This window comes from Carassius auratus, chromosome 24 (genome assembly GCF_003368295.1).
Source record: "Carassius auratus strain Wakin chromosome 24, ASM336829v1, whole genome shotgun sequence".
In the NCBI taxonomy this organism is placed as follows: domain Eukaryota; kingdom Metazoa; phylum Chordata; class Actinopteri; order Cypriniformes; family Cyprinidae; genus Carassius; species Carassius auratus.
In genome coordinates, this window is record NC_039266.1 from 3,141,029 (window position 1) to 3,285,207 (window position 144,179).

At 35.2% G+C, this 144,179-nt stretch overlaps 8 protein-coding genes, 4 long non-coding RNA genes and 1 pseudogene across 19 annotated transcripts in view; 8 read left to right on the forward strand and 5 right to left on the reverse strand.

The window, feature by feature from the left end:
* Positions 1-802: 802 nt before the first annotated feature.
* Positions 803-25,140, reverse strand: LOC113042105 (uncharacterized). 2 transcript variants are annotated; one of them, XM_026200691.1, is made up of 10 exons: positions 25,029-25,140; positions 11,471-11,551; positions 11,050-11,373; positions 10,585-10,914; positions 10,103-10,297; positions 9,501-9,626; positions 9,302-9,349; positions 6,992-7,198; positions 6,818-6,865; positions 803-1,725 (listed from the first exon to the last, which is right to left on the reverse strand). In XM_026200691.1, the coding sequence occupies exons 2-10, from the start codon at positions 11,505-11,507 to the stop codon at positions 1,442-1,444; spliced, it is 1,599 nt and encodes a 532-aa protein (XP_026056476.1). In that variant the 5' UTR covers positions 11,508-11,551; positions 25,029-25,140; the 3' UTR covers positions 803-1,441. The 2 variants fall into 2 exon arrangements, with proteins under 2 accessions (XP_026056476.1, XP_026056477.1); XM_026200692.1 differs by lacking the exon at positions 25,029-25,140 and having other exon boundaries at positions 10,133-10,297; positions 11,471-12,926.
* LOC113042106 (uncharacterized) lies at positions 20,128-23,782 on the forward strand. 2 transcript variants are annotated; one of them, XR_003275537.1, is made up of 7 exons: positions 20,128-20,772; positions 20,872-20,933; positions 21,078-21,112; positions 21,263-21,334; positions 22,113-22,140; positions 22,350-22,453; positions 23,478-23,782. It is a non-coding gene; the product is annotated as an uncharacterized LOC113042106 (long non-coding RNA). The 2 variants fall into 2 exon arrangements; XR_003275536.1 differs by lacking the exon at positions 22,113-22,140.
* Positions 25,141-25,216: 76 nt separating the features above from the next.
* LOC113042107 (uncharacterized) lies at positions 25,217-32,009 on the forward strand. Its single transcript, XR_003275538.1, has 4 exons — positions 25,217-25,277; positions 25,420-25,694; positions 25,828-26,749; positions 31,724-32,009. It is a non-coding gene; the product is annotated as an uncharacterized LOC113042107 (long non-coding RNA).
* On the forward strand, positions 27,510-29,359 carry LOC113042108 (uncharacterized). Of its 2 annotated transcripts, XR_003275540.1 has the most exons (3): positions 27,510-27,542; positions 28,778-28,934; positions 29,023-29,359. It is a non-coding gene; the product is annotated as an uncharacterized LOC113042108 (long non-coding RNA). The 2 variants fall into 2 exon arrangements; XR_003275539.1 differs by lacking the exon at positions 27,510-27,542 and having other exon boundaries at positions 27,682-28,934.
* Positions 32,010-34,503: 2,494 nt separating the features above from the next.
* LOC113042110 (uncharacterized) lies at positions 34,504-35,730 on the forward strand. The gene is made up of 3 exons (XR_003275541.1): positions 34,504-34,814; positions 34,956-35,015; positions 35,311-35,730. It is a non-coding gene; the product is annotated as an uncharacterized LOC113042110 (long non-coding RNA).
* Positions 34,938-39,302, reverse strand: LOC113042109 (uncharacterized). The gene is made up of 9 exons (XM_026200693.1): positions 38,968-39,302; positions 37,688-37,757; positions 37,453-37,500; positions 37,034-37,363; positions 36,588-36,923; positions 36,171-36,281; positions 35,755-35,808; positions 35,547-35,606; positions 34,938-35,408 (listed from the first exon to the last, which is right to left on the reverse strand). Exons 3-9 carry the CDS (start codon positions 37,478-37,480, stop codon positions 35,116-35,118), a joined length of 1,212 nt encoding a protein of 403 aa, XP_026056478.1. The 5' UTR covers positions 37,481-37,500; positions 37,688-37,757; positions 38,968-39,302; the 3' UTR covers positions 34,938-35,115.
* A 1,895-nt stretch (positions 39,303-41,197) lies between these two features.
* On the reverse strand, positions 41,198-56,738 carry LOC113042113 (carnitine O-palmitoyltransferase 1, liver isoform-like). 2 transcript variants are annotated; one of them, XM_026200695.1, is made up of 20 exons: positions 56,631-56,738; positions 56,475-56,527; positions 54,579-54,721; positions 53,463-53,602; positions 51,918-52,089; positions 51,576-51,677; positions 51,355-51,492; positions 50,566-50,643; positions 50,376-50,483; positions 49,647-49,734; positions 46,758-46,953; positions 46,208-46,396; positions 45,978-46,083; positions 44,989-45,105; positions 44,723-44,887; positions 44,230-44,358; positions 43,750-43,905; positions 43,372-43,485; positions 43,201-43,293; positions 41,198-42,497 (listed from the first exon to the last, which is right to left on the reverse strand). In XM_026200695.1, the coding sequence occupies exons 3-20, from the start codon at positions 54,717-54,719 to the stop codon at positions 42,369-42,371; spliced, it is 2,361 nt and encodes a 786-aa protein (XP_026056480.1). In that variant the 5' UTR covers positions 54,720-54,721; positions 56,475-56,527; positions 56,631-56,738; the 3' UTR covers positions 41,198-42,368. The 2 variants fall into 2 exon arrangements, with proteins under 2 accessions (XP_026056480.1, XP_026056479.1); XM_026200694.1 differs by having other exon boundaries at positions 56,475-56,690.
* Positions 56,739-59,091: 2,353 nt separating this feature from the next.
* Positions 59,092-65,781, forward strand: LOC113042111 (protein FAM171A2-like; annotated as a pseudogene).
* A 3,436-nt stretch (positions 65,782-69,217) lies between these two features.
* Positions 69,218-72,020, forward strand: LOC113042114 (dephospho-CoA kinase domain-containing protein-like). The gene is made up of 5 exons (XM_026200696.1): positions 69,218-69,413; positions 69,777-69,889; positions 70,438-70,641; positions 70,732-70,819; positions 71,154-72,020. The coding sequence occupies exons 2-5, from the start codon at positions 69,778-69,780 to the stop codon at positions 71,437-71,439; spliced, it is 690 nt and encodes a 229-aa protein (XP_026056481.1). The 5' UTR covers positions 69,218-69,413; position 69,777; the 3' UTR covers positions 71,440-72,020.
* Positions 72,021-84,696: 12,676 nt separating this feature from the next.
* On the reverse strand, positions 84,697-89,697 carry LOC113042115 (C1q-related factor-like). The gene is made up of 2 exons (XM_026200698.1): positions 88,729-89,697; positions 84,697-85,821 (listed from the first exon to the last, which is right to left on the reverse strand). The coding sequence occupies exons 1-2, from the start codon at positions 89,377-89,379 to the stop codon at positions 85,642-85,644; spliced, it is 831 nt and encodes a 276-aa protein (XP_026056483.1). The 5' UTR covers positions 89,380-89,697; the 3' UTR covers positions 84,697-85,641.
* Positions 89,698-98,445: 8,748 nt separating this feature from the next.
* LOC113042116 (receptor activity-modifying protein 2-like) lies at positions 98,446-107,021 on the reverse strand. Of its 4 annotated transcripts, XM_026200701.1 has the most exons (6): positions 102,043-102,164; positions 101,759-101,794; positions 101,022-101,053; positions 100,307-100,336; positions 100,061-100,211; positions 98,446-99,056 (listed from the first exon to the last, which is right to left on the reverse strand). In XM_026200701.1, exons 3-6 carry the CDS (start codon positions 101,041-101,043, stop codon positions 98,813-98,815), a joined length of 447 nt encoding a protein of 148 aa, XP_026056486.1. In that variant the 5' UTR covers positions 101,044-101,053; positions 101,759-101,794; positions 102,043-102,164; the 3' UTR covers positions 98,446-98,812. The 4 variants fall into 4 exon arrangements, with proteins under 4 accessions (XP_026056486.1, XP_026056485.1, XP_026056484.1 ...); XM_026200700.1 differs by lacking the exons at positions 101,022-101,053; positions 102,043-102,164 and adding an exon at positions 107,006-107,021; XM_026200699.1 differs by lacking the exon at positions 101,022-101,053.
* A 4,185-nt stretch (positions 107,022-111,206) lies between these two features.
* Positions 111,207-116,192, forward strand: LOC113042117 (C-C chemokine receptor type 7). The gene is made up of 2 exons (XM_026200703.1): positions 111,207-111,352; positions 114,504-116,192. Exon 2 carries the CDS (start codon positions 114,506-114,508, stop codon positions 115,757-115,759), a length of 1,254 nt encoding a protein of 417 aa, XP_026056488.1. The 5' UTR covers positions 111,207-111,352; positions 114,504-114,505; the 3' UTR covers positions 115,760-116,192.
* Positions 116,193-130,295: 14,103 nt separating this feature from the next.
* Positions 130,296-144,179, forward strand: part of LOC113042118 (formin-like protein 1) — a 21,894-nt gene continuing 8,010 nt past the window's right edge. Inside the window, exons 1-14 of the mRNA XM_026200704.1 lie at positions 130,296-130,561; positions 136,434-136,517; positions 136,880-136,960; positions 137,097-137,170; positions 138,062-138,145; positions 138,698-138,820; positions 139,655-139,742; positions 139,827-139,903; positions 139,988-140,081; positions 141,364-141,438; positions 142,308-142,418; positions 142,857-143,006; positions 143,370-143,471; positions 143,548-143,782. Of these exons, the coding sequence (XP_026056489.1) occupies positions 130,415-130,561; positions 136,434-136,517; positions 136,880-136,960; positions 137,097-137,170; positions 138,062-138,145; positions 138,698-138,820; positions 139,655-139,742; positions 139,827-139,903; positions 139,988-140,081; positions 141,364-141,438; positions 142,308-142,418; positions 142,857-143,006; positions 143,370-143,471; positions 143,548-143,782 (1,525 nt within the window). The 5' untranslated portion in view covers positions 130,296-130,414. The remainder of the gene's footprint in view (positions 130,562-136,433; positions 136,518-136,879; positions 136,961-137,096; positions 137,171-138,061; positions 138,146-138,697; positions 138,821-139,654; positions 139,743-139,826; positions 139,904-139,987; positions 140,082-141,363; positions 141,439-142,307; positions 142,419-142,856; positions 143,007-143,369; positions 143,472-143,547; positions 143,783-144,179) is intronic.

Here is a 144,179-nt window from a genome sequence, read left to right on the forward strand (position 1 = left end):
GGCTGTTGAAAAAAGCAAAAGCTGATGGAAAGGATCCATACCTCGCCATGCTTGATCACAGAAACACACCATCGCAAGGGATCAAAGCAAGCCCAGCACAGCGATTGTTCAGTAGGAGAACCAGAACTCTAATGCCTATGCATGACAACCTGCTACAACCAAAGATAATACACACCCGACAAGGACTGATTGAAAACAGGAACCGTCAGGCTGCATGTTATAACAGACATGCAAAAGATCTTGATCCGCTTAAACAAGGAGACAGAGTCCGTGTGCAACCTGAGGAGCATAACAAAACATGGAGAAAAGCGACAGTAATGAAATCTGTGGACTGCAGGTCTTATGACGTCCAGCTCGACTCAGGAAACATTTTGAGGAGAAATCGCCGACACCTCAGAAAGGACAAAGCCACAGAAGTAGAAAAAACAAAGACTTGTCAACCCGCAGAGGTGAACAGGGACTGTGTGACAGGCTCAAAACTTAGCACAGACAGTCCAGGGGTGACTATTACAAAGTCTGGAAGAACAGTGATTAGACCTTACTACCTTAAAGATTATGTACAGTAATCTACTAACGCTTATCTCTATATCCAGGGGATTTAGTATGTGTTTGCTTACAGTTACAGCTTGTATTAATATGTGAGAGAGAAGAGAAAAAAAAAAAAAAAAAAAAAAAAAAAAACTGAGAAAAAGAGGATGAAGAAAGCACTTTATTTTGGTATAAGACTTTTATTAATGTAAGGGAATATGCAGAAAAAAAAAAAAAAACATTGCAATTTCAGTAGGATAATGCAAAGACAATGTTAAGACATTAGAAATTTTATGTTGTGTAATTTTCATAATACAAAGTTTATAAGAATGTATATATGTTCTAAATTGCATTCCTTGAAGTTGTTCAAAACAGATTGTCTTTCAAGTTGTAAGATAACTAGAAAAAAAAAAAAGAGAAAGGATGTTGGGATGTTTATTGTAGCAGCACGGACTGTAGAGTGAGTGACACCAGTCATGTTATGTTGTCTTGCAGCTGATAGTGCTGACCGGTTTGTTGTGTTTAATAAAGTTAAGTGTACGCAACTATATTGGCGTTAACCGTCCATTCTATTTATATAATAGAATAGAATGAAACAGAAAAGAAAAGTGAGAGCATAGACAAATAAATCTACACGTTATGTACAGACAGACATAATTTTAGAAGTTCTATAACTGATTTTGAGTAATTTCATGCATAAAATGAATAAATGACTGAGGCATTTATATGGCGCTTTTATTGTGTATTGCCATACACCCAAAGCGCTTTACAATGAGGGGATCTCTACTCAATCATCCAGCAGTGTTCAGAATCCACTTGTGTGATGCGACGGCAGGCACATTACAATGTCTCTTTAACAACCCATGTTTAACCCTGATAACCTGTTGTAATTAATATAATATCTTATGTTTAATCACAAAATTTGGCATTTTTTCTCTTGTTTTTGTTGTGCTCTGTTTTCTGGTCTCTCTCGTGTGTTTCTTTGTGTTCTACTGCCTTCTGATGGTCTTTCTCTTTCTTGTATCTGTGGTTGTACAGCTGGGAAGGATCTCTCTGGCTCTGTGGCAACATTATCTTGTGTCCTTTGCATTGTTGCTCTTGGGTTCTCTTGTGCTTGTGTCCTGTCTCTTGTAGATGTAATTTCTGTTGATAATTCTCCTAGATCCTGTGTTTGTCGATCACTGCTCTCTCTTTCCACTGTAATATTAACATAAAAGTGAAAAAAAAACAAGACATAAATGACAAAAAAAAAAAAAAATCAGCTGCATTTTAGTATTGTAACTTTTTTTTGAATTGGGTATTTTGTCTGCACACTCCTTCATTTTGTGCATCTCCAGTATGCTATCATCACTAACTGAAAACACAAAATACTTTTTATATTTAGATAATGCCTTAAAGGGTTAGTTTACCCAAAAAAGAAAATTAGCCCGTATATTTCTCACCCTCAAGTCATCCTAGGTGTTAATGACTTTCTTTTTTCAGATGAATCCAATCGGACTTAAATAAAAAATAGTTTTTGATCTTTCAAACTGTTTAATGGCACAGTGGGTGGTGCAGTGCATCATACCAAAAGAGGTAAAAAAAAAAAAAATATGCCCATCCTTAATAAAACGTGTCTCACACTGAACAAAGTTGTCCTGTAGTGAATTTTAAAGAAAAATGATATTTAATCATAATATAATATTATACCAGCGCATGCGCAGTGCAGACCTCATACTCATTCGCCCAGAGCTGCTTCCATGTACAACTGTTGGCGCAAGCTACATTAAAGTAATTACTACATTTTGAATATGGATATTCTTCTTTTTCTGTGATAAACTTTTTTATTTGCATTTTATTTGTAACAAAACAACATCCATTAAAACAAGCCAAATAGGGAAGGAAGAGCAACAGACACATCAACAATTGTACAATCTGAGAAAAGAAAAACACCTTGCATTGATGGTACTAGGCCTAACCCTGTTCATTCGCGGTGCTGTACCTTCACTATTCTAAGGAGGCTGTGGATCCAAAATGTTTTTGCACATGTGTGGAGTAAACTAATTTTGTATTGTCTTCTTTGCAGCTGTAAAACCAGCAACCAACATTCTCTTCTTTTATAAAATTGTACAGGAGTTAGAATCGTCATTGAGAAGACATAAACGTGGATTAGACATGAAGTCACATGTCCATAGGTTGACAACAATTGGAAATTCCCAAAATTTGAAGAAAAGTACCTGCTAATACATAATTATGTATCCTCTATGGATGACTTTGAAATGGATAAGACAATAAACCAAGTTTTTAGAAGTTAAGACTTTCTCCCAGTCTACCAATAAATCAAAATCTGTTAATTCACAATTCCATATTAAAAGAAAGAGGTTTTGCAGTGTTATCATTAAAGGTCCCCTTCTTCGTGATTCCATGTTTTAAACTTTAGTTAGTGTGTAATGTTGTTGTTAGAGTATAAATAATATCTGTAAAATTCTAAAGCTCAAAGTTCAAGGCCAAGCAAGATATTTTATTTAACAGAATTCGCCCACAAAAAACGACCCATTTGGACTACAGCCCTCTAGTTCCTGCAGTAATGACATCACTAAAACAGTTTTTTGACTAACCTCCGCCCACATGAATACACAAACAGGGGGCGTGGTCTTGTTGCACTCCGACGGAGAAGAAGGAAGAGCTGCATTTGTGTTCGACATGTCGTTGAAACGCTGTTATTTTCATCTCTGAGTCCAATCACCTTTGTTTGGGCTTCCCAGGGACGCTGTACTTGGAGATTAATGGTTACAATTTATGTTTAACTCGGTTCCCGAAAATTATAATCCACATGTGAAACTATGTGCAGCACATTTTGCTGAGACAGTTTGCTGAGGACAAGTTCCTCAATCTCAATTAGTTTAATACCGGATTCGCAAAAAGATTATTCTTGAAAGATGGAGCATTTCCCTCTTTGTCTGGGGAAGGTGTTGTTTATGGACCACAACCGGTAAGTGTATTTTATTATTTAAGTTGGTGCGTTTAACAGTTTCTGTAACTTACTACACAAAGGGCAATGCTGTTTAGCTTTGTTAACTAGATGCTAGGGCTGTGCAAAAAAAACGAATGCGATGTTCATGCGCATCTTCGTCAGTAAAAAAGCTCATGTGATTATAAGTACATCTCCAGGACGTGCGTTCTAGCCCAATCTATCCCAATCGTTACCAGGAGGTCAGCCTGCTCTAAGCTGGTGTCGAATCACAACACAGGTACCGCTGGCCCAATCACAACTCGTTACGTATTTCTGAAGGAGGGACTTTATAGAACAAGGAAGTCATCAGCCCGTTTTTGTGACAGTGAAAACAGCGGTATACAGATAGGTGAATTGTGTGAAAAAAATACTGTGTTTTTTTACACGCGAAACATGAACCCGTGTTATATTGCACACTGTAAACACAATCAAAGCTTCAAAAAAGCGCGAAAAACGGGACCTTCAAGTTTACTACTTAAAGAAACAGATGGCCGACCAGAGGGTGGTGCAATCCAATCCCACATAGGATGAGAGGAAATGGGGGATGTCTAGGGAGCCCATAGTCCTTAAGAGAAGAACGTAACTTAAAAAAGACAAAATATGAGGATGAGCAAAATATTCTGGTTAACCAAATTTTGTTCTTAGTTCTTGAAATGAGCTCTTGTCCTTGGTTATCATATATGTCACCGCAAGTGTTAATGCCCAATGTAGACCAAGAGGGCTGGACAAATGGCCAATATATCCACATAAAAATGTAAAGTTGTGACATAAGGGTTTGTTGTTACAAAATTTGAAAGGTCATCCCATCAGACGTTCCACCCTTTTCCAGATCCTAATAGAATTGGCCACAACCGGGCCAAATGTATATTTATCATTTTTATTTCCTGTGCCAGCAAATAAAATATCTTGGAGGAATATGGATATTCTTCTTACAAAAACGCATTGATTCGTTACTGGAGGACTTTTTTCACCCCCTGGAGCTGTGTGAGACACTTTTTTATTGATGGCTGCTTTTTATTTAACTTCTTTTGGACTGATGCACTGCAACACCCACTGAGTGTCATGAAACAACTTGAAATATCAAATAAAATTTTTAAAATAATTCCAACTGGATTCATTTGACAGAAGAAAGTCATATACACCCAGAATGACTGGGTGAGTAATTTATGGGCTAATTTTCATTTTTGGGTGAATTAACCCTTTAAGCCTCACACAAACCTTAATGGACATTTAAGATTTTCATCAAGCTGTTATGTAGTAATTTTTTATGTAATTGGAATTATGTTGTGTAGTAATTTTGTATGTAGGATGTTGTTATGTGAAGTCTCAAAACTCATCCTTTCTAATCACCCTACAACTTGCCCGCTTGATCCTATTCCATCTCACCTCCTTCAAGCCATTTCTCCTGCAGTTGTACCTGCACTCACTCACAACATCAACACTTCCCTCCACACTGGTGTTTTTCCCTCATCATTTAGATAGGCACGTATAACTCCATTACTTAAGAAACCCACCCTCAACCCATCTCTTTTAGAGGACTACAGACCAGTTTCCCTTCTTCCGTTCATTGCAAAAACACTTGAACGAGCTGTGTTCAACCAAGTCTCTACATTTCTCACACACAACAACCTCCTTGACAGCAACCAATCTGGCTTCAGATGTGGACATTCAACTGAGACGGCCTTGCTCTCAGTTGTTGAAGCTCTAAGACTGGCAAGAGCAGAATCCAAATCTTCAGTACTTATCCTGCTTGAACTGTCCACTGCTTTTGACACGGTTAACCACCAGATCCTCCTATCAACCCTACTGGCAAAAGGCATCTCAGGAACCACACTTCAATGGTTTGAGTCTTACCTATCAGATAGGTCCTTCAAACTATCTTGCAGAGGTGAGGTGTCCAAGTCACAACATCTATCAACTGGGGTGCCTCAGGGCTCAGTTCTTGGACCACTTCTCTTCTCTGTCTACATTGCATCATTAGGTTCTGTCATTCAGAAACATGGCTTTTCATACCACTGCTATGCTGATGATACTCAACTCTACCTCTCATTCCATCCTGATGATTCGATGGTAGCTATTCGCATCTCAGCTTGTCTAACAGACATTTCTTCCTGGATGATGGACCATCACCTTCAACTAAACCTTGCCAAGACAGAACTGCTTGAGATTCCAGCAAATCCATTTCATCACAATTTCACCATCAAGTTAGGCAAATCAACCATAACTCCTTCAAAAACAGCCAGAAACCTTGGAGTTATGATTGACGATCAGCTGATTTTCTCAGACCACATTGCTAAAACATTCTGATCCTGCAGATTTGCTTTATTCAACATCAAGAATATCAAGCCCTTTCTTTCGGAACATGCTGCACAACTCCTTGTTCAAGCTCTTGTTCTGTCCAGGCTGGACTATTGCAATGCTCTCTTGGCAGGTCTTCCAGCCAATACTATCAAACTTTTATAATTAATTCAGAACGCAGCAGCAAGATTAATTTTTAATGAGCCAAAAATAATACACGTCACACCTCTGTTTATCAATTTGCACTGGCTACCAATAGCTGCTCGTATAAAATTCAAGGCATTGATTTTTGCCTACAAAACTACCACTGGCTCTGCACCCACCTAAATTTGTTACTTCAGACTTATGTGCCCTCTAGAAGCTTGCGTTCTGCAGGTGAACGTCCGCTTTATTGTGCCATCCCAAAGAAGCACAAAGTCCCTTTTACAGAGTTTTAAATTAAATGTTCCCTCCTGATTGAATGACCTCCCCAACTCAATCCGAGCAGCTGAGTCCTTAGCCATCTTCAAGAATCGGCTTAAAACACATCTCTTCCATCTTTATTTGACCCTCTAACTTTATCACTCACTATTCTAATTCTATTGTTAAAAAATATAACTACCTTTCTAATCTTTTTGTATTCTATTTTATTTTCATTAATTATGCAATTGTATGTGTGTGTGTGTGTGTGTGTGTGTATGTGTAAAGACCTCTAACACTAGCTTGCTCTATTCTTTTTTTATTCTATGTGTTTTCTTTATATTATATTATTTCCCATGCTATGTGTACTGTGTTAACTTAACTGAGACTTGTTATAGCAATTTTATATCATTTATTTTTGTTGTTTTTGATTGCTTCCACTGTTCTCATCTTTAAGTCACTTTGGATAAAAGCGTCTGCTAAATGAATAAATGTAAAATGTTATGTAGTATGTTTATCAAGCCATTGGCTGCTTGCTCCCTAAAGTGTAGGCAAAACACACTCATAAGACCTCTATGAACATTTAAAGTGGTATCTTACAGAGTGGGGGAATTCCTTCCATACTTTGTCCACGTCTTAATGTGGGACCTAAAATAGAGAAAGAAAGAAAAAGTTAGCTGTTAGTATGTTAATCAGAGGAAACTTTCCCATGTAGTTTAGACATGCCCAATTTATGTTTTAAATAATGTCTAGTTTTTCTTTGTGTTCTACTGCCTTCTGATTCTGATGGTCTTTCTCTTTCTTGTATCTGTGGTTGTACAGCTGGGAAGAATCTCTCTGGCTCTGTGGCAACATTATCTTGTGTCCTTTGCATTGTTGCTCTTGGGTTCTCTTGTGCTTGTGTCCTGTCTCTTGTAGATGTAATTTCTGTTGATAATTCTCCTAGATCCTGTGTTTGTCGATCACTGCTCTCTCTTTCCACTGTAATATTAACATAAAAGTAAAAAAAAAAACAAGACATAAATGACAAAAAAAAAAAAAAAAAAATCAGCTGCATTTTAGTATTGTAACTTTTTTTTGAATTGGGTATTTTGTCTGCACACTCCTTCATTTTGTGCATCTCCAGTATGCTATCATCACTAACTGAAAACACAAAATACTTTTTATATTTAGATAATGCCTTAAAGGGTTAGTTTACCCAAAAAAGAAAATTAGCCCGTATATTTCTCACCCTCAAGTCATCCTAGGTGTTAATGACTTTCTTTTTTCAGATGAATCCAATCGGACTTAAATAAAAAATAGTTTTTGATCTTTCAAACTGTTTAATGGCACAGTGGGTGGTGCAGTGCATCATACCAAAAGAGGCAAAAAAAAAAAAAATATGCCCATCCTTAATAAAACGTGTCTCACACTGAACAAAGTTGTCCTGTAGTGAATTTTAAAGAAAAATGATATTTAATTATAATATAATATTATACCAGCGCATGCGCAGTGCAGACCTCATACTCATTCGCCCAGAGCTGCTTCCATGTACAACTGTTGGCGCAAGCTACATTAAAGTAATTACTACATTTTGAATATGGATATTCTTCTTTTTCTGTGATAAACTTTTTTATTTGCATTTTATTTGTAACAAAACAACATCCATTAAAACAAGCCAAATAGGGAAGGAAGAGCAACAGACACATCAACAATTGTACAATCTGAGAAAAGAAAAACACCTTGCATTGATGGTACTAGGCCTAACCCTGTTCATTCGCGGTGCTGTACCTTCACTATTCTAAGGAGGCTGTGGATCCAAAATGTTTTTGTACATGTGTGGAGTAAACTAATTTTGTATTGTCTTCTTTGCAGCTGTAAAACCAGCAACCAACATTCTCTTCTTTTATAAAATTGTACAGGAGTTAGAATCGTCATTGAGAAGACATAAACGTGGATTAGACATGAAGTCAAGTTGTAGTAAAAATGCTAAAACAAAATTCATATGTCCATAGGTTGACAACAATTGTAAATTCCCAAAATTTGAAGAAAAGTACCTGCTAATACATATTTATGTATCCTCTATGGATGACTTTGAAATGGATAAGACAATAAACCAAGTTTTTAGAAGTTAAGACTTTCTCCCAGTCTACCAATAAATCAAAATCTGTTAATTCACAATTCCATATTAAAAGAAAGAGGTTTTGCAGTGTGATCATTAAGTTTACTACTTAAAGAAACAGATGGCCGACCAGAGGGTGGTGCAATCCAATCCCACATAGGATGAGAGGAAATGGGGGATGCCTAGGGAGCCCATAGTCCTTAAGAGAAGAACGTAACTTAAAAAAGACAAAATATGAGGATGAGCAAAATATTCTGGTCAACCAAATTTTGTTCTTAGTTCTTGAAATGAGCTCTTGTCCTTGGTTATCATATATGTCACCGCAAGTGTTAATGCCCAATGTAGACCAAGAGGGCTGGACAAATTACCAATATATCCACATAAAAATGTAAAGTTGTGACATAAGGGTTTGTTGTTACAAAATTTGAAAGGTCATCCCATCAGACGTTCCACCCTTTTCCAGATCCTAATAGAATTGGACACAACCGGGCCAAATGTATATTTATCATTTTTATTTCCTGTGCCAGCAAATAAAATATCTTGGAGGAATATGGATATTCTTCTTACAAAAACGCATTGATTCGTTACTGGAGGACTTTTTTCACCCCCTGGAGCTGTGTGAGACACTTTTTTATTGATGGCTGCTTTTTATTTAACTTCTTTTGGACTGATGCACTGCAACACCCACTGAGTGTCATGAAACAACTTGAAATATCAAATAAAATTTTTAAAATAATTCCAACTGGATTCATTTGACAGAAGAAAGTCATATACACCCAGAATGACTGGGTGAGTAATTTATGGGCTAATTTTCATTTTTGGGTGAATTAACCCTTTAAGTCTCACACAAACCTTACTGGACATTTAAGATTTTCATCAAGCTGTTATGTAGTATGTTTATCAAGCCATTGGCTGCTTGCTCCCTAAAGTGTAGGCAAAACACACTCATAAGACCTCTATGAACATTTAAAGTGGTATCTTACAGAGTGGGGGAATTCCTTCCATACTTTGTCCACGTCTTAATGTGGGACCTAAAATAGAGAAAGAAAGAAAAAGTTAGCTGTTAGTATGTTAATCAGAGGAAACTTTCCCATGTAGTTTAGACATGCCCAATTTATGTTTTAAATAATATATTTTAAAACAATCTGAAAGGTGCTTTCAGAACCACTGATCTGTTATTACCATGTAACGTAATAGTGGCTACGGAAGGAACATCCTTTGTCTCCAATTCTTGTATCAATCTATTCAGTCTCGCAATCTTTCTTTTTGCTTCCTTGATCTGTCTAAACAGCTTATCAAGTTGTTCGACTGCAGGAAATTACAAAAGATCAAGAGAATTGTTTTTTTAACATGTTATTCACAAAAAATTAATATTTAAAACTCAAACATTAGAAAAATATTTAACAATAAACTGCAAAGTTCACTCAAAAATAAAAATTTTAAAAGACCAAATTAAATCTGTTCATCACATAAAGTGATCATGTCTATCCAGTCACTTTAAACGAACTTTATGAATGTTTTGAGGGAACAGACTTTCAATTGAGAGAAAGAAATCTCTCAGATTTCATTAAAAATATCTTCTGTATCTGTGTTCTTAAGATGAAGAAAAAAATGGAAAATCATGAGGGTTGAGTAACTGATGACAGAATTTTCATTTTTGGGTGAACTATCACTTTCAATGTCACACAAACCTTGCAATATATTTATTTTTTTAAGTTATATTTTAGTATTATATGATCATCCTCAAACATTTAAATAACAACACACACTTGTATCAGACTTACTGTTATGTTGCATATTCTCTTTGTCCTTACCATGAGGAAATTGTATTTCTTTTAGACTTTTCTCTTTTAGATTTAATGGTTGTATTAAGTCATCAATTTCTTCAGGTTTACAAATCTCATCCATCTCTTCCAGAATTTTTCCCATGGTATTAGACAGATATTTATATTTCAAAGTATTCTCACTCATTTGAAGCTCTAAAATGAGTAAAATATCAGTGTAAACCCATTGTCACTTTATTACAGGCATATTTGAAAAGAAGATCTAAAAAAATCCAACATTTGCTAAATGCACAATATTTTAATAATATCTAAATGTTTAATATGCCAACTTAGTATAAATAAAGACATGGAAACATGAAAGTAACATTGGTATGTTGCCATGAAAAGCACTCCAATATGAACCCAATAAACAAAATATATTATCATTCAATGAACTGCAGAAATTAGCTAGAAAAGCAGCAAATGCAGTTCTTTTATTTTACCTCTCACATGTAAGTGAACTATTCCTGTCTTCTGATATCCATCCTTAATGACTGTGCATGTATATTCTCCTGAATCTGATGGTTGAACATTTCTCAAAGTCAATGAAAGATTTCCTCTCTCCAGCTCCTGGACGAACAAATTCACTCGGTTCTCATAGTTACTACATGTTTCTTTCTGCCCCTTATTATACTGATAAATGAGCTCTGTCCCTCTAAACCATCTGATGTCCATGGACACAGCACTGGTTTCAGATAATAGATGAACAGGTAGGACGACATCTTCTCCAGGATAAGCATATATAGTGCTATTAGGAACCTCCAGACTAATGACTGTAGTTGGAGAAAGAAATATATTGTCTGTGGCATGAATGGTACCCAATGAATTATGAACCAAATGAATTATGGTGCAAAAATAAACTGAAAAGTCTTTACTACTGTAAAAAATTTAACCTGAAAAATACTTACAGTTGACATGGAGAAAAATATATTCTTTTATTGCTTGATGTTCATGAATGACTTTACAAATATAAATGCCCCTCTGTGATGTTCTGACATCTCTGAGAATCAAAGATACATTTCCTTTGTGTAAATCTTCCAATGAGAGACTCACTCGACCCCCACAGCTCTCTATCATTTGTCCATCCTTATAATGACAGACCAGATCAGCTTTACTCCACCACTGGATCTCCATTGAAGCAGCACTGATAGCTGGTACAAGATTACATGACAGAACAGCATCATCTCCAGGTCTACAAAATATAATGTCAGATGGACAAACCAGAGACAATTCTGAGAGAGAGAAAAGAAACAATGAAACATTATTTATGTGTCGTTTTGTAATAGTGTTTAATGTACAGTCAAATTCAAATTACAGATCATTACTTGCCTTGATTGGTTTCTAAAAAAGGTTTAGCTTCAGCCATTTTTAATATTCTTGGAACTCTGAGACAGGATATCCACTGAAAGCCTAGAAAACAAACTACGAAAATGAATGTTTCAATAAAATATCTCCTATCATCTTATTTTGATGTAAATCTACTTTATAGCAAGCATAAAATACAGGTGAGAGTTAAATTGATTCAGTTCAAATTCTGTCAACCAAAACAGTGATAACACAAAAAGAAGTACAACTAAAAAGCATAATAAATGTAAATGCAATTCAGTTTTATGGACATAAACGGAAATTTAAATGTGAGACAAAATAATAAACAAAATAGTTGTGAGTTAAGCAATAATTGGAATAAATTTAATTTTGAAAACGTAATGCTTGATGTGTTATCAGGGCAATACTAGGATTTCATCATTTTAGCCCTTATGCGTAGCAAGAGACTATTGCACATGTGGTGCATCTTTGTAAATCAGCACCACAATATTACTATAGTAAGCCAAAAGTAGCCTATTATTTAGACTGATAATAAGTAGATAAAAAAAACCCTGTAAATTATATGATGTCTTTATGCAGTACAGTTCAAATCTGTGCAAATGTGTACTGTTTTAGTAAAAGAAAATTGTCATATTATTTTTAACAAACATTAATGTTTACTAGCTAAAAACATATTGACTCAACACTAAGGATTTTTTCTACTGTCCTGGTAAGAACAAATAAATAAATAACAAGGAATAGCACAAATACAATTACATACTTAGTCAAACAGTGAGTGATTGTCTTTTTCTTCTGTTGTTTTATTAACATTATCAACATAGGAAACAGAAGGTATGTGCTGTGACATTAAGACCTAATGCACAAATCCCTTATTATTGACCAGGCGGCAACCTCCCGCTCTCTCTCCTGAGGCCAACACAGAAGTGACTTAAACTGTAATTTGTCAACTGGCTGCTAGAGGCTGTCTCCAAAAGCGACATAAAAAAATTATGTGCCCAGCTACATCTGATTCAAATATTATGCTAATTAACAGCGAGCGGTGGTTTCAGACATTACAGTGCTTCACTCGTACAGACTCTTATTCTGTCTGAAAGAATGAAAAGACAGAGCTGAAGGTGGAGCGATTGAAGATGAAAAGCAATCAGATGAAAGCAGTGTTTCAGCTCCGCCCACAAGCGTGAATGAAATATTGAAGCCATAATCCAAAATCATCAAAACATACACGGACCAACTGTCTTGTCCATGTTCTCTCACTTGAATCATCTTCGTCTCATAACCTTCTGCAAGCCCCGCCTTGTTCACGCTACATGATACATACGAATTTTGCTACAATCATTGCGGGACATTGAATGAAAATGTAATCGTAAGTGTATTGACTGTAAGTGTTAATGCAATTAAGAAAAATAGCATTTGTATGATAATTTTGCCACAGTTTTTGCTTGAACATGTTATACATATCTAATCATTTCTGTAATATATTTTCATTTTAATTTTGCAACTTATAAAGCGTTAAAATTAGTATTCATTTTACATATTAAAACTAGTGTGTGAAATGGCAAATGAAAATTATGTAATTTAATTTTTATTTTCATTTTGCACCAAACGTTGCACAAATGTATTGGAAAATGTAAATGTAAATACAGAAATGCATTGCCATTTTACATATTGCATTGTCATTTTGCATATTACATTCCAAATTGAATATTGCTACTCATATGCTTCAAATTGAATATTGCTTCTCCTATGCTTCCATACAGATTAGTCCAGTGATTCTTGGATTGAAAATTACTGAACAGATAGGTTATTGTATGTACACATAAATGGTGTAGATTCTAAATTGCAGAGAATAGGTTGTGGAGTTCAGCAAGGCTCGGTGTTGGGACCTAAGTTATTTTTGCTCTATATTAATGCATTTGTAAGGTGTCTGATGTACTCAATTATGTCTTGTTTGCTGACAACAACGATGTTTATTGCTCAGGTCAAAATCTGGAAGAGTTGGTAATGGTAGTGGAGAGAGAACTGTGCAAACTAAAGAGCTGGTTCGACTCAAATAAATTATCTTTGAATTTATATTTAAAAAAAATTATGGTATTTAAAGCTGCAGTAGGTAACTTTTGTAAAAATATATTTTTTACATATTTGTTAAACCTGTCATTATGTCCTGACAGTAGAATATGAGACAGATAATCTGTGAAAAAATCAAGCTCCTCTGGCTCCTCCCAGTGGTCCTATTGCCATTTGCAGAAAGTCATCCGCTCCCGGTAAAAACAACCAATCAGAGCTGCGGTCCGTAACTTTGTTTGTGTTCAAAATGTAGAAAAATGTATATGATAAGCGAGTACATGAATCCATTTTCCAAACCGTGTTTTTAGCTTGTCCTGAATCACTAGGGTGCACCTATAATAAGTGTTTATATTCGGACTATTTTAGATTGCTTCCGGGGTACCGCGGCGGAGTAACCCAGTACCTTTGTGATTCTTCATAGACATAAACAGAAAGAAGTAGTTCTGGCTACGATGTTCTTCCACAAGACGCAAGCAGTTCTGTTTATTAACTGCTAGAGGGTCAAAAGTTACCAACTGCAGCTTTAATAATAAATTGACATATACATATACATATGAATCTAGAACTGCTCCAGTTTTTCTATTACAAAAAAATTACACAGTCTCCATATAATAAAATTCTATGACTTCTATAAACTCGTGTATAAGGCAAGACAACATACCCTCCCCTCAGTCCTTGCTAGCTATGTTCAGCTTGAGAGACAGTAATTACGACCTTAGAGGGACATATATGTTTAATATACACTATATTATAGAACCAATTTAAGAAGAAACTGCCCATCAAATAAAGGTGTTCAACTTTGGAATAGCTTTTCCGATGAGTTAAAAAAAGACTAGTTCATTAACACAGTTTAAAATACTTTATAAAGGATTGGTAATGAAAAGATATACTGAATAGTGATGATAATGTTAGCAGTAGTAGTGATGATAATAACAATAATAATAATAATAATAATGCATGTTCTTCTAAATACACATTGAGCATATCCTATATTGTCATATTAATGTAAATTAGTTCTGCTTGTGTGGAGTTAAAGGTAGGCATAATAAGATTTAGTTTCAGCCTACACTTTTTTTGGCAAAAAGAGTATAAAAATCTTGTTTTTTGATGATTTTGTAATTATTTTATTTTGTATGGTTATGTATGTGTACATGCATATGTACCATTGTATGTATGTATCTGTAAGTCTCATGCAATTTTGCTTGTTGACCAAAAAAAAAAAAAAAAAAACGTTACAAAATTAGAAAGTGATATATGGCCCAAATCAGGCTATGATCTAGCAGCATATTATGTGACCCATGATAAACAAGATAAATACAATATTGCATGATAATGGTTAATTGATTACATAAATTTTTAATGAAGTGTAGCATTGTTTAAATATAGTATTTTTAACCCCTTTCTAGGCACCTCGTTTTTTGGCATGGAGACAGAAATGACATACCCAAAATAAAAAGGTTTCTGCTCATGATTCTTTCTGACTAGATACATATTCAACATATGTTCACAAAGCTGACACTTTAAAGTTTACTGTTCAGGAATCAGAATCACTCAGACTGTTATGATAATAGAGATATATAAGCTCAAACATAAAAACAAAAATAAAAATATTAAAAACATATTTTAAATGTATTTAAAAATGTATTGATGTAAGATATGAGTTTAGAAATAGAGTGTAGCTAAAGCCACAAGTCTTTCAAAACTTCATTAGAAATTTCATAATCTAATCTGTAAAACTGCGAATTTTATTAAATATTTTCTAAGGCCATGTCATGTGTGTTTTTAGAGAAGGCTAATCAGATTGATTTATGGCCCTTGTCATCTCTGTGAGATCTCACATGTAAACACTGCTGTGCTCTTTGTGTATGTTTCACTGTTGAAAACTGCCCGAATCATGATTGTATTGTTCTCACCAAACGGTTCTTTCACACCTCCGCCAAGTATGACACATTATCCGCATTATTCTTTTATCATTATTCTTTTGTTTTTATTCCACCTTTATTAGCCTTGATTGTGGTTTTTCAGGCTTTACAAAGACACAAAGCAGCGATCTCACTTCAGTCTCTCTTTGCATTTAGCCCTTATTTATCAAAAGTCTTACTATAAAAATACAACAAAAATTTTTCCTACGACCTTACGTGAATTATTGTGACAAAAATGCATTATGAAGAAGAAAAGCACCTGCTATTAGTAGCATTGGTGCTAGCGTTAGCATCAAGCTACATCTGACAATTTATGAAATTATTAGTACACTTTTACTCAAAACTCACTTTAAACGCCGATCGAGTGTTTATAATAACTTCCTTTAGCGATCAGGGGTGGAATTTTGTCGTGTACTGTTGTAAAAATATGTTATTTGCCTTTTTCATCGCTGCACAAGTTAGCATTTCCGATGTACATTTTCGATTTTTTTTATAAAAACGCCCCAGACCTCAATAAATTCTCATACCAAGCTTTACTATCGTAATCGCGGGTTTATTATTCGGATATTTCGTGTGTACAGAGGTGTTTCAGTGTTGTTTTGGCCAGATAACTACCAGGAAGTGTGCAGGAAGCATGTGACATGATGAGGCGGTGTCCAGATATTACACTCTCAGATTGACACTGGCAAGGCCCAATCAGAGTCTGAGCCACACACAGCACGAGCTGTGACCACTGCGCACACACACAGATCGCTGGGAGAGGCTGTTTATCATCAGATCGCGTAAATCCATGGAAAATGAATAGAAATGACGATTCTGTCTGAAGAAATATGAAGTAAACATCTGTAAATATATCCATATATCTCCGCAGATATGCATCTTTAGTCTATAAATCCTTATTGACGCTGTTCAGTGAGTCTATGTGAACACAAATAAACCGCTACAGACGTGATTGAATATGAGTGAGTGGTGAATTTCTATTCAAAATATGGCATAATACGGATTTATTATTTTGCACTTCTGACATAAATCACTAAATATCTGTCACTGCAACAATGTTTTATCAAAATATTGGTCAAATATCGAAGCTTTAAACTTTCAATTGATGCACAGTTTGTACAGATGAAGTAAGACAGTGATGTTTAATGTGCTGTGAAAGTGAAACAATAATAAACTGGGGCCGTCGGCGATGTTTGCACGTAAAGGGGTTTTAATGAAAATCAAAACAGAATGAAACATTATCATTTCAAAACTAAACAAATCAGTAAATCAGTCAACTGCATTAAACTGTACTTAATTATAATTTTATTACATTTTATATTATTATTTTTTTGGTACAAATAATCTTAGAATCCTTAAATGAAGAGAGAGAAAGAGAGATCATTTAACCATTATCATGTAGTATTTACAGTGCCCTCCATAAGTATTGGAACAGTAAAGACAAAATTGTTCTGTTTGCTGTGGAGTCAAGAAATCTGTAAATATGATTAAAAAATGAATATGAGACAAAACTACAGAATGTCACAATTTATTATTGGGTGATTCAACACAAAGATATTTAACCAACTGAGCCACAGATCTCTCTCCATGCTACCAAGCAGCCCATCTCCGCCATGGGCAGGACTATGGCGGCCATGGTGGTAGCAGAGAGACATCTGTGGATGAACCTGGCAGACATCAGGATGAAAGAAAAGGCTCCGTTGAGACGGTGATCTGCTTTCAGATCCTTCATTCCTCGAAGGTCCAGGTCTGACCCCAAACAACATAGGGGTCCTGGCCTGTCTCGATCTGAGGATCAAAGACGAGCACAGAAGGCTAGTGTAGCGACCCACGCTCCTCCCCCACCTGTGGGCAGGGGTAAGAGGAATCGTGGGTCACGAGGAGGTAAGCAGGGCCGTAGGGATGTGATCCAGACGAGGCAGCGTTCTGAGTCTGAATCGGAGTGATACCTATGTATCTAATCTTTCCCTTTGGGTTTTTTTTAACTTCTGCTTTTATCCTCCCCTTCCTAATTCCCCTGTAACCACCAGCTCTCCACCTGATCGAGGTTAGGTGGAAACCTCTCACATAACAGTCTCCTATGCTGGACCTATAATGTTTTTGGTTGGTTCTATGTTCATAGCAACCACCCTACTGATGGTCCGGACTAAAAGGAGGCGCCCCTTGTGCGGGGCTCCAGCGCAGGAGGGTAGGTATGTATGTAACCCTTTCTGTATTGCTGGTGGTTACGTGTCTACTAATAAACTCTGTGAGTTTCCTTTGCAGTGCTCAGTTACAGTGTTTACTAAACACTCGCCAGCACCAGCCATCTGGCTTCATGTTCTGGTATTAGGCGGCTGAGATCACAGGTTTCCATGGGAGATGATTCCATGATTAGACCTTGGTTCCTTGGGCTCCATTCAGCCAGTGTGTATTTGTTTATACACTTCAAGCATCGCTTCCCTCAACATGAGAGGCTATTTGGGCGATTCTCGTGGTAGTTTAGCAGCACTCCCCTTTTCCAAGAAGGGTCGCCTATGAGTGCGCTACTCTGAATTCTGAGTTCTCCTCTCATATTAGATTGAGTTCTCTGTTATTCCCCCAGAGCGCTTCAGCATTATTTCCAAAGATTGAGTTGATGACTCTCAAACATACTGTTTTGAGATGCACCATTCCATCTATGAGCTGGCAAGACTTAGAATAAAATGCGAAGTTCCTAGCCCTTTAAAGGAATCTTCCCTGACTCCAAGCCTTCAGCTCTACCCCGGGCCGAGGCCCTAACGATTAAGTTCCCTGCCATGCGTCGGACACAAGCTTCAGACGAAGAATTGGATGACGTGTTCTCCTGGTGCCTGTTTATAGTCGCACTGGTAGTGACATCAGAGGCTGTTGCCGGTTTTTTCAATGTAAGCTTCAGACACGGGTCACGATGAGGTTTTCCCCATAGGTTTTCCCTACTCAGGGAACCATGGTTACATTCATAACCTGAGACGTTTGTCATTGTTGTAAGTTAGATGAGTCCTGGTAGGAATCCTCATATCCTCACAGAAACTGATATATGATGTTACAGTCTCTGTGAGCGTGTCCAGATTGGTAGCAGCAGCTTCAAAAACACTCCAATCAATAACAACGTAAATTATGCCCTGCTCCTAGCACTACTTATATTCTGCCATAGAGGACAGCAACTGCAATTTATCGTCATTTGGACTACTGTGGTACTGCTCATTGACACATCTGCAATGAATTCTTATGTTTGAGTTAGGTATGTATCTGTTACGTTTCTCTTATAGACTGTATACTTTATACGCTCACTCTTTATTGGTTGATTTGTTCTTTATAAAAAAAATTATAATAATTCAATGCAATACATTTTTGTTGTATAGATTCATGATTTGTAGCTTTTAAGTCTGATTTTCTATTCAGTTTAATGTACTTTATTGGCATAGTTTGTGTGTGTAAATTACCAAAGCATGTCACACAATGAATAATGACGATTATAGTAATACACAATGCAATAATAGGAAATATTAAGATTCTGTATTGGGTCTGGGCTATATAAGGCTCAAGTCTGGCTCAGATTTTGGTATTCCGGTTTACTTAAGGCTGAGAATTGTACCAATAATAAAACCTGTTTTGGCCCAGTTCAGGGCCGTCATTCTTTGCGGCACTTGGGCCGAGGAAAAGTGATGCAGTCTAAGTGGCTTTCGGTGTGCATGCTTGAGGTGTGGTCTGCACACAGGAATGATCCATCACAGTGCGCAAGTACCGCATCAAGTTATCTTTCTTGCACTTGAATGGCTTAAAAATCACTTGATTTTTGAAAAGACCTAAAAACTTGAAAATTATAAACTTTCATGAGGAAGCAGCATTGGCCCGATCATTCGAATAGGTAATCAGTCCCCCTGAAGCCCCCCTTAAAAAGGGTCTAAAACCGCCCCTGGCAATCATAACATCCCACCAATACTTCTCACCAGTTATCATGAATTCATTTCCAGATATATATTTCGTCAATTAATGAAATCAAAACAGCTTGTTTTTTGACTTTGCATATTTTACGTTTTCCTTTCTGAGTTTTAGCATTGGTCTGTAAGTCAGTAGAACTATTTGAAAAATATTGAATCCACTCATGAAGTTCAAAACAAACAAGTTAAAGTTTCACAAAATCTATTCAAATGAAAATATTTTAGCAAAGTAAACAAAGCAATTCAATGTTGTATGTAAAAAAAAAATCCATTATAAATTCACATTTTTGTATTTAAAATGGCAGATTAGCCTCCAAAATCAAACAATAAAAATTAGTTTAAAAACTCCTACACGAGTTTATAGACCCTAGCAAGAAATTGAACAGTAGAAGCAACAAGTAGAAGATATAAACCTAAATCAGGCAATTACTGCCCCCTACTGAGAAAACAGATAGACAGCAAACACACTTTCACTTTGTCTGGCCGTAGATATATTAAAAACAAATAAGGAAGGTGCCAAAACGCTAAAAGTTACTCAATTACTGATGTTTAAATAGCAATGATTAAATATCCATTTCAATCATAGGAAATTCTGGGAATGAATTCATGACAGCGAGAAGTATTGGTGAATTTGGATAATTTAATATATATATATATATATATATATATATATATATATATATATATATATATATATATATATATTTTTTTTTTTACAAAAGATCTTTCATGGGGGAATATTTGTCAGTCTAAGTATTTTAAAATATCGAAACGCAATTTAAGTCCCAACACGGCCGGTTTAACAAATCGAAAAACAGACTAGGACCCACCCAGCACCAGACGTCATTTGGACGTCGTTTTCTGGTCTAAATCAAGTCGGCCCGTCATGGCCATCTTTTAGACCAAAAAGCGACGTTGAAAATTGGTCTTCATTTGGTCCGTCGGATTTGGTCCAAATTAAGCCCAAAAAGCGACGCTGAAAATTGGTCTTCGTTTGGTCCGTCGGATTTGGTCCAAATTAAGCCCAAAAAGCGACGTTGAAAATTGGTCTAAGATTGGTCCGTCGGATTTGGTCCAAATTAAGCCCAAAAAGCGACATTTAACGTCTTTTTTTTAAATTTAGGCCAAAAATAGGTGTAAATGGGCTTTAGTCCAAATTTAGCAGAAAAAAACTTTTATTTCGCACCACAAAGCCATTAACATAAATTAGTGAAGAAATATATTAGACATGTCTGAAGCACTGTTAAATATATTTAAATATATTTTGAAAACACTTGATGGTCACGCGCTGTACTGGAGTCACCATGGAAACGGGGCTCAGCTCAACCGTCAAGCAGCTGCAGACGCTGTCTCTCGTGGTTGTTTTCACTAATTTCAGGTAAGTTTAATCCCTAAATTACACAAATGTTACATAAAAGTGTCCCTGAAACTTTCTTTCATGTAAATGACACGCTTTCGTTGAAAATGTACTTTATAGAAATGGTCAGTGTCTTCAGAAAAAGTCCGTTAGCATCTCAACTGTAATGCTAACTACAAGAGGTACGTTAACTTTATGTGCATTTTTCACAATATATTTCGCCTACATCAGCATGAATCTGTAATTTTCCTATATATGTGTGTTTATATAAGATTTTCATAATATATGTGTGTGTGTGTGTGTGTGTTTGTTTGTTTGCCTGTTAGTTATTTTGATGTCCACACTGTAAGAGTATTAATCGGTTAGTAAACCCCTTTTTTGTATAACGTTAATCTGTAAATTAATTCTTTTCTGCATTTCACCTCTGCTATAGTTTATTTATAATAAACATGGCATTGTATAATAAATATTGTTTAGACAGATTGACAGAATGACAATGTTTATGTTCTAGATTCTTCCATGCTGATGGCCATGCATGTATCCAGCTGAAGAACATTTTTAGACATTATGAAACATATAACTAGTAAGTAATACCTCAAACATACACTATTATTCAAACGTTTAAGGGTCAGATTTATCATGTATTTACATTTACATTTATTCATTTAGCAGACTCTTTTGTCCAAAGCGACTTACAGATGAAGACAGTGGAAGCAATCAAAAATAAGAAAAAGAGCAATGATATATAAGTGCTATAACAAGTCTCAGTTAGGTTAACACTGTACACGTAGCATGGGATTTTAAATAATATAATAAATAAAGAGAAAACAGATAGAATTTAAAAAAAAAGAGTAGAACAAGCTAGTTAGAGGTCTTTACACACACATACACACACACACACACAATTGCATAATAAATGTAAAGAAAATAGAATACAAAAAGATTAGAAAGGTAGTTAGATTTTTTTTAAGAATAGAATTAGAATAGTGAGTGTTAAAGTTAGAGGATCAAATAAAGGTGGAAGAGAAATAGAAAATATTTAAAAATGTATTTAAAATAAATATTTTATGCTCACCACTGCTGCATTTATTTGATTAAAATACAGTAAAATAGTAATATTTGAAATTACTAGGGGTGTCCTTGACTAAGGTTTTTTAACTGTCGAATCATAATTTTTGAATCTTGCCGATATTAGACTGATAGGCTAATCATATGTTTGGGGCAGAATACACTGAGTCAAGTCAGACATTCGACAGTTATAATTACTGATCTTAACACACTAGTAAAATGTGTAATGAACACCTCGCAGATACAAACGGGGTAAATAATAGTTCATCATTGATGGATCTTTTCTATTTCAGAGACTGAAAATCATTGATAAACCACAAGGTAATTGTGAATAAACTTATTGCAAGAGGAATAATAAGAAGAAAAGAAAATGCATGTGTGATTTAATATTGCTTCTTATTTTTCAGTGTTGAAAGTTCTTTCTTGTCATCTTTGTGCATTTTCAGATGTTGTGCATATTTATGGATCAAATTATTTAACGTTGTTTAACTTTTTAACATTATAATATTGGTTGTCTTCTCTTTTTTCAGAGTTTAGCTCCAACCCCAGTTAAGCAGACCTGAGCAGCTGATCAAGGATCAGCAGAAACTCTGCAGAACGGTGCTCCTCCAGCCCAGGACTGGACACCAGTGTTGTAAGTCATTCCCTCTTTATAGTGCATGTTCAGAACATATTGCAGGAGATCTCAACATTGTCTCTCAAGGTCCACTTACATGCAGAGTTTTACACCAACCTAGTGCAGTGCACCTGAACACATTAATCAAGGTCTTCAGTTTTGCTAACTGTAAGTCACAAACAGGTGAGTGTGATCAGGTGTGGACGTAAACTCTGGGGCTGAATCACTCTGGTCCGTTGCTCAGTACTCAGTGGTGAAGGGCTGCCTCAATCACTATTTTCTTTTTACGGTGCACTGATAATTCGCTATAAGATTACACGTAATAGATTTTAAAACACAAACCAATAATATATTTCAACATAAACATATCACTAGACAGGTAATGTCTAATCTAGTAAACATTTCCAATTAATTTATGAATTAAATCTTGCACATACATGTAATAAAGTATTCATCATAATGTGCTGTAAATAGCATTAAAAGAAAGATATCAGTTTTACTGTTGTGCATTAATGTCAGTAGTGATGTTGTACAATGAGGACAGAAATAGTCACCAGTGTATAGTGAACCACAGTGCTTACCAGTACCTACATTTGTGTACACAATATATTCACAACTTGGCAAACTGTGAAGCTGATTGAGACGTAAACTCTGCATGACAGTGGACCTTAAGCCAAGCATATGTCTCTGTAGGAAAGTAATGGGAGTTACCAGATCAGGGTGTTTTTAGACCATGATACCTGATTGGCTGACATCATAGTGACGGTAGGTTTAGGGTGGGGTTAGGTAAGGGGGATCATTTTCATTGCATGATTTAGAAACACCCAGCAGTTTGAATACACACACTAAGTCATAAACGCCCACTTTTACTCTGCAGAGACCTAAGTCTCACCTTAATGGCCAGAGCTGACAACCCCTGATATACTGATTAGTTAATAATCCCTCATGAAGAACGAGTACACTTTAATTTGTACATTTTGGACAACCATTGTTTTTGAATTATTCATTTACATTTTAGTTACTGTTTTCCTTCTCACTTTAGATGCTAGAGAAAAAACAGCGAGGCTCCAGCATTCAAAGTGGAAACATCTGCCGTGGCTCATTCATCCAGAATTGGGATGGAGGAAGGAGCAGAAGATCAGAGATCAGGCAGAGATCTACTGGTGCCCCTGTGGGAACCCCATTTACCTAATGTGTTTTTTAAACCAAAGATTTTCCTCACTCATCTTCATGTTGTTCCAAGCCAGACTTTTTTTGAAACATAAATGCAGAACTTTTTAATGAAATCTGAGAATTATTTTAAATATAAAATAACGCATTCACACAAGCACCATGATGCATCAGTGTTGCATTGGCCTGAGAGCTGGCGCTTTTGTGAAAATCCATTGGGGAGTCATAATTTCAGAATAGATTATTTTTGCTGTTGTTGTTGTTTTGCGTACACAAGGCATCTGTTAAAAACATATCTTAATTTGTGTTCTGCAACATGGTTTGGGGCAACATGAGGGTAAGTAATTAATGACAGAATTTACATTTTTGGTTGTTCTAATGTTATAATTGGTCATAGTTTATTGTCTTGAAAAATTATATTAATACAGAAAGATGGATTAATTTGATAAGTTTATAGTAAAGACTTTTAAATTGATAAAAAAAATCTATATAAATACTACTCTTTTGCAAGGTCTATTAAAAAAATACTGACAAATGTAATGGTTTCCACAAAATATTTGGCAGCACATCGGTTTTAAACATTGATAATAATCAGAAATGTTTCTTGAGCAGCAAATCAGTATATTATAATGATTTCTGAAGATCATGTAACACTGAAGACTGGAGTAATTGTGTTAAAAATTTCAGTTTACAGGCATAAATTACATTCTACAATGCATCCACATAGAAAACAATTATTTCTGTAGTTATATTTCACAATATTACTGTTTTTAAGGTCTGTTTAATCAAAGGAAGCTTAAGATGTGATCAAGATTTTACATGAAAGATGTAATGTGTCAATAAATGTGTCAATATACTGTGAATTGTCTTATTTTAACTAATTAGGAATATGACAAATAATTCATGGTTGTAATTAGGTCTGGAAAAGACGTCTTTTCACCTTAAACTTTTCAACCACATTTAAACGTAATTTGGACGTCTATTTATAGACGTCTTTTTGACGACATGAAAAAGACGTCGTTTCACCTTTCACTTTTCAACTAAATTTTGACGTTGTTTAGACGACTGCCAATGACGTCTTTTCGACGTCTTTTCAACGAGTTTTTGCTGGGTGGTGAGATTCTAAGTATTTTAACTTTCACTTTCACTTAGGCCTACAGTGTTTAGAGAAATAACCCCGTAAATGTTATATTACTTAACTTTTCACGAATCCCATGAATCTGGCACATTAACAACACTGAATATTCTCTTTCAATGTATAAGAATCCTAAGTATTACAGTAGGATAAGATTAATCTATTGCTGATAGACGGCCATTAATAGAACAGTCAACGTCACCCAACATCGGACTTTGTTATAACTCATTGAAATAAGAGACTTTGACAAATATGAAGACAGCAAAGAGAGAGAAAGTTTTTTCTGACCTTATTCTCTCGTCTTCCAAACCAATTTGTGTCCAAGTGAAGTAGCTGTACTGAATCCTAATCAAAAGATCAACTTATCTGAAATCTCGCAGACGGCTCAGGATATGTTTCAGCAGCGAGCACCCGTTGTTTGAATGTTTTTTCCACTAGAGGGAGCACTTTATTGAATGAAGATGATCAAAATATTTCCAGTTCCTCAAACTCACACTGAACCGGAGCAACATCCAGAACAACAGACACATGAGCTTGGTAATGCCATGTTATGCCAAAACATAGTTAATGAACTTTTATTGACACTGAAATGCTGCAAACAATTAAAAGCTTCAAAATAGTTTTAAGATACAGTTTCCCATGCATTTGCTGAGCTCTCTGTTTCTGTGTGTTTTTGTAGATTTGCTGAATGTGAATAGAGTGAGAGTCCTTTCTGTCTCCGGACTCGCTCAGCAAACTTCCTCTCAAAAACAAATACAGGAACCTGTTCAACACCATCTTCTGTTCGGCCAGGTTAAGCTCACTCATAGACAGAGAGTTTGTGTGTCCAATAACCAACTTAAAATACCTGCTGCTAACACGATCTCTGTGTTTTCTCCGTTTGGTTCATCAGCTGGATTCTTCTCTTGGACAGATTGCAGCGTCTGATGCTGCTCTGGTAATAGAGTTAGCAAAGTGAGTCCTTCACACAGAGGCAAAAAAACATTGCCATCAAATGACTAACGTTGGTGCTCAAGCCAACATTTTTTTACACAACTTGTTAGCAAAACTACACCGAATGCTCATGATTTCCATTTTTCCTGTTCAGATACTTGCTGGACCTTTCGAAAGAGCAACCCAGCAAACATTGGTCCGACGGCGACGTCGTGTGGCCGGCCAAAAATAGTCGCGGTAGGACGGCATAAATCGGTAGAAATATGTAACACAGAACATTTCCTTAAAATGCATTCAGATATGTTTGTACACGTTTATAGTTCTATGGGGTTTCATGTATAATTGTTTCTTTGACTTTTAGATAAGTGTAGTTCAATATTTACCCGCGTTGTGAATCGGTTGTGAGAGGACGTCACCTAGTGACGTCATTTACACGTGCGTTACACGTCCATCATGACCCTCTGTGAAATCCTTGTGGAATATGCAAAAGCTGTGCTTACACCTTGATTAATACTGCAATATTTAATTAAAGTGCACCAAGTAGTTTTTAAGGTTTTAAAGAGGTTGTGAATAGACGTCCACTGACGTCTTTTACACGTCTCGTCATGGTTTGTGAGAAGATGTCCAAGCAAGACTAGCAGGAATAAAAAATTATATACAAAGTAAATATATTCACTTCATCTTGTTTAAAAAAATTATAATCACAAAGAGCCCAGCGTAGTTAAGTGATTGCAAAGCAATGCTGCAATTTAGTCATTATTTCAACCTGTTTTGTTGTTATTATTTTTATTGAATCTATGCATATACATGTAAAACAGATATATACCCGGTCACAATTTCGGTCTGAGTTGGATGTAATTGACAAAACGGTGCTGCCAAGATGTAGACACAAAACATACTGATATATTTCGTGATATTACAAAATCCCCGCGATAGGATAGATTATCTCGCGAGATCTCGCTTTCTTCCGGAAGTTCAGGTACATTAAGCAGGCAACCACCACGAGGAGGAGAGGACTCGAAGAGGACTCTTGGAGCGAGATTTGTGGATATAAATTACATAAAATCTACCGTGGGGTAAGTACATTTTGTATTATTTGATTAACGTGCTTGAGTTTTACTTGTTTGCCACGAAGGAACCGAGAAGTGATGCCCACGTTGTCAACTGAAATTCACTGAGTATGGCTAAAATTAGCTAACGTTAGAAGGCTAAAAGTTACTTATATTGATGTGATTTTTTTTATTTGTACGCTTTAATTATTCAGGGGACATCACCGCTCTCCTGTCTCTCCTTGCCGCTGTCGCCTCTGGCTTGCTTAGTTGGGGTCACTTCATCTACAGCGATATCATTTATGGGGTTAGAATTGTTGCATTATTCCAAATAAATAGATTATTATCCATAAATAAATGTAACGAGATTCACAAAAAAATATCAAATTCACAAATAAATGTAAAGAGTTTCACAAAAAAATATAAAACTCACAAATAAATAAAATGAGATTTGCAAATAAAAAAATATATATTTACAAATGTGTTTAATGTCACAAACACAACTCTACCTGGCATTTATTTGTGAACCGCTGTCTGTGCATTTGTAAATTACTGCACGCATTTGTGGATCGCTTCCTGTGCATTTGTGGATTTGAAACACTTCTAGCGTCGGCGTGCAGATAAATCCACAAATAAGTGGACTCCACCCACCGTCTACTTAACCCAATCAGACAACGCCCATGTTGCACTGACCAATCGCAGCACGCTCTCTCTCCAACCAATCACGTTTTGCCTAACAACCAGGGCGGGATCAGACACATGAACGCGAGTCACTCGCTACAGTCTCTTCAACATGGCCGATCAAGAGGAGTAAAGACAGGTGAGTGATGCTAACACAGTAATTAACTGAAGTTTTACCAGGTTCTTGATATGTCATCATTTGTCATAACTAGTGAGGTAGTTTGACAATTTACACCATGATTTAATAAGTTATTATTTGCTCTCAAGCACCATTTCGAAGACTGTCGCATTTGTCTGCCACATACATCAAGGGTGTCTTAATTCTAAAATGGACCATTATTCATTGTGAGGTGTAAATTGTTGTAATTTCTTTACTTTTGAATTTCTTTACTTGTGGCCTACAAAATGCGACCTCCTTGAGGAAGCAGCCCTCGAAACAGTCAGCGGATTTATTTTACATTTAGAATTACTGAATTAGTTTATTAGATTAAATAAACTATTAATTAATATTGAGTGCAAGATGAAGAATATGTGAAGCTGCGGGTAGATTCGATGTGCGCCTGTAGTAAGGTTGCCAACTGCCCTAATTATACAGATATACGTTTGGGGTAAGATCTTCCACTGCATATTACATGAGACTCGGTTTTATTCCCCCTTGTCACCCCCCGCAGTGGCATCGTCTCAGATACTACGAGTATGTGTGAACTGAGGGTCATAAGCTGTTGTTACGTTACCTGTAATGCATGACATGTTAATTGAAATTAACTGTCGAAAAGAACCAGTTTTCGAAAAAAGAACCTGACTTCCCATCACTAGTGAAAAGTTGGCTTTCCTCATTATTATGTTCCCTTGTATATAACTGGAACGGTTACTCCATGCACCTTTAAACTACAGTCTGTTCAGTTAAATATTTGGCTGCAGTTTGTGTTTACTTACTGTTTGTTCAGGGCCTTTCTGCACAAGGTGAAAGTGCTGCTCGGGCATTAGTGCAGATCATCGCCAGGGATCTGACACCAGGGCCAAGCCGCTCCACTAATTACTATTATATATAATGCTCATTACTGTAGTAACATCCAAAATAAAACTAAAACGTTATTTGTAATTTAACTAGTGTTTCCCAGTTTTCAACCTCTCTGGTGTTTTCTGAACCCATCCGTCCGTCTGTGTTATTAATTATTTTTTTTAAGGTAATTAAATGACCACTTGGTCATGTAGCATGTTACATTTTAAAATATTGTTGGAATATTGGCTATCTGCTAAAAATAAAAAAATCTAAAGTACTGTGCTGTATTTACCAATTAGACTAATATTTCATTATGAACAAGGTTTATTGCATTGATCAAAATGTTCTGTGTTTGTTATTATGCATTTTAGGACAGTGAGACAGCAAATGACAGACTAATCCACTTTCTGAAGCTTGGATTACCCCAGGAAAACATCAGTAACATTTTAGGTGTCACTCATACAACTATCGTTCGTTGGATGAGAGAATGTGTTTGGCCAGAGACAGAATCCAATAATTAACCCTGAGGTAATTATTTCTTCTTACAATGCTTTATTGGTTTTGCTCTGTTAGATTAACCCCCCATATTTAAAATGATTTATTTGTTTACCTTTAGATGGAATATTCAGACTCAATGGCAGTTGAACAAGATGGTGGAGATGCTCACCATGTTCACTTTGCAGTCAACGTGCCTGTAATTCACAGGCCACAACTCACAAATGAGCAAATTGACCCACTGCAAGTGTCTGATTCATTTGGAGTAGATGTATACCTCAAGACTCTCACATATGTACAGACTTTGATTGAATAAAGGGATATTTGAAGGTTTATTTCTGCTGCTCTAATTTTGACAGCAAGGTTGTAAATGTGTATATATAGTTGTATCTTAAGTAAAACTTGTGGAAACAACCTTTTAAGACATGTAAAATAATTAAATTTATTTTAAAATGTTATTGAAGTCCTTTTTTTATTATTATTACTTGTACATAGAAAAAAAAATGTACATAGAACCAGTGTCCAGAATTAAATGAGTCCAAATCCAGTGGAGGATGTGTTAGCACAAGCTTGCAATGTAGATGCAAAGTTATCCATTGTGGTTATTTCAGCTGGTATCATCAGGGTCCTGCTGCAGGTAGAAGCCTTGAAGTATCTTCCATTCCAAACATTTACCTGGATATTCTTGGATGGGACTTCCCATCCAGTCCAAAATGATGTAAGCTTTTGTAGCTGGTCTGTAGTAACTGTGTGGAAAAATAATCAGAAGATGCATACAAACAACTCTTAACATTTTATGGAAGGTTGTATGCATTAAAACTGTCAAACTGCAATGAGTCTTAGAATGAGAAGTTTGAAAAATACTTTTTACAGGATTTATATTGTAATTAAGCCATTTATAATACATATTAAAACAATAAATATCGCTAATTTGATTTGCAAAGTATTAATAAAAAATATAATCTTAAGAACATCTAAGTGTACTCAACTGTGCTCTTTTGAGACACCATAAACTAAAATGTGCTTTTAATATACTACCTCTATTTAAAACAATATGTATTTAGTTACCACTTGTAGTACAAGAAGTTCAGTTGGACTATAAGTGGTAACTAAATACATGTTATTAATACTTCCAATCATAGTAACCTGAACGACATACCAATTTTTCCTCAAATGTGCTTTATAATAAATTACAATAAATCTATGAACAGGCTGTGGTCATGTCATGCATTACAGGTAACGTAACAACAGCTTATGACCCTCAGTTCACACATACTCGTAGTATCTGAGACGATGCCACTGCGGGGGGTGACAAGGGGGAATAAAACCGAGTCTCATGTAATATGCAGTGGAAGATCTTACCCCAAACGTATATCTGTATAATTAGGGCAGTTGGCAACCTTACTACAGGCGCACATCGAATCTACCCGCAGCTTCACATATTCTTCATCTTGCACTCAATATTAATTAATAGTTTATTTAATCTAATAAACTAATTCAGTAATTCTAAATGTAAAATAAATCCGCTGACTGTTTCGAGGGCTGCTTCCTCAAGGAGGTCGCATTTTGTAGGCCACAAGTAAAGAAATTCAAAAGTAAAGAAATTACAACAATTTACACCTCACAATGAATAATGGTCCATTTTAGAATTAAGACACCCTTGATGTATGTGGCAGACAAATGCGACAGTCTTCGAAATGGTGCTTGAGAGCAAATAATAACTTATTAAATCATGGTGTAAATTGTCAAACTACCTCACTAGTTATGACAAATGATGACATATCAAGAACCTGGTAAAACTTCAGTTAATTACTGTGTTAGCATCACTCACCTGTCTTTACTCCTCTTGATCGGCCATGTTGAAGAGACTGTAGCGAGTGACTCGCGTTCATGTGTCTGATCCCGCCCTGGTTGTTAGGCAAAACGTGATTGGTTGGAGAGAGAGCGTGCTGCGATTGGTCAGTGCAACATGGGCGTTGTCTGATTGGGTTAAGTAGACGGTGGGTGGAGTCCACTTATTTGTGGATTTATCTGCACGCCGACGCTAGAAGTGTTTCAAATCCACAAATGCACAGGAAGCGATCCACAAATGCGTGCAGTAATTTACAAATGCACAGACAGCGGTTCACAAATAAATGCCAGGTAGAGTTGTGTTTGTGACATTAAACACATTTGTAAATATATATTTTTTTATTTGCAAATCTCATTTTATTTATTTGTGAGTTTTATATTTTTTTGTGAAACTCTTTACATTTATTTGTGAATTTGATATTTTTTTGTGAATCTCGTTACATTTATTTATGGATAATAATCTATTTATTTGGAATAATGCAACAATTCTAACCCCATAATCATTGACTTGATTGCAAATTAAAACAGACACTATTTCAACTGAACAGAGATGACATAACTGAATTCAATGATGAACTGCCTTTAACTATCATTTTGCATTATTGAGACACTGTTTTCCAAATGAATGTTGTTCAGTGCTTTGGCGCAATGTATTTTGTTTAAAGCACTATATAAATAAAGGTGATTGATTGATCAGAAATGTCCTGTTCACTTTCTCACAGTTACACTGAGTGTTTCTCAAGAGCATCACATTAAATCATAACACCTTTTGTACAATAAAAATAAAATCTAATGCTTGTTGATTACCTTTTTTTCCCTAATGTTTCATTCATGATTCATTCATCTTGGTCCAAGGTTTTTTTTTTTTTTTAGCTGTAGACCATAAAGATATTTTGAAAATAAGTGCATGTCATTTATCTCAAATGTTTTATTGTATTTATTTTAAAAAGAAATGTATTCTCTTCCCTCAGATGCTGTGAAGAGGTGGAGACTCTGAATGGGATGCAGCAATGACAGAACACCTGAAGCTCGCTCCAGGAAGAGATGGGGGTGGAGGTTACAAGAAATGAGCCAAACAACTGTAGTGTGTTTAAGGGATAGTTCATCCATAAATGAAAATAGTCATAATTTTCTCACCCTCATGTTACGATCATAATAATTTTTCCTACAGTGGCAGTTAATGGATTGTGAGATCTGCTTGGTTACAAACATTCTTCCAAATATCTTTGTGTTTATAACACAACTGTGTAAGTCAATGACAAGATTAATAAAGAATTGATAAAAAGAAACCATCTTTTAACATTCTAGTAGAAAACATTCTCAGAAATGTAATATTTTAATTAATGTCGGTTCTATACAGTTTAAAATCATTTACACCACTTTGATTTCATAAATAGCAATGATTTCAAATGTATTTTATGATGAGGATCTTATGTTTTATGATTTTCTTGTCACAAGACAACAATGGCTCCTGCAAGGTGTTTATGCTACATGTTCAAATATTAATAATATTCTTAATATTATATGATTAAAGTATTTTAAAATTAATGCAATTAATATTGATTTATATTATATATTAAAAACATTAATAAACACTGCAAATAGAAATTTTGAACAATAATAATGGACTTTAAGATTGAGTATTTCAGCCCTTTTTATTCAGTGATGCCCCTCATTAAATCATATTTCTGATGAAAAAAATGGTAGGCCTGTAAACTTATTTCAGAAATCCAAAATGGATACAAAGATAACATTGAAAAACAAATTTTTAAATATATTATCATCTTTAAGATTCTTATTTGTCATTGTCCCAGTAAAGCAAACATGAAAACAATATGGTAAGAACAAAGAAAAGGTATACAGGTTTGAAACATGAGGGTGAGTAAATGAAAGAATTTTCCCTTTATATAATAATTCAGTATTTTGTAATTAGTATTTTAGTTTGGTTAACAGATGCTAAACTGTTCAAAAACAATAAAATGTGCTAAATCAGAACATGCTTCTTTTTTTGCATATGTCCACAAATAATGTGTTATTTTTAGTGATGTACATGTGTTTAAGATGTTTTATGAACGTTGGACCGATCTTGAACTTTTGTCAAGATGTTTTAAACCTGAAGACATAATTGATTGCCTTGCACGATGTTACACAGTGGGTGTGTGATTATTTTATATGCAGGCTTTTATATACATAAACTTAAACTATGCAGCAACGCATTTAAAAATCCAGAAGACAACGACGTTCAGAAATCGACGCATTTAGACGTCCAGAAGACGACACATTTAGACGTCCAGGGACGTGCAAAAAAGACGTGCAGTTCACGTCTAGAAGACGTCAAAGACGTCGGTTCAACTTTCATTTTGGAACTATTTTTCAACCATGACGGGACGTCTCGGATGGACGTCTTTTCAACGGTCAAAAGACGTCCAAATGTTTGCTGGGAAGTGTCAGGTTTTGCTGACAGAGTGAAGGAGATCGCTGAAGAATCAGGATTCACTCCAGTGCTCAACCAGAGCAGTGATGTATGCAGTGTTCACACCAAAAAAAAAAGATTCACACTTTACTTTTGAAAAACAATTGTCTTAATAGATTTGAAACAAACACTAATACATCATAACTTTAACAAACATCAACAAGCATTTAATTATAATCATGTATGAAAGTGTAAAAAAATAGTGGTTTCTAAATTGAATATACATTAAAGGGGGAGTGAAATGCTTGTTTTCACTCAATATCCTGTTAATCTTGAGTACATATAGAGTAGTACTGCATCCTTCATAAATCCAAAAAGTCTTTAGTTTTATTATATTCATAAGAGAAAGATAGTCTGTACCGATTTTTGCCGGAAAAACACGACCGACTGGAGGCGTGACGTGTGGGCGGAGCTAAAGAATCACGAGCGCGAATAGGCTTTTGCGTTGAGAGCATGTGGAAGCTGTGACGTCACATTACCGTGAGGGAAAAACCATCATCCAAAACAAACCATGGCCTACAGTCAGATTCAGCCGTTTATTTATGATCCAGAATCAGATCCAGAGGCTGAAACTGAACGAAAGCAGTAGCAGCAACGACTCGCTCCGAGCGGGGCTCGAACCCGGGTCCCCGATGGGAGGCGGACGCACTAACAAGGAGGCAGAGATATTTGAAGCAGTTTTACTCACCGCCTGCGGTTCCAACACACGATCGTGACCCTTTTTCCTTGGGATTGCATCATCCTTAAGAAATAAACGATACGCAAATCCGTCGTCAAACTGGGCCTTGTGAACAAACATCTTCGAAATGCAGGGAACAAACACAAACACTTGCACAACTCCGTTGATGCTCTGTAAAAATAAACTCCATCCACTGGTCCCTTAATGCTGTTTTTTTTTTTTTTTTTGGTAATCTGTGCAGGGTTGTCTTGCCCTGGCAACCAAAAACACACTTCTTTTGTGACTTTTCGCGACGCTCTCGCTCTGATCAGTGAAGTCTGTTGTGCTCTCAGTGCTCTGCTATATGGGAGCGCACGCTTCTGGCAGAAGTGCGTCAGGACCCATATAAGGAAATTCCGCTCCATCTAACGTCACACAGAGCCATACTCGAAAAAAACTTTCCGAAACTTGTGACAAACCGGAAGGAGTATTTTTGGAACAGAAATACTCCTTCAAACGTACAACTTAATTTTTGAAACTTTGCCCATGTTTAGCATGGGAATCCAACTCTATAACAGTGTAAAAAACTCAGTATGCATGAAATAGCATTTCACCCCCCCTTTAATGAAATTTATAATAAAGTGCTACATAAATTAGCTGTATTAATGCTACACAATTTGAAGTCAAGATAACAAAACAAACTTTACAAAAATGACTAAAATTATCAATTGAATACATTCGACCCTGAGTACATGTTTGGTCTTCCTGTGGATCCTCTGAGAGAAGCACGGCCATTGACTTCCATGGCATTTTGTTTCCATACTATGGAGGTCAATGTCTACCAATCACTCTTTGGTTCCCAGCATTCTTCAAAATATCTCCTTTTGTGTTCCACAGAAAAAAACTCATACAGGTTTGCAACAACATGAGGGTGAATAAATGATGACAATTCTTATTTTGGGGTGAATTATCTCTTTAAAAAAAGAGTGCCCTGAGATATTAACAGAAATGTTTTAATGCTGAATAGGAATAGTTATATATATTTTTTATATTTAAATCTCGTTACATTCAGTCAGAACAAAAATGAAGGATTCTCCAGAAGGATGCCATATATTTCCAACATGTCTAAATGGTAGGAAAATCGAATTAAAAACGGTCAATTAAAATATTTTAGTCTAAGTTAAATCATTAGTCGTATATACTTTAGTAGTAGTATCCTTTGTTTAATGGAATTATTCAGCTTTTTTTCCACTGTATTTTCTAAGCTTCTTTGAGCTCTGCCTTCTGGCCTCTATTGACTTGTTTGTATCGTATCTCCTCGCTTGTCTTCTAACAATAATCTGTTGAAGCCTTTTATGGGTTTGCATGTTTGGTTCTGCTGTTGCAAAAACATCTCTAAATAATACTGATGCTCTTTGCATTCGCAGAAGCGGTGATGACGTATGTGGGGATGATAACTCTTGCACAGTGGCAGTATTCCCCTCTCTCTTTCGTCTTGTGTTTTGATGACCACTCTCTCTTCCCACTGAAACAGACACAGAAGCAAAGAAACAGAACATGAATGACTTTGAACTCAATCACAAAAACCATTTTCAATACTCGACACTAACTGTATTTACTGTTAAAAACTACATAACAGTAACTTGTTGCATCTTACACCCACCTGTGACTTTGGGTTCTCTCTTCTCTATTTCTGCTTTCTCAAGTGCCCAGTCTTCACTCACTGAAGGCAATTACAAGACATTGAGAATTTTTATTTAGCATGTCATTCTCTTGCAAATTTACATATAAAACCATACAGTAATTCCCATTCCATTGCTGTTACAGTAAAACAATCAAGAATCTCATGAGCATTTGAAGTGGTGTCTTACTAAGCGGGCGATCTCCATCCATACTAGTTCTACGTCTACGTTTAGTTGTAGGATCTAAAATAAAACAAAATGAATCAGAGGAAGTCTCTATGCTTTGCCATGTTGTTTTAGACCTTTTAAATGTAAACCTTTTTTTCATTTAAAGTCTGGTTTATTATAATCTGGAAGAAGCTGATCAGTGTATCATTACAATGTGATATACCAGAAGTGTGTACCAGAAATTCGCTCCTGTTCCTGTACCGCTCTCATCAATATTTTAAGATCTTGTGTGCAAGTGCTACTTTCTCCCACTGCAAGAACCATGTCATTTAGCATGTCAAGCACAAAAATGTTTTTGTTTTATCATGCATAATTACAGTTCCAGTAACATTATTCCCTGATAATCCTCAAACATTCCCATCGTATGTCAGACTTACCATTAGATATCCGCTGCTCTGTATACGTGCCCGCATAATTCGGTGTTTTTTTAAATGTCAGCTCATCAGCCAGATTCTTACATTTATCTGTTTGCTTGCGCTTTTGATGTTCTGAAATGAAGCAAACATTAGGTGAGTTCATTACCATTTCATAGCAGCTGTATTTGAAAGAAACTCCAGAGGCATAGGAGAGACACAAAAGTGGTATTACGCCATAGACAGCAGTCAGATATAAGGTTTTGCAGCCACAAAATAAAATATATGATCACTCTGTGCCACAACCCAACAGTCAATATCAAATATTTCCGAAAAATGGGAATAAAAACATAAGATATTGCAATATGTTGTAACAGTAGGCTGCTGAAGCATTTTACATCAGATTAATTTCATGAATTAGCTAAAGAAGCTGCAGCTTACCTCTCACTTGCAAGTGAATTACTCCTGTCTTCTGACATCGATCATGAAAAAGTGTGCATGTATAGTCTCCCGAATCAGATTGTTGAACATTGCTCAAAGTCAGTGCAAGATTTCCTCTCCTCAGCTCCTGGATGGACACACTCAATCGGTTCTTATAGTCATCATCTGTCATCTCCTGCCTGTTCTTATACTGATAAATGAGCTGTGCTCCCTTAAACCATCGGATTTCCGCGGACACAGCATTGGTTTTAGGTGTGAGATGAGCAGGTAGAATGATGTTTGATCCAGAGTTTGTGCGCACAGAGCCAGTAGGAACCACAAGTCTGAAGTCTTGAGCTGAACAGAGGAATTTAGCTGCTTTAACCATGCTAATAAATGATAGTGAAACAAAATTAACGGTGATATAACTTTAATAATGTAAGAAATAAAACTTGCTGAATACATACAGCTAATATGAAGACAGATATATTCCTTAATAGTTTGACATCCATGGATGACCTCACAAATATAAATGCCCCTCTGTGACCTTTTGACATCTCTGAGAGTCAAAGACACATTTCCATTGAGTAGCTCCTGCAATGAGAGACTCACTCGACCCTCATAGTCTCTGCTCACTGTCACCTGTCCATCCTTATAATGACAGACCAGATCAGACTTATTCCACCACTTGATCTCCAATGAAGCAGCATTAATAACTGGTTCAAGATGGCATGACAGAACAGCATCATTTCCAGGACCACAAAATATAATGTCAGATGGGCAAACAAGAGCCAACTCTGAGGAAGAGGAAATAAACATCTAAACATTATTTTTGTGTCAACAGTGTTTATGTGAAATCAATAGTGACAGATCATTTTTGACTTACCTTGCCAAGTTTCTGACACTTCGGCCATTTTTTTATAGTTCTGGATCTCTGAAATGGAAAATCACTGTAAGCCTATGGCGATATGAAATAATCTGACAATATGAATGTTCAGGATTCAAAACATACAACCATCTTATATTAGAGATGATCAGTTTTATTAAAATCTCTTTAGTTCAAATTAAACAGATGATAACGCAAGAAGCTTTTAGTTACACAACAATTCAAGTTTCCATACTTCGTTAAAGCTAGGTGGGTAACTATAAAATCAGTCCTTCCATGGTCCTCCTGTTACAATCTTGTGAATCCTGCAAATTTAACACATTTTATCAGTTATTTTCAGGTATTAACAACATCCTCTACAGATGGGTCTCCTTGTTGCAAAGCAGATGACTAATAAATAGTGAATGAAAATTTAATTTGCAATCATCAAGTTCAAAAAGTCCAACAAGCCTAAAAATAAATAAATAAATAAATGCAGGGTTCCTTCCCATTTAAAAATTCCATACTTTTCCAGGTTACCTCTCAGTAGATTTTTAGTTCATATAGCATTATTTTCAGCTTTTGGTATATACAGTAGTACAGTCATCTGTAAATATTTTTATTTTCTAAGTTTTATTTACATTTGTTTTCATTGATTTTCCTCAAAATAAAATTAAAAATAGTGATAATAAAAGTACAGACTTTTACATGCACAAAAGAAACTTTTTTTTTGCATGCTTATGCATTACAATTTCAAGTTTATATAACCTATTTCCTTTGTGCATCACTGCCATCTTGCTATGAATAAAGAGCATGGATGCACATGAATTAAATAGAGCTACTTGCTCAAAATTGGGCTTTTCTTATTGTATTACCTCAAGTATAAATTACTCATGTACTCAATTACAATTGTACATGTACAATTTAACACATCCACAATAGCAAAACCGAAACCATGACACAAAATAGGCTGATGACAAAATCTGCAAAGTTCAAAGTCTATAAAGACTGGTACTGCAAAAAGTGTTTACATTTTGGCTTTCATTAGGAAAGTATGCAATATTTCAAGGCCTTTGACGCTTACTTTGTGTAGGGCAAGACAACACACCGCAATGGGCTGATGGCACAATAGGTAACTCAGTGCATGAATTAAGTTTAATGGTTTCTCGTGTGCACATAAAAGTCTGTATATTTTATTTTTATTTTTGCAAAGCTTTTTCCTTGAAGCTATGTCATACAGTGCTAGGAGTTATGCTTACAACCTGCATTTTGCATAATCAAAAGAAATGCATATTAGACAATCTCTAAAATGAAGAGATTTTCTCTTCTTTTACAATACATTTATTTTAAATAATTATAAACATTTTAAATAAACAATTAAACATTATTCAAGTTTCGATAGAGTTAATGTACAGTGAAATACAGTGAAATCAGTCCCTCCATGGAGCATTTCTGTTAGTCTTACTAAGCGTTTGGGGCACAGTTTTTGCTATTTCAGAAGTCTATCCACAAAAAGAAAGACATAAAGAAAGTTACCTTTATCACTTTTGTCCAGTCCAGTTAAAATCCAAATGTGAAGTTTCTTACGTTTATTCGGTCTTTTACTTTCACCTGTCACATTTGAAAAATGACGCGCGAGATTATCAAATGCGAATAACAAGACTGTTACTACCTCATAACTGCTGGACCACGTTAATAAAACCCATTTTAGACGTATATATTGGTGAATATTCAAAATAAAATACACTTGCATTTACATAAGTATAGGCTAACTGTTTTGAGAGATTAATTTATCGTTGGCGGGAAACTGACCCGGAACAAAAAAGGAAATAAAAAAAAACATGCCAGATTCACACGCTTTTGAATGAATGCACTGGCTCGATTTAATGTATTTTCCACTAGAGGGAACTCTTTACTGAAATTATCCACCTGCTTCTTTAATTCAAACTGAAGCTGAGGAAATATAACAATTTATAAAACTGTATAGTTTGTCATTATAACGTATAAATCTGACTACATTTCTTTGGCCAAGATGTGTGTGATTTCAAAAATTTAAAAAAAGAACAAAAAGTAAAAATGAAATACACATATACAAAAACAACATTTAGACCATAATGTTGATCCACTGAGATGAGCAAACCCAAATTATTATTATATAAATAAAATAAAAAAAACTACAAACACTTGTGCTTGAACAATTTTAATAAAAAAAAGTGATCTGTTGTCTCTGCCGTTTCATTCACATACAAAATGCCAAGGAATGACAGGTTACCAGAGTAAGAGAGAAAATGTAACGTTCTGCGGTGTAAATCAGAGAAAGAGTCAGGCAGATACAGAATACAGTACTGGCCCGGGAGAAGAGAGAGATCAACATTCATCAGACAGATGAGGTAAACCACTGCCGCTCCAGAATAATACCAGCACTACACAAACACTTGCATTGCTACTGTTCTCAGTTTCAACTTAATCATTAGAATAGTGACAAAAATAATAATAATACAATTCTTCAGTAAGGTTTAAACTCAAGTGAAAGATATAGTGTAAGCAGTGTTAGGCAGTACAGGAAAAACAAGACAAGACCTTTTTGAAGTATATATATAGATATCAATATTTCCACAATGACCATACCTAATTGTGCAAACGAGAACTCGTGCACTTGAAAGGCAACTTTATACTGTTTAAAATGCCAAATATGAGGGCATAACAGAGATAATAAAGAGTAGAGCTGCCAACGGATTGCAAAGACAAACTGGAAAAACTACAAGGAAGTTTAGAAGCCCTTGCTCTCAGTCCAGCCAAGTGAAGCAAAGGGCCTTCAGCAAAAACACATTCTCGTGAAATACAGCTTTAATGCAGACTATATAGTGATTGTACATGTTTGATGTTGATGAGCGTATATTATTCATTTAGCAGTAAAACCAGTTACCATCTTCATGTCCTTCACAAATATAATAGCTTTTGGTATTGTAAGTTCCAATGCAACAATTGTGTTCTATCATATAGTGGTTATAGTAGTATAGTAACATGCCTTGCATCTCTTGCGTTCTTTTAATTATTCTGTCAGTAATTGAAAGGAATATCTCACACAAAAATGAAAACTAGACAAAATGTATTCACTTTCAGGCCAACCAAGATGTAGAGGAGTTTGTTTCTTCATCAGATCTGGAAAAAAAAATTATTATATCACTCACTCAGGCAGCAATTAATGCTCTGAAGTGAATGGGTGCCGTCAGAATGAGAGTCCAAACAGGTGATAAAAACATCACAAGTAATCCACACCACTCCTGTCCATCAGTTAACGTCTTGTGAAATGAAAAGTTGCAATTTGATAAGAAACAAATCCACAATTAAGGCATTATAACTTTAAACCATCACTTTAGGTCAAAATAACATAACAAAATTACTTAAAACAGATTTTTTTTCTTGTGAACGGTGATATTTGATCAGTGCATATTTCTCTCCTGATTCATGATGAGATTACGTTTTTATGGACTCGTTCAACTGTTTTACGTTAAAAACCTCTTAATTATCAATTTGTTCATTACAAACACACAACTTTTACTTTCTTGTTGATTACTTCGGGATTATTGCGATGTTTGGAGATGATCCAAGCAAGTAATGGAATGCTAAATTTCTCTGAATCCGATGAAGAAACCTATCTAAACTCATCTAAATCTTGGATGACCTGTAAATTCTCAGAAAATCATCTTTTTTGAATGAAGTTTTCCTTTAAATCACACTCCTAAATTTTCTTCTTTTTAAAAAAAAAAAATTTATTATAAATGGTTTACTATGAATATTAACTGCATTATAATCACGAGCACATTTAGCTTTGAAAGCATCCTAATGCAATTTAATCAGTTCATTAGGAGGTTAACCACATCATTTAATTCCAAGTTCACACTATTTAGAATTAAAATCATATCAGATTTTGTACTATAGGAGACGTCTCTTATGAATACAAGTAAACAGGAACTATTTGCAAGTGACTGGCCTTGATTTATTTTTGAAGTTAAATCAAGTATTTGAAACACCTGAGATAATAACAGAAATCTGTTTTGTCGTAAATGATTTCTTCTCAGGACATTGCTTTCTTTTTGCCTATTACACATATTTAAGCTTGCTAAATACATTGTGAATAATTATTAAGTTATTTTATATTAACTTAAAGAAACAAAGAAAAAGAGTACATTTACATAATAATAAAAAAACAGTTAAAATTAATAGACTTAATAGTGAGATCAACAAATCAATGTATATGGACAATCACATTAAAACTGCAGTCACATGTAATATTCTGAGTCATTAGTCACTGAAATCGTAAATATACATCTGCTCTGGGTTTCAAGTAAAATGACACAGGATTTTAGTCCAAAGTCAAGTTATTCTAACACCTCAAAATATCCAGTTCAGATGAGGAGTTATTATTTGGATGTGATTTATGGTCCTGTAAGAGCAGTGAAGTGCCTTCATCAGAAGGAACAGAGGTGATGCATTACTGAGATCCTCGCTCAAGCTTACCTTTAATGAACCTACAACCATTACATTAACTGGTCAGATCAGTAACCATTAGACGCTAATCATTTCAATTCTTCATTAGATTTAAAAATGAGGACCAAATTAAATCTAAACGGACTGGTCCTTCTGGAAAACACAAAAGGCTTTCCGCTATCAAACTATCTCTTGCTTTTAATGCTCTTTCATACATTTTATTAAACTAATACTTTTTTAGACGAAGCAGCTTCCACCATCATGTTGTTTCATGGCTTCATGGCATCGATTTCTACAGCAAGCATGGAATGTATGAATGCATGTTTGTACAGTATGTAATAACAAACATGCATTCAAACGAACACACACACACAAACACACTACTTTCTAGTTCTATGTGACCTCGTGTCTTCTTCTGACCGTCATGGGCCTTTTCGGTTCGACCTCTACAGATCTTTTTTGCTTTTCTTCGAGTGGTTCTGCTCAGCTTTGGACGGGTCTAGTTTCTCCGGTGACATCAGCTCCAGAAGATCCTCAAAAGCCTTCTTGATATCAGCTCCAAACTTGTGAGAATCCTGCAATTCAGAAAGGATATTAATCATAATTTTTATTAAACACTGCCATAACCACATGTAGCATCGTACAGAAATTCATAAATGTTTTATATATCTTATATCATATATATCTTAGTTTTTGTCCTAACCAGTGTCATTTTTGAATTATTTATATACTATTATAGTTTGTATTTACATTTTAAATAATCCATTATTTTTATATTTTTAGCTTTTAATTAATTAATTAGTATTTATTTCTTATTTTTTATACATTACCATTTATTTTCAATTCCGTTTTAATTTTAAGTTAGTAATTTGTACAGTTCATTGTAATATTTAAATACACTATGCGATTAGTCTTTTTCTTTCAGTGCGTACTATTATAATATTTAGGCCTATTCATATTTTATGAGCTTTTATTTGTATATTTTCAGCTTAAGATTTAGTAATTTTGTTACATAACCATTTTTTTAACTTCAACTTTATTCTATATCAATTATCTGTTATCAATATTTCTAATTTTCATTTAAGCTTTATATTTAATTTTTCACCTTTATTTACCTTAAATACCACAAACAATATTGAAATGGTTTTTATTGTAGTTTAGATCCTAACCAACTTCAAAAAAATTAATTTTTTCAATTAGTTTACTAGTCTCAATTTTTCCCTTTTCTGTAGTTTTAGGATATCGGTGATGGAAAAAAGTAGATGTTGGTGTACTAACAGTCTGAGGACATGAGTGTTTGCAGGAAATGTGCAGGTTGATCATGTTTTCTCCGATGATGATGTAAGACACTCCGTAACCATCATCTGCAACCTGTCAAGAGCACACAAATGAAAATAAATGAAATGCACACAAAAGAAAAATTTGTGAATTTGCATGAATATTTCTGACCGGGCCAAATCCTCCACCGCAGGTGGTGTAGTCAGGGTGGTTAACAAAATCAAACAGCTCCACCTGCTGGAGAGGAGTCTGACTGGTGGACAGACGCCATGTTTCTGAAAGCACCTGAAGAAAACACACACACACTTAATAAAATAATAATTGTTTTATTTGCATAGGTATTATTTCAGTAGCAAGAATGAGAATCTTTTTTTATAACGGTAATGAGAACTGTCATGAATGCAAAAAAAGAGGAAATTGTGAAAGAAAAAATGAGGAAATTTTCTTTGCACAATTGTTTCTTTCATTTATGCAAGGGCATTTGCAAGGAAGCAAAAATCACTTAAACTTCCCTGTTGAGCAGATATATAGTAACTGTGTGTCACACACCTTGTTAAGGAAAGGGGACTCCTCTCCCAGGTATTTGGACACGATGTAGAGACAGAAGAGATGTCGGTCTATTCCTCCTCCTGTCATTGCCATCCTGTACAGATGCTGGTGTTTCTCAGCCGCCGTGCGGAAGAGACGCCGACACACTTCCTTACTCTACAGTCACAGAGAAAGAGATGTTCAAATATGCACTCCTGTTTGAATTTGTATTTGATTTGTGAACTAACTGTTCTTAAATGTAGCAATACAGTGTGAAATAATGTATTCTAACGCAATATAAACCTACATTCATTATTGCATTAAATTGGGAAAATTATAGCGTTTACAGTATTTGAATGCATTTTTTTATGGCTACCATCATAACCTGGGTTCCTCATGGCAATTAAATTTAACAGCATTTAACAAACGTTTATGTCACAACAAGATCCGAGCATGTAGCTGTTCTTCATCAATATGTTGATGTATGAGTGGATGGGTTACCTCTCCTCCCTCCAGAGCTCTGATGAAGGCGCAGCTCTCGCTGGTGCAGGAACGCACCGTCTCGGTCCGGCCCTCGCGGAACAGACGGGTCATAGACGCTTCGTAGGTCAGAGAGAACGTGCCTCGATTCTGGATGTGGGGAAGGAACAAGAACGAAAGAATATTATTGTTTTATCAATTATTTAGTCAAGTTTATATTTTAATACAATATAAATATGTTTTACATTTTTTTTAGCAAGTTTTGTAAGCTTCTAACACGTTTTAACACATTGTTAGCAGGTTACTATCATGTTAACGCCTTTAAAGTCTTTAAAGTTTCTCATATAAAAACCTATCTAGGGTTAAAAGATGAAAATTAAATGTATTGTGCCACACTGTTTGTGAAGCGTTACCTGATCATATTCATTATTAATGTAATTCTACACATTCTGTTAGTGTAAACTATTGGAGTTCACTACATGTGGTTTTGTGTGTTACGTGGGTTTAATCTTACCCTATAATAGGCCAACTGTAGCGCAATCTGAATGAAGGCATCCGGGCTGATCTTACACTTTTTGATGTCACCCTTGCCAAACTCTTGAATTGGCAACACATGAAAGTCGACATCATCAGCTAGAGCCTGTGCCACAGCAAGAGAGCGTTCGATACGCTCCTGACACTAAATACACATACAGGAAGATTAATTATTCAGTGTGTCCATTAGCGGTCACCGTATACTCATATCTGTAAACATTAGAAGATGTGACGGTGTGTTTGTACCTCTGCAGGTATGTCCCAGGTCAGTCTAGTAGGTGGAGGAAGAGAGGAGGCCACGTCTCCTTTACAGTGACCTTCTTCAGTATAACCCAGCTGGAAACTATCGGTGGTCATCACATACTTAGAGAGAAAGAGAGACCGCAGTGTTTGAAAACATAACAACAACAACAACTATACTGCATTTACTGAATAATAATGCAAATCAGCAAAAGAATAATGAAAATGTTATTTAAACTTAAAGGGTTAGTCTAACCAAACATATAGCAGTGTTAGTTTTATTAACTAAAACTATTAAAATATTTACTGGAACTTAAGATTCAATAAAATAAAAATTACATGAAAAACAAACAAATCTGAAATGTTGCCTTGAAAAAATTACTGAAAAGTAATTACAAAAAAAAAGTAAAAACCTGAAGAGAGTGATTTAATAATAAAAAAAATGGACAAAAGCATACAATATCACTAAAACTAAAGAAAACTGAACAAATAAAAATAAAAGCCAATTAAAATAATATATTTTTTATTATTAAAAAATGGGTTGATGATGCATTTTAGTTTTCTTTGTTTTTACATTTAGATTACCTTTACTATCTTCTTAAACTTGCATTAATTTTTAAAAATCATAAATAGGTGTATAATGTGGTGAATGTAGTCTAAATTAATATCAATTGTTTTATACTGTACATTATAATGTTGTGATGCCTAATTTCCCTTGAAGGATGTAAAACAATCAATTTATATTTTCCTTTTTTTTTTAAATACAAAATAGAACAGAATTTTCATAACATTGACAAAATAACTATCTGATCAGTGCTGTCATTGTATCCCTATTATGTAAGAATATTTAATTCAAACTAGACTATGAAGTCTTATGCTTAAGACAAGAGAGTTCTTTGAATGACAAGCATCATTAATGAGCTTATCTGGTATTTTACTCATTCATTTCTGTATTTTCTAAAGAAGACTCTCATTTCTCTCATTCTGTCTCTCACCTCCCACACGTGAGCCATTATAGGTGCGTCTGCCCAGGAGTGTTCAGCATTGAGGCCGTTCTTCCCATTCTTATACACCACCACAGTGAACGACTTATCAAACCACCTAAAACACAAACACTCAGTAAAGACAAATCTACAAGACTATTTATTCTATTGACAATTAAGTCAACATTTAGCATGTTTAAAAACGTAACTGATGGACAAATTGGGACTGAAAATCATCTCACCTGTCGTAGCATTTGCCGTGCAGAAGGGACTTGGCATAGCGATCCAAATTGCCAGCAGGATCATCTCCCCTCATGCCTTGCTCATCGTCATCCAGGGCAACAAAGAACGCCGCTTTCTCAATGCAGTCCAGAGATCTCTTATTCACTCCTGAGCTGAAGAACTCTTTTCTGGCCTGAGCCCAAGGGATTCTGGGAATGAAGTTCAAACATCTGAGCTTTGGTGGCAAGAATTTAAAAAAGTATTCTTGGGAGGGTTTCCGTAATATACAGATTTATATCATCAAGAAAGATTCTTAATATAAATGCATGTGAAATACTGAAACTTCACAGTTAACATTGATGTACTAAAATAGTTCAAACAAAAATGAATAAACTATAAACAATGGGAAAAAAAACTAATAAAAAGATAAAAGCAGAACTAAATTACTAAAACTTACTCAAATTAAAATGGAAACTGAAAATACAAAATAAATCTATTATACAAGAAAAACATTCTCTCAATGATACTAAAACACATTAATATATTAAGGTATTTTATACATGTATGTACCTGTCTCCTGCCGTCAGAGCCGCGAGTTTGGCCTCTCCGGGCACTGGGGGTGATGGGTTGTCCATTATACGCTGAATCTGTTGCTCGATCTCTCTGGGAGACAGCATGCGGCCGGCGTGGTACAGCCACAGACGGAAATAACGGCCTCGGTGGAACACCGCCACATACTCGCTGTCCTGCCAGTGGATCAGGGAGTCTAAATACACACAGAAAACTAGTAAAGGAACACCAATGCTCACCGTTCACACTTGCAAATGATGCCAAAAATTCATTAGAAGATTCTCAGAGAGGAGGACACATCTGATCTGAGTGGGTTTGACTGGGGCCGGTCTGTGTGTACGGTACAAACCAGGTCTGTCCAGGGTGTGTGTGAATGTTTATACGGTACAGTAAGACGTGTTTTTACTTGACACTTCCAGGAAAAGACTAAAGTCAAACATCTTTTCATCCTAGAAAGTATGAGGAAATGTGGTGGAGGAAAGACTGAAAAATTAACATTTTGAACTTTTGAACTGTTATTTTAAAGAGATTATTAAAGGAAAGAACAAATAAACTGTATATTAGTAACAGTAACTATATATATATATATATATATATATATATATATATATATATATATACAGTATTGTTCAAAATAATAGCAGTACAATGTGACTAACCAGAATAATCAAGGTTTTTAGTATATTTTTTATTGCTACGTGGCAAACAAGTTACCAGTAGGTTCAGTAGATTGTCAGAAAACAAACAAGACCCAGCATTCATGATATGCACGCTCTTAAGGCTGTGCAATTGGGCAATTAGTTGAAAGGGGTGTGTTCAAAAAAATAGCAGTGTCTACCTTTGACTGTACAAACTCAAAACTATTTTGTACAAACATTTTTTTTTTCTGGGATTTAGCAATCCTGTGAATCACTAAACTAATATTTAGTTGTATGACCACAGTTTTTTAAAACTGCTTGACATCTGTGTGGCATGGAGTCAACCAACTTGTGGCACCTCTCAGCTGTTATTCCACTCCATGATTCTTTAACAACATTCCACAATTCATTCACATTTCTTGGTTTTGCTTCAGAAACAGCATTTTTGATATCACCCCACAAGTTCTCAATTGGATTAAGGTCTGGAGATTGGGCTGGCCACTCCGTAACATTAATTTTGTTGGTTTGGAACCAAGACTTTGCCCGTTTACTAGTGTGTTTTGGGTCATTGTCTTGTTGAAACAACCATTTCAAGGGCATGTCCTCTTCAGCATAGGGCAACATGACCTCTTCAAGTATTTTAACATATGCAAACTGATCCATGATCCCTGGTATGCGATAAATAGGCCCAACACCATAGTAGGAGAAACATGCCCATATCATGATGCTTGCACCTCCATGCTTCACTGTCTTCACTGTGTACTGTGGCTTGAATTCAGAGTTTGGGGGTTGTCTCACAAACTGCCTGTGGCCCTTGGACCCAAAAAGAACAATTTTACTCTCATCAGTCCACAAAATTTTCCTCCATTTCTCTTTAGGCCAGTTGATGTGTTCTTTGGCAAATTGTAACCTCTTCTGCACATGCCTTTTTTTTAACAGAGGGACTTTGCGGGGGATTCTTGAAAATAGATTAGCTTCACACAGACGTCTTCTAACTGTCACAGTACTTACAGGTAACTCCAGACTGTCTTTGATCATCCTGGAGGTGATCATTGGCTGAGCCTTTGCCATTCTGGTTATTCTTCTATCCATTTTGATGGTTGTCTTCCGTTTTCTTCCACGTCTCTCTGGTTTTGCTCTTCATTTTAAGGCATTGGAGATCATTTTAGCTGAACAGCCTATCATTTTTTGCACCTCTTTATAGGTTTTCCCCTCTCTAATCAACTTTTTAATCAAAGTACGCTGTTCTTCTGAACAATGTCTTGAACGACCCATTTTCCTCAGCTTTCAAATGCATGTTCAACAAGTGTTGGCTTCATCCTTAAATAGGGGCCACCTGATTCACACCTGTTTCTTCACAAAATTGATGACCTCAGTGATTGAATGCCACACTGCTATTTTTTTGAACACACCCCTTTCAACTAATTCAACTAATTGCCCAATTGCACAGCCTTAAGAGCGTGCATATCATGAATGCTGGGTCTCATTTGTTTTCTGAGAATCTACTGAACCTACTGGTAACTTGTTTGCCACGTAGCAATAAAAAAATATACGAAAAACCTTGATTATTCTGGTTAGTCACATTGTACTGCTATTATTTTGAACAATACTGTATACACACACACACATATAAACATACATACATACACACACACATACATATGTGTATGTATATTCATATATTCATACACACATATATAAAGAAAAGTATATAATATGTATTTTTGTGGATCAAAACCTTTCATTAAAGTTTTCCTAAAACCTAAAAACCAAAATGAGCTCGTTCTTAGGACAAGTCTGATGAACTTTTTTTGATCTTCTTCAAACGTTGACTACTGTATATTTAGATTAATAAACCTAGTTGTCTGTTATTCATCAAGTATGCATTCGATTGATCAGTGACAGTAAAGACGTTGCAAAGATGTTACAAAACACTTCTATTTTAAATAAATGCTGTTCTTTTAAACTTTCTATTCATCAAAGAATCCTGAAAAAATGCATCAGTTTCCACAGAAATATGAAGCAGCACAATTGTTTTAAACATTGATGGTAAGAAATGTTGCATAAGCACCAAATCAGTATATCGGAATGATTTCTGAAGATCATGTGACACTGAAGACTGGAGGAATGAAGCTGAAAATTCAGCTTTGACCATAGAAATAAATTACATGTTGACATATAAATACAAATAAAGACAGTTATTTAAAACTGTAATAATATTTCTCAATACTGCTATTTGTTCTTGGCTTACCCGTCTCTTCTCCTGGAATGCGTGTGGTGTTGAAGATCCTCTCACATTGAGCGGCACACAAAGGAACATTTAAAACTGGCACGCGACTCTAAAAGACAGTTACACTGTTAGTCAAAGTAACCAAAACGTAGTTTTAATTACACAATTAAAGGGACAGTCCAACCAAAAATATTATTTAAAAACAATATTAATTCTCACTACAATATTTTAGTTTGGACTACTCCTTTAAGAATGCTGTAAATGATATGTAAATGACCTGTTATCAGTATCTAAACTCCACGTGGCATAGTTTAAAAGTTTGATCATCAAAATGGGCCAGATTGCTAATATGATGATATATAAATGCATGTAATATGCTAAACTGATTAATATTGTATGTTAATTGGACTCGAGTTAAGTTCAAACCGAAAAAAAATCAAACCGAACTCTTGAGGACGTTTTATGGTGTGTAAAATTACATATACAAAGCACAGTATACTTGTAGTACTAAAAGTTGAATTTTTTTCCAGTTATGTTCTCTTTAATGCAAATATGCCAAACACAGACTCAGGACACAGAGCCCTGCCGGTCTTCTCTATTCACACACAGTCTCCATCAACCATCCATATCCTAACAAAGTTCAATGCACAGCTAAAAACAGCTCTGCAATCAATCTCTGTCATCGCTCGGGGTGGCCAGACTTTCACCCCTCGCCCGATAGCATCTGTCAGCGCTGTAATGTGGACTCACAGGTTTAATTTCCTCTCTGTTGAGTTTCCTGCGGTACAAGAGGCAGGCATGCAGTGTGTTTCCTGCTCTCGCGGCTTGAATCGGTGTAGGCGTCACATAGAGGAAGTCCTGAAGATGAAAGAGAGGGACTCAAGAGACTTGAATATGAAAATATCACTTTAGAACTTGTTTATGCATCTGTGAGCCGTACCATTCCATAATAGTTGCTATTGACCATGATTGGGCCACGCCCCCTCAGGTAGACATACTCCTCCCACCAATCACTGACCTGAAGATGCAAGCGCAAGAAAAAAACGGTTAGGAAATCTTTGTTACATCCTACAGTTCAAACCCACTAGCAAAATATGATTATCAAGTCAACATGAAATTAAATTAATAAAATTATTATTAAATGTTATATTCATTTTAATATGTTTAAATTAAATTAAAATTAATATTAAATAATAATATTAAAGTATTAAATTAAATATTAAACTCCTTGATTTATTAGCACACTATTTATTCTTTTTTTTTTTTTGCTTATGTAATGCCCATATTAAATTAAATATTTAATAAATATTGAATTCCTTGTCTCTGCTTTTTAAGACACTATCTATTCTAAATAAAATATAAATGTAAGCCTATCCTCTCCTTGTATAACCTTTAATTTGGTATGTGATGCCCATATTAAACTTAATATTTGATCAATTTGAAATATTACAGAGTTGCAAACAGGTAAGGGGGAAAAAATGTGAGAACATGGCACAGATAAGGGGCAAGCTCCACACAGAATTTCTTATAATGATATTTGCATTACATGCTTATTTGAAGTTACTTAAATAAAATGTATATATTTTTTAAAAAGGTAATTATTATTATATATATATATATAAAAAAAAGATTGTTTAAAGTGAGATTAGGGAAGCATTTTTAAGGCTGCATTAGACGATTAACAGGCATTTTGTGAAGTTTTTGAGTATGGTTTGCTGTTTGCTCTCACATAGTTGGATGCCCACATGGCTTTCAGTTTGAGGTACCACTGCAGGCGGTTTCCCAGACTGCTCTCAAACTCCTTGGCCAGAGTCGTCATCTTCTCATAATCAGAATCGCTCATCAGTGGACGTGCAGACTCCAGGAACTGTAAGCAGGAGAGAATGTTAACAAATAAAAAAAAAATCCCCCATATAAAGTGGTTTGGTGATGACGACATTATGATCTCACCCTCTTAACGGTGTCCTTCACTGCTGGAACAGGCAGGTTGGGCAGAGATCCTTGGTAACTGTACAATAGAGGCTGTCTGCCTGAGAAGATCCTGACCATGGCCTGAAAACAAGCATATTTGGTAAAGTGTGTGATTTTGATGAAATTAAAATACTCTTCAATACAGTTTATTATGCATTGACAATTATGCATGAGTAAATTATTTGTAGGATGGTTCCCTCAAAGCCCGGCACAAACACACTGACTCCACCATAGCTGCAAAAGTCCAAACTTCTTCTTTATTCACCGTAACAGGTCGGGTGGTTGTAGGTTAGGTGTGTCTGGTAATAGGACTGTACTAACCGCCCAGACTTTGGTGGTGTTGGACACTTTCCCATGCTGTTCAAACATCCAGCCGTGATACGACAGTAACTGCTTCAGACAAAGCCTCATGGTGAAGATCAGCAACAACCAGAGCAGAGTGCTGAACAACACTGCAGAAACCACCGTCCGGCACTGAATGCTCAGAGAATCTCTACAGACAAAGAGACACAATATTACACTGCTGTATGCAATACTGTAAATAATGTTTTATTAGTTGATGGGACACTCTATGAAAACAGATGCAGTCTGATTTTTTAAGCACATTTTTGAAAGATTTTAAATATCATATCAGACAAATAATGTATTTAAGTGTTCACTTTCATTGAACTTTTAGATGATTCATTTTGTTTATTATGCAAAATCAGATCAGATATTTTAATGTCGTCCTTGAAAGTGTCCTGTCCATAAGTTATCTTCTTAAAAGTATGATATATTCAATATGACAGTTTTTTTTAAGTAGTAAATCATTTTTTTAAAAAGGAAAATAAGACTGGAGAAACAACTAAATTTATTTTTAATAACACCTGCTATTTTAAACAAAAAATAAATATGTACATTGCTATTCAAAAGCCTGGGATAGATTTTTTTTATTTTACACATTTCTTAAATAATTATTTTATGTTCACCAAGGCTGTATTTATCTGGTCAAAAAAAGCAGTAATACTCTTAAATATTATTATTATTTTTATTGTAATATATTTTAAAATGCAATTTATTCTTGTGATGTTTTGCTGTATTTCCAGCATCATTACTCCAGTCTTCAGTGTAACAAGATTCTTCAGAAATCATTCTAATATGCTGATTTGCTGCTCAAGAAACATTTATTATTATCAATGCTGAAAACAGTTGCTTTTTGATGTCTAGAAATTTCAAAAGGACACTTATTTCAAACAGAAATCGTTTGTAATATTATAAATGTCTTTATCGTCACTTTTCCTCATACTTGCTATATAAAAGTACTAAATTCTTCAACAACAACAACAAAAAAACATATTGCTTCAAACTTTTGAATGGATGAAAGAATAATGTCTTAATGCTAGCTGTTGTTTCCAAATATGTTTTAATCGGAAATGCAACAACCGCAAAACACAGTGCTCCTTGTAGCGAAAACATTTGATTAAATTAAAATGACTGGATTATTGTTAATATATTTAGATTTTTTTTTAATATTAAATCACACAAAAGTTAGAACCAGCTATTTATTATTAAAGTCATTGTCACACACATATGAGGGACACAAAATAACATCTGTTCTGTAGAATAACTCTTTTGCTTTTGTCTGAAAGCATCTGAATGAAGGTGTGTAAAGGTACACCCTCTTTGGGAATGTGTTTATAAGTTCATGGGTGGGATCCCCGTATTTTTTTAAGTTTCAATGTGAGTTACATAAGAGGATGACAAATGTTTCAGTGTATGTTTGAGCCACTGAAGCGGTTCACACTGCAGATAATTCATTTGTTTTGCTAGTTCTCTCTTTAAAGAGCAAGGGATCAGATTTCCCTTTGGTAATGTGACCTCGATTACCCGACTGGCAGATGTTCCTGGATTTTAGCGATGAGGCCCATGGAAGGGTCCGAGCGTGTGTACATGGTGGCCAGGATTGCGATGACAACAAACAGCCATGAGGACGGGCTGGCAGGATACACACCAGTGATCACGTTGTTCTGTACAAGAGAAAGAGTAAACAAACACAAGGGGAAAAAATGAGGAATGATCTCCAGCATAAACAAAAGACACATTACGAAATCCAGCTGGGGAACGTGTGACAATAAACATTATACAAAATTTCTAACTGAGCTATTTGCTTTTGTAAAAGAGCCTATATTGCTCATTTTAGTGTTCATGTGTGTATATAATTCTAAAATAAATGCATTTTATAATCAATTACAAAATTCATTATCGACTTACACATTATTACATGCACAAAAATAAACAGAAAATGGACAGATTTTGCAGATGATGACAAAATAAAATCTAAATTAGCTATTTGGTTTTATAATAAATAAATGTTTGCTTATTTATTGTTAATTTGTGCATCTCATCCTTAAATAAATAAATGTGTATTTTATAATCAAGTATACAGATGCATCAGCAACATTAAAAATACTATTACATAAAAATAAGTACAAAATTGACGGATTTAATAAGTGATGAAATAAAATCAAGATGTCATTTGCTTTTGTAATAAAGATTTTATTGTGCATTTAATTGTTTGTTGTGAATTTTATCCAAAAATAAATGTGTTAATAACCAATCAGATGCGTTATCAACATTAAATGCACTATTGCATAAACATAAATAAGTATAAAATTGACTGTTTAATAGATGACAAAATAAATAAAAATGAAAATTGCTTTTGTAATAAAGATTTTATTGTGCATTTAATTTTTACATAAATAAATGTTTGTTTTTATAAATATTTGTTTTATAAACAAATATAAAAATAAACTTTTAAACTTTTTGACACACACATATACACACATATATATATATATATATATATATCGTAGTATAGCATATATAGTACAAGCAATTTCTCACATAAATTTCATCACAAAGGATATTAAATGCATTGCAAATAGCACTTCATGTTACCTTTAAAGCTGTTAGTACGTACAGTATAATGTAAGTTTAGTTTACCTTCAGCCGTGTGACCCGTTTCTTCCAGGAGCGGAGGCCTGACAGATAGACCTGTCTCAGGGCCTGATGGGAAAGCTGCAGGTCGATCCCCTCTGGAGTGATAGTGAACTGAAACGCCACAGCCTGATGGGCTTCTGCCATTTCTAAAGAGTGTGTGAGACAAAGACAGAAGCTTATAAAAACAGCAGCTCAAATTTCCCTGCAGCAAAGGTACAGTACTTAGTGCATGATTGCAGCCCTTGACGTCCATCGCTTTATCTCACTTACACTTAGTTGAACCCCATCCAGCATCCATTATAAATCAACAAGTTGAGTTATGATCCATTAAAGCAAAAGCAGTGAGTGCTGATACAGACGTTTCTGTTAAGGGCTCATTTTATGCCTATAAAAACCGCTCAACAGCTACGAGAGTCTGCTTCCAGCCTGTGTAAATGAAGGGACACTTCCTTCAAATCTCTTCTCCTTTCTGCCTTTATCCAGCCTTGTCATGCTTTCATTGCTCATTCAGACTAGACACTTAGACTTTATATATAAATAAAACATATAAATAAATAAAATCACTCCCACATCTACATCCAGACAAGATGTATCTATGGCAACAGTGTTGTTATGGAAACCAGGAGCAAAGGGTTCCCTCATGACTACCAGTCTGCTCAACCAAAACACAGTTACAGTGTTCATCAACAATCCTCTTCATATATACAGTGATGCACAGAGGTTTGGCAAAAGAATGCAAAAAGCAGCAATGCAAAAGCAGCTTTACATTGTCAAAGATTTTTATTAAAATAATTTACATACCTATGCATTTGCACTTGAATATAAACAATTCTTATAAACAAACAGCATTGATATTGTTGAGTAAAACTAAAATAAACTAAACATAAATATTTAAAAACTAAAACTGTCTAAATGAAAATATGATAAACTTCTAAATATTAATTATATATAAATATTAATAAAAAACTACACTAAACATAAGTATGTTGGGTTAAAATAAGTCATATTTGGATTTAATTAGTTATTTTTAATATCATGGATTTTTGAGTCATGAATATCAAAGCATGTTTTTAGAGTAATACCATACGTGACATGCTCAACTCCATACACAACCTCAGGAAAAAAATACTAAACATTAATCAAAGTTCTAATAAGAAAGTACGTTCAAAATTTGGGTATGCAAATACACAATCCCAGATCAGCCTATGGGACACCGCTTTCTAGTACTAAATCAAACTCAAGAAAATATGCAAATGAGGCCCTTTCACAAACGACCGGAAGAGGGCGCTGCACAGAGATGAATTGAATGACCTTTAACCCAATTAAAAAAAACGACTTAAATTAATTCACATAGGTTGCATTAGATCAAAGAAATATTGTCATTTGGAACAATAAAGCAATACTCAAACACTAAAAAATAAAAAAGTAACAAGACGAACAGGTGCTAGACTTTAGCAAGGGTTTATCGATTAAACGACATTTAAACCCTCCTACAAAGACACTGGCCTTTTTTTATAAAAGGGTCTATTGCAAAACAAAACAGTTAATCATTAATCACCGATATTGATCTAAAAATAAAAAAAACTGTAAGACACACAGACCTAGAAACACAACACACTGCCAATATAAACGGCGCTTGATCAACATGTGGGGAGCTTTATAAGATCAAAATGACAGCATGCAGCTAAACTGGGAGTCCAGTGTCATTAAATAGAGATGGAAACATACATTTAAGCATGACCAAGGCCAATAGCGGATGATGCTTAACCACACCAGCTATAAAAAGCGTAATCTTAATAAACATCCCACAAATATCCATCATCCATCGTCTCCAGCACACACAGACCATCCGCCTCAGATTAGCATCACAGTGTCAGAAAGCATCATTCCTAACGTTACCTGCTGTTTACTGATGACGGGAACAAAGTGACTGGCTCCTCTCCTCCCTTAGGCTTTTGAGGAACATAAACACAAAAAAAAATTGACAAATAAGCGCGTAATAACCCCAATATAGATGCTAAGGGGTTCACTAGTATGAAGCGTAACTGTAAGTACCTTTGATACAAACTGCGAAAGAATGTAACAGATACAGCGAAAAGGGCGGGGAAACCAGCGGCTCGGAAGTGAGCTGTGATTGGTTAGGGAGCTGCTGACGTGTGCGTGGTGCAGCTTGACGAGCGGACTGGCAAATCAGCGGATAGAATGCCGCGCAAAGCGTCGGAGGCTTCGCTGTGATTGGACGTCACGGCTGTCAAGCAAGGCTTACGGCCAAGCATCAGTGACATGGTTTACATTTTGAGTTTGGGTGTGGAGTGGGGAGAATAAAACGCAACAAAAAAATATTATATATATATATATATATATATATATATATATATATATATATATATATATATATATATATATATATATATATATATATATATATAAATATATTTTTTTTATATATTATTATTAAATCACTTAAAGAAAACATTTTACAGTAGCCAGGGGGTGAACACAAAGAAGAAAAAGAATACAAAAAAAAAATAATAATTTCCATCAAAAATATAAATGTCTACATACATTAATACATTTAACAGCTTTCTTGTTTATCAGATTGTAAATAGATTTTAGGTATTGCTTAACTTCTGATTTCAAAATAAGAAACAATGTTTTCTAATTGCCATACTTGCATTTATGAATACTTAACTTTGCCAGCAAAAGTTAAAAACAAATTAATCAAATAGTATTCCTTATGGAATGACATGTCATAAGTGTAAAAACCAAATAAAACATTTTCAAAACAAAGTTGAAAGCTGGGCATGATATATTTTCTAACAAACAAACAGGAATCTGCAAATAATTTAGTATTAGTATCAAGCAGAGGTAAATATTCATGCATAACCATTTCCTCTACATCATATATAACCTATACTTTTATTATAGGTGGTCATTTTAGTTCATTTGTTATCTTCTAATTTTATTTATTTGCTTATTTTGTATTTCTTTGTTTCTCTATATGTTACATACATATCAACATACATATGTGGGTTAATTAAATAAGGATGTCTGAGATGATAAAAAGTAGAATCTTTAAAAAATCTAGTTTAATTAAATGTGCCCTGGTCATGGAAACTTATTATTATGCTAAAGTTTTAGTTTCCTACAATGCTATTTCCTTCAGTTTTATAAAACATTGATAACACTTTCCATAAATATTTTGATGTAATGACTCAAAAAAATGTCAAGTGAACTAAACATTTATGTAAAAAGTAGAAAAATAATTTCCTTGCTCCTTAAATACATGTTTTAAGAAATATTTGAATGTTTTCAAGGTAAAACATTTATTCAGAAATGCTTACATATAAAATATCAGCAATTGCATGAAATATATTAAATATTTGTAATAAAATATTAATTAATACAATTAATTTAAATATTACTTTTGCAGACATATAAATCAGTTCAAGTCAAATAAACTACAATATGCACCGAAATGAAAATTCTGGATGTGCTAAAGTGTTATGTAAAGTTACTACTACAGACATAAGCACAGATTGGTTGTGGTTCGCTGTTAATCCTTCTTAAGGATTTATTTTCAAGCGTAGAAGTGGGAAAAGACCACCCAGCCCCTCGATCCACACTCTGGTCTTATAATAAGATGTTCATTTGACCTATTTCACAACTGTGGGACAGCAATGAACAGGTTCTACCACACTGTTTAATTAGAGTCTGTCACCTTTCCCACACTTACTGAAGTCAAGATGTTCATAATGTGGAGTGTTGTATGAATCTGGACCTAGTGTTAAATTTGTTCTATTTACTCTGATGATGCAAGTCAGATCAGAATCAGTTAAATTGCGTCCTATAGGTGTTTTCAGGCAAATAACAATTTGCAGTAAATTTTACAAAGAGCTTTTTACAGTGTAGATCACATGCACTGAAGAACTTTGTATCCATTTAAAAATATCCAAGATCCGCAAAAACATAGTTTGTTTCTTCATGGGAAGAGATTTAGAGAAAGTTAGCAAACTGAACTTTTAACTCCAGAAGACATTAATTGATGCACTGGAGTGGTGTGGATTATTGTGATGTTTTTGGCTGTTTGGACTCTCATTCTGGCGGCACCCATTCACAGCATAGGACCCATTGGTGAGCAAGTGACATACGGCCAAATTTATCCAAATCTGTTTCCATGAAGGAACAACCCCCTCTACATCTTAGATGGCTCAAGGGTGAGTCAATTTCCAATTATAAAGTTTTAAAGTTCAGGTAAACTATTCCTTTAAGAAAGTTTTTATTGAGGCATTTGACACCAAAATCACTTCTAGTGTGGACTTTGACTCAGAACTTCCCTTACAGTTGCTGACACGACCTCCAACTTATCGCGGTCTTATCTATATGTAATCAGAACAGATTCCTAAAACAAATAGTTAGGTACTACAAAATTGCTGTGGGTTTAACCAAACGTACCGCCCTGTTTGTCCACGCGGGGGCGCTGTTTTCCTTTTATACTGACAATGAGAGGCGGCAGCAGCGCAGCATCCCGCATCACACTGAAGGATGCTGGCAACCATGTCTGAAAACACACACACACATATGGCTGACGAGGTGGAAACAGCGATGTAGCTTTCAAGATGCCGTCCCTTTTCGTCCCTCGTTTTTTCTTTTTTATATTTTTGTGCGGTTTTAAAGGGACAGCTGGCAAATCGATCCCTGAAAGGGAAGCTCTCGGTGAGTAGAGAATAATGGGACGCATAGCGGGTCTGGATGAGGGAGTGGTGGGCTATTTTGTGCCCAAAACATCGAGCAAACAAGACAAATGCTACTGCAACATCGTATCATTAGTATGCATCGGTCTATGAATGCTAAACGCTAACTCGGAAACGCAGATTTATATGAATTTCACACTGAATGCATCGCATGGCTTTATAGACAGGAAACAATAAGTGCATATTATTGAGTATCAGCCTTTAGAAATTATATCACAATTTGACATAGCCTTCTCAAGCTTTTTGGCTGCGCGAAATCTTTCTAAACAGCAATTTGTCAATTATGCAAATCTGAGATTTACTAAGGCCCACTGACAGCTCAATATAAGTGTGCTTATATATTACTTCAGCTGTCTTCTGTATGATGGCATGCTATTGTTTCAGAGTGAGCTGTGAATGCTATATGAGAGTTACCTGATATGTTTTTATGAAAACCATGCAGTTGTCTGTGTTCAGATCTTTCTATATGAATTTGGTCTTTTAGTTCATCATATTTTTGGGTTAGAATCTTATGATAGATTTATTATTTTTGAATCCAAACGTGTCTGAAGACGTTCTCGCCATGCATCTGATCATATGTTTTTGTCCCCTTCAGAGGTGCAGGTGAGGGTCCAGGTGTTTGACAGCGGTGATCTTTCACCCCTGGCTAATGCTGCTATTGCCGTTCATGGGAACCAGACTCTGCTGGCACAAAGCAAAGCAGGCAGTGATGGCGTGCAGGTCGTCAGCTTCCTGTACCGCACGGGAACATGGGTAATCATTACGGCATCTCAGAGAGATTACCTCACCAGCTCTGTGCCATGGCACGCCAGCCGTTTACCCTGTGAGTAAACTCTAATGTGAACTGAATTAACTCTGCATATTAAAGTATTAAAGTCACATCTTGTTCAGAATGTTATTTTTCTTGATTTAATGTCATAACGTTCTTTGTTTTCAAATTCTATAAAAATCCTAAAACTTTGTTTATTAAGTGTTAAGTGTAAAAGGCGATGCTGAATAAACTCATATCAAATGTTTAGTCATGCTTAACCCTTATACTGTGCTGAAAAAACTTTAAAAATACCCAATTTACTTTTTATCAAAAATGGCTGGCCTATTGAAAATTTGCTTGTAAATTTCTTATTATGATATTTCTATTCCCAAATCTTGGATTCAATCTTTTTGTCAACCTGTTTTCTCTCAGTTAGCATTAGCTGAGATTTTATATTTCCTTCTGGAACTGATTAATAGTAAGCCTCATTGGTCTGAGCTGATGCATCTCAGTTTTTGAGTGAAAAATGCATTATTTGTGGATAATTGTGGCCATGTTCACTCCAAAACTGAGGTGTGTAAACAAAGATCAAAGAGGCCTATGATCAGTTGAAAAAAGAAAAAAGCCTGTGCTTATTGAAAAAAGTAGATAAAAAGACAGAATCAAACATTTTATCATAATATACAATAAATGTAAGTAATTATTTGTAGGGCAGTCATTTTTGACAGGGAGCACCAACTATAACAAGGTCATCCAATTTATTTATTTATTTTTTTTTTTGGGGGGGGGGGTTTATCATACACGGTGTGAACAAAAATAGTTAGTTTTTGCCCAATGCAATAACATTACCTAGCATTTTCAGGAAAAAGAATAACCTCTCTGTGTCAAAATGACCAGAACACAACATGAGGGTTCAACGGTAGAAAAAAAGATGCAGCCTCAGACTTTTTTGTACCAAACTGTCATTTCATATCTACCATTTGTGAAGGGACATTTAGAATGACATATTTTAACATACTGTTCATGGCATAACAGCCATATATTTCTGTTTTGATTAACTATCTTTTTAACACATCTCTATTTCTCTCTGTTAGTATATGCCTCTGTCAGTCTTTACCTGATGGCCCAGAAGCCCGGCACACTGATACTATATGATGATGTCATCCAGGTGTTTCATGGCTCCCCGAGTAAGAAAACGTCAATGACCATTAAAACAACTTTATATACATACACAAAAACAAGCATGATTATCACCATATTCTTATCAGAAAATATAAGATTATTATTATTATTGCTTATTTTGGGTGTACAAAAATGTGAGAGTTGGCATATGCATGTCCTTAACAAAGTAGTTTTTCCTTCTCACCCACTGTGTGTTTCTATTCATCTATTTTTATGGGCATTTTGGAATATCGCATTAAAAATGCTGGATGGAAATCCCAAGATGCGTAAAAATTCTAAAAATATGCAGAAAAAGCCAATGCGTACATTTGAGTTGGATAAACTTTTTATCTGATAAGAAAAAATGTGCATAGCATTTAGTGCTAGTTTACCAGGAAGTGACGATTTTGTTCTCTTTATTCGCAAGTGTTTTATGCGATATTCAATTTTTGCGCATAAGTGTAAATCGAATCTTTGGATTTAAACTTTGCTATTCAGGCTTTCAGCTTACGTCATCTTGACACTTAAGTTTTTTTTTGCAGCTGTCACCATAGCAACAGCAGAAATATTCTAATTCCATTACAGAATCGTTTGACATCTGAATCTGCTAATTGCTCTAATTCCACTGTAATGATAGGGCGTTTATTGCAGCATAGAAGGCATCTATTGTAAAGTTATCAGTTATGCGCCTCGGAGAGGCTTGCATTTCAGAAAATAATAGAACAAAAGAAGTGAATTGCCTAAGTGGTAACCCAGCTACATTGCACAATCATTACCTTACATTTAGTCATTTTGCAGACACTTATTCAAAGCAAAGATGTCCTATACACACACACACATTGGAAACTGGCATAAGATATTTATATTCCAGAATACATTACTTAGGCTCCCAGGCTTAATAATTTTGTCTATTATGCAATCAGAATATTGTTGGTTTCCACAAAATGCACAATTCTGTGTGTCTTCCAAGGCTCCAAATAATGTGAAATGCATAAAAAAATTCAACCACAAGTGCCTTTGATTTTTCAAGAAAATTAATTTCAATTCATTACGTAGTTTATAAGTTAACTTCTCTAAAAAAAACATATTTATGTTACTTGCCAGTCATTACACTTAATTTTCTATACTGTTTTAATTTCAGGTGGGCGGAGCCAGCCATGGCTGCAGGTTCCAAGGCGGAGCCTACAGTTTAACTCCTCCTACACAGATCTGACTGCAGTTTTAACAACAGCCAGAGACCAGAATGAAATTAACTCATTCCCTTACCCTCTCGCTCTGGAACCAAACAACACAGGTATTAAAAATACTAGAGTCTGTCTTAATAAAGATATTTAAATATTTGAACCATAATTACATGCTCCATAAAAAAACTAAAAAAATATGTAGGAGAGACTTACTAAAAAATATATAGCTATAGATAATACAGTGTATTTATAACGGTGTAAATTGCTTTAAGGAGGAGAGAATGGCTGGACAGATCTAACAACAATAGCAGCGGTCAGCGCACAACTGTTTGACCGTGAGGGTCGAGCGGTTGAGGTCAGCGAGCCAGTTCACATCTCTGTGCCACTGCCTTCTGATACTCGCATACGATCTGCCACCAGCATACCTGTATGGATGTATGACACCAAGACAGGTACGCACAACCTGATTTAGGCACCAAAAAATAGTGTTGGTAACTATGTAAATATTGTCCTATCTGGTATAATGGAAGCAACATGAACATCCTGCATAAACCCTGTCAATGCTAGCTCCTCTTTTTGGGAATAATGCTTTGCATTTTCTCTCTAGGATTATGGGTACGAAACGGAACAGGATTTATCACTCGAGAAGGATCACAGCTCACGTGGGACTTCACTGCCTCCCAGCTTGGCTACTGGACTGCAGCTTTCCGTTCTTCAGCAGGTAAAAGTGGAAAAAAGTGACGTGACATTCAGCCAAGTATGGTGACCCATACTCAGAATTTGTGCTCTGCATTTAACCCATCCAAAGTACACACAAACAGAGCAGTGAACACACACACACACACTGTGAACACAGTAACATACTTGAATGCAATTGCACTACATGCAACAATATACACACTTGTACCTCCTTAACTCAAACACAATTACATGCAGACATGCTAATCAGGCTTTATCTTTGAACACTAGGCTCAAGTTTGTCTCACCCAGGCCTGAGGGACATCACTGCCTACCATACCTTCTTCCTCCTGTCTATCTTGGGATCTCTTGCTTTGCTTGTACTAGTCTTGCTTTGTGTTCTACTTTATTATTGCAGGTATGTGCTAGTTTGTCTGAATTATGTGTACTTAAAAGTAGCATAGGCTCAGAGGAAAGACATGCCTCTATTTTGATTGTGCTTTTGGTGCCTATCACTGGGCATTTCACTTTGAAAGTTGTTTGAAACATGCAAGAAGCAACATAATACCCTTTTGAAGAACTGTCACCACAGGCATGTTTTCCCTCTGAGCCTGGGTTGATTATAAGCTATATTTCACAAGATTACAGCAAATGACTCACTGAGAGTGTTTTTTCTAAATGTCAACATCCGTTTTCCAGACGAAGATGTCTGAAGCCCCGACGGCAGCAGAAACAGGTTCAAGCTCCATCAGCTCTGAACGGATCCAAGCGGGACCAAGGCACCTCCATGTCCCATTTGAACCTCATCTGTGGTGGCCATGTTGAATCTGCCTCCTCCAATGGCAACTTGGACGCCAACAAATCCGAAGGATCCCCATCCCATGCCTTCAAGGGTGCTCGGGATGAGTTTACCAGGCACATTCCTGCCCATAAGCTTCGACATTCCTCTAAGACCAAGCAGTCTAAAGGAGCCCAAAAGAATGCAGAGAGTTTCCCCATGAAGGTACATCGTTCCACAGATACAAGCAATCTGGATAGCAATCTTATACATGATGAATATGGACGCAACTATAGCCCTGACGACAAGGATAACGAGTATCGCCGGAGGCACGTTGTCAATGATAACCGTGGCTACACATCCGACCCACCTTCTCCACCAATTGTGGACAAGCCACCGGAGTATTCGCAGGTTCTGCAAGGGCCGGATCACCTCGCTCGCCCAACATCACTCAACACACAACCAGGTCAAATTATATTCTGCAGCTCACTGGATCAGATGAAGGAGAACATGTACCGTTCCATGGTACCAACTCTTGTGATCCCGGCCCACTACATGAGGTTTTCATCCGAGTTTGGTGCCACAGATCAGGGTAAAGATGGGGCAAATCAAGCAGACCGTGATGGACACAGTTCACAAGGTGCCAACAGTGGGATTCAAGGCCAAAACCACCAAAACCAAACCCCTGGTTCAGGCCATGCAGAAGCCCAGCAAGGTGATTCTCCAGCAGGCTCTGATGAGAGTGTTTGGACCCCCGGTGGAACACCAGCTCCAGTTCACATACCTGTTTTATTTAATGACTCCACCATCTCCCAAATGAACGGGGAGCTGCAAGCGCTCACTGAGAAGAAGCTTCTGGAACTGGGGGTGAAGCAACACCCTCGTGCTTGGTTCATATCACTCGATGGACGTGCCAATGCTCATGTGCGCCACTCATACATAGATGTAGGTGCTGATCTCAGCCACAGTGGAACACATAGTGGCAACCACAGCGCCCAAAGCACGTTGAGCGCTCCTGCCGGGAGTAGCAAGGACCGTAACATAGATACAAGTTTCCAACCCACCCAACATGAGCGCAAGTCCACATCCAGTCGCAAGAACAAAGAGGAACACTATGGAAGCGGGCGTAAGGGCCATGGAGGAAGCAGTTCCAACAGTACAAGAGGCGGGAAACACTACTCCAAACCAACCTACCATGACCCTCTGGACCTAAGTGGAGGAGTGAAGCCGCATGGGAGCCAGTTCACCACTGGAAAACCCATTGACCCCTCTTTTGGATGACGGTCCTGAGGATCCAAGGGGGTCTTCAATGCCGAAGAGGGGTCGAAGCCGGGGGAACAGCTCACGTAGTAGCAACAGCGAAACACAGCGTGACTCTGTCACCAGCCCAGAAGATGACAACGACTTGGATGATAAGGATGAGAACAAGAAGAGTCCCTGGCAGCGCATTGAAGAGCGCCCCCTAATGGTTTTTCATCCCAAGAAGTAGAGTGAGAAATCAATCCCACTAGCTGCCTTTGAATAACTGGACTATCTAGAGATGTGTTCAAATTGATAATGACTAATGACCCAGTGATATTTTTACAGACCGACTATTTGTGTCGTTATAATTTGATAGAAGTTACCAAAATGATTGGTGCGCCATTGAATTATAATTTTTTTTTGTCTTTCTATGACAACGTACTTTCACTGATCAATTTGAATGCACCTCAGGGGTCAAAGAACACAAATTTGGTGGCATCATACCATCTTAGTGTTTTGCACAACAAGAATCACATTAAATTCAAGACTAGTTATAGTGAAAGTGAAGTGACATTCAGCCAAGTATGGTGACCCATACTCAGAATTTGTTCTCTGCATTCAACCCATCCGAAGTTCACACACACAGCAGTGAACACACACAAAAACCATGAACACACACCCGGAGCAGTGGTGCAGTCATTTATGCTGTGGCACCCGGGGAGCATTTGGAGGTTCGGTGTCTTGCTCAAGGGCACCTAAGTCGTGGTATTGCCAGCCCAAGACTCAAACCCACAACCCTTGGGTTAGGAGTCAAACTCTCTAACCACTAGTCCACGACTTCCCTAAGAAGAGAAGAATGCCATTGCATTTGGAGGAACACAAGATATCAAACATCTGGGCAAGTTCATTAAAATAAAGCACAACACATCATGCTGGTTTACAACAGGAAGACTTTATCTTACAGTCCACAAAAACATTATCTTACTGTTCCTCTATTTCCATACCAATTAGACTCAAACAAACGATTGCATCCAAAAGTACCCAAGTACCTTTTCATTCTCAACGGCTTGGTGATAGACTTTTTCAATGGATGGCTTTCTCTAAAGCTTGAGTCTTCAATATGTTGGGATCAAGAACTTGATGTTTTCCAAGAAGTCTTGTAAAACTTTTAGATTCCCATTTTCTTATGTTCTTATGCAGTATATTCCTTGGTATCTCGTCCCAACTTGCCGTTCTTCTACCTTCGAAATTCATTATTTTGATGTCAATTAAAATTTTCCTTCAATCTTTCATACTATTTCATATTTTTTGTGCAGTGCTAATCTGAAATTTACAGTTCAAGTTTCAAACATTCCACATTTTTTACTGTTTGTCCTTAAGTAGATTAAAATAAGAAGGTTTAAAGTTTACATTTATGTGATATTATAGCAATTTCTATGTTATTACACATTGCATTTTTTATTTATTGTATGATATGTTATGCCATACGACATCTTCCACTCCAGTGTGGTTTTTGAATATAATCTTTAAAAATGTGATAGGCCTAAACTTAGCATTAGTTGCATTAAAGTGCAGATTTGTATAGGAAAAGCTGATTCCGAACTGGGCCCCAATCTCACTTACAATGAAAAAGCATTGACTGTGATACAGTAGATATGAATGTATGTTCACCACAGTTAGCATTTTCAGTCCAGCTTTTCATTTGTTTAAAAGAGAGCCATTAGAATTTTGTGTATATGTATGATAGCCTTTATGTGCATGAGAAAACTAATATAGGACAACAGATTTTTTTAAGCGTACAAATTAAAATAGACACTATCAAAGCATGAAGGTGGATAATAGGTGCATCTGCTACAGATGCCTGATAGGAAGAAATTTGCCAAAATTTAAAATGAAATATTATATGCCAGTTTACAGGCCAGTGTTTGGCTAATATTTCCATCCGAACTATCCCATGCACTGTTAATATTCACATTGTCTGCATTGCATTGACTGTGATAAAATTATGACTTTAAAAAAAGAAAAAAAGCCATTCAGATATTAAAAGCTCATAATTTATGACACTTTTCTATTATTTTTCCCATCATTAAAGACATGACATGTTATTTATGAAGCAACATTTTATGAATAATTAAGACCATAAGGAGCATGAAGGCTGAGAGCTATTTGATGACTATCAAACATAATACAAAGAGACTTGAACTAAAATAGCTCTGCTCATGCTGCTCTGGTGCCAATCACATGTAGAGCAGTGATTAATGCTGTCTCTTGTGATGATTGTCAACTTGACACTACTGTTGCAACATGCCTCATATGTGTGTCAGTCGTTTCTCAACCCTTCATAACTTCCTTATAATAACTGAAACATATATAACTGGAACCGAGATTAAGTACTGGATTATTTTATACTAAGCTGGCGATTAAGAGTGAGACTTAACATCTAGTGTATGATTTAGTGGTGGAATTCTTAAGAGGATTTTAGTTTGTTTTATATTATATACTTGGTGCTGAAACCCTTAACTTTACATACTGACCCACAATTTCACTGATTTTACATTTGCACACTCTTTTTAGAACGAGTTTCACTCACTAGAACTGAAATCAAAGCCATTCTCTTCCTCTGTCTGTTTATATTTTGTTCACAGCCTGTGGGTAAAGTTTCACCGGAAATCTCGATATGCCTTTGTCAGTGTACATTTGTCATGTGATGTGGTGCTCTGAAACACATTTCCCTCTGTACTGTGTAAATATTTCTCTCTCTGACTGAATATGAATATGACTCTGATGATAGTATGATGTTGTTTCCATTGTGCACAACAGCTTTGCTTAATTGTTCTACAATCAAGTCAGACGGACCTTTTGCAATTTTATAATTTGTTCATAATATCCTAGGGGGAAAAATATCACATGTGAAATGGACTGTTTCACTTCTGACGTGTCCGAAAGTCATGTGCTGTACAATAAAGAAATTCAATTTCTCCTGCATTTCTGTTTTTAATAAAAACAAAACTCAAAGTAATCCTGCATTTTCATACATGGCAAATTGTGTAATTTCCTATTTTTATTATAACTATTAGTATTAATAGTTTAGAACTTTTAGGCATTTTTAATTTGTACTGGTTAAACTAAATAAAGGCCAAAGGTCATTATAAAAATGTAAAAATGTATTTATTAAAAATAAAACTCATTAAAAGAGTAAATTCACTTCAGTTAGTGATAAAGAAATATATGACCTACCCACATTCACAAGCTTTTTTTGTAGTAAAGTCTGGCATGATCTTTGGAGATGTTTGATCCTTTAATTTTCTTGGGGAAAAAATACATATACTTCAATAAATATACAATTTTACACTTCAATTAAAACAAAACTTAAGGGACAATAATTAGATTTATTATCATACACCAGGTCTGAAAATGACCTTGTCCTCTTGCCTACTAAAAAAAAAAAAATAAACACATTTTATAGATATATATTTGTACCTTTTTATCCCTATGGGGTACATATTGTTACCTTAAAGGTACATATAGCTTTGTACTTTGTGGTATATAGCTCTATCATCTGATTAAACACAGTCAGAGTTGTTAATAATAGTCATTATGCTCACTAGAAAACTAGACGCAGTGTGTTCAAACAAGATTAACTGGTTTTAGGTTGACCATCTTTGTTCTATCCAAAACATTGTTTGTTTAAGAAGTAGAATTGATTCATTGTCTACAAGCGTAGAGAAATGACATAAGAAAACCACACATTGTGTTGGATGAAATCATTAACCAAATGTCAAAATAGTGCAAGATTTTTCAAGATAGCCTCTTGGAGATCTATTATTTCTGCTCTTGTCTGTCATTGCATAAATAACAAAGATGGCATTAAACCAGTTTGTTGGTTCAGGTAGGTGTTTAGCAATCATTAAAAAAAGGATGGAAATGTAGACGTTTTACTTAAAAACTTGCAGAATCTTATCCTCCTTTATAAAATCGTCATGTATTTCAAAACAGGGTTGTCGTTGCGCTCCAGGCCGCGTGGCGGCGCTTGTTTGACGCGTTAAAATCGTTTACAAAGGAAGTAGAGGAAGAGAGACTGTACGTTCAAAGCGCACAGGTCAATGTTATGAACACAAATAATGGGATTATATTTATCTAGCATTATTATAGAGCCCTCAGACCCTTTAAATACTTGCTATTAACTAGCATATTGTGTTTTGAAATTCGTCTCTGTTTTTTTTGTATATCTATGCAGAAACGCGTTTATAATTTCTGTTTCCAGTTTATGAAGTAGGTCATTGCTGTTGGGTAAGTGCGTCTTCTGTATATTTTTAACATTTTTAAATGTCAGTGCTGTTTATTAACGTCATTAGTCACATTATTACTGTGGTATGGGTGATTTTTAACCCAAGCAAAATGTAACTGAAGTTTTACCACTTAATGTGATAAACATAACAAGACATTTATCATTATGAAGTTATTATTGAAATTAGAAATGTTGTTTGAATCTAGATGACCGATTAATCGTGTATTTACATATTTATGTGCCCGAATTTTAATTGAAGTTCCAGTAAAGGCCGCTAGAAGGCGCCAAAGACCAACATTCATCAGTCACATACTGTATAATAATTAGATGTTAGAGGGTAAATAACTATGATTTGTGTGTTTCAGTATGTTTCTTGTGGGGTTAACTGGAGGCATTGCCTCAGGGAAGAGCACAGTGTCTTCTCAGCTGAAAGAACTGGGCTGTCCTGTCATCGATGCGGATGTGGTGGCCCGGAAAGGTGTTTAGTGCTTGTTAGTCCTTAGTGTATTATAACATTATTTAGTAAAGTAATTCATAGGATTTTGTGGTTTGAAAAAAAGAAGAAAAGAAAAAAAGGTAGGCAGCATGTAGAAAATTTACTTGAAATAATGTTTTTTTTTTTTAAGATAACAAATTAATGAAAAAAAATTCAATACCATTTAATTGTAAAAATTTAAATAAATTTAGTAAGTGTGTATTCTAGATTCATTTTTTATAGTTTAAATATTAAATCAATATATAAATGTAATTTATAATGTGTATCGATTTTTATTTAATTGAATAATAAAAAATAATGAATTTTTGTTTATTGAAAAAAAAAATGTACACACATACACTAAATGATTTAAAATTGGTAAAAATAATATAGTTCGGATTAATACATATTTTATAAAATATTTAATATATATTTTTAGATAAAATAATATTAAAATAATAAAAAATATTGATTTAATGATATTATTTATTTAATATAAATTGATTTATTTAATCAGTGCTTTAATTGTGTGATTTTTCTTTGTGTATCAGTGGTGGAGCCCCAGAGTCCAGCGTACAGACTGATCGTGCAGCATTTTGGACGTGAAATTTTGTTAGACAATGGCGAGATTGACAGACAGAAACTGGGGCAGATCATCTTCTCCAGCCCCGAGAAACGAAAACTTCTCAACTCCATCACACACCCAGAAATACACAAAGAAATGTTCAAACAAATACTGCTGTACTTCCTTAAAGGTATACTCACACATGCACATAATCAAACAGAGAATGATAAAAGTGTAGCAAAATCTCCTGAACTAATGTTTATTGCTGGTTGATCTTTAGGCTACAGATATGTGGTTTTGGATGTGCCGCTGCTTTTCGAAACACGACGCCTCACTCGTTTCCTAACACACACGGTTGTCGTTTACTGGTATGATGTTTTTTCTCTCTTCCATTTTCCTTGTTTTCATAAATATAAGTCAGACCGGGTTGTGTGATACTGTAGTTTTTAAAGCAAATAAAGGGTCTTTCAGTGTTATTTTAGAATTATTTATTAAGTTTCTTTTATTACTTGTTTACATTTTATATTATTTATTTACAATTTATTTTAAATTCAGCTTTTCAGGGAAGGACTTTGTTTTTCTTTAATGGAATATTTATTTAACTTTTTAATTTACTATTGTAATATTAAATTTTTAATGGTTTTAACTAATTTAACAGTAATAAGCCTGGTCTCTTCAGCTCATGTGTCTGTATTTGGGCAGTGACCCGGCGACGCAGCTGTCCCGTCTCATGCAGAGGGACGGTTTGAGTCAGGAGGAGGCCGAGCAGAGGATCGGCGCTCAGATGCCCCTCAAAGAGAAGCGTGGACTCGCCAGTCATGTGATCGAGAACTCGGGCTCTCGTGAGGACACTCACAGACAGGTGCTGCGGCTGCACACCAAGCTCGAGGACTCCATGGAGTTCCTGGTCATCAGGGCCATCGCCGTTGCAGCCGTCGCCGGGCTCGGCGGTCTGTTTTTATGTACAGTCAGACTGCTGGTCTCTTAGCAAACATACTGAAATGCTTCCACAACAACGGCAATAGGACTTAAAGGGATAGTGCACCCATAAATCTACATTCTGTCAACATTTGCTCATTATATGCGGTCTTCTTTCTTCTGTGGAAGTGTGTGGACAGTGTTCCACAGAAGAAAGTAAAGTCCTATAGGTTTGTAACAATGTGAATAAATGATGACAGAATTTACATTTTTCAGTAAAGAAACGATTTTATATGCTAACATAGGTTTTTGTTGTCTAAATCATTTTTATGTGATGTTTAACCTAACTTTGTTGTTGATATTCTGACCTCACCACCGTCAGCCTGAGCTACATAAAGAGCCACATTTACGTTATTTGATTTGCACAGGCTGCGTTACTATAATCAACACAATTATTGTGATATTAGTCCTAAATGTAACACTGTATAAAATGGAACTATGACAACAATGCTTCTTTTTTAACTCGAAACACGTTTGTTTAATTCTGAATTCATGCATACATGGACTGAATGTATTGATGTCTTCTGCTGCTCTTTGTTAATATCAGATATTTTTATCTATATCTGAATTAAAAAAATGTCACAACTTGAATTGTTGCAGCAAATTCATTTTTTGTTATGCTTAATGACTCATCCAGTGATATGCATGTCTAAAAAAAAAAAAAAAAAATCACATTTGCAGATTTTCAGGATTATGCAAAATAGTTTCCCACACTTGTTAAAAGCAGTGTATCATTATACTAAATAAAACTAATTCTTAATAATAGATTATTATTATTATTTTTCACCATACTAATACTAATTATTTACATTCTATAAATATATAAATAACATTTATTTTACGTATTGGTTTTAGTTTAGTTAAAATCTAATTAAAAAAATTAAGTAATACAAGTTAAATGTAAGTGTAAGGTAAGTAATGCGGGTAATTAAGAATCAATAAATATATATATATAAACCTTAATAAATAAAAAAACATGACAACTAAAACTTTGGTTAAACAAAAACTGAACAACAGCTAATTCAATTCTAACATTAAACTATAAAATAAAATAACTGGTAAAATGTGTTAACCTGCAGCTTTTACCTAATTCAACAACAACGACAAGAAGTGTGTAGGTATAGACTGCTGTATTTAGGTTGGTTCAGTAATGTTTAATAAATACCGTGAATAATATTTTGACATAATTTAGTAATTAATTTCAGTGCATATGCATTTTTTAAAGCAATTTTTAACTCTCTTAGGCAACAGGTTTTGTTGCTGCAGCTCCATTTTTTTAGAGCGTTTATGTTCGTCTCGCTGTGTAAACATGAGCAATATACATGTACATCAGCCGGACACACAGACAGATATGACAGTTATGAGTTCTCTCTCTGTCTTCTTCACTCAGTCCTTCATCTTTAGGGTTGGCCTGTGGTGATGTTCTCTGTCTTTAATAAGCTGTTCTTATGCTAACACAGAGTGACGCGGGCCAGCGGCCCTGCACAGTAAGACCTCTCTCTGTGTGTGTGTGTGTGTGTGTGTGTGAGAGAGATGGTCAAGGTTTTAAGATTGTGCATCTGTCATTATGCAATGGATAGAGATTGTGTGTGTGTGTGTGTGTGTGTGTGTGTGTGTGTGTGTGTGTGTGTGAATGCAGTCCTGTCAGAGCACTTTAGTCTGAAACAAACATAATCAAGTGTCTGCATATCAAGAGCTAAAGTATCTAGAGTGAAAAGTAAACTTTTTGAACACTGTCACTTTGAGAAATGTTATGGGTGAAATTACCAGAAACATCTCAAAAATCACAAGTAACTAAAAAATGAGTTTTTTTTGGCATAACATTTTAAAAAACATTTTTAGTACCACATATGTGTGTGTGTATATATATATATATATATATATATATATATTTTTTTTTTTTTTAAGTAATGATGCTGAAAATACAGCTGCGCATCATAAGAATAAATTATAATAAATTATAAATCTCCCAGGGAAAATTTCCTTGTTGTATCAAAAATAAATAAATAAAAAAGTTCTTTTATTGCTCATAAAAGAACTTTGCAACAATTGTGTCACACCCCACTGATATGATTAGCACTTCAAAGAACTTTGTGTGGTGTCCTGATTGTGACCATGCATTTGTTTCTGCCAAAAACCTTCTGTGTTATAGTCCCATTTTATCAGCTCCTAACTTGTCTTTGCCTTTCAAGCTATAAGTTGACGTAAGATGATCCTGTCTGTTATTTTACCAAGAAGTTTTTGAAGTCTCAACAAAACTATAGTATCATCGAAAAGGAAGCTCTGGCATTAGTAATGGCACTCAGGCATTTTGAAGTCTATGTTGGAGGTAGTTGTACCTCTCGTGTTGTTTACACTGACCATAACCCTCTTGTCTTCCTGTCTGGAACCAACGTCCTGTTTTGTGGTATTAAAGCAGTTAAAGGGTTAGTTCAGCCAAAAAGGAAAATTATGTCATTAATAACTCACCCTCATGTCGTTCCAAACCCGTGAGACCTCCGTTTATCTTCAGAACAGAGTTTAAGATATTTCAGATTTAGTCCGAGAGCTCTCAGTCCCTCCATTGAAACTGTGTGTACGGTATACTGTCCATGTCCAGAAAGGTAAGAAAAACATCATCAAAGTAGTCCATGTGACATCAGACGGTCGGTTAGAATTTGTTGAAGCATCGAAAATACATCTTGGTCCAAAAATAGCAAAAACTACGACTTTATTCAGCATTGTCTTCTCTTCCGTGTCTGTTGTGAGCATGTTCTGCTGACGTGTTATCTTTGTTATTTGCCACATCAGAAAACACATCAGCAGCGTCATACGTCATCAGCGCCATGAACGCACTCACAACAGACCAGTGGTGGACTTAAGTACATTTTTCAAATATCTGTAGGCTGGAGTAGTTTTATTTTGAGTAACTTTTACTTTTACTTCACTACATTCCAAAGCATAAGATCGTACTTTTAACTTAACTACATTTCATAAAACATATCGTTACTCCCTATAATATATCACGTGCTCCGACACGCAGAAGCCGTGTCTGATTCATCATGAACGAACTGAGTCTTTTCAAAATAAACTTTAATCGGATCGCGAATCGCACCAAACGATTCGTTTAGGAATTAGAATGATCCCATAGCAGATGTTCTGGAGTCGACCACTCACTGATTCAAATGAACCGTTTAGTGCGAGTCTCCAGAAGTAAGAACCGGCAGATCTTGTGAACGTGCGTGCGTCTGATGTTGCTAAAAGTTATTAATGTCGAAATTTAGGATGAATTATTGTAACTCAAAATCATATTTAGGTCAAAAAAATATATCTTGACTCCATATAGTGGTTATTTTGGAAAAAATCCCAGGTATTTTGAGCAGTAGGATTATATTAAAAAAAAAAGTGCTAATATAAAATTAAATTAGCCTATACAAAATTGTAAACATCTATCTTTCAGTACTTTTTTACTTAAGTACATAACAAATTGAGTACTTTTGTACTTTCACTTTAGTAAAACTGAAAAAGGAGTACTTTTACTTTTACTGGAGTAATATTTAATTATACGTATCTGTACTTTTACTCAAGTTTATTTATTTAATTTTAACCTTTTTTTGCCTGTGAGGGGCCAAGACGCGTCGCGGAGCGTCAGACGCGCGTGAGGACCAAACGCAGCAGAACGGTAGGAAACTTCACTCCTCTTATTATTTCTCTTTTACTATAGCGATTTATTTTTAGATACGTGATCCGAGTCTTTCATAGATTTGTAGAGTTATCAGAGTATAGAGTTATTAGAGAAATAGTTATTTTTTACATTCTTTGGTCGAAGTTTTCACAGGCACTTCGGAGCCTGTTCGCGACTCTGTTGATTCAGATCGGGACTTCGGGTGTTCGCGACTCAGTTGATTCAGATCGGCACTTCGGAGCCTGTTCGCGACTCGGTTGATTCAGATCGGCACTTCGGAGCCTGTTCGCGACTCGGTTGATTCAGATCGGGACTTCGGAGCCTGTTCGCGACTCGGTTGATTCAGATCGGCACTTCGGAGCCTGTTCACGACTCGGTTGATTCAGATCGGGACTTCGGGTGTTCGCGACTCGGTTGATTCAGATCGGCACTTCGGAGCCTGTTCGCGACTCGGTTGATTCAGATCGGCACTTCGGAGCCTGTTCCCGACTCGGTTGATTCAGATCGGGACTTCGGAGCCTGTTCCCGACTCGGTTGATTCAGATCGGCACTTCGGAGCCTGTTCCCGACTCGGTTGATTCAGATCGGCACTTCGGAGCCTGTTCCCGACTCGGTTGATTCAGATCGGGACTTCGGAGCCTGTTCGCGACTCGGTTGATTCAGATCGGAACTTCGGAGCCTGTTCGCGACTCGGTTGATTCAGATCGGGACTTCGGAGCATGTTTGAGATTTTTTTTAAATTCAGATCTGGACATCGAAGCAGGAAGTGTTTGTCAAACAGTTAATTGGTGATAAATGAATATTTGGACTTGAGGCTTTTTTTTACCTGTCGATTCAGCATGTACATGGACCCACACACAAAGTTGGACACACTCTAGATTTAATCATCTTCATCCATTGTTATTAAGGAAGTTATTCATAACCGTACTGAAAATAAGTAAATATTGTTAGCTGATGCTAACTGTCTAGCTAACAAGCTTGCTGGTGTTAACTTGAGGTAATTTTTATAAATAATATTTGTATTCAACCACATATATATATATTGCATCTGGGGAGAAAATAAAGGATGTGATGTTCAGAACATGGTAACTACAGTAATTATCAAAGAGGGAAGAGATGCACCCCGTTTGGCCAGTGGTGTTTTTACACCACAGACAAGGTTTGAGAAGGAAAAACTCATTATAAAAATATAATTATATTTTCCTTAAAATCTTCAGGCCTTATTATCATGTCATATATAACTGTGATGTTCTGTAAAGTAACAAACTTTAAAATACTTTTTTCTTACTGGTGAAAATCAGATGGTCATCTCTGTTTCTCTCAGGTACATCACAGTGTAAGCTTCACAGTGAACATTACTCTCGTCAGCGTAGTCCATATCAACAACAAAAATATATCTTGACTCCATATAGTGGTTATTTTGGAAAAAATCCCAGGTATTTTGAGCAGTAGGATTATAAAAAAAAAAATGCTAATATTAAACTAAATTAGCCTATATAAAATTGCAAACATCTATCTTTCAGTACTTTTTTACTTAATTACATAAAAAATTTAGTACTTTTGTACTTTCACTTGAGTAAAATTGAAAAAAAGTAATATTTTATTATACGTATCTGTACTTTTACTCAAGTACTTGATTTGTGTACTTCGTCCACCACTGCAACAGACCCAGAAGAGAAGACAATGCAGAATAAATTCGTAAAGTTAGTCATTTTCGGACCAAAGGGAAGAAGAGAAGGGAAAAGGGAAAACTGAGAAAACAAAAACTCTTGACTGACCCCAGAACAGTAGAAATTATGTCACAGGATGTAACGCATGTAAATGTCATTACTGTCCCTTTTGATCAGTTTAACACATCATTGAAAAATAAAATAGAATATTTATTGCTTTACGGTATTAAAAACTATGTTGCAAGAAAGTTGTTGTTCCTAAAAACAGGCATCATTTTAGTAAGTTATTTATAAGTAATGAAAATTAGGTGGCAAATTCATATTTTCTTATTGTTCCTTTTTATTTCTTACTGTAAAACTTCTGGTTCCCTTTCAAGGATCCAAAGATGTTGAGTTTTCATGAGATGAACTCTTTCACAGCTTCTTGAATGAGTGATTTGTATGGGACAGGCAGCAATAGAGAAGCATTTGATATGCAGTTTTTTAGGATTAACTGTGTGTCCTGTAGATATTTTCCCTAAACTCTCTCTCTCTCTCTCTTTCTGTGGCCTGCAGGCTCGTCCACATCATAACACACTGTCGATGCACCCAGCCCTATCACAACACGTCAGCTGGAAAACCCCCACCAAATGAGAAGTGACAGCTGCTTGTGTGTGCGTGTGGCCTGAATGTGGGAACTTATTTAATATACTGAATTTGACTTCTTAAAGTATGGGATAAAAATGCACATCAGGGCTTGAGAAGAGTGATTAAACATGTTTCCATGAATACTTGGCAACACCTGTGGTTTTCTTTAAGAAAGCTAACAAGCTTGACCTATAATGATATTCTACATTTATCTACTAGGCTCTAAAAGGGATAGTTTACCCAAAAATGAAAATGATGTGATTTACTAGTGCACCCTCATGTCGTTCCATGTCTGTATATGAAGCACAAAGGTCCATGCAAAATAAAAGTTAAAGGCATCCTATATTGTTTGGTTTCCAATGTTTTTGGCGTTTCTCCAGTATCTATTTATTACTTCGTATTACTGTAAAAATTATAATTTGTATTGTTTTCCATTACAGATATTTAAAAATCATGAAATCATGAAGGAAAATGTATAAAAATTAAGCCAGTTTGTGCTTAAAACAAGAAAATAATCATGTTTTGTCTTTGAATTTTGCCTCTCTCTTTTTTCTTTTAAGCATATTTTTACTTAATTTTCTATTAAGAATTTTAGAAAAAAAATTCTATAATTTAAAGGTGCTGTAGGGAACTTTTTAAAAAATATATATTTTTTACATATTTATTAAACCTGTCATTATGTCCTGACAGTAGAATATGAGACAGATAATCTGTGAAAAAATCAAGCTCCTCTGGCTCCTCCCAGTGTCCTATTGCCATTGCAGAAAGTCATGCGCTCCCGGTAAAAAACAACCAATCAGAGCTGCGGTCCGTAACTTTGTTTGTGTTCAAAATGTAGGAAAATGTATATAATAAGCGAGTACACCATGAATCCATTTTCCAAACCGTGTTTTTAGCTTGTCCTGAATCACTAGGGTGCACCTATAAGTGTTTATATTCGGACTATTTTAGATTGCTTCGGGGATACCGCGGCGGAGTAACCCAGTACCTTTGTGATTCTTCATAGACATAAACAGAGAGAAGTAGTTCCGGCTACAATGTTCTTCCGCAAGACGCAAGCAGTTCTGTTTATTAACCACTAGAGCGTCAAAAGTTCCCTATCGCAGCTTTAAGCGTAAGGGCCAGAATATAAAATAGAATTTATAATATAGTTATTCTCCGATTTTATTCCTGATTTTAAGACTGTGATGCTGAAGCATCTCTCAAGTGCAACCATGTAAAATCTAAATCATTCATTTGTACCTTGCAAATGTAGCTGGAACAATCTGAAAGCGCATTTCACACATTCGATATATCAAGTAAATCTAAATTGCAGCTACAGTACGTGACATTAGATCACAGCAGTGCTACCGCTTGTCATTTACAGTTTGGAGGCTGCCAGAGCAGATAAAGCACCAGCTGACCCACATGCGGCCCACCTGCCAGTCCAGGCTCAGCGGGCCGCGTCTCGCTCTGAGCTAAAGGTGAGATCTGCTCCGTGTCCGCTGCTCCTGACCTGCCCTGAACTCCTGTCACACTGAGACAGCTGCTGGTGTCACTGGCCATGAGAGGAGGGCCAGACAAATCTCTTCATCTGCTCTGCACCCTGTTACCTGAAGCCATGACTTTGCCAAGTGACATTTACATCATCTGAGCACCGCAAACATCTGGGAGGAGATTAATAATATAATTCCACCAATCACAAGCAGCCCCGCCCCTTCAACGCAGCCATCAAGCCACGCCCATCTTCCAATTCCACCCTATTGTACTGAATGAAAATGAATTGAATTTGTGGATTGGTATTTTGATGCATTTAACATATTTAAGAAGCTTTTATCTTTTATCTAATTTCTTTAGAGTAAAAATGATTTAGTTAATTAGTTAGCTGATTATTTGTTTAGTTAAAATTATCCTGTAAATTTGAGAAAATTTTCTTTCTAGGTCAAAAAAAAAAAAAAAAGTATTTCATGAAACATTCTCTACAAAACAGCCAAAACATTTTTCCATTCTATTTTAAAGTGTCTTCTGGAAGTCTCAGCTTATAGTTAAAAATAAAAAGCACTGACCTGTTTGTTGGTCTGGAAAATACACTGTTTTGCATTAATTAAGCTTTACAATTTATTATGATCATGATAATACAGAATTATTTTCAGATTTAAAAAATGTGGGATGGTAAAGCATATTTCAAGTGTATTGTTAAAGTGCGCACAAGCTTATTAATTAACTGAAACCAAAATGGAAAAAAAGTATATATATATATATATATATATATATATATATATATATATATATATATATATATATATATATATATATATATATTCATTAATTTAAGTAAACACTGACTGAAATAAAATATATTTTTATATATATTTTATATATTTATAAAATATATTTAAACTTTTCATTAAGTATTAATGTGTACTAGTAAAACTGAAATAAAAATGTATACAAAATGATATAGAATTAAAATAGAAAAGAAGATTAAAGCTGCTAAAAAAAGAAAAAAATACTAAAATCTTAGCTAAAATAAAAATGAAAACAGAACATATTAAAAAAAAACTAATTCAAAATATTAATAACAACTTCCAAAAATATTTCAGTTAACTAGTGTCTCAAAATATTCAAAAGCATTAATTGCACCTACTAAAAAGTTTTATCCCGTCACAACTGTTGGTTTTCCATGTAATTATTCCACTGAATTTAATTTCAAATTTAATTTTCCCAGTTCAGGGCTTTAATGTGAAATGTGTTTTTAAGGCTTTAGAGCTTGTAGTTTCATAAAGAGTTGCATAGAATTTGGTCTTTCCCATTTAAGTATAGATTAAGTTGTATTTGCATGGGTTAAAGTCAACGGGGGCTGTTACAAATATGGCTGCAGTGAACTGACATTGCTAAATTAATAATAAAATTAAAATGTAGGAAAGTTCAGCAAACCTTTTTTTGATGTTTCTGGCTGCACAGCAGCTGCTGACTCACAGATCCTTCAGAAAAATCCCAAGGTTAGATATAAGGAGCTACTTTTCATCACCCATTCATAATCTAATCTGATATCAACAGTGTGATGTTGTGGAGCCTCTTACTGAAGGAAGGAGCAGTCAAAATCTATATTAAACCCAACAGCAGCCCATGTGTCAGTGCCACAAATGACTAAAACTCCTTTCACATGTGACAAAGATGGTTGTATTAAAGTTTTAAAGGCACAGCAACAAAAACGTCCTTGTAGGAAAATAATCACGAAAAACTAATTCATGAACTAAATGTAAAAACTAAAATAAAAAATTAATTCAAGTTGTCAATAAAAGATTTTTGTAGTTATTACAAAAAGATATTTCTGTCATTCTAAAATTGTAAGTTTTATTCAATTTGTTACTTTCTTTTTTTGTTGTTGTGAATTTTACTATTAACATCTGAACGAAAACTCTAGTAAATCCTATATATCCTTTAAAATCTAGTGTTTTTTCGTTGTTGTTGCTGTTGTGGTCAGTATTTGGCAAATAACAATGGCAAACTTTAAACAGAGATTCCTGGTGTCGATAATCATATAACTGAAGATCTTGCTGGTCGGTGATGAGAGCGCTGTTAATGTAAGCAGGTGTCCTGCTGTAGACTCAAGTCTGTCTCGGTGAGATAAGAAAACCAGACTTATCAAAGAGGTCTGGAAATGGCATCGCAATCTCATTATGCACGAAAATCACCTTCATCTCTGCCTGTCTGAAATCAACCCTACACTTACTTGATCTGCTGATTTACACTGAGCTGCCTGTGCTCTTTAACAGCTTAATCCATGGATAATAAGAGATTACTCTATGCGAGCTGAATGAAACGTGCAAGTTTTAAATACTTGCTCTCGCAAAAGCTCAACAGGCTGTGCGTTTTTTATTAACATCATGTTTCATCATTGCTTCACCGCCGAAAGCCTGTTATTGGCAGATCTCAGTCGATGAATTGTTTGTGTTGGAGTCTCAGACTGTTACCTTTCTCACCTGTCAGTCATCGGCTGTTTGTTTTCCATCCTCCGCGTCTTGATGTGCGCGACGGTGGGTATCTCTGTGTCTGAAATGACATTCTGATTACGATGACTCTAATTTGAGGATACACATAGACACCCCCAGAGGAAAGGAGCAGGGGCTTGTGGGTAGACTGACCTCTCCTTGATGTTTGGTTATTGGCTGTTTAGCAGACGCTTCTTTTCATGCACAGTGACTTACTAAGTACACTTACCACAGGCGAAGTCCTGGGGTTAAACACCCGGCTCAAGGCCACAGTGGGGCAGTTTTCCAGGTCATCAATTGCCCCTTCTGGGACCTGCGACAAATTTTAATTGAACTTACAGTAAGATGACTTTGACTGGAAGGGCCATATTTGATATCTGACATGTAAACCAGCTGCTTACCAATTCCATACAGCTCTGGCAAGTTCTGCGAATAGTTTATCCTCAGAAGAACTCATTATTGCAGATGGAAACGGACTTTGTCAGCTATCCAGTGTTTTTTCAGTGACGCTCAGTGGGTGGTCAGTGGCCATGCATCTGAGGTTGACACTATAGTTTCTTGGCATCGCCTAACATTTGAGATATAAATTGTTGTGGCTGGAATGAACTTGTGGTATATTTTACAGGAAGGTGTCTTACTTAATGCAGTTTGATATGTGCAAACTCCATATGACATTCAGATTAAAGTCAGCATAAAATGGCATTCAAATCCATTTCGATGTGTGAAACGAGGCTCAACTAAAAGAAAAAAAAAACCCATAAAGCTCCAGCCTGTAACTTTTTTGTGTGTTCAAAATTTACATAATTTATATAATCAGCGAGAACACCATCCTTTTTCCAAACCGTGTTTTTGGCTTGTCCCGAATGATTAGTTCAGCTTGTTACTCAAGTCATGGGTTGTATGGTTACTTTTATATTCAGACAGACGTCTAGACAACATGTCCATGCGCATCCATTACTGCAACACACTAACTAACTTTTGTTTAGTATTCAAAAGCTGTTAAAAAAGTCTGTGCACATATATCCTAGAAACTAAATAAAAATGACAAAGTGCATAGTTAAAAAAATGAAAACTGAAAATGTATTAAAAATATTTGCTATTGCTGCAAGCTTTATTCCAATAATGTTAGCCAGCATTAAATTAATGCATTAAGCAGCTAACTGGTTAACATTATGTCTTGCAAAGTCATTTCAGAGAACTATAAATGTGATCAGTAGATTTTACTTACAAAAAAAGTGCTGAAAACATATAAAATATAAGGTATAAGATAAAACGTATGTGAATAAAGATAAGATAAAAATATAAGATTAAACATCAGTGAATAAAGTTTAAAGTATATTATTTTTTAGGTCTTAACTAGCTGATTTGGTGGTTTTAACAGACATCTTTAAATGAAAGCTTACTGACTTTGTTTACCCAATGCAATGAGTTTCTTCACTAATCAGATTTTACATTGAAGCAAAGAAAGGTATTATATTTTGATAACATACAATAATCATAACCCAACCCATATCAGTGTATTAAGTAAATAAAGTGGACTCTGACTTCATGTTGACATCATCTGACTTTAAACCATTCTACAAACTCCACTGAAGATCGCTGCGAGCTATTATACTTTGACATTAGGAGTTAATTATATCATTTAACTGAGAGAGTTTTTCCATTAATGAAAGAGCAGATATGGTGTACATTCTTGACGAGAGGCTCAAAAATGTCATTAAAAAAAAAAAACCTCAAGGGTGGTGATGATCATCTTTATATCTCCTCAAACGTGTAAGATGGTTAATCTGTCCACAGTTATAGACATGAAGTGTAGAGTGTCTCGGCAGTAGACGGTGTCATTTAAACTTCACATCTAAACATCTTGTTGTGTACATAAGCAGCCTTCATCTCTGGCCTCTCCTCCCAGCGCTCATGCAGCTCCAGGGCTCTCTCTCTCTCTCTCTCTCTCTCTGTTGTTTTGAAACACTGATCATCTCTGATTAGGAGGAAGTGCTTCCCTCCAGACATGTGGCATTTCACACTCATTATACCTAGCTGTGATCGCTCCTCTTTTCTTTATCCTTAAAATCAGTCCTTTTATCTCCTGTTCTGATTTCCTGTGTCTTTATAACAGAGGGATCTACTAATTTATAAGAATTAACAGCATATAGACCGGCACAGAAGGGAGATCTTTATCAAATTACAAATAAAGAAATGAGAAGTTAAACAGAAATATAAAATGACAAAATTACTGAAATTAAAATAAAAGTTGAAAAATATACAAATAAAAGGTAATTCAAAGTATATAGTATATACAGTATATAAGACTTGAAAATGTTATAATTTGCTGAAAGTCTACTCACCCTCAGGTCATCCAAGATGTAGATGAGTTTGTTAGTTTGGAGAAATTTAACATTTAATTTAGCAGTTTTTGTTAAAATTGTTCACTGTTAAAGTACAATAAATAAAAAAAAATAATATTATATATATATATATATATATATATATATATATATATATATATATATATATATATGCATCTGTTACAGCAGCACTAACTAACTTTGGCTCAAGTTGGGGACATTTAGTATTCAAAAGCATAAAACTGTTCAAAAAAAAAAAAAAATCATGATTTGTTCAAAATCTACTCACCTTCAGGATATCCAAGATATAGATGAGTTTGTTTCTTCATCAAATTTGGAGAAATGTAGCATTTCATCTTCTACAGTGAATGGGTGCCGTCAGAATGAGAGTCCATACTGCTGATAAAAACATCCCAATAATCCACACTACTCCAGTCCAGCCCATCAATTTACATCTTGTGAAGCAAAAATCTGTGTTTGTAAGAACCAAATCCATTATTAAGAAATTGTTTACTTCAAAATGTTGCTTCCTCTATTCATAATAACACTTTCAAGTACAGACTCATATTTTGGACAGAAGTGAAGGTTTTAAAGTTTAAAAGTCTTAAGGATGGATTTGTTTCTAACAAAAATGCAGCTTTTCATTTCACAAGTTGTTAATTGATGTACTGGAGTTGTGTGGACTATTGTGATGTTTTTATCAGCTGTTTGGACTCTCATTCTGACGGCACCCATTCACTACAGGGCATCCATTAGTGAGCAAGTGATGGAATGCTACATTTCTCCAAATTTGAAGAAGAAACAAACTCATCTACTTCTTAAATGGTCTGAGGGGAGTACATTTTCAGTTTTAGGTGAACTATTTTGTATTAGGATGCTCCCTTGGAAGGCAGCTGTCTATGTAGACAACACAGCAGACACTCAATGCATCACTTAGCAATCGACCGAGTGACCCAAAGTGTTAGAAAAATCCCATTTATTAGCAAAAGCAAAAATCTATAAGCTGTAACATTTAGATATTTGGATACATTTTACAGGTCATGGCTATTGTGATATATACAGAACATAATTTTAGATAGTAGTCATCATCATCATAAACCTGCATAACTATTACAGTTATAATAGATCTCCATCCATTGTTAAGTAGTAACTTTAGGTTGGATAAGATTTATTTGAAATGGTAATATTAGCCACATACTTCATAATTCATTGGTAGAAACAACAATGAACGGGTTTAGCTTTAGCTGTAAGCTGAAACGAATGCTTAGCTTTATTAGTGTTAATACTTCCACATTCACACAGCAATCACAAACAGATGCACTACTATGATGTACAACAGACTCTCAGGGACAGGGTGTAATTTACAGCAGTCAAAAGCAGGTGCATACACTCATTATGATTTTAGGGTCATTCACTTCACATAAAGTCAGAGACATTGATAAACAGCAGTGCAGATTCACAGATTGATCATACATACAAAGACAACATCATAATGAAATATCAACTCTCACTTGACTAGGCTTTTGAGAAGTTATGACTTTGATGAGGCTTTCTCATTATTGTTTATTTCATGTGTGTCTGTTGAAAGGTTTTTTAGCAGAGTCCAGTTGTGTTCTCATTGGATACAGGTTTTAAAAGCACATGTCTACAACCTCAAAACATACAAGCCATTCCCTTCAGGCTGCATAATGACTCTTTAAACAAATTAGCTCGTGTTTTGTGACTCAGTTATGAGTGTATAGCTGTTGATTTTCAGGTGAACATACTCTGTGGCAAACAAAACAGTTCAGGTAAAACAAAATAAGAAATCGTTCTTGACCTAAACATGTCAGGGTTGTTAATAACCATCAGATTTATAACCTAAATCAGTTAAGATCCCCTAACAACTCTTACCTATACAGACCGAGACTGAATTCAATGACCTTTTGACCTCTAGTCACTGTACAGAATGAAGCCAGCGAAAGTGCTGTACTTGTTGCTGTTCCCGCCGTGCGCTTTCCCACCGTCCAGCTTGATGAAGATCTCGTCCCCGGGGTCGAGGTGCAGGATGACGGTGTTTGAGGCGTAGTCATAACTCTGATCCTGATCCTGAGCGATGGCACTGGCTCTCACCTGCAAAGAGAGGAAGAGGAACAAGAGAGACCTTCAGCTCAATTTGACATTTAGTACAACTGTTCAGTCTTTTTAAACCTGAAAGAGAGTGACTCATAATACGTATACTATCATAAAAATTTGGGGTTTTTAATGAAACAGAAAAAATTGTGAGTGACAGTAAAGACATGCTACAAAAGATTTACATTTTATTTTTTTATTTTTACTTTTTTATTCAATAAACAATCGTGAAAAAAGTTGTATCAAGGTTTCCAGAAAGAAATTAAGCAGCACAACTTCTTTTGAAAAATGCTGAATTTTACATGACGTAAGGGGAAAGAAATAACATTTTTGGATGAAGATTTTCTTTACAGCTTTTCTTTAGGTGAAACTGATGGGATTGAAACACTATTTTGTTTTGTTTTTTTCCTTTTTATGCAATGGCATATAATCTAATTTCTTTGATGACATACTGTCTGACTCTCAAATTACCAGCTATGTTTTTTTTCCGGCAGATTAAAATGAGTTAATGTTTTCATGAATCTGTTTCAAACAGCTGATGGTTTATCTGTGCTTCTTCTAAGGCAGACCTTTTAAAAATGTAAATTATGAAAATGCGATCAGAAGTAAAGCTGGAGGCAAACAAGAATTGGATGTTCCTCAGTTAATTTAAATACAAGGATCTTACAAAGGAAATGTGGTTACAAGCTTTAAACAAGTCTACTTCCTTCATACAGGTGTACACCAATTCTGATAAAACTAACATGCATTAATATACAATTCAATATGAAACATGAAAGCTGCATCTTTAAAAAACAAAACAAAAAAACAAACAAATCAAAAGGAATTCATGCACATTCTCAGGGACAATTTCCGTTGTTATTTGCACATGCTTTACAAATGCATTGCATTAAGAAAATAATAAATGCAAGCTTGGAACAATCTGACATACTTTACTGAAACTATAGAATTAATCCACTTAAATCCAGACACCTTAAATGCAAAATGGTCAGTTAAGTGCATGATTTAATCTAAAGAAGCATATTTTATCATACAATTGCTGCCAGGTCTGTAATATGCAACTGAAATAAAATTTTGTCAAGAACTTTTGGTGATTTTGCTCTTTCTTCATTCAACTGCATATAACCTGTAATTGTATGTCTACTGCCAACACAGAAAAATGCAGTCGGGGGTTTTACCAGATGGCCACAGAGTGCTTTAAAAAGGACCAATATGGCTTGACATATTGAGCTGTTTCTTACTGTGAAATGTGGGTTTGCGTCCAGTCTGTGTCACAATCCCATCAAATTCTCACTATACCCTCCTCATTATTTCCAGCCTCTATAAATAAAACAGGCCACCTCCTCTTTAAAACCAGGTTGGGCAAGCAGGTTTGAGCTAATGGGATAAAAAAGCTGTAAGTGTTTATTGGGGACCCCGAGAGAATGGACAATTTTGTCATTTACTTGTTTGATGGACAGGGACTGAAGTCGCTGAGATATGAGGGCATCAGTCAGACGGTGAAATGCTGTCGCTGTGAGCCATCTCTCTCTGCGCTCATATGAGTAACACAGCTGACTCAAGCACACAGCATGCGTGGGTGTGTATATATACATGTATCTTTGTGTATAAACTCATATCCATCATGTGTGCTTCCTTGTGTATAACTGACCGAGCATGAGGGAATTATAATTAGAGCCCACAGCCTGGCTAAAGCAAAGGGGATAAAAGATATATACAGAATAGCCATGTGTGCACAGTGTTTGTGTCAAGACTCTAGTGTTTTGTGTTAAATGGATAGTTCAATTAAAATTGAAAAATACACCATGATTATATGACCTTTGTCTTTCAGAGAAATACATTCATGTTATATTAAAAATGTCCCGGCTCTTTCAAGCTTTTATAATGGCAGTGAATAAAATCCGAAATTTTAAGCCCAAAAAAAGTGCATATATTCATCATAAAAAAGTACTCCACACAGCAAAATCTCTACCCCCATTATAATGCTTGGAAGAAAGTCAGATAGACCTAAGATGGTTTGTAATTGTATTCACTATCCCTTTAATAGCAGCAATAAAAATAGCAATATTATAAATATGTGTATGTGTATATATATCATTAAAAATACTAAAAATAATTTACAGTTTATTTAAATACTTATATATATATATATATATATATATATATATATATATATATATATATATATATATATATATATATATATATATATATATATATATATATATTATACTTTTAAAGTATTTATTTTGCATGTGAAAGACTCATACTGAATTTTTAGTGGCCGTGGGTGTCTGAGAAGTGCCCCCTGATTTAGGATCACAAACTAAGGGATGTCAGAAAGAAAAGTATAGTATGTATGTATACACACACAAACACACACACACACACAGAGCGCGACACAACTGACTAGAGGTGAACTCTTGGTTTAGTGAAACCTTTCCTTGTTTACGGTTTACATTGACCATAGACATGACAGAAGTTCATCTCAAACATGAAACTGACCTTTGCTGGAAAGCAACCCTAAATGCACTCTCTGTTACATACAGGATATCCTGATTTATAAATAATCTAATTGAAACCCATTGGAATAGAATTGTTCAGAAACTCGATGAATTACATACCAGTGGCACTCTGTTTTTCCAGTGTTATGTAATGTATGAATTGCATGTGTTGCCGGAATAATATGCACCTTATTTTCCATTTAAATCAGACATAGACATTATTGCAATGTTAAACAGCTCTAGGATTGATAGACATCTTAATCTGCAGTCATTATATTTAACATTTTATAAAATGACAGATGTGTATTAAAATAAATGAAACCTTTGAAACCTATATATATATATAACAAAAATATTGTTTTCATAAACTTCAGTACAGGAGTGTTAGCTGCAAAACTCTTACCTGTCCGTTTTTCAGGAGATCTGCCCACATACTTGTTCCATCTCCTCCTCTCATGAGGACGTTATATGTGAAGAAGTACGTCCCTGGAACCTTGCACACAAATTTCCCAGTCGATCCATCGTAGTTATTCCCAATGTTTGTAACTATGTCATCAAACCTCAGAACCTCGTAGCCCTCCTGCGGGTTTCGCAGACCTGCGTAAAAGGCCACACGGGGTCCCATGGTATAGATGGCTGTCCCCATTCCGGTAGCTGTTCTTCCACCCAGAGCAAAGATGTCCGGCCGCTCGGTGTGGTTTTTATTTCCCGGTGGCCCCATTGGTCCTGGAGGACCTGGCTCTCCGGGGGGGCCCGGGGGTCCTGGAGGACCTGGAAGCCCTGGTTTTCCTTGGCGGCCGGGTTTGCCCTGTGGTCCGTGGGCGTAGGTGGGCAATGGGGGTCCCATGCTATGATCAGTCAGCGCCTCAGCTTCCAACTGCGTATTAGTGATAGCCGTGCCCGTACCGATACCATCGGTAGTGCCAGTTTTTTCCAAGAATGGATCGCAGACCATTCGGCAAGTGCCCAGCATCTCGTACTGACCTCCGTTTTCAGTGCTGCCCGCCAAATGAACCAGAACAGGAATGAGGACCACCAGCACCAAGAGCAGCATGACGGCCGTACCGGCCCCCAGCAGGGTCTTCCGTCCCAGGCTAAAGCGGGAAAGCGGCTGGGCCGCCAGCACGGAGCTCTCGCCGTAAGCCGGAATATTGACCTCTGGAAGTGAGAGGGAACAAATTCCCTCAACGTCAGGTGCTCACGAAGATGAGAGGGAAAATGAGAACCACCAGGGATCTCAGATGAGTGTGTGTGTGTGTGTGTCTTTCTTGCCTGAAAGAGAGAGAGCAGTCACTGTTTCAGCAGGTGAGTGCAGAGAAGTGTTTGGGCGTTGAGGAAGGAAGTAGGATTGAGAGAGACAGAGAGAGAATGCCCTTCTAGTGGGTTTCTTTGTATGACTCAAAAAGGACAAGTGGGAGGAGACTTTCTGCAAAAGAAGAAACAGTGGGAGAGTGAGAGAAAATCAGAGAGAAAGAAGGGTATTTGGGGAAACCCAATGCCAAGTCCTTTAAGTGTGTTTTATTGTGCAGTCTTTTGAAATATGATTTGATTTTCCACTTGTTGAACAGCAAGACTCGATGGCAGGGTTTAGACGTGGTGGTTAGATAAAGCACAAGAGGAGAGGGAAAACGAAGAAGAGATAGTCTGTTTTCTCTGTCTGCGTGATGGTCAAGTAAATATGACAGGATGCATTCTAAGCATCAGTTAATCGAAAGGGACACCTGCTGAGTGCAAGAAAAAGGATTTTTCCACTTCCCTCTTTCTCTGTCTCTTAAAACCGCCCTCGACACATCTTCCTGGCATCGTTATGTAATTATGTCATTGTTTATTTATGTGCACTTAACACACAGTAATTCTTCCATTGCTCACTCGGATTATGACAACATGCTACTGGCATGCTAGTATTGTGTCATTTCATTAAATAAACACTAACTCGTATGAGAGTTGATGATCATTTGTTGTCTTGCGCTATGATCCATTTGTACCATGAACAGCAGGCTATTTAATGAACACAAGTGTATGAAAATGGGAATATTTACATTATATTTGTTCATTCAGGAGGTATTTCTATCCAAAGCACATGCAATGCCAGCTTTCCCATATCATTTACCTGAAAAGTTGAAGAAACAAGATGTGAATGGTGAATGGAGAATTAATGCCCAGACTTCTTCATCAACCCAACTTTCTAAAGCCCAGTAAACCACATTTATTCTATCAGAGAAAAAAAGCATTTCTGGAATGGTTTTATTCCAGGTCTTTTAATGTTAAGTGTGACATGCTCACCAGCAAACAATCAGTTGCCCTTGTGATTAATCTTAGCCTCCAACGAAGTTCTGACAGGGTCAGAAATTATGCGTCACAATCCTGCTGTGTGGCTGCTCCTACGATGGTCATCTAATTAAGAATCAGTTTGAACAGCAATTAATGACATACTTTGTCTGTGAGAGAAAGAAAATAAAAGTTGATATCTTGGTAGTTTTCTCTTGATATTTATATTCATATTTACAATTTACCTTAAGTTTGCTTTGAAAAATGAACGGTCCACAAATTTCCTTCCGCCAGCCATGATCGAGTTCAATCACTTGAGTTCTTTGTCATGCACGTCAAAGTTGAAGTCAAAACATGACCCTATTGATGGCATAACTAACTCTGTCTAACATAAAAGACTACTAACTTTCATGCAAGATCTCAATACATTTGTTTACATGCCGTTTTCTAAAGCAACTTACATCACATTCAACATACACATTTCTGACAAGCAACCATGATAAAGGATAGAACAAACTGCACTGCCTGCACCAACCTTAAGCGAAGAGCTCAAGAACATCACACAGCCGGCTGAAGCAGGTGGTAAATGGTTTCCGGAGGTTGCTGGATTATTACAGGTCCTTTCTGGCCATTTATTTAATGAATGCCAAGTCTGAAAGAGGACTTGCTTAGAAATGCACAGCCTTGGGCTTGTTATGGGCACATTTCTGGTACAGTGGTAGAATTTTCCCACCATGCTGGACACCTGGGTCTGATTCAGCCCACGTAAAAAGATGTTCTATTGCAGCTGCAGGAGCTAATGCTCAATCTTGAGAATGGAGTCGTGTTGGTAAAGTTAACATGGAATCAAACCAGGGTTTTCTGCTAAAAACTTAATTTTCTAAACGCAAACTTTTGAAAGTTGGTGTCAAAGTAATGTATTTTTATTAATTTTTTAACATGTTACTATTATTGTCTTTGTGTAAACTAAATTTATGGAAATGGTGACCTCTTATGCATGCATATTACATGTGTGCGTAGCCTTTCCTTACAAAGTGACATCGTCAACTACTGGCCAAGCATGCACAATACAATGTTTTAGGTCATTTTCGCAGATCTATGTGAAAAGGGATTGTTTTGACAACATTGTCATCTGTACACAAAAAACATAAAAGGAAAAACATTTTAAAAAATTTAGTATATCATTCAGGTAAACATACCCTAAAAGACGGAATTAAACATTAAATATAAAAATGAAAAACTAAAATTCTAAATATTACTAAAAACTAAAATACAAAATGTTCTCTACTTATTTACCTATTTAATGCATGCTCCTGGTCTTATTGCGAAGAATGCCTCAGTGCACATTATTTACTCAAATTATGTACAAATTAAAAGTGACTTTGTAAACATTTGTTAAATGACATAACTTGTTTCTCACTTACAACAGGATATAATTTAGTCCCAAGCTACATATTTCTCTTGGTTCATTAAGAAATGTGTTGCATTACAGAAGTAAAATGAGTTATGAATTCATTTTATTCATTAGATTCCAGTTCAAGTTCCTGGTTGCAATGGTGTAATGGCTAAAGGTCAGCGCTAGTAACCAGAATAGCTATAAGCCATGCGCCATCACTTGAGAAGGACAATTAAAGTGACAGTTCACCCAAAAAGAACTTTTCGTAATTTTTCATGTCATTCCAGACAAGAGTTTCTTGCTTTTGTGGAATATGTTTTAAAATATTTTATATTTATACATTGATAATAGATGGGATTCAATGTTGTTTTGGACCCCATATTCTTTAAAGGCATGGATAAAACAGTTCTTAAAACAAGTTCTATATACAGCAAAAAAAAAAAGCATCTAGTATCACTTTAAATTCATGTTGCTTCAGGAATTTTCTCTTTGTAAGTACACGGTGCCTTTCATTTATTCCACCGTACACAACAATCTAAAACCGAAGGTGCGTTTTCACGGAGACATTGCATACTTTTCCATCCTCTCTAGTGGCTTGTGATGCTGTCATGGGACATGATGAAGACTAGGGGAGGGTTTGCTGACTATCACTGTGAGTCACTGAAACAGAGAGAATGTTGATCATTGGCTGGAGGGAACAAAGGCCGTGTGGAGCTCCGAGCACAGTGACTCAAACCACGGCTGCGGTGCCCTTGACGGCGGCCGCAGTAATGCAACAAGAACAGAGACTTTTCCAGCCCTCCCTATGTAATTTACTTCCTCCACTGCTCTTCTCCTCCCCATGCCTCGGCCAGCTGAGAACAACAAGCCCCTTGAGTCAGTCACAAGCCCCCAGAGAGATGCACGCGTCCTGCTCATCCTTGAGCGAGGGGGGAGTTCTTGTTCCTTATTCGATTTTACTTGAAAGCAAACATAATGTACAGATAAACCTCAGGCTGGGCCGGACAGACCATGATTTAAGCTAGAATGATCTTTTAAGATGCTTTTGCATGCATGTGCTCAGTGTCTGTATGCATGGACATACATGTGCGGGATTTTTTATGAAATGGTGTCCATGTCTGGCAGCACACTGAGGAAAGGCGATAGCTGGTAACTTTAAAAGCGATGAAAAGCATTATAAAAACTACTGTCCAGTCATTTCAGCATCACCTCAAGTTACACAATGCATTCACACAGCCTAAATATCAAACTATTTTATGGTACCACTGCATTTGAGGAAGTCGTGCTACAAAATATTGTGAGAGGCACTCACCAATGTCCCAAACAGCCCTGAAGGGAAAAGTAAAAACAGCAGGAAAAACATTTTTATTATTCAGTTTTATTATCATGTTTTTGCACTGTGTGTTACAACATAAAAGCACCTAAAATATTTATGCATGATTTCCCTGCATTTTTCTTAGCGTCTACTCGAAAGCATTTATCTCTCATAGTCAAGGTGAAAAATCATAATTAGCAATGTTCCTCTCTTGGCCAAAGTTGACACTATTGTACATGCTAATTTCGGTACAGAAATATGTCATTTTGATGTGTTTGTGTTGTTACACATAGCAGGAATAAAAAAGGAAATAGATATGAATGCACATATTAAAATGCTGGCTGATGTTATTAACTGTTTTGATGAATAATTATTTTTAGTATGACTGGTAACCAGTCAACAGCCGATATTTAAATTCTATACAAATTTCATATACATAAAGTATATAAATACATAAATATTTATATACATACTAAAATAATCAAGAAAATTTAGGCATCACATTACACACAGTATAAAACAATGTACAATATGAAGAACATTTTTTTTTTATCTAGCAGCATATAAATGTAAAAATAGCTAAAAGTCATAATAAATGCACAAAGGTCCAATATCTATTTCTGCCACATAAGAAAAAAACTGGCATATAATGTTGAAATTAAGAGACAAGTCTCATCACTAAAACTTCATTTCAAAAGAATGATTGTTTTATTTTTATGTGGTAGAAATGGGTTTTCATAAATATCGATCCCAATAAAATAACCTCTAAAATCAACCAAAAATAAACATAGTGCCGATATATTGTGCATTCCTATAAATACACTCATGAAGGCAAATCAGAAATACACTTTTACCTTCTTCTTCAGGGCTTCTGCAAGTTTTAAGTTAAAAAAAACAATTGCTTATGGTTCAGTGTGTGCAAAAATATATATAGTGGGAGATAGTACTTTTCTTTTAATTCTTATGAATTAAACACAAAATTGTTTACAAGCCAAAAGAGTATTTACTGTAATTTAATTTTTAATTATTGTTTTTGGTCAAGGTTTTTTAAATCAGTGAAATAAAGATTTGTTTGTCTTTGTACAAGTAGGAGTGATTGTTGTCTCTGTGGAGGCCGTAAACCTCAAAATAATATGTGGGGAATCAAGATGGTTTTGATTTACATATGCTTGCTTCCTACGGCACGTACCACACACACACACACACACACACAAACAGTAACGTGCCAAAGTGTACTTTTTGATGTCAGATTGCTACCTGCCCACAGATCAGTGTGTTTCTCTGTGTGTGTGTGTGTGTGTGTGTGTGTGTTTTCCACCCACCATACAGAGCAACATGTCAGTTTGTGTTTGCATTGCAGGCTGTTTGTAGATGCACACACATGACTCAGAATCTGTGCATACGATCTATATGACATATTTCTATTTGAATTAAATCTGCTGATATGCTTAGATTGCTTCCATATGCACACACAAATTCATACATAAACTAGCCTATGTAATTTTACAAAACATTTTCAAATTATAGTTAACTGGTTTGGCACATTGTTAAAAGACTATGAAATGAGCACACATTTATTTGAAACTGAACAACACACATTTGTCTGACGACTATTTTTTTTGATGTATGATCATTTTCAGTCTTTCACAGTGGATTTGAACTTTTATTTCACTTAAATATAAAGTGGGTTCCCGTCCTATTAACTAACATTGATTTTGTCATTTGGATTGTGGATCACGAGGGCAAACATTCAGATGTTATCTTCGTGACAGCACTAACCTTTTCTGACCTAGAAATCAACCTTTCATTCATTAAGAAATAGCCCAAATCATAAATGAATCATATCAGACAAGTGTGTTGAGTTTTCTTAGACTCCACTATAGTAACTTAGGCCTTTCAATGACGAACATTAGAATTTAAATGTTTATTAATTGTTGATTTGTCTTCAAGCTCAGCCACAATATTCACTTGTAAATGTCGCCATCCTGTGGCACTATGCTGCTATGCTAAAGTTAGAGATAAATAAGACATAGTGCACATTAAAATAACACATTTGTTGTTTTAGACTTACCAGCACGAACTGGAAATAGATATAAATACAAGAAAATACAACATAAGGCAAATACCCACATTTACAAACTTCGTGTGATGCCTCATACACCTACAAATTAAAAATTCACCAAAAATTCACCTTATTTCGCAATATGTAGGTCGAAGTTTACAGTGTCCTCAACAACGTGCTCGTGATGAGTAGTTTACCGCCCTCAGGATGTGCGCATGCTCAAATCGTCTGATTTGCCGCCTTTATTTTTCATTTAGATGGCGCGAAAACGGAGTGGAAAATAATTATTTCAGTAGCTGATCAATGATTAATAATTTCGTTTAATATTAAACACCGTTATGGTAAATGTCACATTTGCATTTTTAAATAAATAAGTAAATAAAGTTTAGTTGAGTATTGTATTAATTGATTAACTTGACGCTGTTACCTACTATGAAGGACAGCATGATTTTTATTCAACAATGCATAACTTAATAACTTTTTCGATATAAAATAGGAAACTCATGAGCTCATCATAAGTCTCTCTGAACTTTGACCTTGGAAGTTTTCTTCTCACCCCATTCTCATGGTGTTGTCTTGCATGCTTTACAGTTTACCAACACTTTATTCTTATCTAAAGAGTTTAATGACCTGACATTTAATCTAATTTGCTAAATATATTAAACATATAACCATGTTGCCATCATCCTTGAACTTTGCCAGTAACGAGAACACAATTAATTGAATTAATTAATTCACTGATTCTCTCTTTATATTAACATGGAAATCTGTTTGTTTATATCAATAATAAGTGAATTTTCCTTGTTTAAGTCCTAGAGAAATCATTGGAGAAGGTTTTTATGAAACAGTACTAGTGCACACTTCTCACCAAAACTCAAACACATTAACAATGCCAACTTTTCTAGGATTACCTCTACAAAGTTATGCAATACTATATCATGATCTAGATGTGGAACCAGACAGAACAAACTCTCGTTTCATCAGAGAGAGAAAGACAACAGAAGAAGGTAAAGGTGATTTTTTTTCTTTTTTCTTTGAAAGAAAACTACATAAATCAGTTGTTTTAATGACCTTACTACTTTCTGTTATATCATACTCATCTCAAAATGCAGAAATTGCCATCAGTATTTCTATTCTCACTTTCCATCGAGTCTTTTATAACATGCATGACGCACACGAAAAGAACGTGCAAATACAACATGCAATCTTTCTCCAAAAACTCAATGGTTGACATGACACATCTGTTTTTAATAACACTGTCTATTCAGGTTTTCCGAAACACTGTGTGTGTCCATGCATGCACTCAAGTATTAAGTATTTTCCAACATTGGAGGAATGTGTTCAATCAAATAAACACTGAGCAAACATGTTTTGTTCAAGGAATTACGATTTCATCACGTTATGCATTATGTCTGTCAAACATTAGTGTTTTTCTGTGCATTAGGGCGTAACGAATGTCATAAAATCTTCACGCTGTCTTCTGCTGCTAACTCTGTACTCCTTTTCATAAACCTTCCCTCTGCTCTGGCTGGGAATGTCCTTGTTTTTCCTGTGGACGGCAGCCGCTGGGTCAACATGAATGTACTGATCCAGGTCACTGATCTATATATAACATATTATAGATCAGTGATCCAGGTCCTTCACTCCAGAGGTCACGAGGTCACCGTGGTGTGAACTGCCAGCAGCTGATAAGTCAAGGAGCATCATCATGCACCGCACTGCAAATCCATAATAGTGACCCTACCAATAATCGCAGCGCCCTCTCTTGGATAGACTACGTCATGTGCCATGAGGATGCTTCTCATTTACATACAGACTCATATTAAATGCCGTGGTACTCGTATCACTCTTTAGACGTGATGGCATTTTTGCTAGCAGTGGTGTTGGCAGTAGGAGGAGCTGTGGTTCTTTTCTTACACTATTTGTGTTTTAGAACGTGCAGGAAACAGAAATCAAAATATGAGTGATACACTGATAAACAATAAATGATATTCAGTAATACTCTCTATGAAGCCTGTATTTATAATGTATTTCAGGTGTATTCTAAAGGCAAAGCACCTCAAATTAATAGGTATATATATATATATATATATATATATATATATATATATATATATATATATATATATATATATATATATATATATATATATATATAAAACATACCATACCATTTCAGAAACCTTTTCTGAAATGGTATGTTTTAATATCCAAAGGAGGCATTATCTTATTAAATATGCACTAATGAACTTGAACACTGGATAAAGCCTTGTGTATTTTGAATATTTTCTTTCCGTCTGAAAAAACTCTATGAAAAGCCAAAGAGCACAAAATTGACCAATGCATGAAAAAGCATGCATTTTAATGTCTAGTCTTATGCATGCATAACTGCTCACTAAATTAATGTTAATAATTATAATTCCTATATTTGTAATATTTAGATGTTGTTCAGAATATGCACACTATCTTACACATTTTATGTGTTTTGTTACTGCTTAAAATCAATATATACAATGTATACAACTGAAATACATTGTAATGATAAATAATAATTATTTAGCAGTTGTCTGCGTTTCATAAAATAAAAAGTCTTGATCTCCTTTTAAAAAATCATTACAATATTATGAAGTGGTTATAAGACATTAAACCTAAGGTTAAAATATTCTAAACAATGTCAAAATATAAGACTTTTCTTATAAGTATGGGAACCATAATGCTTTGTAGCTTGTATATAATGTGTTCATTGTGTGTTATAAATCATTACGCTTTTAAAAGGCATAAACAAAAATTGTTAGGTATTGTAATGTATAACTGCAGTTAAGACTCATGAGATAATGTAACGATTATAATGGTTTTTATAAGGGATTATTCATGCCATTACAAATATGCTTATTATGCATTAAAAATAGGGCTTCAATATTTTGTTTAATGTTTAGGTTTACATTTGTGTGAAGAAGTTGCTGAGCATTTTCAAACTTAAAATAAATAGCTGTAAACTGACATACAACACCCGAAAAAAGTCTAGCAGGATATTTTCAGTAAGCCACAGTATATTCATATCATGATCACAAATCGTGCATCTGTTATACATTCAATCATGAGTGTGTTGAAAATTCACACACCCACTGCGTGTTTTATTTACAGTAATTACATCATTGTGAACCACATGAACTTTGTATAGTCCAAGTTTACTTTAAAGCAACCACTCACTCAAAAACTAAAAACTGGGTCATCATTTACTCACCCTCATCTAATTTCAATCCTCTGTTCTGCAAAACACACACAAAATCTATTCTGAAGAACATCCAAACAACAACTTCAAAATATCTTCTTTAGAAGAATGAAAGTCATACAGGTGGCAGACGTGAGTGTGAGTAAATGATGACAGGATTTCAATTTCTGAAGCGAAGTATCACTTTAACTCATCCGGGATAAGGCAAAAGCATTCAGTCCCTTAAACTACTCTTCCAGACCACGATGTAGACTATGAAGGGTATGAGGAGGATAGGCAGCAGTGTGGATATGAGCATGACTCCAGCCGGGGCGTCGGGTAAATCTTCTTCATTGTTACAAGAACTGAAGTACAGCTGGTGTATCCTCACGAACAGCTCCTCCATCACGTGATTAGGGTAGAAGCAGCCTAGCTCAAAGCATACGTTCTCAATACACTCAGTTAACATGTTGTAGTTTCTGGACATAGGAGAAAAAAAGAGAGAGAGAGAGACACAAAGTGAGCGTGTGACAGAAAGAAATGTGTAATCACAAAGGTTTACTAAAATGTACAATATGAAGGAGTTGGAAATGAATGTGTTAAACTGATCAGAAGTGACTTTGTTACAAAAAAAACTGTTCTTTTGAACTTTCTATTCATTACAGAATTCTAATGTAAAATGTATCACAGTTTCCACAAAGAAAAAATAATATTTAAATGAGCAGCAAATCATCATATTAGAATGATTTCTCAAGGATTATGTGACAATGTAGACTGGAATAATGATGCTGAAAATTCAGCTGTGCATCACAGGAATAAATTACATTTTAATATATATTACAATAGAAAACAGTTTTAAAGTGCAGTAAACACATTACAATTACTGTATTTCTGATTAAATAAATGCATAGTTGAAGAGCATACAATACTTCTTTCAAAAACGTTAACAATATACTGACCTCTTTTGAAATATATGCGGTGCTACTGTTTATAATGATACTGTCCTAAAGTCAGTTGTGTGACAGAAAACAGTAGCAAAAAAACCCCTAACTCTGGTTGACAACAATGACATGATTTCTTATCTGTTTTTATAGAAAATGGAAATGTCTCTCATTGTTCAATGGAACAGGAAGCCTCGGTGTCCCTTAACTAGCCAGCAATCAGTCTTCAAGCAATACCCCACTTCTTTACCGCACATCCTTCAATTGTTCTAAGACCATTTCCTTTCTTTGTGCATATAACATGTAGGTAAGCAAGCTTGTATGTACGAAAAGACATAGAAACTCTTAGTTTTAGAATGTGATGCACATGCATATAATTGTTTTCATGCAAACATTTATGTATACTTAAAAATTCAACCTCAAGACATATGAACAGAGCATTGTTTGGGCCCAAAATGTGATTAACACAGACATGATACTTCACAGACATGAAGTTTCTCCTTTTAAGTAAAGTCACATGTGAAGAAGGAGTTTTGGCTTACCTTATCACCATCTCCATATTACACCAATTGTCCTTGCCCAGTTCACTCATGCTGACATTGAAAATCTCCCAGCACAGTCCACCATAATAATTCAAAACCTCTTCATGACAGTAACTGTAGCGTATTGGAGAATCTTGATTCTGAAATTTCTCTGAGTCACAAGAGATTTGTTTATTAATTGATACTGACACCAATGATCTAGTGAAGTCTAATACTGAAACATCCAGAGTCACAGAAATCTCTTACCATTGTCCTCATACGTGACATTGTGTCTCTCTGAAACAGTGAAAATATCATTATGAATGTCAGCAGTGTGTGCGATGAAATCATGCAAGCATAAATAATGCAGCCATTATTTACATGTGCTAAAAGATTTGTCCAGTTTTTGCTGTACACTTTCATTTTTGACTCTTATCCTCTCATCTAGAGAAAAAATACCATTACGAAATGAGTAAATGACGTTTTAGCATTCCTATTATTAATGCAATTCAATATAGGGTGAATAGACACTTTGTGAAATGTTATCATAGTTTTTTTTTTTAATATGGAAACATTTGTTTTTTAAATATATAGAAAAAAAATGCATAAAAAAACTGCAGTGTCCCTGTTTAACTGTATAAACCTTCACCTTTGTGAATGAAAGAGTTTTGATATAAACTTAAGTGTATTAACATCAAAATTGTTTGAGATTATTTTTAGTGTGTCTAGAGAGAAAAAATGATTTCTTATGGATGCCAGTTGTCTTTCATTCAAATTGCAATCATATAAATACCCAGACAATGTTATTGCTCAGAGGTTTCTCTTTCATAGCTCTTGAGACTTCATTGAAGTTTAATCTTTGACTCATCCCAAACTTTCTTAACTCAAAAAAAGACACAAACGAGACAATGATGACATGGAGCAAGAATGAACATGGACATCGTAGATGAGAAATATTTGACTTCATATCGAAATATCTCACGTTTGACTGCAGACTTTGGCATCTTGGCAAATCTGAGAACAATTTGAAACAATTTGAGATTGCGATTGAGATTTGGGGAAAACCATTTATTTCATGAAAAAAAGGTAATCTTTCTCTCACAATTCTGACTTTTGTTCTGATTTAAAGGTTCACCCACAAATGAAAATTCTGTCATTATTTACCCTCATGTTGTTCCAAACCTATATTAATTAATTTCTTCTGGTGAACACAAAAAAAACAAAAAGTTGCTGATAGCCTTTGAAGTATACCATTGAAGTCAATGGCTGCCAGCAACAGTTTGGTTACAAACATTAATTTTTGTGTGAACTATCCCTTTATTATCTCATAATTCTTACCTTTTACCTCACAATTCAGACTTTTTGCAAATTGTGACTTTTAAATCGTACAATTATGAGTTTATATGTCGTAATTTGCAAAAAGTCTGAATTGTGAGGTAAAAGGTAAGAATTATGAGATAATAAAGGGATAGTTCACACAAAAATTAATGTTTGCAACCAAACTGTTGCTGGCAGCCATTACTTTTTTTTTTTTTTGCATTTTATGGTGAAAACAGACTTCCATTGGGATTGCTTTAGCTTTCTCAGAAGAATGTGTTTAAAGCAGGTGATTTTGGAAAATTTCTATTTTCTCTCTCTGTTGATGTCTAAAAGAAATAACTATGATTTTTAAAGAGTATTTTTTCTTTTTAAGAGATAATTTAGTAGTTTGTTGCTTACCTTCAAGTACTATTCTGTTATCTTGCATTGTTTGACCTGAAAGAAACACACTTTTTAATGATCATCCATGTTGCTCCCAGACGTGCTACAACTTCTTATAATAAATCTATTCTATTGTAAACCAGATGGAAGCTTAGTGCAACAATAGTAATGTTGATGATTCATAGAAAAGCTTGTAATGTGATTTCATGTCTCCTAGATAATATCCATAAACAATAGTAACGGCATTGCTGATGTTCACACAGATATGCTTTATCTTAGATCTTAAACTAAAGATCTCCTACCACAGATCATAGATGGATCCAGCAAAAGCAAAAGTAATCCAGAGAGATGAAGCATTGTGAAATTATGAATGTTAACTACATAGAGTGAGTGAGGGAGCTAATGGGTGAATAAATGGATGTGGGTTAGCTGTGGCTGGAGCATTTAAGGGGAGAAACAAAAGAGGGGAGGAACGGAGGAACACAGGGAGACTGCAATTCTGTGTGTGTATGTGTGTGTGTGTGTGTGTGGCTAAAGAAAACATCCCACCCATTCCCATCCATTGGGAGTTCGTGGATAGTTTGGGATGAGAGATTTCTTTGGAGCTCCAGTTAGTGGTAATAGGAGTGCAGCTTTGTGTTTGCACATTGGAGCCAGAGCTATTGACTTCCTGCCCTGATGATAAGTCTCTGCGAAGGGCGTTTTCTCAGTGGACACTGGGAATTATACAACTCAACTACAGGATTACATGATTCCTATGATAACTTCCAAATGGCTTTTCAACATCCGGTAAGTGTGCTTTATTATCAGATATGTTTTCATAAACATACATTACATTAACATTGGTCCAGTAAAAAAACAAACTAACAGCCAAAAATACCATTTCACATATTTCTTTGACTATGAATGATTCAGAAGACGAGTCTGACATTTTGTGTCATGTACTTCATAAGATTCCATGTATTTCATATTTTAGTCTTTGACGAGCTACAATAAAGATTTCCAGGATATTTATTTATTTTTTACCTGACTTTTTAGTGTTTTTCAAAGTTTCTTTGGCAAATTGGATGAAAACCAAGGGTTGTTAAAATTTTTGTGCAGCATTCCAAAACACATCTATGTGTTGAAACTTTGCATGAACACCCTAAATGAAAAAAAGGTCACAAAAGTTTAGGAGTAAAAACATTGTTTAACCATTTTTAAGCAATTGAAAAATTTGTTGTGAGAACTTAGTAAAACTGTTGACGTGGTAAACATGTCTATTTCCGATGTTGACTAACCTGTGTTTTAAGTTCTGTATTGTGGTTTCGGAGACACATTTCATTTCCGCTCCTACTGTGTTAAGAAAGAAGACAACCAATAAACTATTATTATTTACTTTTTCATTTTCCTTTCAGTAAATCATAAATCGATAATTTGACTGTAAAACACGTCTTCATTTCACTTTTTAAAATAAAGCTTTCAAAAAGGGGTTTTTGGAGTGATGCCAGAGAAGAAGAATTTTTGTTTTCCTTCCAGCGAACCTGAATTTTTATTGGTGTAAAGAACATTTAAATAATAGAAAGGATTGTTTTCCTCTATAAAGAACCTTTTGTGGAATAAAAATGTTCTTGATGTTCAAGGTTCTTAATGGAACCAATAATTACAAAAAATAACCTTTAAGAATGTTGTATTGAAAAATAAATAAAATCTCTTTATGGCCACTCTTTGAGTCGTAAATCATTTATTTCACTAAAATGCCATTTTACCACAATTTCATTCTAAGTGACTTCTTGTGGTTTGCAGGTATGACTCGAACTGTAGAGTTTTGCCGCTTTCTTTGAGAAAACTTTCCTTCCAGACTGACACCTTTCATAGTTTCTATGTTTCTATCTTTATAGCGTGATCTTGCAAAATTTCCACAACGAGTGCCAGTTAGTCCCTTGCAGATCGCATTAAAAAAATTACATAATTTGTTTATTTTGGTCTCTTATGTTCAACCCTGTTCACAATTACGTGATGTATAATCTGGTGTACATACAGTATTCTGAAATAAATAAAGCTTTCTGTCTTAGTGCAATCAACATTATAGTGACATGAATGTTTACAAAGATCAGGGTGATCCAACATTATAATCAAGGTGAGTAAATAAACTTCACAAAGTGAATTATACAACACAAATTTTTTTACAGAAACTCAATTTCAATTAAAGCACACTGCATGTTTTTATATATGTAAACAGCTAAAGATGTCTAACCCTCATAACGAATGTGTGTAAACTTGTTTTGTCAGTGTCTTTGCACCTTGGTCCATCAGAAATGACATTTCATTCTTACTGTGTATGTGGAAGAATGACAGTAAAGTAAAGTTGAAGCTGAAATGCACATGGCGTGCATTTATGAGCAAAATGTTGCACAAGACGAAAAATTGGATAATCTTATACAATTGTTGGCTATGTTCATTTTTTAGGTCTTCCTGTAGATAGATTTCGAATGAAAAAATGCAATATGTTTGCGAAAGAGCTTTGCTGTAATCACTTCTGTTAAACTATGTCTCAAATTCAGATAATATTAGGTAATAAAACAAAACAGCTGAAACTCCATGAAGCCACAGCACACACAGCAGGATTTAGTAATTTTTTGGCATAAATATGAATGTTTCTGCTGACCATTTACAGCTTTCATGCTTTAAGCAGTACAACGGTCAGCTCAGTTCATACGTGATGTAATGCAAGAAACTATAAATTTAAGAAGACGCAATAGTATTTCAAAATTTTCATCGCCAACTCAGCAGCAAAACATTGTTTTTTTTAGTGCTAATGCTTTTCTGCACCGACTGAAATATGTACCATAAGGGGATCTCCAAACCCAGACGTCAATATTTAATCATACAACTTGCGGCTGATTTGCGTGAGGTTGCATGCTATCTGCGGAGAACATGTACAAGAGATAGACATGCAACGAGACCTGACACACTTTGTCTAAAAAAGGTCATTTACTGTCAACAGATCAACAGAACATTTATAGCCTACTTTTTTATATATATAAAACCAAATAACTGAAAGTACTCTTGTAATTAATATATTTATAGAATACTTCAGAATAAAGATTACTTTAAACAAATTAGAGTGACTGCTGATCGTTTTTAAGTCTAAAAACTCATTATGTCATTATATCCAAAAAGTATGGGTTTAAAACTCTGAGATTACAATGAAAGTTTCTTTTTTCTTTTTTTTGTATTTAAACCATAAATAAACATAAACAAAAATAAGCTATAAAATAGAAAACCAAAGGAATTTATGGACATTTAAGCAATTAACATTTTACTCATCTATGGTTGTTGATAACAGAATTTTTAAGGAAAAACATTTGTGCTCATTTTTTTTTCAAAATAGAAGCACACTAAAACCTGTTTTCGAAATATTTTCACATTTCACAAATAATTACAAATAAATGACGATTAATTAAATGTGAAATTTGGACCCACTTTATATTAAGTGGCCTTAACTACTATGTACTTACATTTTAATTAATGATTTAGTACAATGTACTTATTGTGTACATACATGTTTTTACATTGTACTTATATTTAAAAAAAACTACATGTAATTGCATGTGTATTTAATTTCTGTAATTACATTTATAATTACACTATTGACCCATACTTTACACCTTAACCCACCCTTAAACTTACCCATACCTCCAACCCTCTCCCTAACCTTACTCCTATCCCACCTCAATAGCAGCAAAAGTGTTTTACAATACAATATGAACACAATAAGTACATTGTACTTATTTTTTTATATAAGTACATAGTAGTTAAGGCCACCTAATATAAAGTGGGACCTGAAATTTAGAAAGTAGAAAGACTGAAATAGTATTTTCTTGTAAAACTTAATCCAATAATGTTAATTTTCCTACTTCAGAAATAAAATAAGTGTAGAAAGATTTTCACTCACAAATTATTAGTAAATTTCACAAATAATAACAAAGAATTGGCAAATTTTAAATATGCAATTTTTAAATAGAAAAACTAAAATATAATTTTCTTGTTAAATGTACTCCAATAATCTATGTTTCATTTAATTGTTTAAGAACTTTAATAAACTAGTTTTGTTAAATGTAAAAATACGTCTATATACATATTGTTTTTATTATTTCACAGTCAGTTGTGAAGATGGACAGCTGTGGAGATTCTATCACTGCTGTAAACTGTGATTTCTGGCATGAAGCTAACAACACTCCAGGCACAGTGTCAAATAAAAAAAACAGGACTCATTTCTGCAAATAACTCACAGGAAATGGGCTTTAGCTAGTTTGGCAGTGCTGCCACTACCAAACATCTGTCACATCCTGTCACATATTACCCAAAATGCTGCCCTACTGATTAATATCTTTATTTTGAGCACAGTTATCTAAATGGCACCCAGTACTCTGAGAAAACAGTGCCGTGTGTGCACGTCTGCTTTCAGTCAGCGGCCTGTATGTGAGAAAAATACTCTATCTGCTGGCAAATACAAGATAAAAATAGAAAAAAAATGGAAAAGAAAAAGCATAAACTGAACAAACATAGCATAACACAGCATGAGGAAAAGTGCTGATCTGAAAACATGGCATCTTTCTACAGCATGGTGTGAAATTAACACCCACCACCAGTCAAATGTGAGCATGCTGCGGGTAATTTTGCTTATTTGTGTATTTTCGGTAACCTGTAAGACGTCTCATACTGACAAAAATGAAAATCCTCATAGGCAAATGTTTGCCTGTGCTTTTAGAGTTAAATTCATCTGCTAAATAAATGTCTTGAGTGAACTTAAAATGATGCCTTCGTTGATCACCGATTTATTATTTCAGAAAGTTTTCTTCAGTTATGTGGACTTGAGCATGTGCCTGTAATGTATTAGTGTGTATGTACAGATACTTGAATTTCTATTGTATTGCAATGACTTGTTTCCAGGATGTGACAATAAAGCTAATCGAACTGAAATGTATTGATATGTATTAAACATTGATCACATAAACACTCACATGAAATAAAACTCTTAAAATGTATTTAAAAGCCATACTCAGTCCTCAACACTTGTGAAGCACTATGAGGCTACCAGTCATCTGATCTGCAACTCTGACAGAGGAACAAACCCAACCTGACATCACAAGACAACAGCTTACTAAACATGAAAAAATGTAATTAAATCTGCCATTACGGTGTACACACAACTGGAAAATGATCAACTATGTTAAAGGGACAGTAACCCAAAAACATGCAAAAAAACTTTCATTTACTCACCCTCAAGTTATTGCAAACTTGCATGAATTTCTTTCTTCTGTTGAACATAAAAGAAGATATTCTGAAGAATGTTGGTAACCAAACAGTGGACGGTAGCCATTGACTTCCATAGTGTGGGAAAATACACTGTGTTCTGCAGAAGAAAGAAACTCATACAGGTTAGAAATAACATGAGGCTGAGTAAATGATGACAGAATTTTCATTTTTGGGTGAACTATCCCTTTAATATTTATCCAGTATCCCTTAGTGTTTATAAAGAAAGGGCAAATGGCACTGAACCACAAAAGTAAGTTTTTTTGTTTTTTTTTGCTGCATTAACCCAACCTGCTATATTTGTTGGTTTAAACAGAAAAAATAAATAACAATTAATGATAAATAATACAAACATATAATATAAAAGCTCCACTAAATATGCATTATGTGTGTTCCTGAAATAGTAAGTAAATTTGAAAACAACAATATAAAGTTAAATTTTTAGCATAATTGCCATGATCTAGAAACATATCTAACTTTAGATTTACAGTTTACTAGAAATAGCAAGCAGTTAAAAAAAATAAAAAATAATATATATATATATATATGTATGTATACGTATATATATATATATATATATATATATATATATATATATATATATATATATATATATATATATATGTATACATGTATGTATGTATGTATGTATGTATGTATGTATATATATATATATATATATATATAACCCCCCCCCCCCCCCAAAATAAAATAAAAAATAAAATAAGATAATAATAATAATAATTTTTAATTGGGTCACTGTATTGCACTAGAGTCTGCAGATGTCACCAACACTGTCTCTGCATTATCGTTCTGATCGGAAATTGTCCAGTTGCACCAAGTAAGCATACTTCCTGTGACACTCTATAACACATCTCGTATCGTGACAAAATTGAAGTGTTGCACAAAAAAAAAAAGGTCATAAGCATTTCATTTCATTAAAACTGCTATCAACTTGATTGCAAGCATACACACAAATTATTTTAAAACCGCATAAAGCAACATATAAGAATTGCAGAAAGCAGCAAATATATATGAAAATAATAATTTTGCATTTAAGAAAATGCATAAAGACACAAACATAATACATAAATTAGCAAGCGTTGAATTAAGAATTTTATTAAAATCAAAGTGTCCATATATGCCACATGCAAGTAGTTTTTAGGTGTTTTGTGTGTGTGTGTGTGTGCGTGCTCTTGTTTTTTGACATATCAGGACACAACTCTGTATAATGACATGGGTATGACACAGGTATTACAAGGAGACGGTGACTTATGAGGACATAACCCATGTCCCCATTTTTCAAAACACTTATAAATCATACAGAATGAGTTTTTTTTTTTTGAGAAAGTAAAAATGCACAAAGTTTCCTGTGAGGGTTAGGTGTAGGGTTGGTGCAGGGCCATAGAATATACAGCTTGTACAGTATAAAAACCATTACGCCTTTGGGATGTCCCCACATTTCATAAAAACAAATGTGTGTGTGTAATGTAACAGTGATTAAACTCTCATTTTGTTTTTATCAAAACTCAAAACTTAGTTAGCAGCCTCTGGTTTTTGCCAACAGCAGCTATTCTCAATAGCGTGAAGTGCAGGAGACTCAACTCTTAATAAAGTTTAACATTGAAATGTTTTTGGATGCAAATTGAACTTCTTGGAACAGACTTTGCATTGAGAGCCTCTAATGCCTTGCAATTACCTTCCACAGGCGAAACAAGGTCAAATGTTATGTGTGTGTGTGTGTGTGTGTTTCGAATGAACTGTGAACGGCATGCTTCAAGTAAACATTGTACCCATCAACGATCTGCCAACCACAGATTACTCAAAACAAAACAGAGAAACGGGTGGGAAAAAGAAAGGGTGTAGGGCATTGTGTGAGAAAAGATATGTGCTCTCTGAGAATCAATTGAATTTTAGAATCCTTTTCGATACTTATTCAGATTAAATTACACGCATAGCATGTAACAAAGACATAAGGATTGTGTTCAGTTAATTATTATTATTATAAATCATTAATGCAAATTAAGTGATCAGGACCACTGATACTAAACAAATGACTGAACATGATCCTGCTTATATGGTTACTTACTGATTAAATGGGCTTGAATATTAAAATGCAGTTTTATCAGATGTCCCACAGAACATGTTTTGAACAGAACGCTTTATCTAACAATTTTCTGCAAACATACTGCTTCTCGTTTGCAAGTTTAAAAGCTTGTGGTGTTCTGGTGCAACACTCAGACACCCAAGCAGATTCGACCTCAAATTCCACTGATCAAAACCTACAATATAACCGCAATTAAAACCTACCTGGTCTCTGCACTTTGGGGAACCATTATGACTTTCTGCTGAACTCAAGACCAAGCCAAGAGACCCAAACCATCTAAACAAACATCTTTAAAGCCAAACATGTTCAACTGCAATTACATTCTATTGCAAATAACTAATATATATATATGTAGAAATTAAATAATATATATATATATATATATATATATATATATATATATATATATATATATATTATATAACAATACAATAAAAATGTATACTAATAATGACTATATATATAGATTAGTGCTATCAAATGATTGTACTTTGTATATTTATTATTTATATATAAATACAAACACATGCATGTCTGTAATTCATGGAAATGTTGTTTGTATATTTCATATATTTATATATAATATAAAACATATGAATATAAATATATACATTTTAACACGTAAATATTTCCTAAATATATACTGTATATATGTTTTTTTATATACATAATAAATATACACAGCACACACAGGTATTATGTAAACAAAAACTTTTCTTTTGGATGTGATTAATTGTGATTAATCGTTCGACAGCACTAATATATATATATATATAATGTGTGTATCACATAAATGCTACAAACCTACAAGAGTTCCTAAGTAATAAAAGGGATAGTTCACCCAAAAATTAAAATTCTATCATAATTTACTCACCCTTTTGTCATTCCAAACCTGTATGAGTTGCTATCTTATGTTGAACATAAAAGATTATTTTGAAGATTGCTGGTAATCAAACAGTTGGTGGTTCCCATTGACTTCCATAGTAGGAAAAAAAATACTATGGAAGTCAATGGGATCACCATCTGTTTGATTACCAGCAATTTTCAAAATATCTTTTATGTTCAACATAAGATAGCAACTCATACAGGTTTGGAATGACATGAGGGTTAGTTAATTATGAAAGAATTAAAATTTTGGATGAACAATCCCTTTTATGTTAAAAATATAAAAATAATATAAATGAATAAAACATTCTCAGAAAATAATAATTGTTCTTCCATGTTTGTTTTTTGAGTTTTGCAAAAGAAAAATTTATGCAGAAAATGACCTAGGCTAAATGATCTAAATGATTTAAAGCCACTTTTCATGTATCAGTTTCGGTGTATCAATTTGTCCCACAAACCCCCCCCCCCCCCAGACCTGTTACTGTCTGCGTTCCCATTGTGGTCTAAAGCACCAAGAAGATCAGGCAAATACTCTGGTGACATGTATTTTAAAATAAACCTAATTAACATCATTTTAAAACTACATTTCATTACACAATAACAGTAATAATTTAAACAATTCTGCAAATATATGGTGGTTGAAATACAATGTTGCGTGAACTCAACCAATCAGAATGTGACGCGTCCAAGCCCCGCCCCCAAAAGTTCCGGCCCTTTGAAAAAGTACTACCTAGCAAGCAGGGACTTTCTTAGGGACAAATTTAGCATTTAAATTTGTGTGGTGGAGCTGAAAATTGCCTGCCAAATCAGATATTTATGAAACTACAGACAACTGTTCTAAGCACATCCTTTAAAATCTGCTTATTACATGATTTAACGTTGCAAAACAGAGATAAGTTCAGATTGCTGAAAAAAGTCCCGAAGTCATGTTAACATAAAACAATGTGACATGCACTGTCCACAGCGATACCATGAAATTATAAAAGATGTGCATTAATTACCATTGCTTTAATCATGGTTCACATGCTTGTGACTCAAATATTACGGCTTTTGATGCAAGACCATCTTAGGGTGCTCTTTTAAGGAAACAGCAACCACACTTAAACACGCCTCCTCCTGTTTATGAGATTCGTTGTGCTTTAAATGTTTTGGTGTGAAATGTGGGGCAATGCAAAGTCAGCCAAACAAAGAAGTGAAAGCCCAAATAGGGTGCCAGGCAGAGTTTCTCTCAGAGTGACACTGGCCCCTTAACAGCAGAGAAGTTCAGAGAAACCACTGAGGTCTGAATTACATGCAGATATCCTGAAGACCTGCGCTCAGAGGTGAGTCAACACAAATAATATTGAATTTAATACCTTCCAGGGTTACAGATGCCCACATTCAAAGTTTAATGGAAGTCAGACAGATAGATTGTTATTAAGATTGTAATAATAAATATATGCTTTCAGTTCTGCATTTATGCCTGTGAATTAGGCTACGCTAAAAATAAAATGCTGTATTTTTTTGCAGACAAAATATTAAATTGTCATGCTATTTTCACTGCAAACACTTACTAACAGTGGATATCAATGTAATATATTTCTATAATAATGCCTGCAATAATTTAACGAAACATAGGTTTAAAAAATACTAGTGTTTTTTAATAAAAAAAATTATATAGATTTATATATATAGCAGTTGGGTAAATATGATTTATTCCACATTTTCAGGCTTAACACCTCACCAATCTTTCATCAAAAGTATTTATATATTTTTTCTATGGTAAAAAAAAAAAGCTTTTATTTCATATAAATTATATTTAATATAATTTACGAGATATCAATGCAGAAAGTCTATTTATTTTTATTACTTAAAATAAATAAACAAATAAACAAATATAATCCCAGATACCAGGCTACAAATACACTTTTTATTTTACCTGATGTGTAAACATTAAAGAAATGGTTACATCTAAATCAACTGGTTTTATTTATGTCAGAAATATAATTTAATATTACTGAACCAATCGACATATGGGTTATTTATGGGTTAAATCGCGTAGAAATACCTCCTAAACAACTGGACGTTATAGGGCACCACTCATTAAACGGTTAATAATATTAACTTTTATTATAGAGCTCAAATATAAGAAAAATAGATGAACTGATCAATTATAAAAAATTAAATAAAAACTTTTAATTCCGATACGAATGTGTTCAGTTATATATATTTAAATGCATTTTTTCCTGTCTCGTTTTTTCCCCATTGTTAAAAAATATAAAATGTATCGTGTTTAAGTTCATATTTAATTTGTTAAATCTGTGTTAAACCTGTGTTAAATGTGTTAAATCTGTGTTAAACCTGTGTTAAATGTGTTAAATTAAATCTGCATACATAAGTTATTAAAATAATGCCAAAGCATTGCCACTTTCGGTTATCAAATCAACAACTTTAAACGCAAACTCAGTTTAAAAATATATATTAACACGATGAACTCAACATTTAGGATTATTTAAAGCATGGTTTATTAAAACACTTTTTTAAAATGTATTATGTCTGGAATGTTTTTAATTTGATAAACGTTTCATAGCTTACGGTTGTTTCTGATGCAGTCTCGCCGTTGGCTTAAACCTGTGATGCAGTCCTGAGCTTCATCGTCACCATCATCATTATCCTCTTCCTTCTCATAACCAGAGAGTCGCACAGAAGCCTGTGTCTCCACAAAACCATCATAAAAAGAGATCTCCCTTCAGTCTGCTCTTCCAGCTTCACTTCTGCTCGAATAAATAACCCGTTCCTCACGAAAGTGTTTTAAAGCGCGTTGGCACGCGATGCTGACTGAAAGCGCGAAATGGATGACAGATTGACGCCAACGACTGTCTGACTGTGGCACGCGATGAGTATTAAAATGAGTACAATTTCATCCTAGACGTTATTTAAAGATTTTTTTACAGAGATATTTCGTGCTCTCATTCACCACAAAACACACCTGAAACTAAAGGTGACATTTCTTAAGAGACGCATCTGGCAGCACCCAGGCGCGAGTTACTATAGATACCGTTTGTTGTTGTGACACGCGAGACTTTCCGATCTTAATGTTTTTCTAGTTAAAAAAAAAAGAAAAGAAAAATAACAAAAAAGTATATATATATAAATAACAGTTCAAAAACTCTGGATAAGATCAAATAAATATAGGCATGTGTATAACAAACTATTTTAAGGGCGTATGTATATGTATGTAAGTATATAAATTGTATTATTAACAGCTAGCCTGTTAAAAGTAAAGTTAGCTATTCGTTACACGGAGATCAAACTGCTTGCTGAATTAAACTATAATGCGTCACAAACAACACCATACATTTCTTAAGAGAAATGTCACTAACTGAAAAACTCACAAGACTGAATGAAACACGATGAGGATTAAAAAAATAAATAAATAAATAAATAAACCAACGCATAGTTTTAAGAGAAGGAAACTCACCCCGAACAAGACATTACGCTATTATTACGTGACAGTAAAATCACCAAGCTTAAAAACTGGCAAGTAGTCAAGCAATGCAAACCCCAATTAATCTGAATTTTGAATGTACGCTTTGCATTTAAAAAAGAAAAATGCATACATCCAATTGACATAAATGCTGGTTCAAATAAAAAACATGCTAACAGCTGCATTTTAAAAGATCTGTTAAGGAATAGTTGTTAAAATAAAAATCCACAATAATTGACTAAACCTTTGGTTATTTTTTTGCATTATTTATTTAATATAAAAATTGAAGTTGCATCCATGAGCAAGTGATTAATTAGTTTTGTTTCTGCTTCAATCACTAGGAAACCCCTCAGATTCCTGCTTTAATCCCACACGTGAAATTATGAATGACATGACTAATTTAGTCAACTAAGCCAGACTGGTTGATTAAAAATTCTGAAAAATTTGTAATTGTTTGATCAGATAATTGTTCATTGTTTTTAGCACTTTCTAAACCTTATTGAAATCTAAAAATTCTCAGTTTAGAGATTAGTATTCACATAAGCCAGACTCTCAATAGCGCCATTAGTTGCAATAACACAACCTTTGAACCCTTTTGACACAACCTGAACCTTCATACCAAATCTAAATATAAAACAACTGCATGTATTTTTCTTATGTTTTGTATCATATTGAGCTTTTATGGCCCATATAGTATGATGCAGTATATTGAGAATATGGGACAACATATCAGGTTTGTTCCTTCAGAAGTCCAAACTAAGCAAAAATATGCATTTTGGTTAAGTTGTTATTTATGTGCGCAAACCGTAAGATGAAATAAGGTCAACTATACTAGCCTTTTACTTGCTAAGGATGATGAACTAATAATTAAAACAAAGAATGCACTGAATAGATTGTGTATAACAGGGTTTTGAGGAAGGTTTTGATCATGTTGATCATTTAGAGGACTTAGAAATTGATGCATCAAAGATGATAACCTGATGAACTGTTTCTGCCATGTTATACAGGTATGGAGCTATCTGATTCAACTACAGAAGATTTTTCATCAAGCTACACTTATGATTATGATTACAATTACACTGATATGGTCACCGAGGCCAATGTCACTGATGTTGAGGAGCTGTGTGTAGCCAGCAAAGAACAGGAGCTGACCATTACTGTTGTCCAGACCACGGTCTTCCTCATTGTCTTCTTCTTAGGTGTGTTTGGTAACGGGCTGGTCATTGCCACATTTGCACGGTACCGCCGTCTACGTCTACGCTGCATGACCGATGTCTTCCTGTTCTACCTGGCTCTGTCCGACTTACTGCTTCTGCTGACTCTTCCGTTAGAGACGGGAGAGACACTGATCGGCAGCTGGGAGTTCGGAGAGGGGCTGTGCAAGCTAAACCGTGGTATGTATGCCATCAACACCTATGGAGGTCTGCTGTTGTTGGCTTGCATTAGCGTTGATCGCTATTTAGTGGTGGTTCGCACCAGGGCCATACGGAAGAGGAGTTCTGGGACTCTGTTTTACAGCACACTGTCTGCGCTTGGAGTCGCACTAACTTCTGTCTTCCTGAGCCTGCCAGACTTGCTCTTCAGCTCCGTGGAGAACGACATGGGTTCAGACGTCCTTTTGTGTGATATGAAAGTTTGGGGCGATGGAGTGAGTAAATGGAAGCTGTGGGCCCAGATGGCAAAGATCGCAGGATTCTGCATCCCTTGCGTGGCGATGGTGGTGTGTTACGGCGCGATCGGACGTGTCTTGATCCGTGCCGGCGGCAACTGTTGGCGCAGACAGAGGACTTTGCGCCTGATGGCACTTCTGGTGGTTCTTTTCCTTCTCTTTCAGCTTCCTTACACGATGGTGCTTCTGATTAAAATATTCAAACCCACTCAGATAAACTGCGAAGACTGGACCAAGTTCCACCTTCAGGAAAACATAACGCGCAATCTGGCTTATGTGAGGTGCTGCCTGAACCCTTTGCTCTACGCACTCGTTGGGGTCAGATTCAGAAATGACATTATCAGGCTCTTGATGGACACCGGGTGCATGTGCACGTGTGTGTCCCATATAACTCCACAGCATGACAACGGAAGCTCCATCACACCATCGTCTCCAGCTCCAACCATCCTTTCATCCTTCCCATCTTCTTACATGTCTTCCAAGAAAACACCTGCCCTGGACACACCTGCTGCAGACACAGCTGAAACCTTCATTTTTCCAATGCCCATATCTAGTAAAAAGACTTCAGGACTTATGAGCTGGTGTCATCAATAAATGCACATTAGATTATCTGAAATAAATAATTTCTAATTTTAAAGGTAATAATTATAGAAACCCATTTACTGTATGCCACAAGAAAAAATAAACATGCTTTGGTAAAACAATTATGAGATTAAAAATGATCACATGTTAATATAAGAGTTTTATATCAATATTTTGGACTTCCAGTGGATAAGAGACAAAACTGCATGTACACAAAAACTCTTTATACAGTTTAAATACAATGAGCAGCATAAATAATTTTAGTACAGTGTTAGATTAAGAGTTAATAATATATATATAAATATATTAGACATATGCTGTAAATACATTTTGCACACATTTATTCTGCTCACATTTATTACAGTTAAAATTATTTAGTTTTTTTGTATGTGTTATTCTCTGCTATTTTCATTTCTCATTTTACCTGTATTCCTCATTTTACCTGTATTACTGTTACTGGCAAAACTGCAAAATAAAGATTATTTTTCTGTATAAATTTTGTATGCATTTTTTTTTTTCATTTCAAACCGATGTGTAGAAATGAATGGAAATCTATGGAAATACATTTCTTTCAGCATTTAATTCTTGTTAGTTGCCTATTTTTGAAGTGTTTAAAACACTCAAGCAGGTCTTTAATAACATGTTGGCGCCACCTTGTGGTCAAATCTGATTTCATAGGTGAAAAATGGAAAGATAAACCTTTGGTGTCATCAATAAATGCGCATTATTAGATAATCTGAAATAAATGATTTCTCATTTTAAAGGTATTATGTATAGAAGCCGATTTACTGTATGTCAAAAGAAAAAAAAATCATGCTTTGATAAAACAATTATGAGATTAAAAATGTTATAATTATAAAAAAGCATTTTGAGATTTAGAAATCAAAAATACAAGAATGTTTTGACTTTGTAAGTTTTATATCAATATTTTGAACTTCCAATTTTTAAAAGACAACTGCATGTACACAAAAACTCTATATAAAGCTTTACATACAATCAGCAGCAGCATAAATTATAGTCTAGGTTTCCAGGAATATTAATTTCTAAATAATTTTAGTACACTGTTAGACTAAGAATGTTAGAAGAAATATATATATATTTGACATATAATGTAAATAATATATGCTCACATTAATTACAATGAAAATAATTTTGTAATATATGTATGTAATTCTGTGCTATTTTCATTTTTTAATTTCTACCCTGTATTTCTGCTACTGACAAAAATGCTAAATAAAGCTCGTCATGCTCGTCCTACAGCAGCCATATAAATATAACTGAGATAGGCTTATCATGTTTTATAAATTTTTTCCAGTTTTTTTTCAAAAGATTAATGTGTTAAATATAACATGAAATATCTTGATTCTCAAATATGTGTAAGTAGATGCATTTTGCACCTTAATGTTAGCCGATCTATAATGAGCATAATAGTGAACCAGCTTTACAGTATATGGGTCGGGTGACATGTCATTATATATGACTGACGATGTTTTAATGTGAACATTGTCATAACACTTTCATCGTAGAAAAAGAAAGCAAAGAACATTTACATTATCAAATAACAATTGAACCACTCTCATAAACTCTCAGTAATCACTGAAGCTGTTTACACTGTGAAATGAATATCTTAATTACATCGTATGTAGGCCTACATCTGTACTTTGTTGTTTCTTATGAGAGAATCGTCAGAGAATAGAATTCCTGCAGCGAGTGCGCGCACTGAACAAAACATTTCAGCGATGACTCATCTCAACGTCTCTGATTGGTCTTTGCAGCTCAGCAGAATCGTGTGTGATTGGTTAAAAAGTGCAGCGCTGTAAAAACGCGTCACTCTCGCTCAGCGCCAAAGCGAGAAGATTTGTATGGAGGACCAAGCCTGCAGAAAATATAATTAAATAAATGTATAAAAAATGTGAGATAAATGATGTGATAAAACCAAAAACAGTTTATTTGTAATAAAATGTAACCCTGAATTTATATTTGAGATTACTTTTTATTTTATGTATTATTTTCTGTATTTATTTTACATTTATTTTTATAATTATTTACTTTTATTTATTTATACTTTCATTCGTGTATATATTTATTTTATTTATATATTTATTTGTTTTTAAATGTATTTATTCATGCATTTGTATTCGTATGTATTTATTCCCACATGTATTTATTTCGAGATTAAATTAGCCTATTTATTAATTAATTTATTTTTATTTTCTGCAGGTTTGGTCCTCCATAAACGACTGCCAAAATCACGTGGTTTCAATGAAACGGGCTTCATGTTACGAAAATAAGTATACCAGAAATCGCTGTAGGTGCGCCTCGAGGTCGATAGCCAGGTGAGCAGCGCGCTGACATGGAATGTCGATATTCTTCGGAAGTCCAGAGTTCGAGTCCCAGCTCGCGAACTCTCACTTCGCTACAAAACAGCAATAGCCTCTGACATCCTTCTTCGTTTCGTTTCAAACCCGATGTCGGCATGCCTGTACCTGCAAGATGGATCAAACCCGATGTCGGCATCCCTGCAAGACAAAAGTGCGCTTCGGAGATCCTGACTTCGCTTCATTACAACAGTTTCAAATTGCCTTCACAAAAGTACCGATACCGACACTCTTCGGCATCCGAAGTACGAATCACAGCTCGCGAACTCTCACTTCGCTACAAAACGGCAATAGCTTCGGACATCTCCCTCTTCGTTTCGTTTCAAACCCGATGTCGGGTTGCCTGGATTAAACCCGATGTCGGCATCCTTGCAAGAAAAAAGTGCGCTTCGGATATCCTGACTTCGCTTCATTACAACAGTTTCAAATTGCCGAAAATTTGGCATCATGTCTCCACAAAAGTATCGATTCCGACACTCTTCGGCATCCGGAGTAGGAGTCCCAGCTCGCGAACTCTCACTTCGCTACAAAACAGCAATAACCTCGGACATGTCCCACTTGGTTTCAATACTTGCTATCTCTGTGAGCGCTTCGGATGTCCATGGTTCAACATGAAAGAACAGCAGTGTACAGCACCGGGTCGACGGCACCCCTACAAAGACAGAAGTGCGCTTCGGGAATTCTGATATCGGGGGTTCCTTCAAGACCGAGAGTTATGCCTCGCAGCTTAGTCGGTATGCACGCATCGGACATTCCGAGTTCGGGTACGAGTCCCATGTCGCTTCATAACAGCAATTTACCTGCAATTTTAAATTGCCGAGAATTTGGCTTCATGTCTGCATATAAATATATTTTGCAAGTGTTTCACCTCAGTCTGACGGGCTGGATCTCTGGGTTTCTGGACTGGAATACAAGTGCGAATCCGGACAAGGTAAGTTCTTACTTTACCTGACTAGCTACTTTGAGGTCTCTGCAGAGCAAGAGTGGGGGTTTCTGACTGTGTGGGTGTTTTCGAACTGGTGGGTGTTTCTAAGTCACGCAAATAATAGGTGCCGATCGCAATCTGACTTGAAGCAGTCCATGCCGGTTAGAAATTTTGTCCGACTTCAGACAGCGCCGATGCAAACATGACTATCACGTGCGGCATTCAAAGTAACGCGAGAGCATTTCGAGAGCAGCCGGCTGACTCAGCCGCCGCAGTTTATCCAGAGCGACTGCAGGTGCGCTGATGACGACACGGCTGTTTCACGATTGGCCAGATTCACCACATGACAACGATCACCTGTGTTTCGGGTTATTCGAACCTTTACAGTTCCAATAATGTAACTCGCCTATCGCCGTCTTGACTGTGCTTCAAGTCAAACGTACCTACAGATCCCTCTTGACCCCACCCCTAAACCTACGCGTGACTATGACGTCGACCAATCAGGTAACATGGTCGAAACGCCCCTCTGTTTTGGTCCACGCCCACAGATCTGATAACTCCCATGACTTTCCTGCAGAGTTCTGTATCGCTCTGTGACGCATACATACATACATACATACATACATACATACATACATACATACATACATACATACATACATACATACATATATATATATATATATATATATATATATATATATATATATAATATTATTATTATTATCATTATTATTATTATTATTTATTTATTTTTTTTACAAAAAATGTGACACTGACATTTTTCACTGACTGGAAAGTGTTTAAATTTCATTTCAGCATTTTTCTTCACCATTAAACATTCTTATAATATTTATTCCCTAAAGATATGATGTCTGAAATTTCTCTGAGAGATTATGAGATACAGATGGAGGAGTGGAAGGCTTTAAAAAAACTGGAGCCAGTGATGGGGCCACAGAGACCAGATGACATCGCCATCATTGACCATCAGTCTCTCAACGTCCAGGTGGAGAACTCTGAAGATGTGCTCACGCCTCCTTTAACCAGGACAGAGCGATTTTTGCAGGCTGTAACATGGGCCTTCACCAGCTGCTTTTGGTCCATCTGGAGAAAGATCTATTGACACAACCTTTGTGTGTCCCTTCAAGAGAGCAACCACTTGTGTTGTGTTTTACTTTCTTAATATATTAATTTATTCTGAATCTGAAGATATAGTAGAATTAAATGTCTTTAACCCTTTTAAAAAAACACATATGCAATAAAAATGTATAAAAACTCTTCTGAAATCTCTCTCATTTTATTGAACTGTTTTCAAATAAATAATTAAAATCAGAAAGAGCTTTATTACCATGTTTACACACACAAGGAATTTGACTTGACAGGAGCTTCCAGTGCAGAAGAAAGTAGACATAATGCAAGCATACATGATAGCGCAGATATAGAACTAATACACTAATAAACACTAATATAATAATAAATAAATAAGTAAACTGCTGAAGAGGCTGAGGTTGTAAAGAAGGTTGGGAAAAAGTATACAACGTTATGGAGTTAAAATTAACCTTTCACTTTAAAACTTATTGTAGAGCAAATTATGAATTTCTTTGTTTAGAATAAATTTCATCTTTCATTTTGAGTGTTAACATATACATATAAAACATTTCTTCTGTGTTTTACCAGTAAAAATACTGCAAAAATATGACAGATTTGTAGTGTAGTTTTTATTTTGTGGACATTTGAAAACACTTTTGCATGACAAATTACATATAACAATCACTATATAATGTAACACAATTTGTTATTCTTTATCTTATGAGGCCTACTTAACAAATCTGACATATTTAGTTATTTGAAGTTTACTGTGATTTAAACATTAAATACAACAAGTGATGTTATCACCTAAAAGACTAACTTTATACATTCACTGGATACAATAGATACAATAGAGTGCTTTACCTAACAATAACAATCTAACTCATAACTACTACAACTGATATTTCCCATAAAACAACTGATAGTTTACCACAAAAAACAGAAACAAAAAAAAGGTTCTTTGGGGTTCTTTATAAAGCCCTAGTGTTCTTTACTCAACTCCAAAGAATGCTTTATGCCAAAAAAGTTCTATATTACATTTATGCATTTAGCAGACGCTTTATCCAAGTCGACTTACAGTGCATTCAGTCTAAAAATTTTTACCTAACATGTGTTCCCTGGGAATCGAACCCACAACCTTGCGCTGCTATCACAATGCTCAACCAGTTGACTGGGATTTTCCTTAGTTGTCAGTTTTAAACATCAAAATTAAAAGAAAGAAACATTTGAAATATATCCGTCTGTGTGTAATGAATGAATATAATATAAAAGTTTCACTTTTTGAACAGAATTAGTAAAATAAATCAACTTTTTGATGATATTCTAATTATATGACCAGCACCTGTATAAGGAGATATAGCCCTTTGTCGTACAAAAGAGTTCTTTGGGCTAAACCATGCTTTTTATATTTTTACACATTAGGCTATTTACAAATATTATACTACATTATATAGTATATATTTGTGTTTTTATTTAAATTTTACTTTCACACACCTTTATTCCAAAGAAAATAAACATCTTTCTTGTTCTGGGGTCATGTTGAGTGACGTATGCCAAAAAACTTGCACTAAAGTGACGTGGCCATTCTGTAGGTGCTGCTGGTGCTCCTTCTCGACTATGCTGACAAAAGGCACGATGTGAAATGTCTTTCTGACAACTTCTGTTTAAAATATTTAGTATTTTTTAACTGATGTGTATGAAATTGTGTGTAAATATTCCCAAACATTCTGACATTCTCTGTATTGAATTGAAGAAAAAAAAAATGGATGGATGGATGGATGGAAAACACAAGACATGTACTGTTATGTGAAACTGATTTAAAAAAAAATATGTTTTGGACAAAAATAATTACTTTCGGTAAATAGGTACCAAATAGCTTTAAAAAAAAAAAATATATATATATATAAGCTCATAATCATCAATGTGGCGCTACGGTGATATGAAGACAAATTATTGAATGAAGTCTTTATTTTAACGCTTCATAACGTTATGGTTGAACCATGGCAGATGGACTAATCTGACGATGTCTTTCATATTTTCCTTGACCTTGAAAGTGTAACTTGGCAGTCAGTGGGACAGTCATAAGCCTCCCAGTTTTCATCCAAAATATCTTAAATTGTATTCTGAAGACGAACAAAGCTTTTATGGGTTTGGAACGACGTTGGGGTAAGTAGTTAATTACACAATTTTCATTTTGGGGTCGAGTAACCCTTTAAATGTATCAAATGTAAGCTGTTATATTATTTAGACCCTCCTTTAAATGTTCACAGTTTAAGTTTACAGTTGTTACATACAATGTTGTTACAATTTGATCTGATTTCTATATATATATATATATATATACACACACACACTCTCTGAGCTCATTTTTTTCTTTAGCTCAACTCTATAACACACACAAGTACACACACACACCCACTAAAATATAGATGTTGATTCTAATGCACCACAGCCCAGTGCTTTAAGTGGCCCAAAAGAGGTGCCGGTACCCTATTATAGCCAAAAAAAATAATTTATTTTCTGTTTTTTTTTTTTGGATGATTCCCCTCATCCCCTGAGGTAACAACAACTATAAGTGAAAGTGACATTGAGCCAAGTATGGTGACCCATACTCAGAATTTGTGCTCTGCATTTAACCCATCCGAAGTGCACACATACAGAGCAGTGAACAAAAACACACACACACCATAAACACAAACCCGGAGCAGAGGGCAGCCATTTATGCTGTGGCGCCCGAGGAGCAGTTGGGGGTTCAGTGCCTTGCTCAAGGGCACCTCAGTCGTGGTATTGAAGGTGGAGAGAGAACTGTACATGCACTCCCCCCACCCACAATTCCTGCCGGCCTGAGACTCAAACTCACAACCCTTCGATTGGGAGTCTGACTCTCTAACCATTAGGCCACAACTTCCCCATATTTGCTTGAGCTAGAAAGAACTACTGAACATAAATAAAATGTGCAAAAGGATTTTGAAAAAATACCCTTAGAAAGAGCTACTGCAGTACCCCAGCCGGCACATGACCGACCTTCAACGTTGAAATATGGTTGAAATAAGGTCAGTTGGGGTTTCAACGTTGAAACAACGTTGATTCAATGTTTAAAGCTGAATGGTTGAAAAACATCCAGCACATGACCAACTTTCAATGTTGAAATATCGTTGAAATAAGGTCAGTTGTGGTTTCAACGTTGAAACAACGTTGATTCAACGTTTAAAGATGAACGGTTGAAAAACTTCCAGCACATGACCAACTTTCAACATTGAAATATGGTTGAAATAAGGTCAGTTGTTTTAATGAAACAACGTTAAAAATGTTTAAAGATGAACGGTTGAAAAACTTCCAGCACATGACCAACTTTCAACATTGAAATATGGTTGAAATAAGGTCAGTTGTTTAAAAAACGTTAAAAATGTTTAATGCTAAATTGTAGAAAAAGGTTAACAAGCTTTTAAATTATTTATATTAAATTATTTAAATTAATTAATTTATTATTTTAATAGCATTTTAAAATATTAGTCATGATACCTATTCTAAAATCTAAAGGTATATGTTAAATATTAACATCATTAACAACAATAAAACTATATACATTTCGCTGCTTTATCAAACTGAAACAACTCCCATTGGTAGTTTTATTTTATTACTTCTATCATGATTGGTTAATCTGGCTGTCATTCAGGAAACTGGACAATGAATCGGTTCGCGCTTTTCTACATTTAAAAATATGACCGTTATTGTCGTCTTTCTGTGAGTGAGGCGGATAACTGTGAGCTGCTGCTCGTTATAACTGACTGCTCGGTCGGTCCCGAATTATTTCATATTTGCCTGTACATTTTTTTATTTATTTTGAGCGAATTTGAGTCGTGACATGTCAATGGAGAACAAAAACTGTGAACACAAGAAGGGTCAGGTGTTCTGCGAGGTCCTGAAAACATACTGGCAAAATGAGGTAAGAAAATCGCTAACTTTATCTTTGTTATCTTTTGAAAATAGTAAAGTATTACCAGAGTTTACAAATGGGTAGCTTAAATGACATGTAACCTGCAGATAAATAAATAGCCGTGTGTCTATTTTTGCATTGCTTTATCACAGATGATCAAGTTAGATGCTCACCCAATGTGTTGCTGGTAGGTTATGTGTTAATGTCCGTCTTTTAGAGATTTTCCCATATTTTCCTGATATGAATCCCATGCATTAGGTGTGTTATATATGTTTGTATTCTTATAATAGTTTCAAGGTGTTTTCTGAAACATATAAGTGCAAATGTCGGTATTTAAATAATATAATTTTAATGAATTAATAATAAAAGGATTGTTAAAGCCATGGTTCTCAAAGTGTCAGGCCCCCTCTAGTTGTTATGCAGGTGAAACACTAAATTAAACAAATTAATGTTAATACATTTTAACTTAATCTTTGAGTCAGTTTTTTTTTTTTTTTGCACATTTAAGTATGTTACAGTTAAAGTACAGTACAGTTTTGTAACTTTTGTTACATAATTACATTTAAAATTACATTTTAATTTAAACTTTTTTTTTTTATTTACCTGTGTATAAGCACAGTTGTAGTGTTAATGTTCAAACTGTATTTACCATGGTAAAGTGTCTGACAACAATAAATATTCTTATTAGAATAAAACTGCCTCATTTTTTAACTGTAGACCTGTAGCTGAATAGTTTGGCCTACTACGCTGCTGAAATGTAATGTTGGTCATTATGGTGGAACTTAATATTTAATAACAAATATTTTCTGAAGTGGTACTTGGTATAAAAAGTTTGAGAACCAATGGTTTAAAGAAATGGTATAATATGAAATCCTGCTTTTTAAGAACTTTTCAGTAAACTCTTTCTTCTTTCCCCTTGTAGAGTCATCGAGGATCCAGCTTGTTCTTGAAACATTGGTAAGAAATTGTTCATCTGCTACATGGCACTGTCACTTCTGCTAGAGATGCTTTGACCTTTTGTGATAGGTTTTGATTGTACTTAGTTTAATAAACATTTACTGATTTCGATTTTACTTATTTTACTACACTGTATTGCTAGTGTTCTGATTAAAGTGTAACTGGGGGCTCTGAAAACACTGCTTGTGAATAATTTGTTAATATTGTACATTTTCATCTGAATACATTAAATAAGTGTTTAATGAATAGTGTTGTCCACTTTGTTTCCAACCTCACTGTTACTGAACTGTAAAGTGAAAATATTGTGTAATTTATTTTGCATTCAGTTTTCAGTTAAATATATTTCACAATATCAAAGTTATTGTGAAACATTGTGAACATACCTAAACTCACTGGTTAAATCTTATGTGCCCTCCAGAAGTTTGCGCTCTGCATGTGAACGACTCCTTGTGGTGCCATCCCAAAGAAGTTCAAAATCACTCTCCCTGACCTTTTCCTGGACTGTGCCCAGCTGGTGGAATGACCTCCCAATCTCAATCCGAACTGCTGAGTCTTTACTCATTTTCAAGAAACATTTTAAGACTCATCTTTTTCACCGGAACTTAACCAACTAATGCTAGCACGTTTCCTTCATATCTTGTCTTTCATATAAAAAAAATATTAAAAAACCTGGCTATGCGTTCTGTGCTAGACTAACTGAGACTTGTCATGGCACTTGTATCCTGTTGTTGTTCGCTTGTTGACCTGACTGCTTCTGTTGTTCTTATTTGTAAGTCGCGTTGGATAAAATCGTCTGTTAAATGATTAAATGTAAATGTTTATACAGGACAGTACAGAATGTGCACAAGTGGGAGAGCGTGAAGGGGATGGTGATGATGGGGGGGGGGGATATGGGGTGGTTCCCGTTAGAAATCAACTGGTTGAAGGTTCCCTGCTCGTAATGTGCAACACATTTTCACTGCACAAATGTACACAACTCTTGTAATACATGTTTTTGACAGAAACTGTAGTTTTCCACCCAAATAAAAGATCCACTGGTTTCAGTCCTAAAGGTACAAGGGTTTGTCTTGTAAGTGCTGCAAAAAATATGCATTTATGTGAAAATTGTTTTACAAAAACCTTTAAATATTATTGTATTTTGATTGTTCTACTCCATGTTTTTAGCATTACCTCCATGCATAGGCTACTCTGCATAGGCTACTCTGCATAATAAAGTGTGGGATTATTTTCATCTGTTTTATACAGTATGTTTCCAAAATTAAACTGCTGTTTGACAATTTTGAGCATGTGGTAGTTTGTTGAAGTTGTTTGTAAAGCCATTGCTGCCAGTCCTTAGATTGTTAGTCTTGCATGTACCGTGTTGATCTAAATGCCCACTAGGATCTAGGTGTATTTATTAGCTTTATTTATTTATTAGCTCGTATTTATACACGGTGCAAGGTACGACGGGGAAACAACGTTGATTAACTTTTCAAAATCAACACCTCATTCAGCTTTCAACACAGGTCTGCATCAACACAGGTCATTGAATCAACGTTGAAATGCTGGCTGGGACTGCATTCAAACTTTCAAACTGACTTAAATGATTCGCGAACCAGCTCCGAACTGACTCAAATGAACCACGCTCCGAACTGATTCATATAATTCGCGATCCCCAAAATGACTCAAATGATTCGCGAACCCGCTTTGAACTCCCGAACTGACTCAAATGATTCGCGAAGCCGCTGCGAACTCCCAAACTGATTCAAATGATTCGCGATCCACAAACAGACTCAAATAATTCGCGAACCCGCTTTGAACTCCCGAACTGACTCAAATGATTCGCGAACCCGCTACGAACTCCCAAACTCATTCAAATGATTCGCGAACCCTATACGAACTCTCGAATTGATTCAAATGATCCGCGAAGCCGCTCCGAACTCCCGAATTGATTCAAATGATTTGCGATCCCCAAACTGACTCAATGATTCGCGAATCCGCTCCGAACTCCCGAACTGACCCAAATGATTCGCGATCCCGCTCCGAACTCCCAAACTGACTCAAATGATTCGCGAACCCGCTCCGAACTCTCGGATTGATTCAAATGATCTGCGATGCAGCTCCGAACTCCCGAGCTGATTCAAATGATTTGAGATCCCCAAACTGACTCAAATGATTCGCGATCCCGCTCCGAACTCCCAAACTGGTTCAAATGATTCACGCTCTATACTCCGGACTAGGAAGAATTAGGAAGCGTGCATTGTGAAGGGCGCTCTGAAAAGCGGCAGTGAAGGCAAAGGATTAAAACCTCTATTAAAACAGATGTCCAAATGAACTTACCGGTATGCTAAAAGCACGTTCTGGGCACATGGAGAGGTGGTGGTATGCTCAAGAGCTATATTTGGAAGTGGCGGTACTGAGTACTACTGGTGCTTACAGGCCCACTTAAAGCACAGCCAATGAAAATAAACGTTATAGTAGAAGTTCGGTGAATATCAGTGATAAAAAAATAAAAAATAAAAATAAAAATAAAAAAACATCTTACAAAGAGCCAAAATACAATAAAGAGAGATCAACTTTTTTTATGTTAAACTGCCTAAAAATAATATCACCTTCACATTTAAAGGGGGGTAAAAATGCTCGTTTTCACTCAATATCCTGTTAATCTTGAGTACCTATAGAGTAGTACTGCATCCTTCATAACTCCAAAAAGTCTTTATTTTTATTATATTTATAAGAGAAAGATAGTCTGTACCGATTTTTCCCGGAAAAACATGAGCGCCTAGAGGCGTGACGTGTGGGCGGAGCTAAAGAATCACGAGCACCAGTAGGCTTTTGTGTTGAGAGCATGTGAAGCTGTGACACAGATCCAGAGGCTGAAATTTAACAAGAGCAGCATCAGCAAAGGCGGTATGCTATGTGGTATTTACTGAAACTGTATATATTTGCTTAGCGGTTTTGGAAAATGACTAAGTTCCACTTTATGTCGTCTTTTTTTTTTTTTTTTTTTTTTTTTAAGCTGTACATGTGGAAAGTGCAGTTTGATGACAACATTGCATGTTGTTTACTTGATGTGCTTATGGGCTGATAGCTAAGTTAACAACACAGAGATATTTGAAGCAGTTTTACTCACCGCATGCGGTTCCAACACACAATCGTGACCCTTTTCCGTTGGGACTGCATTATCCTTAAGAAATAAACGATGTGCAATCCGAAATGCAGGGAACAAACAAAAACACTTGCACAACTCCGTTGATGCTCTGTAAGAATAAACTCCATCCACTGGTCCCTTAATGCTGTTTCTCTTTTGGTAATCTGTGCAGGGTTGTCTTGCCCTGGCAACCAAAAACACACTTCTTTTGTGACTTTTCGCGACGCTCTCGCTCTGATCAGGCTGTGCTCAGCCTCTCAGTGCTCTGCTATAAGGACCCATATAAGGAAATTCCGCTCCATCTAACGTCACACAGAGCCATACTCGAAAAAAACTTTCCGAAACTTGTGACAAACCGGAAGAGGTTTTTTTTGGAGCAAAAATACTCCTTCAAACGTACAACTTAATTTTTGAAACTTTGTCCATGTTTAGCATGGGAATCCAACTCTTTAACAGTGTAAAAAACTCAGTATGCATGAAATAGCATTTCACCCCCCCCCCCTCTTAAAATCCCCAAACGCATTTGTGCATGATGTCAATCCACCCAGTAGGTGGCGCAACTTCTCAATATCTTAGATGCAGTGTAAAGGACCAGCTGTGTCTTCTGAGGCTATTACATCTACTGTGGTTACTATGGGCTTCCATTTGCAATGCAAATGAACACTGCAGGGACATAATTACAGTGCACTCTCTAGTAAATCCATAAAATATATTTATTTAAATTAAACACACACACACACACACACACACACACACACACACACACACACACATATATATTTATATATAACATTTACATCTAGCCATTTAGCAGATGCTTTTTCCAAAGCGACTTATAAATACTTATGATAATTTTAGGAAAATAAGACTTTTATTCTTCAGACATATCAAACTGACCAAAAGTGACATTATTATTACTGCTGTCAAATGATTAATCATGCTTAATCACATACAAAATAAAAAAAATTGCTCATATAATATGTGTGTGTACTGTGTATATTCATTATGCATATATAAATATATAAGATTCCCAGGGAACATGTTAGGTAAAAAATGATCGCCTGAATGCACTGTAAGTCACTTTGGATAAAAGTGTCTGCTAAATGCATAAATTTAATTAAAATTTAATTTAAATACAAACACATGCATGCATATATTTAAGAAAATATGTAATGTTTATATATTAAATATATTTATATATATAATATAAATTATATATAAATATATATATTTGTATTTCATTTGTATTTCAATGATGCTGAAAATGTTGTTTTACATCATAGGAATAAATGACATTTTAAAATATACTCAAACAGAAAAAAGTTATTTGAAATTGTGATAATATTTCACAATATAACTGTATTTGTTGCGTATAAGGGACTCATTTCAGAAATAAAAAAACATGAAATGGTATCAACTCCAAACCCAAATAATTATAATTATTATCATTAATTATAAATATATAAAAATATTTATTTTTACTTGTATTTGTGCTATAGATTTGCAGTTACAACTATTTGCACAAGTCTGAGGTCATTCCGAGTGTGTGCACTGTAATGTGGTTGTCTTTAGCATCCTAGCAACAAACACCAACAAGTAACTCGAGACACTGGTTGTAGATGGACATCTGAGTCAGTATCAGGTGTTCATTAGACACACACACACACACACACACACACACACACACACACACACACACACACACACACACACACACACACACACACACAGTTACAGATCCAGCACTAGGACCCAGAAGCTTCCCAGTCCCCACCTGCTCTCCCACATCACTCACTCCTCTCCTCCCTACCTGAACTACTCACTCCAGGATGGAGCAGACAGATGTCACAGAGACCAGAAGACGACTAAGACACATCCGAACAGACAACAGCCGTGCCTACTGGTGTCATTTTTCTTTCTGTATACACAGCCTGTAGGTTTTGCCTACAGCAAATGGACAACACCATCAGAAGACTAGAAAGAACCTGAATAAGTCAGCAACTATGTGAAAACCTCAACCTTTTATAGATTTAATAGAAGTAATTTCTATAGTATTCAAGCTGGATTTTGTTTTGGATTGTGTTTCTGAAGTGTCCCACCACTGGACTTAAACTGCTACACCTGGACTAAACAAGACCTCACACACAAGTGTTTAGAATCAACCAGCAAGTGTAAAGTTGTAGTTGTATCTCAACATCTAGGTTATCTGGACTGTATATGTGTACTTCTGCGTGTAACTCTGCATACAGCCATGGGGAACGCAGCTGGAAGTCTGGAGATGTCACCCAGACGGGACGTCAAACGGCCCCTCAGCACTTATGGGCAGAAACAGCCACCGGCCCCTAAACTGCCCCTACCACCTGAGGACGAGTTAGAGGAGAGATTCAGCATGGTGTTGGTATGTACATGATAAAATATCCTTTAATGCATTAGACTAACTACAATGGGGTTCAGCTCTAATATGTCTTTTACTTTAGAAGCGCTCTGCTGATTTGGCATGTAGAAAAAAGCATGTTGAAGTACAGTACTGTATGAATGGTTGAAGCTGAGATGCTCCACTGCACTAATTATAAATATGTTTGATATGCACCATGATATGCATCTCTTTGCATGCAAAAGAACGAGTCTGAATGACATAATACAGCTAGCTGTACCATGTGAGGTTGTAGACTGTGATGGAATGTGTACTGAGGTGATTGCATTCATATGTGTGTTAGTGAAATCTGTCAGATCTCCCGGAGTATGAGTGTTATGCATCAGCAAAGCTGTAATTGTGCAGCTGGGGGACTTTAATGCGTCATTAGGTGTTTTTCATGTGCTTTATCTACTTGTATCATCTTCATCTGATTTATGATGAGTGCACAGTATGCGAGTGTGTGGCTGCTTAATACTTTACTTGTTTAAAGTAGTAGGGGTTAATCCAGTGATTACAGTTCTAACATTTATTCATCTTTACAACATTCTTAACTGGTATGACCTTCTTGCTTAATGCTTCTTATAAGAAATCTTGGTTGCACTTTATTTTACACTATGTGTACTTAGATGCACTTATAGTGTGCTTACAGTGTATTTAAGAAAGTTCTGGTAATACAAGGTAACTACATGGGGTAGGTTTAGGGGTAGGTTCAGGGTTAGTACCTATTTATTACATAGTTATTGTAATTACTATATAAATAGTATGTACATGAGGAACAGGACTGTAAAATAAAGTGCTACCGAAATCTTTCACCCAAAGATGAAGGGAAGGAAAAATGTACTTACCCTCAGGCTATTCAAGAGATGAGTTTGTTTCTTCATCAGAACAGATTTGCTCAAATCACTTGTTCACCACTGGATCCTTTGCAGTGAATGGGTGCCGTCAGAATGAGAGATTAAAAACATCATAATAATCCACACCACTCCAGACCATCAATTCATGTCTTGTGAAGCGAAAACCAAATAAGGAGAGAATATGCTCAGATCAAGGACCATTCACAAGAAAAAACAGCCCAAAAAAAGATCTAGACAAATATATTGTTGTTGTTTTTTTTAAATCGAAGATAAGTTAAAACAGTTAAAAATATTTAAATGTTGTGTTTGTTTGTTACAAACATACATGCAGCTTTCCACTCCACAAAATGTTAACTGATGAACTGAAGTGGTGTGGATCATTATAAAGTTTTTATCAGCTGTTTGGACTCTCATTCTGACGGCACCCATTCACTGCAGAGGAACCATTGGTGAGCAAGTAATGCAAATCTGTTCTGATGAAGAAACCAACTCATCTTCCTCACTTGGATGGCCTATAAGGGAGTAAATTTATAGCAAATGTTCATTTTCACCTTTAAAGTAGTTCCACACACCATATTTCAAATATACAATAGCTTTATGTGAGGAGCAGACAGAAATTTACTGAAACGGTTTTACATTATTTACTGAAACTCTTGACATTTGTGTTCATTGTGAAATCACATATTAGCCATTAACATCTTCATTTGTGTCCTACTGTATGGACATTTTTTAAGGGTTTTTAATAAACAAGTCGGTTAAAAGTATTATGATTATATAACTCCACACACCTTACCACAATAAATAATACATTATAACAGCACAGACATGATCCAGCCCTGTTGGCATGCTGGCCGGTTATAGTTAAGGCCTGGAACAACCTACTTAACCAGATTCACAGTAGTTTATTTTACATGCGGGTTTCCAGTCTAAAAAGACCAAATCCAACAGTCCACATTACACAAGTACCTGTATTTAAAATTATTATTTAGCCAATGTTTTACTCCTTATATAACTTAAGTCTGGTTCTAGTGCTTATTGGTAAAGTCAGCTGTAATTTATTCCATGTTAATTAATTTACTCTGCCAATATCCTTAATGCTGTTCCTAAATCAGATAAGCACTCAACACTTTCCCATCATACAGCAGTGAAAGGCCATCTAAGTATTAAGTCTAAATGCAGGCTCTCCATCCAACTCAAACAACTTCATTTTATCCAGTCGCCATCTACAATGCCTACGGAGAAAGAGAGAGTTTGCGAAATGCTGTTTGTATAATGGAAATAGAATGCAAATAATGCAAGCAGCACCAGCAGCATGTACGTGATAAAACGCACAATTAAAAGAGTAATCACTCAAAAACACACCTAGTCGGGTACAAAACCTAAATATTACATGGCAAAGCTTCAGTGAGCTTGTTTAGTAAAAGTCACAAGTATTCAATTAAAAACGAAACTGTTAAACGATTAACAAAAGTCTTGCATAACACTCACAGTGGGCATACACACACACACACACACACACACACATTTAGAGAACTCTGATTTTTTTTCTTTATGATGCTGAATTTATGTGTATAAAAGCAATGGTTTTGTCCTTGCCCGTGCATGTTATAGCTTTTAAACCATTCAAGCTGATGCTTTCTACATCGCCTTGCCAAGGGGGGGAGCGCAAAACATCTGCAAAAACGACAGGCCTGTAATTATACAAATAGCCCGTTCAGTTATTGATATTTTGAATGTGGCCACCCACCAAAAGGACAAACCATCCATCTTCAGCTGTACTCCCGCCTTCAGCTGATCTAGAAACACTCAGGACAAAAATCTATGAGATACAATGAATCAAAGTCAGCTCTAAATGTATTTCAATTTAATTATTACTGCAGAAATTAGTCATAGAAACTGATGGCTGATGGTTGAAAACAACAGCAGTACGAGAAAACATCAAGCTGAGCTCTTATGAGGTGTAAAGAGAAGAAATTATGCAATGTTTTTAATGTCTTTTTAATATCTACAAGTATCATCTGCATCTCATTTATGATGAGCAGTTATTTTATAATCACTAAGATGCTGTTATAGTTTTTATTATTTTGAATGAAAATGAAATATATATATATATATATATATATATATATATATATATATATATATACATACATACATATATATATATATATATATATATATATATATATACACAAATATTGTTTTTATTAATTAAAATTTTGTTTAGACATTCTGCATCAGGTTCAATTAAAACAATATGAGAAATGCTGCTTTGAGAACTAGCTGAAATAAATAATAATGAATTAAATAATTGTAGTTTAAGGCATGTGGGTTATTTGGGGAATTTTAGTTTCAGGTTTAGTTAATAACCCAAGTGTCTTAAAAATGTCATAAAATTTTTTTAATTGAATATATACATTACAAAATCCTTGAGGCGATTTTAAAAGTACCTGATTCGGCTTACACATATAGAAAAAAGCTCATGCAAATATGATTAGCTGAAAACAGTATAATTCTAGTATAATTCTTCTGAAGGTAAAGTGGTATGACGGCTCTGAATAAACATGTGCATTATTCTCTGCACGTGTACTGCAGTATACAGTTTGCTGCATTGCTGCATTGCTCACTGACGCACAAATTATTGGTTTACATGCTTGCACATTTGAAGTATTTTGAGGATTCAAAATAACATGTGAAGAAGTTATGTTAGCTGTTTAAATGTTTTCAGGGATAGAAAAAATAAAAAGGACATAGAAAGGGCAGATGATGTGTTCAGAAACGAGTGAAAATCAAGCAATCAGTGATGGTTAAAAACTTGGAAGTGTTTTGTCCTTTGATTCTATTTTTCTCCAGTAGAAAGGGTCAGCTATTATAAAAGACAAAAGAAACTATGAGGTCTGAATTAAAACATGCAAAGATAACACTCGACAGATGCAACCTGACAACTATAAGCTTGACAATTATAATCAATGGAGCTGTCTGCACAGCAGGTATTCCATAAAAGAGAGAGAGAGACTGTTTCAGAGAGACTGTGTGTGTTTGCCCTAAAGCGATATTTCTGCAGATTGCTGTTTTTTCTTCCATTGACCTGTTTTGCAAATTAGGACAATGTGCCATACTTATGTGCCATATTTAGTAATTTAATATGCACTAAAATGATGTGACATCAATATCTATATAACTTTTACAAGTCACATACTCTACAGCTCCCAAAATTTTAAATATTTAGTATTTTCTGCTAATCAAGGCTGCATTTATTTGATCAGAAATGCAGCAAAATAGTACAGTTGTGAAATAGTATTACTATTTAAAATAACAGTTCTTGAGTCTTTGGTCAGTCTGGGGTTCATAGGCGGGTCAAAAAAAGGCTTAATATTAGTATAGAGTTCATTGAGATTTTTTGCAACGTTCCAAAAACAACTGATAAGATTCCTGAGCTATCAGCTGAAAGATAGAGCCAAGGAATCAGACACAAAACAAACACTGAGAATTCCCGTCATCTTTCACAGCAAAACATTCTGTTTCATTCTGTCAAAGGACCTCACCCGCTGTATGCAGAAAGTAAAACGTAAAAAAAAAAAACGTAAGGGAATAGCAACACCTGTTCAAACCCTCCCAGGAACATGAAGAAAAATAACCACAGGACACAAATGTAATGATTTAATCAGTTGTGTTTGCTTAATATTGCTCATAGTCAAAGATTTGAACAAACCACTATTCCTGAGTATTAAACTACAAAATTTAAAAATACCACATGATTTACTCACTCAAGAAGAACTTATATTTTAAAATATCCTGGCTCTTCCAATCTTTATAATTGCTGTGAATGAGGTTTGAGTTTTTGAAGCCGCAAAAAGTGCATCCATCCATCATAAAAAATACTCCACATGGCTACGAGGGGTTAATTCTGAAGAGAATCGACGCATTTGTGTAAGAAAGAAAAAGAAAAACTGATTTTCTAGTGAATTATTAGTAACCAGAATTACTAGTGACGGCCCTGACTGTCGTACACACATTTACAAGAGATGTAGGACATAGGAGTAGCGTAAGCTATAAATTTATTTTTGAAATTGAAAACTTATTTCACCATTTTACTGTGTTTCCTGTATTTTTGATCAAGTAAATGCAGCCTTAGCATGCATAAGAGAATAGAAGATGACCTTGAAGATGATTTTCAGAATGTTTTACACGCAGCGTGCACACACTGTGTGTTCAGTATCATCCGATGCTCAGATGAGTCACTGATGAGGTAATTCTGTAGCGCCATAACAGTTTGTGTGTGTGCAACACAGATGCAAACACTCATGCTGTTCATAAATAATGTAGGAGATCGTCATAGCAACAGGACATTCACACAGCACTATTCTGCCGGTTCAGAGAGGGCATTCTTAGACTCATCATCCCTCATTATACATGTGACCTGTCCGCTGCTCGTAAACCGGCTCACAAGACGCAGCCGCTTACTCATCAGGTCATTTCTGACCATCTAACAAGTGTAACGTGTGACTGGTGCCACAGTAACTCTGCATTAAAACATAGAAATAGTCTGGGAAATGGATCGGAAGAAAACGTGGACTGTCCAAAACTTGCCACGGAGATGTTTGGGTGCTATGGGCAGGGCGTTTTGTGTGTGTGTGAAAAGTTAATGCTTTTTTTCAGCATAGACACATTAAACTGATCTAAAGTGACAGCATATAAATTGAAAATGTTTCTGTTCCAAATGTTCAAATGTTGTTGTTTTGAACTCTATAAAAGTTTCAGTTCATTTTATTTTATATTAGATCAAATAAATGCAGCATTCTCTCAAAAAAACACTTATTCTCTAAAAAATTCAACCATTATGGTTCCCAATAAAGTTCTTTGCTGAGCCCAAAAGTGCTGTAAAAACATTTTTAAGAGTTTGCCTCATTGCAAAAGAACTAATGACTCTGTAGAATTAATACTAATGAATTCAGACTTACAAAAAGGCTTATGATTTGTCTCTTGCTCTGTGATTGTAGAATTCCATGAATCTTCCGCCAGACAAAATGAAGCTGCTCTGTCAGTACGACAACGAGAAGAAATGGGAGTTAGTTTGTGACCAGGTGAGTTCAGGGCAGAAATATAAAAACATTTACTTTTTACACATTTTCATTCACTTTTTCATTTGCATTTATTTTCACACCTTTAAAGGGGACATACTGTATAATGAAAAACACAATCGTCCTTGCTCTTTAAAAAATAAATGAAATGATGTCACCACCATATAAATAAATAAATATTCAGCAGATGACTGGCAATCATAGCACGTGTCATTTACACATCAAAGTCTTAAAGGTACAGCAACATTAAAGATCATGAGGGTGGGAAATATTTATGAAAAAATGATTTATACTGCTTCTGATGCTAGAAATGTGACTAACTGTACGTGTGGACTTAAGGAGAACCTTCTTGTTTCTCTCATCAGGAACGGTTCCAGGTGAAGAATCCTCCGTCAGCATACATTCAGAAACTCAAGAGTGTATTAGAGCAGGGAGGAGGCAGAAAGGTACAGATATATGTTTGAGCCTGTATATGTGTGTGTGTTTAAATCTGAGAGTGAGATACAGAGCTTTTCCAGGTATTATTAAACTGAAATATGCAAATGATTTTAATTAATCAAATTATATGTGTGTGATCTGTAGTTTAAAAGGCGAGTCCAAGAATCCACACAAGTTCTGAGAGAGTTGGAGATCTCTTTGCGCACCAATCACATCGGGTAAGAGCCATCACATGACATGCAATGTTACTGACAATGCTTGTCACTTGCCTGATTACTGTACATAATAAATGAATAGACTTTTTAAAACTTCAAGTTTATCACGTAAAGGAATAGTTCAGGCAGCAATCACAATTTACTGAAAATGTACTCACCCCCAGGCCAGCCAAGATGTAGATTAGTTTGTTTCTTCATCAGATTTTGAGAAATGCAGCATTACGTCACTTGTTTACCAATCGATCCTCTGCATTGAATGGGTGCCGTCAGAATGAGAGACGAAACAGCTGATAAAATTCCACAAATAACCCACATGCCTTAAATCTGTCATTAAGACGTTTTATTAATTTTTTTACTTTAAACCACTGTTACTGACTAAAACACATCACTTTTTTTCTGCCTAAAACAGCAATGTCTGAATCAGAAGAGAAATATGCACAGATTACAGAATGCACAAATCTCACAGAGCTTCATTTGAAAACAGTATAAAACAAATACGTTGGTGGATTTTGATGGGAAAGGATGGAATTTTTAACTGCAGTAAGCATTATTATGGATTATAGACTCTCATTCTGACGGCACCCATTCACTATTGAGGATCCATTGGTGAACAAGTGATGAAATTTTCATTTCTCCAACATTACACTCTCCAAATTTGTTCCCATGAAGAAATAAACTCATCTACATCTTGGAAGGCATGAGGCTGGGTGAGAAAATTTTCAGCTAATTTATTTTTATTTTTGGGTGAAGTATTCCTTTAAATGCAGGTTTCTGAAATCTGGAAGTCTAGAAAATATCTGTGTCTACACTGGACTGTAATTACTTTGTCACTCATAATTTATCTCAGTTGAGCTCCTTTTGTTCTTCATTTTATTATTCTCTCTGTGTGTTCAGGTGGGTTCAGGAGTTTCTAAATGAAGAAAACAAGGGGTTAGACGTGCTGGTGGACTACCTCTCTTTTGCTCAACGTGCAGTCACGTGTGTACACACACACACAGACACACACACACACACACATTGTTCCAAGACACAATAGAGGAACCTAAATTCTTAATGTGACAAGGCGTCTGGGAAGAGAACATGTCCTGACCATCCAATGTCTGAAACCAGGCCTCTGATGCCATAGCTAACACTGCTGTTATATTCATCAGCCTGAGCAACACACAACAAAGAAACAACAAAGAAACACTTTACGGTGTTAAATTCATAGAATCTAATCATCCAAGGCGGTATTTACTCATTTATTTATTTTTTTAAATAGAGTATAAACAGTAATAATGTGAAAACATTAACAGGAATGTTCAATTTACAATTGAAAACCTGTAGTCTATTTGAATATATTTTAAAATGAAATTTATTCCTTTGATCAAAGCTGAATTTTCATCATCATTACATCAGTCTTGAGTGTCACATGATCCTTCAGAAATCACTATAATAAGCTGATTAGCTGCTCCTTTCTCACTATGTTGAAAACAGTTGTGCTGTTGAATTATCATGGAATCATAGACAGACGTTTACTGTGTTTTACAGATATGACATGGACAGCTCTGATAATGGAAGCTTTGAAGAGAAATCTGTGGAAGATTTGACCACCAGTGCGACAAACTCCCCTACCCACAATTCCCCACGCTCAGGACGCCCCTTCACCACAAGGTCAGTTATGGAGTATAAACCACTCTGAAATGATGAATTACACATTTTGTTTCTTATATAAGCAATTTTTACATCTACAGTATATGTCATTTGTTATGAAGTTCTTTGGTCGTGAACCGAAGAAGAAAACATGTTACCATGTCAAATAATGTAAATGTAAATAATTTTATATATAACATAAGTTCTACATTACTATTCCCAGCATCACACACACTGACAATAAAATCTACAAAAGGAAACATACACAAGACCCAATCACACAAACATGCACACGTGCGAAACACTGTCACTGTATTTCAAATATGTTTGCAATGTATTTTGAGATCAAAACATGCGATCAAACACACACACACACACACACCCACACACACACATCCAATCACTTCTATCAGCATCAACTGCATTCCTGTTACACTGTTTGTTTGTTTGTTTGTTTGTGTGTGTCTGTCACATACAGTACTTTTACTATTAACGATTCTGAGATTTCCAGATGTTACAAAATAAAAATTATGTAGTTCTGCTTTTAATACTTTTTTCCTATTTAAACCAAATCGTCTGTTTATTCATACAGAAATTACTGTATATGCAAACATAAATATCTATAACACAATCAAAAAAATATATATATTATAAAGAAAAAATATATTCAAATAGAAAAATAGTATATATTTTAATAAATACAAATATTAAAAAGATGTTAAAATATTTAAAATATATATGATCCCAAATAACAATATAATAATGAATAATTATATATATATATAAAAAAGACAAAATATAATACTTAATCAATATTGAATACAAATATTTCTTAATATTGCTTGTTTTGCTCAGGAAAGCTCTGAGATTTTCGCGTCTGCTCAGTCAGAAGAACCACCTGCACCTCTGCATCATGTGCCTCCGTGCCATCATGAACTACCAGGTACTTCTCATCTCTTACTCCTCTAATCTAGTCATGTCTCATCTCTTTCCTTGGCTAATGTGTGTGTGTGTGTGTGTGTGTTAGTTAGGGTTTAATCAGGTGATGGCTCATCCCAACTGTGTCAATGAAATCACACTGAGTCTCAACAACAAGAATGGCAGGTGAGAAAAGAGTGTGTGTGTGAGTGTGTTGAATGTTTTGTTTCTACAATATTCTACTTACATATGTGTGTGTTTTATTTTTAGGACTAAAGCTCTGGTTCTGGAGCTCCTTGCTGCTGTCTGTTTGGTTCGAGGAGGTCACGAAATGATTATTGCAGCCTTTAATAATTTCAAAGAGGTAAGAAAAGACTAGCTTTCTTTCTCTGTTCATCTCACTCTTCTTATCATCATCTCCCACACTTCAGTGTGTCTCCTTGGTCTTATTGTGTACAATTCAACTCTGTGGGGAGAAAAAAAACAAAAAGGGATATATCTAAATAAAATAAAAAATAATAAATAAATAAAATAAAATAGGTGAAAAAAAGAGACAAATATCAAATATTTATTATAAAAATACTATAAATACAACCAAAATACCAAATCATAATATAATATTAAAAATAAATAACATATCATATTAAATCTGTGTGATAAAAATAATACCAAAAATTTTGTTTAATAAAATTTGATGAAATATACCAAATTATAGTAATAAAAAAAGTTTGTTTCAGTACAATAATAAAATAAAAAATACCTAATCATATAATAATACATAACAATAATAATCAATAATACAAAATTTACAATACCAATTATGTATTATAAAAATAATAAAAAATAAGTAATAAAATATAATCAGATATAATATACCAAGACATAATATTATCAGAAATAATAAATTAAATGTTTTTTAATTGTATTAATTCATACATTTTTAAGTATGGCATCCAAATACTTTTTAGGACAACATATATGAGTAATAATATTGTAACATAATATGTGAAAAATATTTACATTTAATCAGATAATGTCTAATAGCCTAATTGGAAGGATATAAATTGTAACCCAAACTCTTCAGTTTTTCTCTCAGACGCTGAATGAACACAGACACTGTGTCTGATTTGCAGTTAAACTCCAGTAACCTGAAGCTCATTCTGTGATATCAGCCGTTACACGAGAGACACAGACATGACAGAACTAGATCGTTCCCTTTATAAAGACACATGATCAGCTCGCAAGCTCATGCATTCACACACACCTCATTCTGAAGGTCTGTGCGCTTATTGTCACAAAGACATTTTGTGTGGGAGTTGATTCAGATGCATATCAATGAAAGCAGAAAGGACTACACAAACTAGAGCGAAAACCGAAACAAAAATAGACCTCATCTGCTTAGGGGTTTCCCATTGTTTCCATTGTTTCTATGAATGCAAATACTTTCTATAAAAATAGAACACGCCCTCTATTGCAAGAACTAATAATTAGATACAGATAATGGATCCAGTAATATATTTTCAGATGATAAATGATCATGTGACATCAAATATCACTGAAGGTCTCTAAGTAAAATGTTCTTACTTTATGGTCAAGTACTGTACAGTAAACTCAAATACAGTAAATGTGTCTGTATGTTCATGCAGGTGTGTGGAGAGAAAAACAGATTTGAGAAACTCATGGAGTATTTCAGAAATGAGGACAACAACATTGATTTCATGGTGAGGACCTACTGTATAAAATTCTTCATATGTTTTCATTTTAAGATTCTTACACTGATTGTACAGTATTTAGCTCAACAAAAAGGAGGAGCATGACAGACATCTATATTTAAGGCCCTTTTTGTACATTGACTTAATTATCAGTCATTCTTGAGAACCTTTCCACTTTAGGACAAGCAGAACGTGTATACAGGTATGTATTAAAGCTGTAGTAGGTAACTTTTGTAAAAATGTATTTTTTTACATATTTATTAAACCTGTCATTATGTCCTGACACTAGAATATGAGACATAATCTGTGGAAAAAAATCAAGCTCCTCTGGCTCCTCCCAGTGCTCCTATTGCCATTTGCAGAAATACATCGCTCCCATTAAGAAACAACCAATCAGAGCTGCGGTCCGTAACTTTGTTTGTGTTCAAAATGTAGAAAAATGTATATAATAAGCGAGTACACCATGAATCCATTTTCCAAACCGTGTTTTTAGCTTGTCCTGAATCACTAGGGTGCACCTATAATAAGTGTTTATATTCGGACTATTTTAGATTGCTTCGGGGGTACCGCGGCGGAGTAACCCAGTACCTTTGTGATTCTTCATAGACATAAACAGAGAGAAGTAGTTCCGGCTACGATGTTCTTCCGCAAGACGCAAGCAGTTCTGTTTATTAACCACTAGAGCGTCAAAAGTTACCTACCGCAGCTTTAATAATCATATGATTAAAATGTATTTTAATAATTTTCTCACAAATTCACTATATTAACACCACATACGTTTCACATTCCAGACATAGATTAAGGTTTCTCCTGTTGTTATTGACCTTTCATGAGTGTGAGGAAAACTGATCAGTATATGTTCCCCTTCTCACCTCTAGGTGGCTTGTATGCAGTTTATCAACATTGTAGTGCACTCAGAAGAGAACATGAACTTCCGAGTGTATTTACAGTATGAGTTTACACAACTGGGACTAGACAGCTATCTGGAGGTGAGCAACTACTGTTCAAGGTTTTGAGCTTTTTTTTTTTTTTTTTTTTGAAAGAATGAAATACATTCATACTTTTATTCAGCAAGGATGCATTAAATTGATCAAAAGTGACACTACTGTAAAGACATTTATAATGTTACAAAATATTTGTATTTCAAATAAATGCTGTTCTTTTGAACGGTGTACTCATCAGAGTGTCCTAAAAAAATGTATCATTGTTCCCAGAAAAAAAAATAGCTGCAGTAAGTAGCATGAATGTTTCTTGAAGGAAGCAAATCAGCATATTAGAATGATTTCTGAAGGATCATGTGACACTGAAGACTGGAGGAATACAGCTTTACATCACAAAAATAAATTATATTTAGCAGTATACTCACATAGAGAACAGTTTATTTATGTTTCACAATCTTACTGTTTTGTGTGTGTGTGTGTGTGTAGAAGTTAACCGTCACTGAGAGCGAGAGGCTGCAGGTGCAGATTCAAGCGTATCTGGATAATGTGTTTGATGTAGGAGCGATGCTAGAGGACGCCGAGGCCAAAAACACAATAATGGAACATCTAGAGGAGCTACAAGAACAAAACACACAGGTACACACACACACCCCAAACACACACAACATTACTGCAATCTATCTGTCCAGTTCTGATATAAATGTTTTCAAGTACATCTGCTGTTTGACTACAACAACAACAAAATGCATTATATATAATAATAAAATAATAATGCACTGAATGGAATAGATGCATTTTTATTTTCAATTATTTTTGTTATTTATTCAATTCTATCTATCTATCAATCTAACGATCTATCTATCTATCTATCTTGTAAAGCTTTGGTTTAATTCTATTTTGGTTTGATGCAACATAATGCACATCATATTTATTAATGTAAATGAACAAGTATACACACTAAATCATATTAAAGCACTGAGTGTATGTTGTGTAAATCAGTTAAACACTAGACTGCAGCAGTGTGAGAGTGAAGCTGTGGAGAAGACGTCTGAACTGGAGAAACTGCTCATACAGAGTAGGAAAGAGGTGGAGCTTCTGAAGGTAACACACTTTGCTAAAACACACACTTACTTTTACTCCTGTTTCCAGGCTGTGAAGCTTTCATGTGTGTTTCCAGGACAGTGTGAAGGAGACACAGGCTCAGCTCTCTCAGCTGCAGCAGAAGGAGAAAGAGAGAGAGACACACAGTGAGAAGGAGCAGGAGCGAGAGAGAGAGAGACAGCGCTCTGCTGAAGCTCTGTCCGAGCTGGAGAAGATGGCCCAGGTTCTGCTGGACCGAGGTCTGATCCGCATGGACAGATCCCAATCCGGCTCTCTGGAATTACACATTATGCCAGCCGCTAACATAACAGGTGAAGATCCAGAAATACATCTAACCAGTGTTACAATTACATCATCATTTTCTATATAATTTCTATTTAATTCTAATGGTGCTTTTTTATTTATAAAGATGTTCTATACTTTTGTATTATTAAATTTTTTTAATATTTCCAAACAGGGTTATTATCGTTAAGTGAAACTAAAACAATACAATAAAACAAATATAAATAATAATAAATAAATAATAATAAATTTTGTTGCAATATAAACATTGAAACAATTTTTAATGTAAAAAATGCAAACATTTAATTTCAGCTTTAACATTTCTCATTTTCATTTAGTTTAACTTGATGTACTAAAATAGCTGAAACTAAATATGAAAAAAAATTACCATAAAGAATAAAAAAACACAACCAATAAAAATTGTGA

What these genes read in the sequence shown, in the direction of transcription:
- LOC113042113 (XM_026200695.1), bottom strand. Translation starts at nt 54,719, where the DNA reads ATGGCAGAAGCCCATCAGGCTGTGGCGTTTCAGTTCACTATCACTCCA. An exon ending in CATTCCAGGAGAAGAGACGG is followed by an intron (nt 46,954 to 49,646) that starts GTAAGCCAAGAA and finishes GTGTGTATTTAG; the next exon opens with ACTCCCTGATCCACTGGCAG. An exon ending in CACGGCAAATGCTACGACAG is followed by an intron (nt 46,084 to 46,207) that starts GTGAGATGATTT and finishes TTTGTGTTTTAG; the next exon opens with GTGGTTTGATAAGTCGTTCA.
- LOC113042116 (XM_026200699.1), bottom strand. Translation starts at nt 102,097, where the DNA reads ATGCTTCATCTCTCTGGATTACTTTTGCTTTTGCTGGATCCATCTATG. An exon ending in TGTCACGTATGAGGACAATG is followed by an intron (nt 100,212 to 100,306) that starts GTAAGAGATTTC and finishes CTTGTGACTCAG; the next exon opens with AGAAATTTCAGAATCAAGAT. An exon ending in AATATGGAGATGGTGATAAG is followed by an intron (nt 99,057 to 100,060) that starts GTAAGCCAAAAC and finishes TCCTATGTCCAG; the next exon opens with AAACTACAACATGTTAACTG.
- LOC113042109 (XM_026200693.1), bottom strand. Translation starts at nt 37,480, where the DNA reads ATGGCCGAAGTGTCAGAAACTTGGCAAG. An exon ending in AGAGCAGCGGATATCTAATG is followed by an intron (nt 35,809 to 36,170) that starts GTAAGTCTGACA and finishes GTTTTATTTTAG; the next exon opens with ATCCTACAACTAAACGTAGA. An exon ending in GGATGGAGATCGCCCGCTTA is followed by an intron (nt 35,607 to 35,754) that starts GTAAGACACCAC and finishes AATTGCCTTCAG; the next exon opens with TGAGTGAAGACTGGGCACTT.
- LOC113042117 (XM_026200703.1), top strand. Translation starts at nt 114,506, where the DNA reads ATGGAGCTATCTGATTCAACTACAGAAGATTTTTCATCAAGCTACACT.
- LOC113042114 (XM_026200696.1), top strand. Translation starts at nt 69,778, where the DNA reads ATGTTTCTTGTGGGGTTAACTGGAGGCATTGCCTCAGGGAAGAGCACA. An exon ending in GGATGTGGTGGCCCGGAAAG is followed by an intron (nt 69,890 to 70,437) that starts GTGTTTAGTGCT and finishes TTTGTGTATCAG; the next exon opens with TGGTGGAGCCCCAGAGTCCA. An exon ending in ACTGCTGTACTTCCTTAAAG is followed by an intron (nt 70,642 to 70,731) that starts GTATACTCACAC and finishes GTTGATCTTTAG; the next exon opens with GCTACAGATATGTGGTTTTG.
- LOC113042105 (XM_026200691.1), bottom strand. Translation starts at nt 11,507, where the DNA reads ATGGCTGAAGCTAAACCTTTTTTAGAAACCAATCAAG. An exon ending in TTTTTTAGAAACCAATCAAG is followed by an intron (nt 11,374 to 11,470) that starts GCAAGTAATGAT and finishes TCTCTCTCTCAG; the next exon opens with AATTGTCTCTGGTTTGTCCA. An exon ending in AGAGAATATGCAACATAACA is followed by an intron (nt 9,627 to 10,102) that starts GTAAGTCTGATA and finishes AATTTCCTGCAG; the next exon opens with TCGAACAACTTGATAAGCTG.
- LOC113042115 (XM_026200698.1), bottom strand. Translation starts at nt 89,379, where the DNA reads ATGCTGCTCTTGGTGCTGGTGGTCCTCATTCCTGTTCTGGTTCATTTG. An exon ending in ATCTCCTGAAAAACGGACAG is followed by an intron (nt 85,822 to 88,728) that starts GTAAGAGTTTTG and finishes CTCTCTTTGCAG; the next exon opens with GTGAGAGCCAGTGCCATCGC.